At 58.8% G+C, this 107410-nt stretch overlaps 1 protein-coding gene across 4 annotated transcripts; it reads right to left on the bottom strand.

Annotated features, from left to right (window-relative positions):
• Positions 1 to 19835: 19835 nt before the first annotated feature.
• On the bottom strand, positions 19836 to 106859 carry DNMT3A (DNA methyltransferase 3 alpha). Of its 4 annotated transcripts, none has more exons than XM_053250306.1 (24): positions 106656 to 106859; positions 93767 to 94029; positions 84007 to 84111; positions 71824 to 72064; positions 62982 to 63028; positions 61819 to 61965; positions 52510 to 52542; positions 37810 to 38022; positions 36705 to 36863; positions 34674 to 34781; positions 34130 to 34286; positions 33742 to 33891; positions 30268 to 30312; positions 29293 to 29372; positions 28295 to 28407; positions 27992 to 28175; positions 27647 to 27731; positions 27184 to 27329; positions 26996 to 27086; positions 26167 to 26315; positions 24560 to 24645; positions 24118 to 24187; positions 23666 to 23784; positions 19836 to 23324 (listed from the first exon to the last, which is right to left on the bottom strand). In XM_053250306.1, the coding sequence occupies exons 2-24, from the start codon at positions 93833 to 93835 to the stop codon at positions 23183 to 23185; spliced, it is 2739 nt and encodes a 912-aa protein (XP_053106281.1). In that variant the 5' UTR covers positions 93836 to 94029; positions 106656 to 106859; the 3' UTR covers positions 19836 to 23182. The 4 variants fall into 4 exon arrangements, with proteins under 4 accessions (XP_053106281.1, XP_053106286.1, XP_053106296.1 ...); XM_053250311.1 differs by lacking the exon at positions 106656 to 106859 and adding an exon at positions 94815 to 95481; XM_053250321.1 differs by lacking the exon at positions 52510 to 52542.
• Positions 106860 to 107410: the final 551 nt, after the last annotated feature.

The raw sequence follows: 107410 nt of genomic DNA, 5'->3' as shown, positions 1-107410 counted from the left end.
TCTATACTGGGGAATCTGGCAGGCCACTGAAAGACACATATAAAGAACATCTAGCAGATAGCTGGCACTGTGCCAAGAGAACGAAACCCTGGTTTCCTCGCATGAATAAGCATGAGGGCCAAATGGTGCCCACTAAAATATCTATTTTGCGGATTGAAAGGAACCTACAAAGAAGAAAATTCAAGGAAGCATTATTTATAGAGAAACTGAGACCTGACCTTAATGCTCAGGAGGCACTGGCCAATGCCATGAAGTTTATTCGCCTCTGAGAAGAATCAGGTGTTACCCCTTCTCTACCCCCCACCCCATTGTCTCTCCTGTGTTGTCACATCTAAGGAATTTAACAGCAGGGGGACCTTTAAGAGCAGGGGAACTGAGGTTTTCATCTGAGCTCATTTGTTTTTAACTGAGGATGGTGTGTCACAACAAAACGTCTCATGGTTTTATGTTTACCAACTTTTGGTTTTTCTTTGTGCAATAAAAAGTCCTTTTGTTGAGAGTTTGGAGTTAATATGCGCATTGCATCGCCAACATATTGATTTATCTTTTGAGAGATAAATTTATTTATTTTATTTATTAATCGATTTAATATACTGTCCAGTCCACAGACTCAGGGCGGTGTACAAACAGGAACAGCATCCAAGATTTTAAAAACAAACAAACAAACCAAAAACCAAAAATTAAAGGGCAAATGCCTGGTAGAAAGGAAATGTCTTCATTAAGGTTGTAAAGGCTGAAAGGGAGGAGGCAGACCACATCTGGGGATTTTCATAAATGTGAATGTCCAAAGGTATATAGATATATACTGTTTATATTACATTATTTGCATAGCAGTATCTGATTTTATAATTTTTGATCTGTATTCTAGGATACTGCCCCCTTTTTTGTTCTGCAAAGGCATGGGAGAGAACAGGTGGGGCAGCAGCCCCTGATTCTGGAAGTGGCATCTGACCCCAGGGCATCCTCTTGTGGGCAGAGGCCCGCACGGCTGTTCTGCTCCTAAGGGGAAGCCCTCACATGGCAGCAGAAGCAGCAGACTCCGGTATTGTCGGCCCTGCAGTTGGCCACTCACCCTGGGCGAGTAGCAGTTCAGTTGGGGTGAGTAGCTTGTAGTGCCCACCGCTCCCAGCCAGTGGCCTGTGACTCAGATGCTGGAACTAGAGCAAGACTTTGCCTCTCAGAGCTGGAAAAATCACCACTGTTCCTCTTTCACACCTAGAACATCTTTTGGCAGACCTCCTCAGTAGGTGGCTTTTTGTGGGTATATGCAGGTGTGTGGTTGTTGGGGTTTAAGACTTGGCTTGGTATTATACCCTGCCCCTTCAGTGTATTACTGCTCAGGGTGGCTTACAAGATTAATAAAATACATAATAAAACAAAATACATTTTTCAGGCTTAAGCAGACTGGCCTGGGTATTTCCACAACAGGCCCAGTGGCTAGGACCTTTCCTCTTCCGCGTAAGAACTGCCCCCAGAAAGCCATTAGTTTGGGTGGGCTAGAAATTGTGAGAATGGCATTCCTCAGTGACTAACTAATATCAAACCTATCATTTTAGATGGGAATCCACGGTAGTAAAAACCATAAAATGGGTAGCACCATGTAGTCCAGTGTTCTTCATTGTAAGGCCTGGGGGCCAGTGGTGGCCCCCGCCAATCCTCGCTATGGCTCCCTGGTTATTTCTTGGGCCTAGGTGAAGGTTCCGTCAAGGCTGAATACTCTGGGTTATGTGAAAGCAACCATTCCAGCTGTGCAGTGCCACGCTTTGCCCAGTGCTTGGGGGCGCCTTTAAGGAAGAGAGGTGGTCTTGTGGTAGCAAGCATGACTTGTCCCCATAGCTAGGCGGGGTCTGCCCTAGCTGCATATGAAAGGGAGACTACATGTATGAGCACTGGAAGATGTTCCCCTTAAGGGATGGAGCCGCTCTGGGAAGAGCATCTAGGTTCCAAGTTCCCTCCCTGGTAACATCTCCAAGATAAGGCTGAGAGAGACTCCTGCTTGCAACCTTGGAGAAGCCTCTGCCAGTCTGTGTAGACAATACTGAGTGAGATGAACCTGTGGTCTGACTCAGTATATGGCAGCTTCCTGTGTTCCTGTGTAAGGGGAGTGGAGCCCTTTTGAGCCCTGACACCATCTTGGAAGGTGTGCACAGAGGGTTGGGAAGTGCAACCCTTCCCAGGGCTCCCCACCCCCCGCCCAGAGCTCTGGAGAGAGGACTCTATCTCTCTTCAAGGCTCTCCCAGCACAGAGAACAGCACAGTACTGTGCAGAGATCAGCACCGTGAGAAATGGCTCTCACCTTGAAGGGTGGTGGTTGTGTTTTGCCCAAGCGGTCCCTGCTTTAAAGAAACAGTGAAGATCACTGCTGTAGACTTTCAATATGTTTTAATAATATATTTGAGCCTGAGCTTTCATGAGCGACAGGCAACCCACTTCATCAGATGCAAAGCAGAAATGGATGGGAAAATAGCAGAAAAGCCAGCTGAAAGCCACCTCAGTTTCTTAGCGGGTCAGTAATAATATTCACTAAGTGGAATCTTTGTAATGATCAACTCCTTGGGTGATGGTATCTTTTTTTTAAATCAACTTCTGCTCAGCTATTTCCTGTCCCATGCATCCACCAGTATGAATACCGATTCTGTGAGCCACAGGCTCTGTCTTGCAAGGAGCCACGGCTTTCATGGTGCTTTTCCTGACCCCAAAATGCTCAAGTAGACCGTACACTCCAGCCACACCTCATTCCTCCCCCACACAAGCCTCTTTGCCCCACCAGGAAAGCCTGAAGTGCAGAAAACCTTGGTGCTTCCTTCTCACCCAAAGCAGGCCATTTCCCAACCTCGCTTCTCTCGATCAGGCAAGAGGGCAGGGACTGGTACCTTGGACAGCGAACTAAGCAGCTGCTTTCTGAGACTGTGTGTGCTGCACTTTCCCAGTTCAGAGGAGCAAGGAAGGCAAGCGTTCCCTGGTGTGGCGCATCAGATCGGGTGGTCTGGACCCCACTCAGCTCAACGGGCAATTCTAATTAATGCTGGAGAGTGCCCATCTTTTAGCTGGACAGAAGAAGCGCTCCCCTCATTCCTGGGCAGCCTAGCTCAAAGGGGGTGGTCTGTCTCCCTCTCTGTCTGCTTTCCCTGTCAACGAGTGGTGCCATTTTCCCTCCTTCCTAATGATGGAGTCTGAAGTCTGGAGGAGTGTAGGTCTCAGATGTGCCCAGCACCCTCTCCAGGGACTTCCCAATTACACACCCACCTCTAGCAACAATATGCAGTAATTAATTAATGCTTAATTAGAATTCTCTGGTCAAAAAATCCTGCCAGTTTGAGACCAGAGTTAAGGCTATCTTGTTTGGCTCAGCAGCTCCACAAAGCTGGAGATTGGAACCGAAGGCTGAGGCCCCAAAAGACTTGCTATGTGATCAGCAACCATGTTGTTCCATGTCACAGATTGTGCTTGCTTACAACTTGCCCTCCATGTACCCACACTTTTCCTTGGTCTTTGAGGCCTGATTCAAGATGGAGTGCCTGGCACCAGCAAAGATGCCCTACATTGTCCATGTGGATGCATGGAGGGCAACTTGAAAGCAAGCACAGTCTGTGACAATGCAGTGTGAATGCACTATAAGTCAGTGATCTGATGCATTTTGGTTAACAAGTATGCAAATACGTGTGCATGCTTGTGTGCAAGTGTATGTGTTTGTTGTGTGTGTTTGCATGTGTATACAATGCTGAGAAAATGTTTGTGACCCCCCTAGGATGATCTGTATGTTAGCACAATTCTTATTCAAAAAACATGATGAGATCCTAAGCTAAACCCTGATTAGAGAGAAAGGCAACTCCAATGAACTCAGGCAAAAAGGATATATTTTGAATATTCACTCAACAGAATCAACAGCAAATATTTGTGTGTGGAAAGGTATGTGAACTCTGCATTCTGGTGGCACCTTCTTGAGCAGCAGTAACTGGTTAGAGTTGGAACTGGTGCTCAGTCTCTCACGTCAACTTGGAGGAATCTTGCCCATTCGTCCATACAAAACTGTTTCAGCTCTGTGACACTGGAGGGCTTCCTTGCATGAACAGCTTGCTTCAGGTCTTGCCACATTTCAATAGGGTTTAGGTTGAGACTTTGACTTGGCCACTCGAAAACACAAAATTTCTTCTTCTTTAGTCATTCTGTGGTAGACTTACTTGAACTGACTAGGGTCATTGTCTTGCTGCATGACCCACTTTCGGCTCAGCTTCAGCTGATGGACAGATGGCCTGACTTTGTCCTCTAGAATTTTCTGATATGCAGCAGAATTCATGGTTCCATCAATGATGGCAAGCCGTCCAGGTCCTGATGCAACAAAGCTGCTCCAAACCATGATGTCTCCATCACCATGCTTGACAGTCGGGATGAGGTTCTTACTTTGGAAGGCAGTGTTTGGTTTTCACCAAACAAAATATTTGTGATTGTGTCCAAAAAGTTCAAATTTTGATTCATCTGTCCAGAGAACATTATTCCAGAAGCCTTGTGGGTCATCCCCCGCCCCAAAGATTCCCCCTCCACAGAGTGCTCTAACTTCCCACCTTTCTTGTCCATTCCATGCCCACCCGACCACCTCCTCTCCCCTGAGAGCTCAGAGCCTATCACTTTGGAATAGGCCTTACACTGGCAGTCAGATCCATTAGCTGGCTCTCCCTGACAATGTCAGAGGACTGGCAAATGTGTCAGCACTCTGAACCAGCCATGTTCTGCATAACTTGGTCAGTGTTTGCTAGCCATAGGCTTTAATGGGGGCTTGAAAACTGCGGCTCAGAACTTCACCAAACCATTGAAAAACTCTTCGTAGACAAGCCTGAATAGGGAGTATCAGTCACTTTCACCAATTCTGAAAGAAATATATGATATGTCTGGATAAAATCTGGGTAAAAAAGGGTCAATGTGTCGATTTCCAGCACTTTTTAACTTGAACCTGTGGCAATTTTCATCAGATCACTTTGAAATTAAGCAGATGTTTTAGTACTTGTCTAGTAGATCTTGCATGCCAAGTTTCAAGTGATTAACTCAACAAATGTACTATTTAGAAGCAGGGATGTTGCTAGGAATTTGAAAGATTCGGAGCCCAGGTCCACAGCCTCCCTCTTGATGATTAAACTCAGTCATACCTTCGCAAGAATAATTACTTATGCTTTTAAAGTGTGTAATTTACAGACTTTACCGCACCTATGGAGGTGGGAGCAGCAGAGAGCCAGGTGAGGTCAGGAGCTCTCCCCACTGCTACACTTCCTTTCTGGAAGAGGTCAGGGAGGAGGGAGGTGGCGGATGAGATCTGGGCCTCTGAGCAATTCACTGGGGGCCTGTGCCTCACAGGCCACACCCTAATGACACCCCCGTTTGCAAGGAATGCAGTTTGGAGGCTTATAATGGTGGGACCTTTTTTTGCTCCTTGCCTTAACTCAAGGGGCACTCCTGTGCCCCTTTCATCCGACAGTGCAGTGTGTGCAGCCACCGCCCTGATGGGATACTGAAGGTGGGGCAGAAGGCAGCTGAGCAGAGCTCTAGCTTGCTCTCTGGGGAACTCTGGCACTTGCTGCTTTGCCTTGATAAGGCCCAGAAGGAAGGCCCACCGAGCAGATGCTTTGCATGGGTTTTAAACTCAGAGTGGAACTGGGAGTGACTGACATGTGGTAGGAGTGGTTGAGGTCTAAATAGATGGCAGATCTGAAGAATCGCCAGGTTTAAATAGATGACATTACTTCTTACTTCTACTATGGTGGGTAATACTCAGTATTACCCAATAAAAATCATCTTTTGCAATAATGATTAGAGAAATAATGCAATTGTTTATTTCTTACTTTTATTTATTTATTTTATATTCCACCGGACACCAAAGGCTCTAGGTAGTTCACAAAAATAAACATAAGAAAAACACAATAAAACTGTTAAAAACAGCAACTTAAAACAGCCAAAGACTACTAAAACCCTGGCTGAAAAAATGTGTCTTAAAGGCTCTTTTGAAGGCTGGCAAAGATGTTAAACCCTGAATGTCTACACCCTAGGAAGACTACAGAGAAAGCCCGTTCCCGAGTCACCACCAGACGAGCTGGTGGCATACAGAGACAGTGGTCTCTCTGACCACTTTCTCCACACCAAGCATGATTTTATAGACCTCTATCATGTCTCCTCGCAGTCGTCTTTTTTTCTAGACTAAAAAGCTCCAGCCTTTTTAGCCTTGTTGTAGCCTTGCCTCATAAGGAAGGTGCTCCAGGCCCCTGATCATCTTGGTTGCCCTCTTCTGCCCCTTTTCCTGCTCTACAATGTCCTTTTTTAGATGTGGTGACCAGAATTGTACGCAGTACTCCAGGTGTGGCCGCACCATAGTTTTGTATAAGGGCATTATAATAGCAATTTTATTTTCAATCCTCTTCCTAATGATCCCTAGCATGGAATTTAGGTCCGACATACGGAAGTACTTTTTCACACAATGCATAATCAACTTGTGGAATTCTCTGCCACAAGATGTGATGTTGGCTACTAGTTTAGATGGCTTTAAGAAGGGTTTGGATAACTTCATGGAGGAGAGGTCTATCAACGGCTACTAGTCAGAGGGCTATAACTACCTCCATTCTCAGGGGCAGGATGCCTCTGAATACCAGTTGCAGGGGAGTAACAGCAAGAGAGAGGGCATGCCCTCAACTCCTGCCTGTAGGCTCCCAGTGGCATCTGGTGGGCCACTGTGTGAAACAGGATGCTGGACTAGATGGGCCTTGGGCCTGATCTAGCAGGGCTGTTCTTATGTTCTTAAGCCTGCATTGGATCCCTCAGATTTAAGCAACTATATGCCTGTCTCCAACCTTCTGTGGTTGGGTCAGGGTGGTGGCCTTCCAACTGCAGGCAGTCTTGGATGAAGTTGATTATCTAGTCTCATTTCAGACTGGCTTTTGGGTGGGCTGTGGAGTGGAGACTGCGTGGTTGGCCTGAAGGATGATCTCAAATTGGGAATTGACAGAGGAAGTGTGACTATGTTGGTCCTTTTGGACTTCTTGGCAGCTTTCAGTACTATCAACCATAGTATCCTCCTGGAGGGGTTGGGGGTAGGAGGCACTGCTTTGCAGTGGTTCCACTCCTATCTCTTGGGCAGATTCCAGATGGGGTCCTTCAGGGACTGTTATTCTTCAAAATCTGAACTTTTGTATGGTGTCCCTCAGGGCTCCCTATTGTCTCCGATGTTGTTTGACGTCTACATGAAACTGCTGGCAGAGATCATCAGGAGATTTGGTGCAGGGTGTTATCAGTATGCTGATGACACCCAAATATTTTCTGCATGTCAACATCATCAGGAGAAGGCATAACCTCCCTAAATGCCTGCCTGGAGGTGGTGATGAGGGATGAGGGATAACAAGCTGAGACTTTATCCAGATAATACAGAGGTACTTATTGTGCGGGGTCAGAGTTCAGGAGATGATTTTGATCTGCCTGTTCTGGATGGGGTCACACTTCCCAAGAAGGAACTACAGGTTGCTTACCTGTAATTTTGGTTCTTCTAGTGGTCATCTGTCCTTTTACACCAATGGGCTATGCGCCTGCACAGAAACCTCACTGGAACCTAACAAGCTAAATTCTCCTGCTTTGGGTGGGAACCCCACCCCCAGCCGCTGTATGCGGCTGCGCCAGTCCACATCCCCTCAGCCACGGAGTAGGCCTTCAGTAGACCCAGCAGGGAGGATGGGAGGGTGTGTAAAAGGACAGATGACCACTAGAAGAACCAAAGTTAAGAGTCAGCGTGGTGTAGTGGTTAGAGTGCTGGACTAGGACTGGGGAGACCCGAGTTCAAATCCCCCATTCAGCCATGATACTAGCTGGGTGACTCTGGGCCAGTCACTTCTCTCAGCCAAACCTACTTCACAGGGTTGTTGTGAGGAGAAACCTAAGTATGTAGTACACCGCTCTGGGCTCCTTGGAGGAAGAGCGGGATATTAAAAAAAATTTTTTTTTAAGTTACAGGTAAGCATCCTGTAGTTCTTCAACATGGTCTCTGTCTTTTACACTAATTGGCGCATAACAAGCTAGCACCCAAGGAGGAGGGAACAAACTGAAACAATATGTAATCTACCAGAAGTATTTATTTCAAAAACAAGTACATCAACTGAAAATGGACTGCAGGACAGTCCTGCCAAACATAACATCATTCCGTGCCTGGCATCAATAGCATAATGATGGATAAAGGAGTGGGGCGAAGCCCAAGTAGCTGCCTGACCGATAGTGTCCAAAGGGACCACATGATCAAAGACAACTGAGGCTGCCCTGGACCTCGCCTTAACGGTCACAGGCAATTGTTTATGTGCTAATTTGTAGCAAAGTTCAGTTGTAGACACGATCCACCTAGAAATGGACTGAGCAGAGACTTGTAGACCCTTGCGGGGGCCATCATACAGAACAAACAGAAAAGGGGTTTTCCTCCACTCCGCTGACCTCTGGACATAGGATAACGCCTTCCTGACATCCAAACGATGCAACCTGTGCTCTGCATCAGAGGAAGAGTTCTTGAAAAACATGGTCAAAGTGAGTGGCAAGGAACAATGAAACATAGAAACCACATTTGGAAGGAATAGGACATCCGGTTGGAGTACCACCTTCTCTTTGTGAAACTGTAAGTACAGCGGATCAACCCTCAGGGCCCGCAGTTCACTCACCCTCCTAGTGGAGGTGATTGCCACCAGGAAGGCAACCTTCCATGTCAGGAGACGGGGGTCAATCAAGGCCAAAGGCTCAAAGTGGGGGTCATAGCAATCCAGCCAAAACCACCAACTGGACCCAGTTCGGTGACATGACAGGGCCATCTGGGAAAACGTGGGACAACCCCTTCAGGATACTCTTAACTAAAGGGTCCTTAAACCAGGAAACCGGGGGGGGGGGGGCTGGCGAATGTGCCACAATGGCCACCAACTGTACCCTGAGAGAGGATAGCTTCAGACCAGACTCTTTCAGAGATAGCAGATAGGTACAGATATCTTGAACAGACAGTTTAAGCACATCAAACCCATTCCGAGAAGCAAAGGAACAGAAACGTGTCCATTTATGTTCATACGACCTCCGCATCAATGGCTTTCTAGCCACAAACAGAATGTCTCTGAGTCTCACCAGGAAGTCGGTAGGATCTTCCAGACAGTCAGGTGCAGGGACCGAATGTCCGGATGGAGCACCCATCCTTTCTCCTGTGACAGCAGGTAAGGCAGAGCAGGGGAGGTTCACCCAAGTCACTGCCAGCCACCTCAGAACCACAAACCAAGGCCTCCTGGGCCACCAGGGGGCTATCAGGATGGCCCTGGTGCAGTCATCCCTCAGTTTGCGCAGAACCCTTGGAATGAGGGGAAATGGAGGAAACAGGTAAAGGAGGGGGCCTGTCCAGGACAGGACAAAAGCATTGCCCCGAGATCCCTTGCCACCCCCTCCCCCGGAGCAATAGAGGGCACACTGAGCATTGTCCCGAGATGCAAAAACATCTAGAGCCAGAGCACCCCATACTGCAAATATGCCCCAGAGGACACCCCGGTCCAAGGCTCATTCATGAGAGACTGTTGTCAGCCTGCTCAATGTGTCCGCCTGGACATTCAAGACCCCTTGGATGTAGACTGCACGAGGTGACAGTGCATACACCACACACCAATGCCACAGGTCTAGCAACAAGAACAGAAGGCTCCTCGAAGTTGTGCCTTCTTGCCGATTTATATAGGCTTTTGCCAACATATTGTCCGTAGGGACTATCACCAAGCAACTGTTGTAAATCTGTTAGCTCGGCTAACCCAACAGGATTTACAACCTCCTTCAGCATTCCCCGGTGAGATAACAGAAACGGCAGCGGAACTGCACTAGTGAAAAATAAAAGGCTCACAAAGAATACAGTAAATGAATTAAGTCGCCTGAACTGCACTAGGTACCCCCCTCTAACAATAAGTGAGTAATAAGTGATAGAAAACACAGAGCAAAGGAATGAAAATAGAGAAGGACAACAGAGCAAGGAATTAACAGAACAAAGCAGGAAGCATAAACAAGGCAAACTGGAACTTGGACAAAGTTTGAGAATTCAATGGCACACTGTCTGCAGCCAGCGAACATTGCAAACAGCCTTGAGCAATGTAGAGAGTACCAAATATATATAGGGCTCAAGAGAACCAGCAGCCAATCAGGCTTCCCTGAGTCAGCACTTGGGCTTCCTCTCTAGTAATCTCCTGTGCCTGCGTGACTTCCACTGAGCCTCCCTCTTGAGCCATCTTCTCAAGATAGGTGAAATCCCAGACTCCTCCCCATCAGAAATCATGTCTGGCAGCTGTTGTGAATCCTTAGCTCCAGAGTCTGGGCTTCCTGCCAAGTCCTGTTGCTGTGCCTCTGAGCCCTCACCAGCAGGCAAATCCTCCCATTCCTGCCCTGACTCCTCTGAGTCAGAAGTCTGAGGCATGACAGCAACCCACAATTATGGGCAAGCAACTCTTGAGGGCATGGAATATGGCCAACAATTCCAGACAATTGATATGTCAACCTTTCTCCGTCAACGGCCAATGGCTGCTCAGGTGAAAACCATCCAAATGAGTGCCCCAACCTAGCCCCGATGCATCGGTCATAATCACCCAGCGCGGCTGGGAGACCTGGAAGGGGGTGCCAAAGTTCAGATGATGAGTCTCAACCCACCATGCTATGGCTTCCTGCACCTGTTGAGGGGGCATGCGTTCCAAGCAAGCTAAATCCTGAAGAGGGTCGAACATGTCCAGGAACCAACGTTGAATTATGCACATCCGAAGGCGCACATGAGGGAGCATACAGGTGGTAGCAGCCATATGTCCCAAGAGGCGCTGCACCAAATGCATGGTCTGCTGCCCTCCGGCCAGAAAAATTGAGGCTAGCTGTACAAGTGTTCCTATGTGGGCCTCTGGGAGGAAGACCTTCTCCAGACTGGTATCGAAGATCAGCCCTATAAACTGTATCCTGTGGACAGGCTTCAGCTGGGACTTCTTGAAATTGATTTGTAAGCCCAGGTTCTGCAGAGTATAGCAATAGCATTTATATTTATATACCGCTCTATAGCCGGAGCTCTCTAAGCGGTTTACAACGATTTAGCATATTGCCCCCAACATTCTGGGTACTCATTTTACTGACCTCGGAAGGATGGAAGGCTGGGTCAACCTTGAGCCCCTGGTCAGGATCGAACTTGTAACCTTCTGGTTAGAGGGCGGCAGTTTTACCACTGTGCCACCAGGGGCTCATCTGGTGGCGCAGTGGTAGAGTATCTACGACTATGCCGAGAGCCTTGCTTGGAACTCACCAGGATAAGCCAATCTTCAAGATAAGACAGGATCTGCACCCCTTGTTCCTGCAGAAAAGCCACCACTGGGGCCAGGCATTTTGTAAAAACCGTTGGTGCCATTGTGAGACCAAATGGCAAGGCCTTGACTTGGTAAGGGATCCCCCCCTCTGGAAAGGCAGGAAGCGTTGATGCTGAGGGCAAATCGAGACATGGTAGTATGTGTCTCTAAGGTCTAGGGAGACCATCCACATGTCTTTTTCTAGGAGGGCCAGGATAGTTGGTACCGACAACATTCGGAAATGCCTGTGCACAAGGTGTTTGTTCAGGGCTCTGGGGTCCTGTATAGGATACTGACCACCATCCGGTTTGGGAACAACACAGTACTGGGAATAAAAACCGGGGCTCTCTGCATTTGCTACCCTTTCTATTGCATCCTTTGAGAGGAGAGCGGAGACCTCCTTGTCCAACTCCGGAGTAGACAGAGTAGTCACGACCCTGGACACCGGTGGCATCCTGTAGAACTCAAGAGCATAGCCCATACATATGACCATGAGGACCCACTGATCTGTGGTCATCTTGTCCCAGTTCACCGCAAAAGGAGCCAGGTGGGTCTGAAAGGGCCCACAGTCATTGTTTATTTTGAAAAGTGTTCGGACACTGTTTCTGAAAGGTCAGTTTACTAGGTTGGAACCTGGACTTGTATTGAGACTGGAACATTCCAGTGAAGATTGCTGCTGTGAAGGTGCTTTTGGTTGTTGGTAAGGGGGCCATCTGGACAGTCTCTGTGGCTTAGGGCCCGAGGATGAGTAGGACATCGACTTAGCTGTATTCCTTAGCTTCTGGACCTTTTGTAGCTGTCATCTGTTTGCTCCACAAAGAGTCTAGACCCCTCGAAGGGAAGATCTTCAATCTGAGCGCGGGCCTTATAGGTCAGACTGGACGAACACAGCCAGGCATGCCTCCTGAGAGCCACGGACGTGGCCATAACTTTGGCTGCATACTCCACAGAGTGTCTAGCTGAGTAGAGCTCTTGTTTTGCCACCTGCACCGCCTCGTGGAGAAATACTTTAGCCGGATCACATTTGTCCTGTGGCAGGAGATCCAAAAAAGGGGCCAACTTTTCCCACAAAAAGTGGTTGTACCTGGTATTATAGGCCTGGTAATTAGCCACCCGCAAGTGGAGAGCCGAAGCCAAGTAAAGCCTCCTACCAAAAGAGTCCAACTTCCTGCCCTCCTTATCAAATGGTGCAGAATGACTGTGACTTTTGGACTTCTGTAGGGATGCCTCCACCACAATGGAGTTAGGGGTGGGATGATTCTTTAAGAAAGCCATATCATCCTGCAACTGAACTCTGTAGAAGTTCTCCAAGTGCCTGTTGGGTTGGGAATGAGTTGCGGGCTTTTTCCAGTGCCCTCACATGACCCCCAACAATGCAGTGTTAAGGGGCAGAGAGGCAGGTACTTTAGCCTCCACATCAATAAGGCTAAATAAAGGGTCCAATTCTTCTTTCTGCTGCATACCAAGGCTCACGCCCGGGGCAGAGGCCATGTGGGCCACATAGACTGAGTACTGTTTAAGGTCCTCTGATGGAGATATGGGCTTAGAGTCTGATTGAATGTCCAGAAGGGAAGACCTCAGGGAAACAGCATCTGAGCCTGGGGAGCCAGGTTTGCTCTCACTGTCCGACTTGGGGGGTGCCACAGAGGCCTTGACCAATGCTAGTGGAACAACAGGGGAATCCTCTTGGCTTTCCAAATTGTCCAGTACCGAGCCCTCTTGCTCTGATGGTGGTACCTGGGTAGGTTTCGATGCCTGAGGTCAAACTGGAATTTCAGAGGGCGAATCGCACCGCTCAGGACAATCTCGAAGGCACCCTTGAGGAGAGCGAGAATAAGGTCTTCATTCAGAATGTGAAGGGGGCTCGTGCCAATCACGAACAGTCCCGGGTCTCCCATAAGTGGGTTCCTCTCAGTACTGAGACCCATACCGGGGTTTCCCATAGTCTGAACAGTCCGAATGATAGTCCGTGGGGTCATGTCTATCAACGCCTGAGTCTCGGCACCAAACACTATAAGAGGAGAGCTTGTCCTCTACAAAGGAGGAATGTCGTGCAGGTATATGGTACCTATCCGCATAAACAGGTTAACAACGATCCCATTCCCAACTGGGCCTGTATTCAGAGGGGCGTTCTTCCGAGTCCTAATGCATGTTCCGATCCCTAGGAGGAAGATGCTCCACGCGCTGAGGAGGGGACGAACGACGTCGAGGCAACTACAACGCATTCACAGTGGGCTTGTCTGGTGAATAAGGTTGCTCATTGGAGGTAGCGTATCCTCGCTTGTCAGTCGCTACCAACAATTCCTTACCCATATGGGTACGGTCAGGCATCAGGTTAGGGGACATCTCAGCCATCAGTGAGCTATGCTAGCCAGAGACCGAAGAGCTCGGTATCAGAGGGGCTGGTGCCACGGTTGAGCGACCATGGGATGCTTGGTCCACGACTGTCATGCCATGCCTCGAAGCCAACTTTGGTTTCTTAGCCAGCAGGGCCTCTGAAGCAGGAACTGGTGAGGGCTGCTTCTTCTTAGGAATAGGCGGAAGGTATTGACCCACTGGCAGATTTGGAGCCTTCTTCTTCTTCTTCTTCTTCTTCTTCTTCTTCTTCTTCTTCTTCTTCTTCTTCTTCTTCTTCTTCTTCTTCTTCTGTATCGGTACCAAAGAAACTGAGGGAGGGTCTGGTACCGCAGGCATAGGACACTTAGGCAAGTCGTCTAATGGCACCGACAGGACCGATACCGCAGAGAGGTCCGAGATGGGCACTGCCGAGACCGGTACCGAAGCTGGGAGTTCTAGTTCCATAGGAGCGGAGTCTGATTGCTCCGATTGCATCGAATAAGCCATCCTGAATGACTGCTTCAACAATAAGGCCTCCGACGAATGGAGGGCCAAGTCCCACAGGGCAACACGCAAGTGAGAAGCCCTATTTTTTCAAGCCTGTTTTGTAAACCTCTGGCAGTGAATACAAGTCTCGACAATGTGGGGTTCCCCCAGGCAGTGAATACACTTGGTATGAGTATCGGGGAAAGGGATCTGACATCCACAGTGAATACATTTCTTGAAACTCTTTGTGCCTTTCATAGAACACCGCAGGCCGGCTGGCCACCAAGCTCTGTCCCAACTACGTCCGGAGCCACAGAGATACGGGGTAGGGTGGGAAATGTTAAAATAAAAACGCTAAGAAAAACACATTACTGTGCGAAATAAAGAAAGCAATAATAGAAAGAAAAGCAGGGCGAAAACAACAAGAGGATTTGATAATAGTCCTACTCGTTGCTGAGCTGAAGATTCTACGATGTCTACTGAAGTGCAGACGACAAAGACTGAAGGGATGTGGAGTGGCACAACTGCATATAGAGGTCCAAAGCAGGAGAATTGAGCTTATTAGGTTCCAACGAGGTCTCTGCGCAGGCGCATAGCCTATTGATATAAAAGACAGAGACCACATCGAAGAACAGGTACAGTCTGGGAGTACTTCTGGATCTAAGCCTCTCCCTGGTGTCCCAGGTTAAGGCAGTGGCCAGAGGTGTCTTTAATTGGCTTCAGCTGATATGCCAGTTGCGCCCATTTCTCGGGATAAATGACCTCAGAACAGTAGTACATCTGCTGGTCACCTCCAGTCTTGACTACTGCTATGCGCTCTATGTGGGGCTGCCTTTGTAAGTAGTCCGGAAACTCTAGTTGGTCTAGAATGCGGCAGCCAGCTGGTCTCTGAGTCATCTATCTTAAACGATCTACATTGGTAGCCGATAAGTTTCCGGGCAAAATACAAGATCTTGGTTATAACCTATAAAGCCCTAAACTGCTTAGGCCCTGGGTATTTAAGAGAACATCTTCTTAACTATTGAGATCATCCGGAGAGGTTTGTCTGCAGTTGCCACCAGCTCCTCTGGTGACTATTCAGGGACAAGCCTCCTTCATTGCTACCCCGAAGCTTTGGAACATGTTCCCTGCTGAAATGAGCCTCCTCATCTCTGACAACTTTAAAAAAGGCAGTCAAGACACATTTGTTCACCCAGGCTTTTAATTAGATACTGTTTTAATAGTTTGTTTGTTTTTAAAATAGTTTTAACATCATTTTAAATTTTAAATTGTTGTAATGTTTCAACCTTTTAAAACTTGTTTTTATTGTTTTGTTGTAAACCACCCAGAGACTTGCGTTTTGGGTGGTATGCAAAGATGTGAAATAAATAATAAGATAAATGAATATTATACAATTCAGAATAGTAGGATTTGTCATCCTCAAGTCATGTTCCGCAGCATGCAGACACTGGCAGCCCCAGGCGCAGTCCTTGGCTTCTCCGCTTACAGAGGTCTGGGCCTGAATTCCTGGAGCGTTGCTGCTGCTGCTGGCCTGCGCAGACAAGACTGAAGGAGATGGAGTATTAGCAACTTCATCGGTTACGAGCTCTTTGTGGTAGAGTTAGGCTACTAATTGGTAGAAACCTGATGCAAGCTTCTCTGAGCTCTGGGACAGTGCACAATCCCCACCTCGTAAGCTAATACATATGGTCACATGAAGCCTTCAGTGGCCTAGGGCAGGGATTCCCAAGCTCCACCTTGCCAGATGATGTCATTGGACAAGCTCCCATTATGGGTGGCGGCGGCTGGGGGTGATTGGAGTTGTAGTCCACCAACCTCCGAGTACTCACAGTTGGGGGCCGCCTGGCCTGGGCCCAACAGAGTGCACTTCCTTCCTCCTGCCTAAGTAAACCCTTTTCGGGACAACTCCAGCGTGGGGTCTTGGCGTGTTCTGTGGAAGGATGCTTTAGGTGGCTGCCCTACAGCTATAAGGCTCCCCGCTCTTGAAAAACTGACCAAACCCACTTTGAACACTCTTGGCAAGGGTGGCAAGCCCCTTCAGAGAAGGCAGGCCTGCATCGATGGCTGCTTGCCTTGCTAGTCTACTAGAAGGAAACTCATCTCTCATCTCTCGCGGTATCCCAGGTGCTGGAGGCAAGGCAGGGGGAGAGCCTGTGGTCTTCATGGATCGCTCCTCACAAACTCCTGAGGTCTCTAGCGGGACCTTGAGGATGCTGGGCTAGTCAGAACCCTCTTGCTCTCAACCATCAAGGTTCTTCTTGGGCTGCAAATGCCAACGATACTGGGTCTCTTGGCTGCTCGGGATAGTCCCTTCAGCAGCAACCCCTTGAGCCCTTTGCCCTCACTTGGTCATGCCCATGAGAACACCCGAATCATCTTCCTCCCCTCAAGCACCTTCCATGGAGAGTGACACATTCTTGGGGCTATGCCAGGCTCCCTCCCCACATGGTGCCGTTACCTTCAAACCCTGCGTCACCAGTTCCCCAGGGGCTGGATGGAAGCCGATCCTTATTCACCAGAAACCTACTTGCTGATGGAGTTGAAGACCAGTGAGGCCAAGCGCATGACCTGCCCGGAGGTCCAGCCTCTCGAGGGTTTGGCTTGGCTGACAGTCATGGTTGGCTCCTCTTCTTGTCACTGGATGGCGGCACTTGTCAGCCGCTTGGAGGGAGCAGGCAGAACAGAGGGATGAAGCACTGTGCTGGAGCACTTCTCACACACCTTCAAGGCCTCTGGGGTTGGGGCGGGCTCTGCTGGGGCTCCCCAGGAAGGGGAGTGGGCCTTGTTTGTGCCCCAGAAGAGCTGGGGTCAGAGGGCCAGTGCTCAGAGGATCACCTCCGTGATGCTGGCCTCGCCTGGACTGCGGGTCAAAGGACTCTGTGGCACCGACTTCCTCCAGTGTTGGCACAGAAGCCCTCTCCTCATCAAAGGGTTTTGGTTTCATGGACCCAGCCCCTCCCGCCTGCTGCTTACTGCCTTCCCAGCCCCTCTCGCCTGCCCCACCAGGCCTGCAGAGGCCAGAGCTGCTCTTGGAGCTCCAGGGAAGGGTGAGAAGATGGCGGGCAGGTTGTTGTTTTTTAAAAAACAACAACACAGAATTGATTTCAATTAACTACTGCCCAAGTTGTATATTTCTAGACTGAGCATCCTGTTGTGACACAGAGGGCAAGGCACATGTCGGGTGCAGGAACAAGGCAGCAAGGACTCACCTGTGCTGTGCGTGGACGATACAAATGGGGCCAAGAAGCGTCTAATGCAAAATACTGAACATTTATGGAATACCAATCCAAATACACAATCTCCGTGGGGGAATCGTTAAAGTAGATAGCTAATTGTAACACTAATAAACCAAATCATTAATGTGGGGAATTGGAGAGACTAAGCTCATGTGCGTGAATATGAACATAGAAAAGCAGTGCCTTCAATCACTACTGCAACAAATGGGGTAACCATCAGGTTTTGGGAGGCGCAACTGCTGGTGACTCTCCTTGATGTCAAAACAAGCTGCTAGTGTGGCAATCCCTGTGCAAGACAGGTGGAGAGCATAGGTGGGATCAAAAGGGAGGGGAGAGGCAAACCAAGGGGATGCCATGAAGCTGCAGCTGAGGTAGGTGTCCCCAGTCAGCAGCTGCTGCATACTGTGAGGCAAGCGAGAGGGGAGGCTCGGTTTCGAGTGGAGGAGGAGACCCTGAGCAGGGCAGTTCTCCTAGTGGAGGTTGTCAGGATGGGGATTTTTAAAGAGAAGTCTATTAGCTTTTGGGTCCTTGGAGAAACCTATTCAAAGATGGGTCTCCACTACGGTTGTCTCCAAGCTCACAGATGGGCCTTTGCTCCCATGGAGACATCATGAGCTGATAAGGGCTAAGGGCGCCTCCTCTGACCAGTAAGGCGCTTGATCAGACATACAGATTAAGGGGTCCCGGCCAGGGACTCTGCTTTCTTGGTAAAAGTGAGAGATAATTCCTGTTCAAAAGTGGGCAATTGTGGGGAGGGGCTAGATCTACCTGTCTTGCAGTTTGCCTGGGCCAGAATGATGAAATTGGAGATCCATTTAGTGAGGTGGAGTCTGGGCAGCTAGGTTGCAGTTGTGATGGGGGAGCGAGACACCCTGAAATAGAGAATTCAGCTCAGAGATTCTCAGGATTGAGAATGTCTAGGCCTCGTCCATTGACTATGCACGCTATTTGGGCTTTGCCATGGGGTAATGAGACTCCTTTTTAGTTCACTCATCATGTCAGCCTCTGTTTCTCCACATAACTTGGGAAGTAAAGGACCATGCTGCTTGGCTGCTGAGTCTAGATTGTGAGCCCTTTGTATTATTTATTTCTCTATGTAAACTGCTTTGAGAACTTTGGTTGAAGAGCGGGATAGAAATCTCCTTAGTAGTAGTAATAGTAGTCTAAACAAGAGTATCTCCATTTGGGCTAGTGGGGTTCTGGACCATCAGACATGTCACACACCAAGGATTGCCTGTCTTCCCTGCTTCCAAAAAGTGCCACCTTCCAATTTAATCTGACCAAGACCTGTGTGGAACAAAAGCTTTCATCTTCCATTTTGAACTCTGGAGAGTCCAAATGACAGCATTTGCTTCCACAGAACTCTTTGAGCATGTACCCACAATCACGGAATATGAAGTCTTAGACCTGTTTAACCATCTTGAGACACACAGAAGTGGACTAAAAGGTAGACACCCCCACCCAGGTATGCTTAGGGGTGAAATGGGACTCCTCCAGGCAAGGCAGGGGTGCTCCAAACTTGAATCCGCAGATGTTGTTGGGCTACAGCTCCCACCATCCTGGCCTCTGGCTGTGGTACCGCAGGGCTTTCCTTGTTCCTGCTACAGCAGAGGGGTGTGTGTGTGTGTGTGTGAGTCTTTGGTTCAGCCCCTTAAGCATGTTATCTAAACACAAACCTCCGCTATTTTCATTTGCACCTATATAAGACCCATTGAAACCAGGCTATGACCTATGGGGACAGCAGGAATGCAGGCTTGGGAGCGGGACGGATTTTGACACCTGGCACACTTCCGCTTTGGGGCCTAAAGTGAACAAGTTCCATGAAGTGGCCAAATCTGAAACATTTTTGATGATCTGTTAGCAAACAACTAGGTAGGAGCAGGGGGGCGTGATTGAGTGTGAGAGAGGAGCTGGGCCGGTGAAGGTGCCCTACCCAGCCCTCTCCTAGACAACCACTCCCTGACAGTCGATCAAAAACCTGGAGTGTGCCCAGCTCCCACGACTGGGGCAGACCTTGGTCTCTCTCCCCTCTGAACGCTCATGTGAGCTTCTGTAAAGGGGAGGGCGGGTGTTTCCCTACTAGAAGCAAACTGTAGTTGGCATCACACCGCCCCCCCACACACACACACTTTTCAAAAAAAGACACCAAGCTCTGGCCAGCAGCTGCTGCTCTTCTGGAGCCCGGGCCTCCCCCGGATTGCTTCCGCTCCGCCCTGCAGCAGTCCCCCCCAAACACTCCGAGCCAGAGGGGTACGAAAAGCACATGACGGAAGAGAGAGCCGCCCTCTGGGTTTGTTTCTGCACAAAACAGAACATTTATTCAAGTGTTCTCCAGCACAAGTACATCAGCAAGGAGCCTTCCTCATTCGAGTGTTCTGGGCATGAAATCAAAAGGCGAAGGATGGGATGGAGGCGGAACGGACAGACTTTCTACACCTGCTGCACCATTGACCTTTTAATTAGTTTATAAAACAGCTATGTCACGAGCAATACTTACACAGAGATACAACAGCCTGCCCATGGGGAGGGGAGCCGGGCCTCCCCCTTCCCACCCCTGGCAGAGCAGAACCATACTCTGAAATGTACATTTTTTTTCTCAATAAATATAGAAGCAACCCTAAAAAAATAATAATAATAATAAGAAGAAGAAGCGAACGAAAGGCTGGGGCATCCCAAAACCATCCTAGGGGGAAAAAAGAAAAGCGGCGGTGGGGGTGGGCCCTGGAAAGGCAGGAAGGACGTCTGGGTGAGCGGCGTGGAATGTCGAGGGGGGAGGCGGCTGGAGGGGGGGCCGAGCTCTTCCCAGGGTCTGGACACAGTTTATTCTTCAGCATGGATACATGATTTCCCACAAACAGTAAAGCATCTCAGCTACTTCAATGTCTAGGCTAAAACACATTAAATCTTTCCTTTAGGTTTCAAGTACAAAGTTAAAATGCCTTTTTTTTTTAATAATAATATATAAGAGTAAAATAAAAGAGCTCTCTTAACTCCACTACAAGGAAACAAAACAGTCATTGTCTAGACAGCAGAATTAAGTTAACAAAGATCTGTAATAAAACAGTTTAGCACCTTGGTTGTCATTTCCTTCCTCTGCAGATGCTGAAGGAATTCAGGCAATGGGGGGGGGGGGTTGGGGTCCGGCTGCTTTGCTGTTCAGTCTAGGGCTGTGCCCCCCGGCAGAGGGCCCTGTGCCCAGCGAGGGGAGCCCAGCGGAGTCCGTCTCCAGAGGCTGCCTCCTCCCACCCCCTGGGGGGAGCAGGGGGATTCTGGGGCAGGCCGCCCCACAAGCCCAAGCCGCCAGGCCACACAGCCAAGGAGGCTTTCTGGGGGGTGGTCACTTCCAGTTTGGGGAGGATCAGGAGGGTCTGCTCTATGGGGCTCTGTGGAGTGGGGCCTGCCTGGCAGCCCCACAGGAAGGCAGGGAGCCAGCCAAGCCATGGCCTGCTGGGTCCAGACTCCTGGGGAACGAGGCGGCTTGCTCGAGGGCCAAACCAGAAGTCACTGGAAGGACAGCTCTGGCGAGATCGGGGCGGGGGGGAGTGGTAGGGGGGGCGCTGCCCAAAGCAGGCGGGGGGGGAGGCCGCAGGCCTCCGCTCGGGCAGCCAGCCACCCCCCTTGGCTCAGATGGCCCTGGGGGCAAAGCCCAAGGGCTAGGTCACTGGGGGGGGGGCTCGTGTTTCCCACTTAGCACCAGGGAAGTCCCGAGGAGCCCTCTCTCCCCTCCCCCACTGGGGCACGTGGGCAGAGGGTGGGCTGAAGCCGCTGCGGGACTCAAGGGAAAGCAAGGCTGCCCGTGAAGAATGCCACACACGGGCAGGCAGCCGCTGGACTCTCAAGGCAGGGAGGACCAATCGAGCGGCAGGGAGGCCACGAGCCATGGCTGCGTGCGTGCGTGCGTCTCCTCCAGAGTAGTCCTCCGCCACCCTCCTTCCCCCATCCAGCCCTGAGCGAGACCCCAGCACCCTTCACAGTTTGAGGCAAAGTAAGAGGAGCCCCGTCCCGCCAGCTCCCTGAAATGTTAGCACCAAGGCCGGCAGCCTTCCAGACGGGAGCTCTGCTGCCAGCAGCAACTGCCTCACTCGGGTCCATGAGGCAGAGTGGGGAGCTGCTGAGGCCGGGAGGGGCTCCTGGGGACCTCCGGCCCATCTCCCTGTTAGCACCAAGGGCTTTGGACCCTGTGGAGAGCAGCCCCTGCAGGCAGAAGCACCCCCAAGCCCATGCACCAAGGAGTGGCTGGAGCCCCATGGCAACCCCTGGCACCCCACGGGCCAAGGCCACGGTTTCCGTGCCACAGCTGCTGAGGTATAGGCCCAGGAAATGCAGAGGGGCGGCCCTCCCCAGGGGAGAACTCCCCCCCGCCCCCCCCAAGAGCATGCGCGGGGGGGGGGTGAGAGGGGTTAGCACAGCCAGAGTCTGATCAAGCAAAACAGGAAAGGGGGGGGGGTTCACACACAGGGGGGAGGGGAGCTGTAGGTGCGGCCCCCCAAACACCACACAAGATCCCAGAGGGGTGAGGGTGACGTCTTTCTCCCCACTACCTCCCGACCCCCAGGGAGAGCTTACAGTGGAGTCTGCAATTGAAGGGGCCCCATCGGAGGGAAGAGGCCCCCCTCCAAGGCCCGCTGAAGGATGCTGCAGCCTTGAGTCCAGAGATGACCCCAACGAGGGCGGGGCCTGGGGGCTGCCTGCCGGCAGGGCCAAGTGGGCAGTGGGGGGACCCAGGGAGGGGGCACCGCCCAAGGGCATCCTCCGCAGCAGCAGGAAAGCACCAGTTCTGTCAGGGCGGCTGCTTGCGCCCCCGCAGGGAGGCTGGCTGGCCGGCCAGCTCCTCCGTGCAGGGCCCTGAGGGCCTGAGGGAGGGTTGCCTCTGAGGAACAAAGAGCATTATTGCATGACACCCGGGTGGGGGGGCGGAGGACAGCACCGCCCTCTGCTTGCTGCCTGCCTGCCTGCCTGCCCGCCCTTTCCCCCTCCCGCGAGAAGGGGGGCAGAGCTGCTCTGAAAAGCCACCCCCCCTCCGGCAGGCTGGCACTCGAAGCACCACAGAAGTGGCCCTCAGGCACATGCCCCCCGCCCCGCTGTGGTAGAAGCACCATTTTGAAAGTCAGTTGTACAGTAGTAACAGTACCTTTTATATATAGACATTTCTCTCTCATAACTCTCATATATATATATAAACTGTAAACAAGAGGTAAGCGTGGCTTCCTCAAGGTCTTCTGTATGTGGTAGGCACCCAAATACTGTAGAAAAGAGTGTGGCTGGGGGGCGGGCGGGTGGGGAGGGGCCGGCAGCTCCCCTGCTCCAGCCCGCCCCCCGGCCTGGCGCTGGCCAGCAAGGAGGCCGGCCACGCCCGGCGTTGTGCTCCTTTGCCGAGCAGGGGTGGCAGCGGCGCCCCACAGCCCGCTCCGCTTTGGGCTTGGCTGGAATGCCCGGCGGCGGCGGCCGTGCCAGTGGGCAAGCCCTGGCTGCCGGGGGCTCGGCCGAGGGGAGGCAGAAACCAAACTAACAGACAAACCCATCCAGAAAGAGCAGGAAATTAAAGGGTTACCAACAGAACGTGGGGCCGGGTGGTCAGGTCGGGGCAGTCCAAATCGGGGAGAGGCTGGGCGAAGAAGACCTGGGCGCTGGGAGCCGGCGTCACACGTGTGGGGCTGTCCTCTCCCCGCCCCCCCTCTGGCCCACCAGCCACCACCTCCTCCTCCTCTTCTGTTCCTGGGGGTGGTTGTGTTTGAGACTCCTCCTCCTGCTCCTCCTGCTCCGCTTTGCCAGTCTGTGGGGGCGCCTCTTTACACGCAGGCAAAGTACTCCTTCAGCGGGGCAAAGAGGTGGCGGATCACCGGCACACTCCAGGAGCGGCCCAGCAGTCTCTGCCTTGCCAGCCGGCTCATGTTGGACACATCTGTGTAGTGGACCGGGAAGCCAAAGACCCTGTGGGCACGGGAAGGGGGCCAGTTAGCCCCGGTGGCTACTGGCCAACGGCAGGGCTGCTCTGCAGGCCTCTGGCTGGCAATGCCTGGGGCCTTGTTCTTCCAGCTCCGGAGGAGACAGAGTCGCCTCTGGCAGCCCAGAGCTCCAGGATCCCCCGAGGCGATGAGGACGGGCCCTCCGGCCTGAGCCCAGCCAGGCGGACCCTCCCCCAGAGGTCCAGGGCTGTCCTCAGCAGGGGCAAGCAGAAAGCACACAGGCCGGAGGAGGGCCTGGCCTTCCCCGCCAAGCCCCCTCTTGCGACCAGGCAAGAGCCCCCCCCGCCCCCACGCAGCAGTCCCCACCTCTCCATCTCGGTGCACCACAGGATGTCTTCCTTCTCGTTCATGAAGACGGGGAAGTGCTGGTCCTTGCCTTGCTTGATGGAGTTGGAGCGAGTGGTGATGGTCCGCACTTTGCTGAACTGGGGGGGGCAGGAAGAAGGCCGTGTCAGGTTGCAGCTGTCCGGGTCCCCCTCCCCGCCCCCGTGAAGCAGGGGCCGCCCCTTCCCAGCCGGCCCCGCCTCTCGGCCACTTCACTGATGCAGGGTCGGCCCAGGAGGTGCCACTTCCCAGCCTCCCCCTCTGGCTACCCAGGAAGGAGAGCAGGCAGCCATGTCAGCGAGCTGCAGCCGGCTTCTTGGCCTTGGACTAGGAGAAGGGCAGCAGCTTCCCGCCTCCTGTGTGTGTCCCCCCATCACAGGCCGGACCCTGCACCCCTTGCTTCCCTCCCGACCCACACGGCACCCGGCACCCACCTTGGCTATCCTGCCGTGTTCCAGACACTCCTGCAGCTCCAACTTATCATTCACAGTTGAAGCCAGTGGCCTGGAGGGGGAGCAAGCGGGCAGCGGGTCAGGGGGGTCGGCACACTCCTGCCCGCCCCCCACCCCCTGAGGCTGCTCAGGGGCGTGTTGGTGGCATTCTTCAGGGCAGGGGGGGGGCCCCCCCAGTCTCCCTGACCCCCTTTCTCGACCACAAGAAGTTGGTTTCTATTCTATTCACGAAGTACAGAACGCACCAGCAGGGCCACAGCAACCCTGCGGCCCATTGAGTCCATTGTTAATTTAGCCAATTCTATTAATGATCTTATATTAATGGCGGCCACTTTGCGAGTGCTGCTGACTGGGCAGGACATCAGCCTTCAAAGAGCCACCCAATGAAGACAGGGTGTCGTGGCTGTGTGATGTTCCGACCAACCTGTTCATGCCAGGCAGGTTCCCCCAGAAGTACCGGGCTCTGTGTGCTGCGGAGACTTCTTTGGCATCAATCATCACTGGGTTGGACTGCAGCCGGGAAGGAAGGAAAGTCACATGACAGGGCAGCAAAAACGGCCCCCCCCTCCCCTGCTGTGCCCACCCGCTCTTGCCCCAGCGGTGGCTGCCTCACTTCCTGGCAAAGCAGAAGAGCATGTACAGGGCGGCTTCCGCGGGCCACCAGGCCTGCCCCCCTGCCCTCTTCTCATCCCCAACTTGCACTGCGGGTGGAAAGGAAATGGGAAGTGGACCGCAAAGGGCGTCCTGCCCTGACAAGTGCGAGGGCGAGAGTTCTCCGCCTTGCGTTCCCAGATGATGCTGGACTACAACTCCCATCATCCCTTTTGGCCAATGTGGCGGGTGTGATGGGACTTGAAGTCAACATCTGGACTCAGTGAGTGGCAGCTGTGAAAAAAAGCCAACTCCATGCTAGGGATCATTAGGAAATGAAATGAAAATAAAAATGCTAATATTATAATGCCTTTATACAAATCTATGGCGCGGACACATTTTGAGTACTGCGTACTTGGTCACTGTATCTTAAGGAAGATATTGTAGAAGTGGAAAAGGTGCAGAAAAGGGCAACCAAGGTGATCAGAGGCCTGGAGCACCTTCCTTATGAGGCCAGGCTGCAGCATCTGGGGCTCTTTACTTTGGAAAAGAGGCGACTAAGGGGAGACAGGATCGAGGTGTATAAAATTATGCATGGGGTGGGGAGGGTGGGCAGAGAGGAATTTTCCTCCCTCTCTCACAGCACTAGAACCAGGGGTCACCCCGTGAACCGGGAGGCTGGGAAATTTAGGACCGACAAGAGGAAGTTCTTCTTCCCACAACGCATAGTTGATCTGTGGAATTCTCTGCAGCAAGACATGGTAACAGCCACCAGCTTGGATGGCTTCACAAAGGACTTCGATCTGCCCTCCATGAATGTGTCTACCAGTGGCTACCAGTCCTGATGGCTATCGGCTACCGCCGTGTTAAGAGGCAGGATGTCTCCGAATCCCAGGTTCAGGGGAGCAGGGGCAGGGGAATGGGCAGGACTTCATCTCCTGCTTGGGGGCTTCCCAGAGGCATCTGGTGGGCTGCTGTGGGAAACACAGCACTGGACTAGACGGGCCTCCTTGGGCCGGACACAGCAGGGTTGTTCTCAGCTGGGGACCCGAGGCCGAGAACTTGTGTGCTAGGGGGATATTTTGTTGGCTGGTTTCTGTTTCACTTCTTTATGACCCACCCTTATGTCAGGCCACGGAGCTTTACGGTGCTGGGTAAATCTAGGACACCAACATGTGCAAAGAGCCTGGACTGCCCCAAGAAAGGGCCAGCGCCCTCCAGTGGCAGGAGGGAGAGCAGAGTGCCAGAAAGACAAGCTCTGCCTTCAGGGGGCAAAACACAACCCGCCTCTTGTTCCCAGCAGCACCTGAGGCTGTGGCTCAGACCCCAGCAAGGCCTAAAGGCCACGGTCCCCTGCACGCCCGCCCCACAAGGTCTGCTGCTCTCCCACCCAGAGGCATCCCCCCAAGGACCGGCTTGGGGGAGGAGGCCCCGCCTCACCTCCAGGAAGCGCGAGATGTCTCTCTTGTCGCTGACGCCCATGGCCACCACGTTCTCAAAGAGCCAGAAGAAGGGCCGGTCGTCTCCCTCCTTGGGCCGGGCCTCGTGCAGGAGACGGTAGAACTCAAAGAAGAGCCGGCCCGTCCCCTCTGGGTGGGGAAAGCAAAGGCGGGGCAGGGGGCTCGTCAGCGACCCCAGGTGAGGGGTCTCTTGGCAAGCGGCCCCCAGCCAGGGAAGACCGCCTCCCTCCCAGAAGACGAACAGGTTGCCACACCTCAGTCAAGGGAGTCTTTCCAAGGCTCCCGAACCAAACGGGCATTCCTTCACACATTGGGAGTGTGTGAAGCTCCCGGGATAAAACTGGGGAAGCGGCCTTGATGCTTGGCACCCAAGGTGTAAAGGACCAAGGCACTCAGCCCTCCTTCCCCGCATGACTCTGGCCGACAAGGGGAGGTGGGAGTGCCTACTGGCCCCGCAGGCCCCGCCTGAAGCACCGCCCTGGCTGCTCCCTCCCCTCCCGGCTCTTTGCGGTGCAGAGCCCGCCCAAGGCTCAGGGGCCTCCCTCCTCGGAGCCCTCCGTTCCTTGGCTTGTGCCAGGCGGCTTCCTGGAGCAGGAGGTGAAGCAGCCGCCTCGCTGGGATGGGGCCTCTGCCATTAACGGGCATCCCGAGGGCAGCGGCCGTCACAGGGGCCAGCTGCCAGGCCCGCTGCCCGCTGCGGTGGGGGCCGTGTGGCCGTGGGCAGGAACGAGCCCAATGAGGCCTCGTGCTGTTTTCTCGGCAGGGGTGAGCTTGGAGGGTCAGCAGAGGTGGGGCTGGCTGGCACTTACCATAAAGGCCCTTCCTGGCAGGATTGACGATGGAGAGGTCGTTGCAAGGGCTCCCTCCAATCACCAAGTCGAAGGGGCCCCACTCCTGTATCTGTGGCACGGAAATGCAGCCGTCAGCGGCCAGAAGCCGGAGCGCCTAGGGCCAGCCCCAGAGGTCCTCCCCCCACCCCCGCCAGCACTCCACGTACGTGTTTCTGGGTGACGTTCCGGACGTCCCCAACATACATGATCTTGCCCTGGTGTCGGACCATCCCGACCGTGATCGAGTCTTCGCACACCTCGGATGCGATGTATCGGTCCACCTGGATGCCCAAGTCCTTCAGCACCAGCAGGCCTGGGAGCAAGCAGGGAGAGGCTGACCTCACAGCCAGGCAGGGCACAAGGCCCCCTGCCTGGGTTGGATCTGAAGCAAAGGGGCACATGCCTGCCATTGCGGAAGGGAAGGGAAGGCAAGAAGACCAGCCCTCAACCCAGCCCCGCCCCGCCCCCTTCTTAAGAATCCCACCCAGACTCTTCCGCTGGAGAGTTCCCCTCGGATCCCGCCCCCCACAACTGCTCCACAGGCGTGGGGGCTTGTGGCTCGCCAGCCCCCTTCCTGCATTCTGACCCACACACACTCGTCTTCTGTGGGCAGCAAAGGCTGCAGCTCACCTGTGGCAATGCCGTCAAACAGCGAGAGCACCCGGATGGGCTTCCTCTTCTCAGCAGGAACTGGAGGGTAGACCTTGGGGGGGTCCTGGACAAACACAGAGCCGCGTGAGGGGGGCGCAGGGCAGCCGGGCTCCACACAGTGGCGGAGAGGAGGAAGCCGCCCGCTGCCAGGGGTGGGCACCGCAGGCCCCCAAGGCAATCCCAGGGGCTAACTGGGGGAAAGAGGCGGCTTCCAGGAAGCCAAGCGAGCCACGGAGCTGCCCCTAGCAGCTGGGAATGTGCCCGGGCTGCCGTGTGGATCTGGACCCTTCCTCAGGGCAGGACGTCAAGGACCGCTGCACTCACAAACTCCTGGTCGTGGTTGTTGGCAAAAAACATCTGGAGGCGCGAGGGCCAGTCTTCCCGCCGCCGGAGCAGGCCGTAGATGCCCTTGTGGCCACACATGTAGCAGTTCCAGGGGTCCTCCTTGATGGCTGCCTGCGCGGCCCCCGGCCCCACCAGCAAGTCCACGCACTCCACGCAGAAGCACCTGCCAAGACGGCCAAGCGGTCAAGCCCGGGCTGCAGAGGGCAAGCAGAGGCCTCCAAAGAGAGCCCCAAGAGTGCAGCAGACAGATGGGGGGCACCCTCCCCCCTCCCCCCGGCTCACCTGCAGCAGTTGTTGTTCCCACACATGAGGACTTCTCGGCCACCGCAGCAGATAGTGCAGTAGGACTGGTAGCCGTCGTCGTCATACTGGTAGGCGCATTCCAAGAAGCAGTTCTGGGGAGCGGGGTGGGCAGGGGGTGAGGCGGGCCTGGCCAGGCCCTGTCGGCTCCCCCTGCCTCCCCCTCCCACCCCAGGCAACCTCCAGCGTCAAGGAAGAGAAGGGGCACCCACTTGCCCCCGGGTGGGCAGGAGCCATCTGTCCTAATTGGGGGGGGGCACTAAAGGAGGCACCACTGCCTCTCCTCCTTGGGTGTCGTTTTCTCCTCTCTTGCCCGCCCTGCCTGCCTGCAGGCCGGCCACTCGTCAGGTATTGCTGACCACCACAAGCCCTTTGGCCCGGCTCCTTCCTGGCCATTCTGCATGGAGGAGGCTTCCTCGGAAGATGCTCCTTCCGAGGCACGAGAAGCCACCCAAGAGCCGCTGCAGAGGGGAAGCCCAAGCCCTTCCCCTGCACAGCCGGCAGAGGAGCAGACAAGCACAGCCCTTCCTGCCCTGGGCCGGAGCACCCAGCCCCCAGCCCCACACGCCTCAGAGCAGAGTGCCGATCTCAGCATGTTCTGCCTTCGGGGCCTCTGGGGGAACCAGCAAAGAGCCAAAGCCAAGTGGGGCAAATCCCCCCGCCCCAAGCCAGAACTGCACCCCCCCCGCCCCACTCGGGTCTTCCTCCAAGGAACTGGTCCTGGTGGTGATACAAGAGCCAGACACGGGCCAAGGGCAACCGGTGGCTGCAGAGCGGTCGCCTCCTCTCCCCCGAGGAAGAGTCCGGCGCTTGGGCACAGAGTGTGAGCTGGGGGGGTGTGGGTCTGGGCCCCCTTTCTCAGCCCTTCCTTTGCCCTGGCTCTGCTCTCCAGATGCCCCCTTTCCCTGCCAGCCAGAGCACGTTCCCAGCCCCGGCTCCTTGCCTGCTCCCCACGCTCCGGCCTCCGCTCTGCTGCCTACCTTGCAGTTTTGGCACATGCCTCCATTGAAGAGAGGGTGTTCCAGGGTGACATTGAGGCTGCCACAGGAGATGCAGATATCTGGGAAAGGGAGAGTGGGAAGGAGAAGCAAGGGGGCCGGTCACCCCGGGGGCCTGGGAGAGGGGGCTTCCCTGTGCCCTGCCTTGCCACCGTCAGTAAGGGCACCTTTCAGCAATGCCCCTGCTCCCCACCATGGCTCATGAGGTGGCCACAGACTTGAACTGGAGTCTTCTGGCTGCAAAGCAGACACACACACACACACACACCCCAAACAGCCTAACACCTGGATTTCAAGGTGGCAGACACAACTTCAAGCAAGAATTTCAAACTAGCTGACCTCGTGCAGAGCATCTGCGCCCCTAGTTCTCCCTGTCTCTCCCCCCACCCCATTTCTCCCAGGCGGCCAGATAGCCTGGCTGACGTTTCTCCTCCCGGCTGCTTTTCCCAGCAGGCCAGCCCAGCCTTCATTCTGGCCGGCAGGAGGGCCGGAGTGCACCGCCCTCTCCCGCCCAGCGGACCAGGCTCTCTCTCCTCCTGGCTGTGCACCGCCCTCTCTGCCGCCACCATTTCCTTGCCGTACCCGTGGCTATCTGGCAACGGGTCGCGAACTCTCGCAAGAGCTGCCATACATGGGATTCGCCACGGGTACGTCTTGGAGAATTAAATATACAGAAGATAATATTAAAACAATCAATAAAACTCAGTAAAAACAATTTTAAAAGCATAAAATTTTAAAAACAGTTTCAACAAAACACATTTTAAAATAGTTTTGGCCACAGGCCTGAAAAAAAAAGGTGTCTTGTTTGATTTTTTTTTTTTGCGGGGGAGCTCTTCTATGGACAGGGAGCACCTTCCAAGGGGCTGGGGCAGCCGCAGAGGCGGCCAGAGGCACGATGCGGACACCCTTCTCCGTGGGGGGGGGGGGCGGGGGGCCCGTCTGCTTGCTCACACTCACCTTCAATGTTCCTGCATTTCTGCCGAACCTCATAAACAAGACGCTCTGGGAAGAGGAAAGGAGGCATTAGCGGAGTGTCGGGCAGGACACGGGGGGGTGGGGGGAGGCAGAAGACCCTCTACTCGCTCCAGCAAGCTCAGCCAGAGGACCGGAGACAAGCAGGGCCTGGCTGGCATTTGGGGGCAGCTGAAAAGGCCTGCCCCCTGGTCCTAGAAGGAAGCTCTGCAGCAACGGGGCAGCCCCATCTGCGACCCGGTCCCGGGTGAGATTCCGCTGGCTTACATATGGGTCTGCGTGGCTGCCGACCTAAGAGACCCCCCGCTCCCCCAACATTAATGTCGTGTTTCTTCAAGTCAATAATGTTATTATAGGTTCACAGACCTCCTTGAAAAGTCAAGCAAAGCTACAGTTCTATGAAATGTGATTAAAAGACAAGCAGCCCAACTAATGAGCTGGACGCCTCGTGGCCAGCCTTCCACGCTCCCTGCTCAAGGAAGGGGGCTTCCCCCACTCTGGCCGCTTGCTTGAAGCGGCTGCCATGACAGGAGGGGGGGAGGCCCCCCCAGCACCCCTCACCCGCTTGCGGCCTGTCACGTGGCCGGGGAGGGGCCTGGCCAGTCCAGCAGTGCGGGCCTCTTTCCGAGGGGGGCCCAGTGGCAGGTGGGGGGGTGGGAGGAGCCTGGCTGGAACTGGAGGGCTGCTGAGTTGTAATGGGGGGGGGGAGAGAGAGGAGGGTCCAGCGGTGCCCCCAAGGTGGGTGGAAGGGAGCCCTATGCCTTGCTTTGATGCAGGAGGGAGAGAGAGAGAGAGAGAGAGTCAGGCTCTCCCATCACCCCAGCTTGGCTCTGGTCTCTTTCTAGAGCGAGGAAGCAGGACGTGGCAGAAACTGCAGCACTCCCAGGAACCCAGAAGAGGCTCATCCTAACGAGCTGGGGCTGGCCGGGGGGCGGGCGGCATACCTAAGGAAGCGCAGCCGACTCTGCTTCCTGGCAGCAGCCTGGGCAGCTCCTCTCTCCCCTGAGCTGCCTGCAGGCCACCCATTCGCCAGGTAGAGCTGACAAATGGGTTCACCGTGCAGCTCTACCTGACCAATGCAAGCCTGCAGGCAGTGCAGCTCTCAGGCGGGGCGGGGGAGAGCCACCCGGGCTGCTGGGAAGCAGAGGCAGCTGCACCTCTGGCCCCCAGGATCACGAGGGCAAGCTGCCACTGCCGGAAGGGGGCCAGGAGCCTGCAACAGGGCCGAGAGGACGCTCCAGAGGGCGGCAGCACTCAGCCAGCTCCTCCCCAACCCTCCGCCCCCAGAAGCGGGTGGAAGGAGTATACCCAGGAGGAGGAGGAGGAAAGGAACCACCAAGTCCAGGAGGACGCCAGCATGGCTAACAAGCAGAGTCAGGGAAGCGAGAAAAGGGAAGAAGACTTCCTTCAGAAAACGGAAGTCCTGCCTAAACGAGGAGAACAGAAAGGAACATAAACTCTGGCAAAAGAAAGGAAAGGAGACAATAAGGGTTGCAAAAAGAGAGTTAGAGGAGCATATAGCTAGCAGTGTCAAGGGGAATAACAACCAGCAGCAGAAACCCTGCCAGGGAGGCGGCTGGACCCTCAGATGATGAGGATGTGGAAGGGATTATTAAGGAGGATCAGGAAAGGGCAGAGAAGCTGATTGAGTTCTTTGCATCTGTCTTCACGGCGGAGGATACTGACCATATAACCACTCCATAACTGAGCTCCTCAGGCTTGGAGGCTGTACGAGAAAGGATGCTCTAGACTGTCTTGAATAACTAAAAATGAATAAATCGCCAGGGCCAGTTGGCATCCAGCCACAAATTCTGAGGGAACTCAAATGGAAAATTGCAGATCTCCAAGCAAAAATATGTAACTTGTCCCTACAGTCAGGCTCTGTGCCGGAGGACTGGAAAGTAGCTAATGTAACTCCCATTTTCAAAAAGGGATCCAGGGGCGAAATTACAGACCAGTTAACTTAATGTCCATTCCAGGAAAACTGATGGAAAGCATCCTCAAGGATAAAATTGTCCAGCACTTAGAAGAACAGGCCCTCCTGGGGCAGAACCAGCATGGCTTCTGCAAAGGTAAACCTTGCCTCACGAATCCTTTGGAGTGCTTTGAGAGTGCAACAGGTGTGTGGATCAAGGTGATCTGGCTGATAAAGTATACTTGGACTTCCAAAAAGTGCTTGACAAAGTTCCCCACCAAAGGCTCTGGAGTAAACTTCGCAGTCATGGCACATAAGGGGACAGGTTCATGTGTGGATCGGTAAGGAAGCAGAGAGTAGGAATAAATGGACAGTGCTCTAAACGGGTCCCCCAGGGAGCGGTACAGGGGCCAGTGCTCTTTAACCTGTTCATAAATGATCTAGAAGTTTGGGCAAGCACCAAAATGGCCAGATTTGCAGATGACACTAAATTATTTAGTGTAGAGGAATCTAAAACAGATTGTGAATAATTCCAAAAGGATATCTCCAAACTGGGGGAGTGCGTGACAAAATGGCAAATGAGGTTCAGTGTTGGCAAGTATAACATGATAATTGGGGCCAAACCCCGCAGCTTCAAATATACACTGATGGGGTCTGAGCTGTCAGCGACTGACCAGCAGAGGGATCTTGGGGGGTGGGGGGGTGGACAGCTCATTCAAAGTGTCGACTCAATGTGGGGCAGCGGTGAAAGAGGCCAATTCCACGCTAGGGATCATTAGAAAGGGGATTGAAAATAAAACGGCTCATATTACAATGCCCTTATACAAAACTATGGTGCAGCCACACTTGGAGTCCTGCGTACAATTCTGGTCACCACATCTAAAAAAGGACATTGCAGAACTGGGAAAGGGGCAGAAGAGGACAACCCAGATGATCAGGGGCCTGGAGCACCTTCCTTATGAGGCAAGGCTACAAGACTAAAACGTCTGGGTTTTTTAGTTTAGAAAAAAGACAACTGCAGGGAGACATGACTAAGGTGTATAACATTATGCATGGAGTACAGAGAGTGGAAAGAGAGAAATGTCTCTCCCTCTCTCACAACACTAGAACCAGGGCTCATCCCACGAAAAGGTCAGGAAACCTAGGAACAACAAAAGGAAGTACTTTCTCACACAGCGCATACTTAACCTGTGGAATTCTCTGCCACAAGACATGGTGACAGCCACGGCTTTAAAAGGGCCTTAGACAAAGTCATGGAGGACAAGTCTATCAGTGGCTACTAGTCTGGTGGCTATGGGCCACTTCTCGCCTCAGAGGCACGAAGATGCCTCTCCATCCCAGGGGCAGCAAGGGAGCCGCAGCAGGCGAGGGGGCATCATGCACTCCGCTCTTGCCTGTGGGCTTCTCAAGAGGCGCCTGGTGGGCCACTGTGGGCAACAGGACGCTGGGCCAGACAGTCCTTGGGCCTGATCCAGCAGAGCTGTTCTTGCGAAGGAAAAGGAAGATGTGGCGTGCGCCCCCCCTGCCCCCCGGCACGGACGTACCTCGGGTGCGCTCATCAATGATCTCCTTGACCTTGGGCTTCTCTGCCGTATTTTTCCGCGGCTTTTTGGCTGGCGGGGGAGGGGCATAGGCAGCCGCTTCGGGCTCCACCCACATCTCCGTGTAAACTTCTTTGTAGGGGTTGCGTTCCTCTGGGGTGCCAGACACGGGTGCGTCAGTGGGGGAAGGGAGCTGGGGGAGCCGGGGGTGGGGGAGTGCCTCGTGTGGCATGCCCCCCCTTCATCTCACCAGCCCATTGGCTGAGCACCAGGACGGGGGGGGGGCGCGTGGGGAGGGGGGCCGACCTGTGCCCCGCAGGGCCTCGGGCTCCCATGGGCAGACCCCACCGCCAAGGCCAGGAGCCAGAGGCCCCTCATCCGGCCCCCTCACCTTCAGGGGGCTCCAGGCCCTTGGGGCCCGAAGGCTGGAACCCCCCCAGGGCCCACTCGATCATCTGCTTGTTCTGGATCTCCACCACTTTGGACGTGTCTGATTCGTCGTTCTCTGGGCAGGAGGGGAAGATCTTGCCCGCCCTGCTGCTGGCCACCTGCAGGGGGAGCAGAAGCACCCGCCGGTGAGTGACCCCCCCCCCCACCCGGGGAGGCTGGGATGCTCTCAGGCCCTGACCCCCCACCGCGGTTTGGGAGGGGGCTGCCCCCCACCCCCTCCTTCTGGGGCTGACACAACCAGAGAAGGGACGTGGCTGGGCGAGTGGGAGACGGGTTCTGCCTTCCCTCCAGGACCCAGCTTGGCTCGCTTGCACGAGACCCGCCACGACTTTAGCCCCACGGCCCTTCCGGCTCTCTCTGTGTGTGGGGCACCGGTGTTCCGGGCCGGTCTCTCCTTGCCCGCGAGCCGACCGAGGCCTCGCTGCATGGGCCCCACACCCTCCTCCCTCGCAGACCGGGGGAGGGGGGGGGCAGGCGGGGCTTACCTGCAGCACTTCGTAGATGGCCTTGCGGTACATGGGCTGCTTGTTGTACGTGGCCTGGTGGAAGGCGCTGGAGAAGGAGCTGAGCGGGAGCAGCTTCTCCACACAGACCTGCCCAGAACAGAGAGAGCGGATGCAATGCGCAGCCTCCGACCCGGCTGCTGGGCTGGTGCTGACCCTCCCGAGGGGACTCTCGGCCCCCTGGGGTCACTGAGCCGGGGGGTGGGGTGGGGGGGCCCTAGGGGTTCTGCTGGCAGGGACTCCCCCCCCCCCCAGTGTGCATGTGTCAAAAACGGTTCTTTTGCTCCAGGCCTGATGGTCTCGGGGAGTCACGAGGGCTTTATTTAGCTGCCGCCACCACCAAAGCTTCCTTTTGCTCCACAGATGCTTTAAGCGGCCCTGATGCTTCCCTCACGAAAGAGACTTGGAAGCCCCTTCTTTGCACGGCCACATCTGCAAGCAGTCAAGGGCAAAGGCCACCTCCACAGGCCCCCCCCCCCCCCGGAGCGAAGCTGCTCCATGCACACAACTCAAGGGCCAGGAGCCGCTGGATCGTGGGCTCAGCAAAAAGTGGCCATCCAGTGCCAGCAGCCCTATTTCTAGGATGTGAATTATGCACGAAGCTGCCTCCTGTGGAGTCAGACCCTCGGTCCATCCAGCTCACCTGCATCTGCTCTGACGGGCAGCAGCCCTCCAAGGTCTTGCAGAGAAAAGGGTCTTTCCCGGCCCTCGTCGGAAATGCCATCCGGGGCTGACCTTGGGACTCTCTGTATGGAGAGCGGGGGCTCGGGGGGGGGGGCCCTGAGCTACAGCCTCCCCCGCCCTGCAGACATCTTTCTGATTCAGCCATCTCAACAAGATCAGCCGGCAAAACGCTCCCGTCTCAAGGCTGGGCTCGGCCCTTGGTGGCTTCCGCTGTGTTCCTAAGCGGGTCCCGGGACGCCTTGGGAAAAGGGAGCCACCCCCTCACCCCTCTAACCCGAGACCGCAGCGTCATCCCATGAAATGGAGTGGCCGGAGTCAGGCCCAACAAAAGGAAATCCTTTCGCACCCGACAGCATTAGTTCATGGAATTTATCAGCTTTTAAATTTTAAATTGGTTTTAACGCTTTAATTTTGTTTTAATCTGTGTTTTATTGTAAACCGCTGTGAGCTTTGGGTGGTATATAAATATGTTAAACAGATAAATTTAATTAGATAAATGGTTTAAATTTTTTAATGCTGGTATTAAATGATTTTAATGTTGATGTTTTTAATGTTTAAATGATTTTAATTGCTTAATTGATCTAGTTTTGATTTTAACTGTTAAACTGATTTTATTTGCTGTAAACGGCCCTGGACCATTTTGGAGGGACGGTATACGTCAAGCAAGCAAGCCAGCCAGCAACTTTGCCGCCACAAAATATGGGTGATGGCCATTTGCTTAGAGGGCCTTAAAAGGGGATAAGGCAAACTCATGGGGCGGGGGGAGGCCTCTCAGTGGTTCTGAGTTATGGCCACCTGGTGCAGCCTCCATGCTCAGAGGCAGTCTACCTCTCAATACCAATGGCTTGCAGGGGGGGGGGGGGAGGAGGGTAGCAATGCTTTCCTGCCTTGCTTGTGGCCTTCCTGGAGGCACCTGGGAACAGGAGGCTGGGCGGGATGGACCTCTGGCCTGACCCAGCAGCCAGGCTCTTCCCGCGCCCGGCCATGGGACCCAGCCTGCCACAGGGATCGCTGGAACAAGCTCCCGGATGCAGCAGAGAGAAGGGAGAGGCCCTCGCAAGGCTGGCGTGTAGCACAGTCTGGGGGGCCTGCCCACGGCCTGTGCTCCCGAGCAAGAGCGGCCGTCCCTCCTCCTCTGAGCATCCTCGTGGGCGCTGGGGCCATCCTGCTCAGGACTCAGAGCGGGCTGGCTCTGGACCCGGCTGAGCCACAGCAGGACCCCACCAGGTCTGTCCGCACCACTGGCTGCTTCTGGCGGAGGAGGCCTGGCCAAGCGCGCTCCCCCGCCAGGGGTGAGTTGGAGGAAGCCCCCGCCCCCCCGCCACTCACCACCGAGAACTTCCCGTCTCCAAACCACATGACCCAGCGGGTGCCCTCCGCAGCTCGGCTCCGGCCCGTCATCCACCAGGAAACAATGCGGCCCGGCCACCACGAAAAGCCACGCAGCTTCCCCCAGACCAGCTCCCCGATCCCAAAGCCCCGGCCGTCCTGCGGGGGGGAGAAGAGGCAGCAGCGGGTCACAGGCAGGCCTGCCCCACACGCAGGGAGGGCCGGCCTGGGTGGAGACGGGGCCCTGGGCAGGAGAGGCAGCAGCGCCTGCCTCCCAGAGAGAGCCAGGCCTCTGCCCAACCCGCCTCTCGGCCCCTGGCTTGCACTCTGCCCCCAGCTCAAGGTTCTGGTCCCCAGTGAGCACCTGGCCCCCTCAGCCTGCCCCTCCCCTCTCGCCTCCCCCGTGGGCTCCTCCCCTGCCCCCCGCCCCCCCCCCCAGCCCCTTCTCACACCCTCCAGGCTGGGCAGAGCCCGGGACCTGCTTCGCCCAAACTCTTCCTCACGATTCATCTGCCCAGCCCATCCTGTACGTGGAACGCCTGGCGTGTGGCTCTGGCCACGTGGCGGGAAAGCAGCCCGGGGGGCGCAGGGCAGCCTCTCCCGTGGTGCTGGGGAAAGGTACTCTGGCCCAGCCAGCGGAAGCAGAATCCAGAAGAGGCCCAGGAGGCCTCCGGAGCGGAGGGCCCAGCAGCTGCCCCGGGGAGAGCCGGGGGGGGGGGGTCAGCTGGCGGGAGGGGCAGGCAAGGCTTCTCCCAGGAAGCTGCCAGATACGGAGTCAGACCCTTGCTCCATCTTGCTCAGGACGGTCTGCACAGGCTGGCAGCGGCTTCTCCCAGGCTGCAGGCCGGAGTCTCTCCCAGCCCGATCTTGGAGATGCTGCTGCCAGGGAGGGGACTGGGGACGTTTTTGCTCTTCCCAGAGCGGCCCCATTATCCCCTGAGGGGGAGATCTTCCAGGGCTCACATGTGGCCTCCCATTCAAATGCAACCAGGGCGGACCCTGCTTAGCTAAGGGGACAAGTCCTGCTGGCAACCACCAGACCGGCTCTCCTCCTTGGCAAGGAGGGGTCCGCGGCGCGGGGAGGGGGGCGGGGAGCGCCACTCACCTCGTACTCCGGCTCATCGTCGGCTGACTTGGACATGCCCTTGTCCACGGCATCGGGCCCCACGGGTTCTGGAGTGGTGGCCACGTTGGGAGAGGCCGGGTCGGTGGGCTGCTGGGAGGCGGGTGGGCTGGCCTCTTCCTCCTTCTGGGGCTCGCTCCGGGGCGTCTCCTCCACGGCATTCATCCCGGCAATGACCTTGGCCTTCTTCTCAGCCTGCAGAGAGAGCCGACAGGATTGGGATGGCCAAGCCCCACGGAGGGCTGCACTGCCAATGCCCCACACATTCTGGGGCACAGCAGCCTCCTGCTAGAGAGCCTGCCTGGTCTGCCCAGCAAATCCCACCCCCCCCCGGGACACACAGCCGGCCAGACCCAGGAGGCCGGGGTGCAACGAGGCTGGAGTGGGCCCAGAGACACAAAACGGGCCCCTCGCTGATACACACACACTTCACATGGGACTGGCCTCTGGGGGGCCCCTCGAGGCGTGGGGGCCCCCAGGCAGCCGCCTCCCCTTGCCTCATGGTAGCTACGCCCCTGCCAGGAGGGCCCTTCCAATCTGTGCCGCAGCCTTTGGATGCCCGGGCAGCTCTTCCTCTTTCTGGCGGGGGCCGCATCCAGAATCAGCCCCGCGCCTTCCATTCCTGCGGCAGCATTTGCTTTCAGTAGCCCTGTGAGGGAGGCCACTAGCGCTCCCATTGCACAGATGGGGGAACTGAGGCCCGGAGAGCTGGCTTGCCCAAGGCATCCCGCCCGGAGCCCATAGTGGTGGTGGTGGTGGGGGGTCTGTCCCTGGCCCTCCCTCGAGACCCGTCCTCTGCGCTTGGGCTTCCAGCGGGTGAGCTGCGCCAGCTCTTCTTCTTCCACAGGCAGGCGGGGGGGGGAGCAGCAGCCGTGGGGGAGCCAGGCATGACCAAAAGGGAGCTGGCCCCCAAGGTGCAGAACTGGGCTGCAGGTGGGCTCCAAGGCGGAAGAGTGCCGCTCTAGCCATTAGACCACACTGCCCCCTGCGTCACAGTGGAAGGCTCACGCCACGCGGGGGTCTCTCCAGGATCCCGGCCAGGAAGAAGCACGGCCCCTCACTGCCCCCCGCAAGGCCAGGAGCTGGGCAGAGCAGCTGGGGGGGGCGGGCCGTGTTCCCTCCCACAGGGATCCCCAGGTGATGCTGCTGACTCCCAGAAGCCCCCCAGCAAGAGCCATCAGAGCTGGGCATTCTGGGAGTGGTAGTCAGCAGCACCAGCTGGGAACCCCTGTGGGAGGGAACGCTGGCAGGGGCAGAGATGAGCGCCCAATGCCTGAAGGGCTGCCACCCAGCAGCAGCCGCCACCTTCGCCTGCGGCAGGGCTTGAGCCCCAGGAGGGTGGGGACGACACGGAAGCCGGCTTGGGCTAGGCATCAGTGGGGGGGGGGGCTCCTGGCGGCCCTGGCCCAGCCGGGCTCCCGCAGGGGCGGCTCCCCTTGGCGGGAGGCCCCCAAACAGAGGCCAGACGCTCGCCTGTCCGAGGAGGAGCCGCTGGCAGCAGACTCCTGCCCGGAGCCGCTTCCTCCCAGGCCCCTTCCGGCCTCCCTGCACAGGGATGCACCGGGGAGTCCCACAGACAACAGGAGGGGTACCCCCACACCCAAGCCTTGTCCCCCCGAAGGAGCCCAGCCGTGGAGCCAGTTACCCCCCCCCAGCAGAGGCCGCATCCTTCCCACCGTGCCCGGCATGGGGCTCTGGACCAAGATCTCAGCGCCTCCTTCCGCCACAGAGCCATCCCTCCGGTCTACGTGCACAAATCTGCCTGGCCAGGAGTTCCCTGGACCCCACACTCCTTGGGGAGGCCGTGGGAGCCGTCTCTGACCCGACGCAACCCCAGCTGCTTGGCCAGGGCCCAGATCCGTGCCCAGCCCTGCCTCCTTGCCTTCCGTTTTGTGTAGCCGACGCACAGCCCACGACCAGCGCCAGGCCTGCTTTCCAGATCAATGGCCACCCCGGTGCCAAGGGCGGCCCCGCCTGCCGCCCCCATCCATCCCAAGAGGGGAGGGAGCCAAACAGCCCCATGGGGCCGTCGAGGGCCAAGGCAGCTGGAGACCTGCACCCAGGGGCCCTCAAGGGCCACGTGGCGGGCCTGGAGGAGCCCTCCCGGCTCGGGCTGCCCTGGCACTCTCCGAGAGCACCCCTGCCCACCACTCCTCGCCACGTTCAGGGTGCACCGAGAAAGGCATTCTCAGCAGCTGCCCCACAGGTCTGCCACCTCCTGGAGGCCCCCACGGGTGGCCCCCAGAGGTCACTGCAGCCCCAAGACAACTCGCACCCGGCTGGGGCAGCTGCAGCCCCTTCGGACGCTCCTGCGCGCAGCCCACACCAGCCTCTGCCAACTCCCCACAACGGGAGGAGCACACGGCGGGGGGGGGGGGGCTGCGAAGGCAGAGCAGGGCCTTCTTTCTGCCGGAGGGCTCACCGCCAGGCCCCAGCTGGACCGGATGCAAAATGCGTGCGCAGGTCACAAAACACTCCCCCCCCCCGCGCCCGGTGGGCATGCGCCAACCCATGTCTCTGCTGTGGCGCCTCCTCCTAGAAGACTTGCCTCCCGGGTGGCCGGGCAGAGACACGCCCAGCCCCAAGCAGCAGCAGCAGCAGGGCAGGGGAGGGCGAGATGCCCGGAGGGATGTGCTGGCTGGGGGTCAGCTGCCAGCTGGGGCCCTGTGTGGGTCAGACTGGAGGAAGGGGTGCCTGGGGGAGGGAGGCCACGGGGCTCTGGGCCGGGCGCTCAGGAGACCCGGGGGGGGGGCAGCTCCGAGGGGAGCCAGTGCCCGGAGGAGCCCGTCTCTCGCCCCAAGGCGCACTCGGCCTGCTGCCACGCTTCCCTGCAGGTCAGAGCGGCCCCTCCGGGCCCTCGGAAGGAGCCCTCCGGGAGTTGCGGTGAAACTGCACCCGCAGCACCCGCGAGCGACTTCGCCTGGGTGTCGGCCAGTGAGGGAGCAGCCAGGCTCGGGGCGGGAGCGCGTCTGTGTGTGTGTACAGGCACCGTCTCAGCGGGAGGCTTGCAAGAGGAGGGGGCCCCTTGCCCGACACAGGGCTCCCCAGCCCCCCCCCCCCCGGAAAAACGCCCCCGCCCATTCGGAAAAGACAGAGGCACCCCCCCCCGCTGAAGTGTGTCCTGGGCAGCAGCAAGACAGGGCCAGCGGGAGGCCCCTGCGGGGGTCTCTGGAGAGCGGGGGCCCAGGAGAAGCCAGCCCGGCTTGCCCCACAGGGGCTCTGCCAGCACAAAGCCAGCCTGGCAGGAATGCCGAGAAGCTCCGTCCGGGGCTCTCTCTTCCCAAGGGAGCCGGGGCAGGGCGCCACACACAACACACACACACACAACCACCCTGCGGGGTAGGCAAGGCCGGCTGGAGCTAAGCAGCCGGTGCGCTGCCTCCCTCCAGGGCCAACCCTCCTCGCCAGAGGACTGTGCTTGCATCTGGGGAAATCCCCTGGTGACACCTACAGTATGGTACAGTAGTGAGTGCGTTGGACTAGGACCAGAGAGAGCCGAGTTCGAATCCCCATTCAGCCGTGGAACTCACGGGGTGATCCTGGGCCAGTCATGGATCTCTCAGCCTAACCTACCTCACAGGGTTGTTGTGAGGAGAAACAGAACCATGTGCACCATGGGGTATTTCCCCCCTAAAGCTGTAGCTGCAGCAATGGGGAAAGTCTGCACCAGGTCAACTTCTGCCTGTCATGCCGCTTCTGCCAGGAAAAGCGATGCAACCCACTGAGTGGGAGGCACCAGCACCCGAGGAAGAAGAAACAGGAGGAACCAGAGAGCCCCTGGCTGGAAAAGGGCCCCGGGGAGCTGGAGGAGTCCTCTGCAACCGCAGGCCCCACATCACGAGGAAACCACACACACACACACCCCCTGCGCACACAGCAGTGTCCCTGGTCTGCTTCCGTGCCCTGCGGAGGGATCAACCACACCAGCAACTTCTCTGCCAACGTTTTGCAGGATGAGGCCCCTCCCAGCAAGGTCACAAGGCCTTGGAGCTGCGAGCGCTGCGAGCTCAACTGCGCATGTGCTTGGTGCGCGCATGTGTGCACACAGACACCCACGCCACGCAGCCAGAGACTCTGGCCACAGGTGCCTTACTAGCAGGGCCGGGCACCGCGGGTGAGCAGAGAGCACGGAGAGGGGCAGCATTGGGCCGGGCAACCGAGGCCCTGGAGGAAAACGCCACAGCCGGAGCCCAGTTCCTTGCACAGGCCAGGATGGGGACGGGAGCGCCAGGGGGTGGCCCAGAGAGGGCTTGGTGCTTCCAGGCAGGGCTTCCCTCGCCGCCCCCCCCCCCGTGGTTGGACTTCAACTCCCATAATCCTCCAAAGGCCACTGAGGGCAGGGATGGTGGGAGCTGGGAGTCCTGTGCAACCGGGGGGGGGGGGCCCACCTGGAGGAGGCCGGCTTCAGGGCCTGGGGGGGGGGGGACAAGTGCCCAATTCCCTGGGCACAAGGGAGCCCTGCCCAGACAGCCCGGGACGTCTGTGGGCCTGAAGAGCGAGGCTGGGCCAGGCGGAGGCTGAGCCGCTCAGGGTGCAGAGACACCCCGGAGGGCTGGAGGCAAGCAGCCCCCCCCCGAATCCGAGGGATGCCCGGCCCAATGAAGGAGCCGGGGGGGGGGGGAGGCGTCACTCCTTCCCAGGGGCGGATGGGGGGCACACAGTGGGGCCTTCCTGCCAGAGCAGCCTCTCTGCTCAGTTTCGGGGGGTGTGTGTGTTTGGGGCCCCGCAACGCCCCGTGTGTGCAGGTGGGAGAAGCACCCCCACCCCACTGGCAGCTGTGACAAAAGCAGCCCCGGTTGCAGGGGGCGCCCGCTGAAGCCGGAGGGCCCCTTCTCCGGGCTCACCCCTTCCCCGCCTCGCCTGCTCCTTATCGGCACAACACGCCACCCCCCCGGCCATCACTCTGGGTTGCAGCAGCAAGGCAATGAGCCGCACAGCTCGTTGTCCCGGATCGTAGCGTGGAAGCAGGATGAACTGTCCCCTTTGCTAAGCAGGGCCCACCCTGGCCTGCATCTGAATGGGAGACGGCCTGCATGAGAGAGTCCCCTCGGGGATAATGGGGCCGCTCTGGGGAGAGCATCAGAAGGCCCCCAGTCCCCTCCCTGGCAGCAGCATCTCCAACGAGAGAGGGCGGAGTGAGACTCCTGCCTGCAACCTCTTGGAGAAGCCGCTGCCAGTCTGTGAAGACAACACTGAGTGCGAGATAGACCGATGGCCTGACTCAGTCTGTGGCAGCTTCCTATGAGCCTCCACTTGCATCCAAGGGCCACAAACAACATCCAGCCGAGGAGCTGCCCACGGGCACCAGAATCAACAGCCCACCGCTGGGGCCAGGAAGGAACACGGCGCTGCCCCTGGGGCTTTGCAAGGGGGTGGCATCTCCCCCCAGCTGAAGCCACCCGGACCCCTTTCCTAGCTGGTGTGTTGGCTCCTGCCGGGAGGCCCCAAACCCACATGGCCCAGCCTAGGCCTCAGGGAAAGGGGTCCAGGGCGGCGAGGAGGGCTCTCGCCAGGCCCTTGACAAGCACCCCCCTTCAAAGCCCGCCTGCTGAGCTTTTGACCTTTCCCTTCTGAACCTCCAAGGAAGGGCTGGTTCGGATGAGGCCTTCACAAGGTGCTCTGGTGAGACCAAGGTCGCCTGCTGGGGTTATGGCTGTCTCTGTGGCTCACGGCCTTCTTGGGCCCACAGTCGTCTCCGATTCCAGCATCAGTTCAGGTTTCAGATAGACACTGACTGCATGGGGAGGTTCATCAGGCTGAAGTCCTCTTGGGTCAAAATGCATCTCTTTTATGTATTGAGTTTCTATACCACCTAATACAGAACTCTCTAGGTGGTGTGCAGATTAGGTTTCTCTCCAGTACAAAGGAAGTACTGGAGTCAAGACTGGTCCAAACGCACCGGAGGTTTGTGTGTGTGTGTGTGTGCCCAAGAAGGCCGCTCAGGGGGCTCCTCTCTCCCCCGCCTCGCCTGAGAGCTGCACTGCCTGCAGGCTGGCCATGCGTCCGGTAGAGCTGGGTGGTTAACCATGCAGCGCTGCTCGATGAATGGGCAGCCAGCAGGCAGCGCTGCTCTCAGGTGGGGGCTAGGAGGGAGGGAGGCAGGCAGGCAGGCCCCCCCCAAGCTGCCTCCAGTCCTTGGGTGCCCCCCCCGGGCGTGTTAGGACCTGCCACTACTGCTTCTAGGGCCACCTGGCCAGAAAGGGGAGGAGCCAAAATCGTGCCACCCCTGCGTGGGGGTTCATGCGGATGGCTGCAGGGTGGGGCGTGGCAGCCGGGAGGGGGTCCTTCAAACCAGTGCTTTCCCCAGAAGCGTGTAAACCCCAACTAGCTCCCCACCCACTCAGCCAGGGGCAAGGGGGCCCAGCTGGGAAGGGGAAGAGTGGGCTCAGCTGGCCCCAGTAGCAGGGAGTCCCAGATGCTACTGACGCCAACTCCCATCATCCCCAGCCGAAGGCCACTGCAGCTGGGGATGCTGGGACTTGGGACGCCACGACATCTGGGAGTCCCTGCCACGGGGACACTGATGCCCCCGCGCCCCCCGCCCCCAGAAAGAAGGGAGGAGCTGCAGCAGCCGTCTGCTGGCAGGCTCCTTGGCAAGGGCTCCCGTCTCCTTGGCTGGGAAAAGCATGCCTGGCCGGCGGACCAGGGGCTGGACGGAGCACAGCGTGGCCCCCCCCCTGCAGGGAAGCACCACCCGGCGCCAGATGCATTGCTGGGGCCGCCCCCCCCCCGCCACTTGGCAGAGAAGGCCGACACTCCGGTGACCCACGGATGGAAGGCTCCAACTGGAGCAGGGAGGGAGGGTGACCCCCCGCCCTCCCCCCGGCCAGTGCTAGATCCCGGACCGAGGGCTGCATTGCTGGAAGCCCACCACACAAGAGGCCCCCTTGGGAGGGGAGGCAGCAACCTCCCTGGCCCTGAGCTGCGGGTGCGAATCAAGCCCCGCCCCGGCGGCCAAGCCGGCCCTCCGCCAGCCTCAGTGGCCTCAGCTGCACAATGGAGAGAGCGGCCCAGCAAGAGCAGCCCCCGCAGCCGCTTCCTGGGGGGGCCACCCCTGAGCTGCTCCCTCGCAGAGGCCAGTTCCGCCACGTGGGGCGGGAGGGGAGCCTTCCAGCCCCCTCGCCAGGCCCAGCCTCCCACCGGGCCCCCTGGCTTCCCTGCAGGCCTGCTCTGCCCAAAGGGCCCCCAGGCCCCATCCAGGGCTGCTGCAGCTGCACTCCTGGCTCCAGAGGGAGGGGGCTTCCAGGTATCTCGCCCCCCCCCCAACTACAATTTCTCCATAAAGCTGGCAGGCCTGCAGGGAAGCAGAGCATGGCGGGGGTGTGGGGGCGTCCAGGTGGGAAAGAAGGCAGCCCGAGGAAGCCCCCCCCAAGCGCTTCAGGGGCTGGGGGGTGTCTTCCCCCTCTGTGCAAAATGGAGGGCTGACAGCTCTGGGGTGCGGGGGGCAGCCACTTGGGCCTGGCGTCCCCCTCTCTGCCACAGCCTGAGCTCACTGCCCCCCTTCCTCGCCCCCCCCCAGCATGCATGGAAGGACTGGAGGCGAGGAGTCCCCAGGGCATCTCCCCACCTCCACTTCTGAAAACTTCTGCGGGGGGACAAGGCCCCCGCCCCCTCCCCCAAGAAAAGAAACTTTTGGAGGGAGTTGGGGTTCCCCGACCCGGCCCCCCAGCAAGGACTGAGGCCCAGGCAGGCACCCAGACCCTCTTTTGAAGGGGGGGGAGGGACCAGGAGGAGTTTCTCTCCCCCCCCCCCCACGCGCGGCAAAGTTTTCTCTGCAGCCCAACAAGCGCTTCGCTCCGGAGCGGCGCCGGGTGCAGAGGAGACCCCCCCGGCCCTCCCCCCGCCTGCCCTCTTTGCAAATGGGTCGGGGGGCGCAGACCCCCCACCCACCCCCTCCCTCCCTCCGTACCTGCCCGCATGTCCCGGCGTCGCAGCAGCCGCGGTCCTGCCGCCGAGGGGGCTGGAGGGGCGGGGGGGCCGCGGGGGAGGGAGGGGGGGAGGGAGGGAGGGGGCTGCGCCGCCGAGGTCCTTTGTCTGGGAAACTCCGGCGCACGTGACTCCGGGCGGCGCTGCTGGTTGGCTGCGAGGCGAGGACGGCGGCGGGGGGAGCGCAGAGGTGACGGGGGCCCCCGAATGTTTGCAAGGGGGAGGGGCGAGGCACGGAGCAAGCGCTCGGAGCCTCCCACCCCCCCCCCCGCGGGGGCCCCTGCGCTGCCTTTCCCGGGCGGGGGGGGCCCTCCTTGGACACCCGAAGCGCTCTCCGGATCCAGGCCCTGCCCAGCCCGTTCACACCGGACTCCGGGTCAGAGGGCGGGACGGAGGCAGCAGCAGCAGCAGGCGCGAGTTTCCCGCCCCTGGCCGCACGTCGGGTCTTCCCGGCCCCCCAGCTGCAGAATCGGGGGGTGCCGCACCAAGGGGGGGGGGCACGTGCAACCCTGGCCTGCAGGCTGATGCTCGCCTTAGCCCCCCCCCCCATACTGGGGACCGGACAAAGAGTTCCCCCCCCCCCGGCCCGCGCCGGTCCCGTCTCCAGAAAGGGCGCGCTGCCCCCGGAGCCCCCCCGGCCTCGACCAAGCAAGCCCCCCAAGTTGAACCAAGAGCCCAAAAGCAGCCCCGCCCCGCGCAAGTGACCTCCCCAGGCGGGCCTCCTGGCGCGGCGCGGGGCAAAGGGGGACCCCGGGGACCCCTCCCTCCCTGGCGGGCGCTTCGGCCACTTAAAGGGCTAAATCTCGAGGGGGCTCCCAAGAGGCGCCCCTGGCCAGACGCCACTTGGCCCCCTGCTAGGAAACCAGCCTCCAATGCTGCCGCCACCCCCAACAAAGCAGCGCAGCCCGGAAAGGCTGCAGGAGCCCCCGCCCCGCAGCGCCATGCCGGGCCCCCTGAGGTTGCCAGACTACAACTCCCATCATCCCCTGCCCCCGCGGTGCAACTGGAGAACTGGAGCTCAGGGGGGCGAGGCGGGGAGGAAAACCTCACGAAGACTGGGGCGGACAGAATGCAACCCCCCCCCCCCGCCCTGAACAAGACGACACCCATCTCTGGGCAGCAGCCTCCGCGCTGGTACGACGACCCTGCACAGCAGCCGAGCCCCCCCCCCCCGCGCCCTTACAGTAGAGCCGGCGGCAACTTCAGGGCTCCGGGCGGTCACCCTACAAATGCAGCCCCCTCTCACTTTCTACAAGAGTGACTCCGGAGGCTGGTTTCAACCTCTCACCCCACCAGCAGGCTCAGACTGGCCCACAGGGCATATTCCCGGTGCGCCCCATCCAAGGGGCGCCCCTGCGCCCTGCCACACTCAGCAAGCAGCAGTGAATACTCCCACCCTGGAGCACCCATGATTCTGCTCAAAACCCGGTGCCCTCCCCACATACATTCCCCTGCCCTCTCAGGGCCCTCAGTCCAGCCCTGCCCACAAGGCCAGGAGTGGGGGCAGACCGAGTCCTTCCCTGGCACTGCCCCCCGCCCCCCCCACAAGCCCGGGCAGGCGTGCGAACCACTCACAAGCAGCAGGGCCAGCAACACCTTGCCAGCCCCCCTCTCTGGCCCTGGAGGGGAATCTCAATGGACCAAGTAAACCAACACCAGTTAAATAATGGGGTGCCGGGGGGGGGGGAGCAGCAACCTAGGCCCTGCCCTCAGAAAGGTGACCACCAAGGGCTCCCCCAGCGGTAGGGCCCCCAGGCCCCTGCTGCTTGGAAGGGCACCTGAAAGAAGGCCCAAAGAGCCCCGTTTCCTTGGTCCCGTGCCTGAGCCTGCAGCAGGTGGGAAAGCGGGTGGGGTGGCCGAGGAGAGGCCTGAAGAGCCTGTGGCACTCACGGCCACGGCAGCTGCCTCCTCCAACCCGGCCGCACCTTCTCTGGAAGAGGGTGCAGGAGGACTCTCTGGCCCAGCTGACAGACACCCAGGACGCCCATGCCCGGCCCATGCCGTAGCCAGAGCCCACCTCCAGGCAGGGCTCAGGAGGACGCTTCGCTCCCCGGAGCCCCCAGGAGCTGCTGCCAGCCCGAGCAGACAAGCCTGCATGAGACGGACCACGGAGTGACTCGGGGGCGGGGCGGGCAGGCAGCCTCAGCCAGACTTGGCAGACGGCAGTTCTTGGGGGCTCCAAGGGCTGCTCCTCCGCTAGGCATGGAGACCCTGCGCTCAGTGCTGCCCCCCTGCAGGAGTGGCTGCTCCCCAGGGGCCCTGGTGCAGTTCATGGCACCGCAGTGCAGCTCTCGGGAGGGGGGAGGCCCACCTGGACCGCTTCCTTGGGCGCCCCCGGCTTGTGAGGACGAGCCGCTCCTGCCTCTCTGCTCCCCCAAACCACTTAGCTCCCTACTGCGTCCGCAGCTGAAAGAGGAGCCCGCTTGCCAAGCCGCCTCCCCACCCCCGGGCGGGGCCTCCTCGCCTGCAGCCCCAGGAGCAAGCCCCATGCGGCAGAGGGCGCCCACATGAGCCCAGCTGGCTTCCAGACAGCCCACCTCGGACCATGAACCAAGCCCCCCCCCCCCGCCTTCCTGGAGAAGTGGCGTTTCCAAGAGGGTTAGCCCAGCCCTCCAGCTGAGCCGGCCCCCCCCCCCGGCGCATCACACAAATGCTGCCTCTGCCCAATCAGGCGCCAGAGAGAGAGAGAGAGAGAGAGCCTCCTGCGGCCCCCGCCCCCCAGGACGTGCCACAAGTCCCGGAAGACCCACCACACAACCCCCTCCTCCCTCTTCTGCATTCCTTCTCGCCCTGGGATTTGGCCAGTTGCGGTTCAAGGGGGCCCAAACAGAAGGTGGGGTAGTCCTTGCTGACCTGTGGCACAGCGGGCTGCATGCCCCCAAGCTCTCCCCTGCATGCAGGAAGGGCTTTGGGCAGAGCCTGCGGCCAGGCATCCTGACCGGGCAGGCAGGCAGGCAGACCTCCGCTGCTCTAGGCCCTCGGGGTGGCCGCACACTGCTCTGCCGAGGAGGCTTGTGCTGCGAGGAGGAGGAGGAGGCTGCCTTCCAGGCCACGGGGGCACTGTGAACCGGCCCCCGAGGCAGGGGGCTGCAGCAGCCCCCCCCCCTGATGAGCAGCCCCCCCCTGCAAGGTGTGAAGAGGCCAATCCTGCATTCCTGCCAAGGTCTCATTTGCACCGGCTCCAGGGCAAATCCTAATGAGCGGGGCGGGGGGGGGGGTCCCAAAGGAGGCAGCTGGGGCTGTGCCTCTCTCTCTCCCCCTCCCCCTGCCCCATTAACCATGCAGCTCTACCTGTGGGGGGGCAGCCCCCCCCCAGCCCCTGCCTTCTGCTGCCAGGCCGGGCTATAAATAGCCGGTGAGCAGAGAGACCTGTTGCCAAGGGAGACACGCACAGCAGGGAGGCAACAAGGAAGAGCCGGGGAGGGAGGAAGCGGGAGGGGGCAGCGGGGGGGGGGACTCCCTTGGTTGGGATCCCCCCTCCCCCTCCCTGCAGGCAGCAGGTCATGCACGCACACACACACACACACACCTGGCCCTCTCCAACCCTGGAGAGATGGGAGCAGCTGTCCCCCCCCCCAATGCACACGCCAGGTGCCCCCGGGGGGGGGGCAAGGCCTGCTTGCGGGGGCTTGCCTTCCTCCTCCTCCTCCTCGCTGGACCACCCCCCTGAATTGCATGGGGCGCGTGGGCTGCTGCTCTGGACGGCGGCCTCTCCACACAGCTCTCCCTGCTGCTCTGCGGCCATCGGGAGGAACAGCCCACCCCCGCGCCCCCCGCCATGAAGGGGACTGTGCCAGCAGGAGGGCGCTGGGCTGCCCATCCTCTTGGGGCGAGCCCTTTCTCTCTCTCTCTCCCTGTGGGCCAGGGTTAGGGTCTGCCCAGACCGGCCCAGCCTCCATCATGGCCCCACATCCCGGAGAGAGGGTGAGGCTTGAAGCCCGGAGCCCAACCCAGTCTAGGGAGATTATGGGAATGCAAGGGGAGCTCCTGGCTGAAGGGGCAGGAGGAGAGCTGGGCTGCGGGGAGCCAGCAGGACGGGCCCCCTTTGCTAAGCAGGGCCCGCCCCAGCTTGCATCTGAGTGGGAGACTAGAGGTGTGAGATTCCCCTCAAGAGGATGGAGCCGCCACTCTGGGAAGAGCATCAGAGGTTCCCAGTCGCTTCCCTGGCAGCAGCAGCAGCGTCTCCAACAAGACAGGGCTGAGAGAGACGCCTGCCTGCAACCTCTTGGAGAAGCCGCTGCCAGTCTGGGTAGACAACACTGAGCGAGATGGACCCAGGGTCGGACTCTGTAGATGGCAGCTTCCTATGGACGGGCTGGCAGAGAGGCACATGCTTGGAGCAACATGGCACCCAAGCACCGACCCTGCGAGGGACGCCCTCCTCGAGGGTGTGTTGCAGACCCTGGGGGCGGCTCAGCTTCACTGACCAGCCCCCCGAGCACCAACGCCTCACAGCGCACGAGTCTGCCCCCCCCCCCGCCCGGATCCGAGCACCGGCTCTGCCAGAGCTGCCCGCCAGGGCCACGGGGCTGTGGGGCACCCATGTGGGCTGCTTGTGGTTGGCACAGGAAGGAGGGGCTGCCGAGGGCCCTCCACACGCACTCTCCCTCTGTCCCAGGAGAGCCGGGGGAGCCAGCAGCCCAGGCAGGGCAGACCCCACCCTGGGAGGGGGCCCTCGGCAGGCCGGCCGGACCAGGAGAGCCACAGCCGCGGCAGGCAAGAGGAGCTGCAGACAACTCGGGGGGGGGGGGTGGGGGGCCGGGGATGGGACAGATGGACACGAGCCCACACCTCGCATGTAGGCCAAGCCCTGCTTCTTACTGCAGCTGCCCAGCAAAACCGTGCACACTCGGAGAGGAGGTGTGAGGACTGGCAGCCACTGACCGGTTTCAAAAGATCAGCTCCGTGCCCCTCGCTTGTAACACAGACCCTTCGCCACAAGGACAGCACAGCACCCGGCGGGGGGGGGGGGGGCCCTCTCCTTGCTTCTCCCTCCCGGGCTGAGGGGGGCCAGGGCTGCTGCGCTCTCTGGGGGGGACAGGGGGCTGCCCCTTCCTCCCTCCTTCACGGCCCTCCATGTCCTTCCTCCCCTCTTCCTCCCCAGCAGCCAAATTCTCCTGGAGTTCAGAAGCTTGGGAGGAGGCACATTCCTGCACCCCCTGCTGCTCTCCTGCCACGGAGGACTCTGCCCTCCCCTGGCTCTTTGGGCAAGTCGGTCCCTTGGCTCCTGCCCACCCCTCCTCGAGAAGATCCAGGTTGCGAAGGCCCCTTCAGAAGACCCGGCTTCCCACTGGGGGGGCGAGCGCAAGCAGGGCCTGGAGGCCAACAGCCGCTGGGCTTCTGGGCTTCCACCCCCCCGTTGGCTAACAGCCAACGATAGAGACCCCTCCTCCATGAATTAACTGGCCAAAGCTAAGGAAACTAGTGGCCGCTGTGGGTGAACACAGGAGCCCCCAGCACAGAGTCCAGCCCACTCCCACCCCCACTGGCCAGCCGCTCCGCTTAGCTGCAGCCCCCCAGAGTCCAGCCCGGCTTCCGGCTCTGCAGGTCCTTGATGGGTGGGGCTGCCGGGACTGAGCTGTGGGGGACACCCCCCCGAGCTTGACTGTCACCTCGCAGGCCCCCTTGCAGGCCAGCTGGTTCGCGGGGCCCTCTCCGGCACCCTGAGCCCCCTCCCCTCCTCCTCCTCCACCTGTGCTTGTTGCCAGGCCCAGAGACCGGGGAGAGGGGCAGACCTTGCTAATTTTAGCCGGCCACTAAAACGCCAGCTGACTGGCCCGAGCAAGCCAGCCGCTCCAGCCGCTGGAGGGGGAGCCAGGGGTGCTCTCCGGGCTGTGCGGAAGCCGTGCTTCTGCAAGGGCACCGGAAAGCAGCAGAAGCCAGCCCTGGCCACAGGACCCAGCTTGCGCTCCGAGGAAGGCGCCAGTTCTCGGCCTGCAGGTCTCCGAGTGCGGCTTTGCATCCTGCAGGCTGAGAGGCTGGAGGTCTTGCGGGGGGGGGGGGGGGAGATCTGCAGGGGCGGGTGGGGCTGGGGGCGGGGCTTCGGAATCCGGCAGAGCTCTTTGCCCCGCCCCACGTGCAGAATAAAGGCGACCAGATGAGATCTCGTGCAACTATTCTCTATCGCTTGAATAGTGTGCACAGGTTGCAGGATGTGGTTGATCTTGGCACAGAACTTGGATTCACTCCAGTTCAGCACCAGGCCCACCCAGACTCTGCGTCCCCTCCCCACAAAGGTGGGCCCTGGGCTGCTGCAATCAGAGCGGTGTCTGGCTAACTCTCCAAGGCGGAGCTTTTCCTGCGCAACTCCCTCCCCGCCAGGCAGGGTGGGCTCTGCAGCAGGACCCTGCGCAACCGTCCAGCTGCTGTCGCCACGGATGGCCCGGGATTCCTCTGGCACGTCCACTGGGAATCTGCAACCCAGCTGGGGATAAGGGAAGGTGGGGCTCAGGTGCACGAGAGCGCGCAGCGGGAGGGGGCTCATGCACACCCAGCAGCACGCCCCGTCACCACCTCCACCGGCCCCCGGGGGCTGCTTTCAGAACCACGTCATACAGAAGCCAAGCACAAAGTGTAGAGTTGTGTGCAGGTGTGCATGAGCAAGTACCACTCTATGGCAGCGGGCAGACGCATGGGCGGAGGTGAATGCATGTCGGTGTGCGCGCGCATCCACACGTCCAGCACACAAGCCCCATATGATGAAGGCCACATGAGAGACAAGCCTCCCCCCCGAAACCCCAAAGGTGCGCCACGAACCTTGTCAAGCTGAGCTGCCGGTGGGTTATCGGTCTGTAGGAGAAAGGTAAAGGAGAGGAGGGCATTAGCACACACAGAGCCACAGCAAGGGGCACCTCAGAGGCAGTCCAGCCACAGCGGGGCGCACGGGGCAGGAGCCCCTCCTCCAGCTGAGGAGAGAACCCGGAGCCACTCCCTCTCCGGCGGGGCCCAGCGGCCCAGCACAGCCGGCCAGGACACACCACCTGACCCTCAGCCTCCCATCCGAGGTCGCCACAGGCCTTCTGCCCTGCCGTGCCCTTGGCCAAGATGCGCTCCAAAGGCAGAGCTGCTGCTGCCGCCGCCACCAACTCCAGGCCAGAAGGCTCTTGGCGTCTGCCCACAGCCTTGTTCGGCACTCATGGACCCGACAACCTTTCACGGCCCACAAGCCGAGAACCTCAACCCAGCTCACCAAGCACTCTCAGGATGTCCCTTCATCCCAGCACGTCCTCCAGCCAGGGAATGGTCTCAGGGCACAGCACTGCACACTGGGAGACTCAAAGACCCAAGGCAAAGACGAGGCCTGTGCACGCTAAGAAAATTCAGATTCAACCCCATCCGAATCTGACCATATCAGGTTTGGATTCTATGGGCTCTGGCAATATTGGAGCGGATCCGGAATTCAAATCTGAATTCCGACATAAATTCAGATCCCCCCCCCATAGTGTCCAATGGGGAAATCGGTGGGGGGAAATCACCAAAATGCCGGATTTCATATCTGTATGCACTTCCAATCCAAAAATATAGGGGGGGGGCAAAAGGAGCTAACCCATTTCGTGAAGGCAAAGGGCAGGTTCCTCCACATGCTGGTGGATTGATGGTCCAAGGAGAGTTTTCAGTTTCAGAAGTTTTTGTACCGTTCTAGCTTGAAACAAGCCCAATTTCAATTTTTAGACATTTTAAGACAAATTTGAAAAATTCATCAAAAAATCAGGGGGTTGACCCATAGATTTGAAATTTTTTTACACAGAGTCCTGCCAATGTGGACTTCATGTATGCTAGATTTCATAACTGTCTGTCTACCCATTCCAGGAATATAAGGGGGGAGGGAGAGATGAAGGCACAGGGTAGATTCCTCCACAGGTTGGTGGAATGGTGGTCCAAGGGGGACCTTCAGTTTCAAATGTTTTTTTGTAAAGTTCTGGCTTGAAACAAGCCAGATTTTACCATTTTTAGCCATTTTAAAAGATTTTTTTCAAAAATGCAAAAAAAAAATAAAAAATCAGAGATTGAAAATCCGGGATTATCTTAAAATAAACTATTGGGGGCTGGGGGTGGAGGCTGACTTCCTTCCCTACATGTGTGGCAAGTTTCAAGGCTCTAGGTCCAACCGGTGATTTTTAGTCCCCCCCGACCCCCGCGATTTCCCCATTCACCTCTGTGGGGGGGAAATCCTATTCCATTTTGCTAATTCTGAAATTCTGAAGTATTTCTGAAATACATTTCAATATTTCAGAATTAATTCCAACTTTACCGATTCAATTAAAAAAACACCAACTGATTCGGGTTTTACCAATTTTTACCGATGGTGGGCAATTTCAGACAAAATCCAAAATTTCGAATCTGAATTTGCACAGGCCTAGCAAAGACTTCTCCGTAAAAGCCCGTTCTATTTGTCCTGAAGAAACATCAAGAAGCTGCAGAGACCACAATAAGGGAAACAAGAAGAAGAAGAAGGGGAGATGGGGAGGGCCACCAGATGCCAGGATGGGAGAGAACTTGGGTACAAAGCAAATACCTGACATTGTGCCTTTACCGCAAGGAAGACGGCCCTGGAGAGGGGGGCCGGGAAGGAAGCCACTGCCCGCTGACCCTCCAGGCCTATACCACTTCTTTGCCCTGGGGCACTCTGCCTGTTGAAACTGGAGCCTCCCTGCTTCTGGCCATGTGGCGGCGGGTGAGGGTCTATTTCAGCTTGCAAACAAGAGGTGTGCCCTTCTTTGCCATGGCTGACTTGGGTGGGTGGTGCAACCCTCCCCTCCCCACCGCCCCCCTGCCCGGGGCATGCAAAGTCAGAACAACAGAGGCAACCAAACAAAAAAGATAGCAGTGAATAGGCAGAAGCCCACCCAACCTGTTTTCCAAAAGATGTCAAGCCATGAAAAAGGTGGGCGGGTGGACAGAACCATACTACAGCTGGTCTGCAGGCCTGGGGTCCAGAACTCACTGGGTGGGCATCAAGAGGCCGTGGGAGACAACCCAACCTACCTCGCAGGGTTGTTGTGAGGACAGCCACACTGAAGATGCCCTGAGCACTGTGGAGGAAAGGCAGGAGGCCCATGGGACTGGCTGGTAGAGAAGGGCCTCCCAGACGGCTTGGCCTGGTGAGTCCGAGGCTCGTGCCCCCGGGATGGTGCTCTGATGTGAGCACTGCTGGGGGCCACTCCTGGGCCAGGGAGGAGGCCAGGGGGGCTAGCGCTGAACCCCAGAGAGGGCAATGCAGGCGGGGCGGGAGGAGGAAAGGGAGCAAAACCCCAGGGATCCATCTGGAAAGAAGGAGCCGAGCGAGGAGCCCCAGATGGGCAGCCCTTCTGAGTTATGCGGGGGCCCAGGCACAGATGAGGCGCAAGCAGGACTGACCCCTGGAGGGGAGCGAGTCCAGAAGAGCCCTTTCCTGCAAACACAGCTTCGCAAAAAGCCACACAGACAGGCGGAGGAGATGGTGCAATCCATTCCTGGCGGGCGCTTCTGAAGGCCAGGGGACACTGGCCCCCCGACCGGACACTTGGGTTACCTCCCGCCACTGGAACATGGGGAGCTGCCTCCGTCTCCAGGGTCACTGGCAGAGAAGGGGCTCTCCCAGGCCTGCCTGGAGATGCTGCCGGGCACTGTTCCCTGTAAGGGAGATCTCCAGGTGTTCTTGACCCCAACTCCCAGAAGCCGCAGCTGCAACGGCCTTTGGCTGAGAATTCTGGGAACGGCACTCAACAGCCTCTGGGAATCTCTGTTCCAAGGGAAACGGCCCAGGACCTGCAGATTGCAAGCAGATGCGGCACCCCAGAGCTCTGGCTCCCGGGAGCCTCTGAGGTCTGGAGCCGTCTTCCCTCCAGACTAGCAGCCTGCTCTCCGCCCTGGGCCCCCTCCCTGGGGGTGCTGGGACACCCCAATGGCCTGCTAGGGACAAGGGGAGGGACCCCGGATAGAGGGTCCCTGTGCCGGAGGGAAGGGGGTGCCCTGCCCCGCTCCAGGGCCAAGCAGGACGCCACAGAAGGCCTCCTGGCTCCCTGCCTCTTGCCGGGCTCCGGGAAGAGCCTTCGCAACCCAGGCAAGCGGCCACCTGGGCAGGGGAGCCCAGCCATGCCCAGCGCTGCTCTGGGCCTGCCAGCCGGTTCTGCCCCCCGAGCAGGGCTGTGCCACTGGCAAGCCCTGAGAGCAGCAGCTGGGAGAGACCTCCCGCCCCGCCAGGCATCTGGGGGAGGCAGCAGCCGGCCCGGACATCCCCGTCTCTGTTGGGGGGGGTGCCGTGCAGAACTGCCAGGCTGCAGCGTCCTGGGACCACCGGAGTCCGCCCTCTGCCCCCAGGCCTGCAGCCCCGAGGCTGCCCGAGCTGTCTGCAGGGGCTTGCGGGCCCCGCTTGTGCGTTTCTGCAGAGTGGTGCCCCACCGCTGGAGAGGCCTCCCTCTCCCGGCCCCCTTCTCCTCTGGCCTCCACCCCGGCCCTCCATCCAGCACTCGCCTTGCCGGCCAGGCCGAGAGGGCCGCACCACAGGGGCCACCGTGGGCCCCCCTGCCTGCCTGCCTGCCCCCAGGTCCCGCCCAGGCTCCCCTTCCCAGCCTGCCCCCTCAGCCCCCAGGCCTCCCGCCCGCTCAGTGGACGCTGCCCTTCCTCCCTGGCCGCCCAGAGCACCCCCGTGGCCCCCCCGGCTCTTCCTCCACAGTGACAGCCCCCACCCCCCTTCACTAGGGACCACAGAGCCCACGTAGGCAAGGCGTTGACTTTGGACAGGGCGAGTGCCTTGGAGCGGGGCCTCTGGGGCCACCCACAGGGCAGGCGCGGCCACATCCGCCCCTCGCAGCCTTGACTCAGCCCCCTGAGATCTGGGCAGCGGGAATGGGGGTCGGGGAGAAGGCGACTCAGCAGCCGCAGCTGCTCCTCCGCACGAGCCGGGGAGGCGGCACCCAAGGAGGCAGCTCCGAGAGCTGCTCCCCTCTCCCCCAGCCCCTGGGTGTCTGGGGCACCCCCTGCCGCTGCCTGCAGGCTGGCCATACGCCCGGGAGAGCTGCACCGCAGCCACACAGCTCTCCCCGACGAACCGCCAGCCTGCAGTCACGGCTCTCGGGCTCGTTAAGACGCGCTGCTACTGGGACTCCGAGGAGCACAAGGAAGGCGCCAGAGGCTGGGAGGTGAAAACGGATCCCCCCCCTTCCACTCAGTCACGGGCTTCCAAGGCAGCCCCAGGCAAGTTACTTGGGAAGGCGGCGGGGGGGGGGGGGAGTATCTCCGTCCACGAAGAGCAGGCGTCACCAGAGGGACCACGGGGTCCCAGAGCGGGACAAGCACACGCACAGCAGCAAGGCAGGCTGACCCCGGGCTCTGGGGCAGACCTCCCCCCCCCCCCTCCGGCCTGATTCTGGGGGAGCCTCTTCGTGCTGAGCTGCCAGGAACAGACAAGCCAGCCAGCCGGCCCAGAGACCTCTTGCGGCGCTCAAGAGGCGGGCGGTGAGGCTTCAGGGCCACTCCTTCCTTCCCCGCAACCTGAAAACCAGCACCGCCAAAGGCCGAGAGCAGACGGAAGGCCCGAATCCCCCTGGCTGGATTTCTTGGTCCCCTTCTGACACAACGGGGGGGGGAGGGAGGGAGGGAGGGGACTCCCCGTGTGTCGCGCGGGAAGGAGCAGCAGAGACACAACAGCGGGAGGGAAGCCCTGGAGGGCAGGGGGCTGCCCTGTGCTCAGTGCCTTTCCAGCTCCTGCCTAGAGACCCCTCCTGACCTCCCCTGGCCTGCCACACCCCCAGCTCTTGAACAGACCCTGCTCACAGCCTCCAGCTCTCTCTTGGACAAGAAGCGTGACCTTTCCCTTCAGTTCCAGTTTTCCACACGTACAACAATGCAAAGCAGACCTTGGGAAATGAACCTCTTCCCCACACTTTGAAAAAGGAGAGGCTGGCAGTGCTCAGACCCCCTGCGCCAGGGCCCCACCCCGTGGGCCTGTCCCCGTCGGGCTCCCGGTGGCCAGGAAGAAGCAACCTGGGCCCTGGAGGGAGGGGCGACTGGGCCTTGCTGGTGGGAAAGAGCCCCAGCCCCCTCCCAAAACTCCAAGCAACCCACAAGTCTCCACCAGGGGAGTCTGCAGATTTGCCACCAGCAGACGGCAAGTGCTGGGCCGGGCCTGGGCGTCGGTGCAGAAGCACCAACAACCAACATAAGAACATAAAAACTAAACTATTTAGGATGAAACCCATGAGAGATTGTGAGGAGCTCCAAAAGGAGCTCTCCAAACTGGGGGAGTGGGAGACAAAATGGCAAATGCGGTTCAATGTTAGCAAGTGTCAAGTGATGCACATTGGGACGAAAAAAACCCCCAACTTCAAGTCTACACTGATGGGATCCAAGCTGTCAGTGACAGACCGCTAGAGGGATCTTGGGGTGGTGGTGGACAGCGCATTGAAAGTGTCGGCTCAATGTGCAGCAGCTGTGAAAACGGCCAATTCCATGCTAGGGATCATTAGGAAGGGGATTGAAAATAAAACGGCTCATATTATAATGCCCTTATACAAAACTAGGGTGCAGCTACACCTGGAGTACTGCATACAATTCTGGTCACTACATCTAAAAAGGGACATTGTAGAAGTGGAAAAGTTGCAGAAGAGGGCAACCAAGATGATCAGAGGCCTGGAGCACCTTCCTTATGAGGCCAGGCTGCAGCATCTGGGGCTCTTTACTTTGGAAAAGAGGCGACTAAGGGGAGACAGGATCGAGGTGTATAAAATTATGCATGGAGTGGGGAGGGTGGGCAGAGAGGAATTTTCCTCCCTCTCTCACAGCACTAGAACCAGGGGTCACCCCGTGAACCGGGAGGCTGGGAAATTTAGGACCGACAAGAGGAAGTTCTTCTTCCCACAACGCATAGTTGATCTGTGGAATTCTCTGCAGCAAGACATGGTAACAGCCACCAGCTTGGATGGCTTCACAAAGGACTTCGATCTGCCCTCCATGAATGTGTCTACCAGTGGCTACTAGTCCTGATGGCTATCGGCTACCGCCGTGTTAAGACGCAGAATGTCTCCGAATCCCAGTTTCAGGGGAGCAGGGGCAGGAGAGGGGGACTGAACAGGTCTGCAGAATCAGGCCCAAGACCTGTTTAGTCCAGCACCCTGTTTCCCACAGTGGCCCACCAGTTCCCTGAGAAGCCCACAGGCAAGAGGGGAGGGCACTGGTACTGAGAGGCATCCTACCTCGGAGGCTGGAGGTGGCCCACAGCCACCAGACTAGTAGCCCTGGATAGACCCCTCCTCCATGACCAAGTGGGGCATGTGAGCAGACTTGGCGTCTCCAAGTACAAGTTGTGTGGGTGGGGGGGGGGGGCGGGCACAGGCTGCCTGCTGACCACGCCTGGCCCAGCCTCCCATTTTTCAAGATGCAGCTGCTGCTGACTGGAGGACCTTGCTAGTAAATCTAGGACCAGCAAACGGAAGTACTTTTTCCCACAACGCATAATCCACTTGTGGAATTCTCTGCCATGAGATGTGGTGACAGCCAACAACCTGGATGGCTTTAGGAGGGGCTTGGACAACTTCATGGAGGAGAGGTCTATCAACGGCTACTAGTCGGAGGGCTACAGGCCACCTCCAGCCTCAGAGGCAGGATGCCTCAAATACTAGTTGCAGGGGAGTAACAGCAGGAGAGAGGGCATGCCCTCAACTCCTGCCTGTAGGCTTCCCAGCAGCATCTGGTGGGCCACTGTGTGTGAAACGGGACGCTGGACTAGATGGGCCTCCTGGGGGGGCCTGATCCGGCAGGGCTGTTCTGATGTTCTTAAGCTGGGTCTGCGTCTCCTCAGCAGAGAGTTGGCCTTTCTCCGGGCTTCTGCAGCCTGGCACCTAGGGGTTCGTTCATTCTTGGACCCACAGAAAAATCAGGCCTGGAGCCAGAGAGCTTGGAGGTGCTCAGACGGAACTGGAGCCGGGGACCTTGGACAGGCCTGCCAGCCGCGGCTCATCCAAAGGAGCCAGCAGGGCACCCAAGGAGGCGCAGCTGCCTCTGCTTCCCGTCAGCAACTACTCGAGTGGCTCCTCTCTCTCTCCCCACCCTGCCCAAGAGCTGCGCTGCCTGCAGGCTGGCCATTCCTCAGGTAGAGCTGTGCGCTTAACCGTATAGCTCCACCTACTAGGACTAGTACGACTAAGATTTATCTACCACTTTTCAAAAAAGGTTTGCAAAATGGTTTAGACAGAAAAATAAATCAATAAGCAAGAAGAGGATTCCCTGACCCAAAAGGTGCGCCATCTAAAAAGAAAAACTTGGCAGACACCAACAACAGCCCCTGGAGGGATGCTGTGCTGGGGCTGGATGGGGCCAGTTGCTCCCCCCCTGCTAAAAATAAGAGAATCGTCATCCCCTTGAAAGATGCCTCTTTGCTCAGTGAGCAGGGGTTGGCCTCGGATGCATGGGACAGAGGAACACAGAAGGCTGCCTTCTCCCGAGTCAGACCCTTGGTCCGCCTAGCTCAGCACTGTCGGCACAGACTGGCAGCGGCTTCTGCAAGGTTGCAGGTGGGAGGAGATGCTCCCAGGGAGGGAACTTGGAGCGGCCCCATCTCCGGAGAGAAATCTCTGGCAGTGCTCATCACGCATGACCAGGGCGGACCCTGCTTAGCAAAGGGGACGGTTCATGCCCAGCTCTCCTCCTCGCCCCACTCATGGGATGCTCAGCAGCACCACTCTCAGGCGGGCTGGGGGAGAGAGCAGCAACCCAAGCCGCCAATTTTGGTACCCCCACCCCACCCCCCCGACCTAACGAGCTGCCACGTCTGGAGTCACACACACACACACACCCCCCGCCAAATAGAGGGTGGCCGGAAGAAGCCAGCTTTGCGTGGGCTGCCCCCCCACCCAGCGCCCTCCTTCCAGACTCCACCGTGTGCTGCTCCACCTGGGCCAGGCGGGCTCGAAGGAATCGTGGGGCGACGGGCCGCAGAGTCCCCCTTGCCTGGTCCACGTGTTGGGCGGCAGCCCGGAAGGCGTGGGGGGGCAGGAGAAGCAGCCTGCCCGTGGCCGGCAGGGGAGTCATCACAGCCGGAGGGAGAGGGCCTGCCCTCCACTCCTGCCTGTGGGCTTCCAGCGGCATCTGGTGGGCCACTGTGGGAAACAAGAGGCGAGACTAGATGGGCCTCCTCCTTGGGGGGCCTGATCCGGCAGGGATGTCCCGATGTTCCAGTCCAGGAACAGCATCGCTGCCTCTTCTGGATGGCAATCCGGGCCTCAGCCTGGGGCTCCTTCAAGAGGCCCAGGTAGCCAGAGGGGCAAGCCTTGGACTGGCTTTGGCTTGTGCCCCACTCCTGCTGAGGTCCGACTTGGCCACGGCGATGCATGCTCTGGCCACCTCCAGCATGGACTACTCCAGTGTGCTCTATGGGGGCTGCCCTTCAAGCGTGTCTGGCAGCAGCAACCCGTCCTAAGCAGCCGGGGGGGGGGGGGGCGGGCAGGGAGGAGGAACCCAAGGAGCGGCGGGGGGGGGTCCCCAAGGAGGCGCAGCAGCCTCTGCTTCCTGGCAAAGCTGAAGTGGCTCCTCTCTCTCTTCAGTCCTGCCCGGGAGCCACACTGCCTGCCGGCTGGCCATTCTGCAGGTCGAGCGGTGGAGCTCTGCAGCACTCTGCAAGTGCCAGCCGCTTCCTGCCCTGGCCCAGGGCCAGCCCCCTTGGACAGCCATGGCTCCCCCCCGCCCCCCCCGCCAGTGCTCCTGGAATGGGAGGTTGGGCAAGCCTCGTCTCTCCAGCCCCCGCCCTCACAGAACTAGCCTTCCCAGGGGAGCACCAGGCCTTGGCCTTCCGTGGAAAGCCCCCCCCCACGGCCCCAAAGCAAGCCCAGCGATTTGCAAAGCAACTCGGGGATCAGGGTCAGGCCAGGGAGGAGCGGTGGAGCTTGGGGAGAAGCAGCAGCCTCCACCCCGACCATCCTGGGCGGGAGAGGCAGTCGAGCCCCGGGGAGAGCTCAGCAGCCCCCTGCAGCCCCGCAGCCTGAACAGAGGCCCAGGGGGTGGGGTGGGGGCATTCACCAGGGCCTGCCCCCCCCGCCCCCGCCCCGGAGGAGGATGCCAGGGGGAGACGCAGCCGGCGCTGCTCCAACTCACCTCCCTCTTCCAGCGGGCCAGCCACTCGTCCCGCTTCCGCTTGCTGATGTAGTAGGGGTCCCCAGCCTGGAAGGTCAGGCGCGGCATGGGTCGGGGGCGCAGGCTCGACTCGCAGCCCAGCCCCCCGCGCAGGCGGCCTCGGGATCCCTGCAGGCGGAAAGAGAGAGCGGGGAGAGGTGAGGGGGGGCGGGAGGGGCTCAGGGCAGCCACATCACCAGGAGGGGCGCGCAGGCTGGCCTCTGCCGTCCAAAGGGCAGCGTCTGAGCAGCAACCCCCGTGTGCCCCGGCGGGCCATTCCTACCAGGGGGCGGGCGGGCGGACCGTGGCGTGCCCTGAATGCCACCCAGCCCCCAGAAGCCACGCTCAGCCTCAAGCCTTGCCCGGCCCTCCTCCAGGGTCTCCCAATGGCTTCTGCAGCCAGAGGAGCTTCCCCGGAAGTGGGGAGGGAGGCCCACCGGGAGGCCCAGGGGCTGAAGCGACGCTTTGGCTCGGCAGGGCAGGGATGGAGGCCAGTGGGCTGAGTGGGGGCTCTGGCAGCAGCACGGCCGGGGGCCTGGCCCTGCAGGGCTCCCGGAGTCCGCCCAGCCCAGCCCTGGAGCAGCCCAAGGCTGAGCGGCCACCCGCAGAAGCACAGCACTGACTGTCTGGAACCCGTGACTTTGCAAGCCTGCCCCCCCCCCCAGCTCCCTGGGACAACTGTCCAACTTTTGGGAAGCTAGTTTTGCTCTTTGGTAATGGTGGTGGTGGGGAAGATAAGGAGACGAAAGCACACTTAGCGCAATAAATGTGCCTACAGTACTTTGAAGTTTTGTTTTTCCTTTGATTAAAGAGCAGGCGGCCTGCGTGAAGCATGTGGAGGGTGCAAGGCAGACGACCGAGCCAGTACGGCTGGCCGAGGGGCTGCAAGACTGGACGGGGAGGACAGGCCGTAGCTCATCCCAGTGAGCCCCCCCCGGGGGGTGGGCAGGGGAGGAGACAGGCCAGGCTGCCCCCCTCTCTCTCTCCCCCCGCCCCCCCGAGGGCTGTGCTGGCCGCTCGCTGCCTGGTGAGTCGCTCCATGGGAGAGTGCGGGCTCTGTGTCCCTCCCTCTCTGCGTGGGGGCAGGCAGACTAGCCTTGCGAGCCACCCCAAAGGGTGGCCTGGGTGCGCCCCGTCGTACTTGCCTCCATCTTCAGCGAACTGTAGTGGCTTTCCTCCTTCTCGTCTTTGCCTGCAGACAGAGAGAGCAGCGTCAGCGCAGGGAGCCCAGGAGGACCCGCTGGAGTGCTCGGGGGGGGCACGCCGGTGACGGCAGGGACCAGACCCCCTCCCGCAAATGCACCCCGTCCCAGACGGCCCGTGGCCCCCACTGTGGTGCCCTCACGTGCTGGACGAGGACAGGCGTGGGTCTGGCCACACATGCAGCCTGCACAGCGAGCCAGCTCCCCACATCCAGCAGCCGGGGGAGCGGCTTCCGCTGCAGCCAGGGCACAGCTAGCCCAGGGCGGTCTGCGCTGACAGGCAGTGGCTCTCCCAGCCCTACCTGGGCATTTCCGGACTACGAGATTTGCAACGGTTCAAATGGTGCTAAGTGCAGTAGAATTAGGCAGCAGTTTCAAACTGCGAGCACAGTGGCTTTGATGCAGCTTTCTATGCAACGTGACAGGGTTTGGGCGGTCTGTACTGCCCGCCACTGCAGCGGATTTTCCAGGCAGGAGGTGTCCATATTCCACCTGGATCGCATTCACTGCCCCCCCCTCCATTTCCAGCCAAAAGGGTCGCGGACGGGGTGGGGAACTGCTCACACAACAAACTCTTTTTAAAAAATAAATAAAAATTCAGTGCTTTTGTGCAAAGGTGCAACAACTTTCATCTTTGCGCAAGAAGAAGCACCAAACACCAGCTGGGTGCGAGAATAATGGGATCAAAAGCCAAGGGTGAAAGTGGAAATGAAACAGAGCAGAAATACATTAGATATATTTGTAAAAAGAAAAAAAATGGCTTTACAGATCAGATTTCAGAGACAAATGTGACCGAAACCTAGCGCTGAAGGCAGAAATTAAAAACTGAGAGGTGACAAGAAAAATATATTGTGTGGTTTTACATATCAGCAGATCCTCGATCTGCAGAATGAGCCAGCAAATCCACAGTGTGAATGTGTCCCCTGCCCAAAAGTCTTAATGAAAAACATGGAGCAATTGAAATCAAAAGCCAAAAGCAGATGAGAAAAGAGCTGCACCCCTGCACATGAACTCACACTGAAAAATTAATTTAAAAAAATTCTACATGAGCGCCAACATTATTCATTTATTATCAGATTTATATACACCACCTAATATAGAAATCTGTAGGTGATGTACAGAATAAAAAAGATAAAAATCATAATAAATAAAAACATATTAAAATTTAAAATTTGGTATCAAGTAAAAGCCTGGGAAAATAGGTACGTCTTCAGGTCCTCCTAAAAACAAACAGAGAAGGAGATGCTCTTATTTCAGCAGGGAGCTTAGTCCAAAGCCCTGGGGCAGCCCCAGAGAAGGCCTGGTCCCGGGCTGCCTCCAAACGAGTTGGTGGCAACTGTAATTGGACCTCTCCAGATGATCTTAATAGGCTACAGCGTTCACGACAGAGAAGGTGCTCTCTTAAGTGCCCTGGGCCTACGCCGTTAAGGGCTTTATAGGTAAAAACCAGTACTTTGTATTTCATTCAGAAACATATCGGCAGCCAGTGCAGTTCTTTTAGAATCGGTGTTATACGGTCCCTTCGGGTCAACCCAGAGACCAATCTGGCTGCCACATTCTGTATCAATTGTAGTTTCTGAACTACGTACAAAGGCAGCCCCATGTAGAATGTGTTACAGTAGTCAAGCTTGAAAGTTTAAGGTCATTTGTCTCCAGAAATGGACATATCTGGCGTATCAGCCATAGCTGATAAAAAGCACTCCTGGCCACGGCCTCAGCCTGAGAAACCAGGGAGAGTTTGGGATCTAGGAGCACTCCCAGACTACGGACCTGATTAGGGGGAGTGTAACCCCATCCCGAACAGACAGATCTAAACCATCTCTCAGATCCCGACCCCCTACAGACAGTATCTCCGTCTTCTTTGGATTCAACTTCAGCCTGTTATCTCTCATCCAGCCCAATATCGCCTCCAGGGAGGCACTTAAGGGGGTCAAGGCATTTCAGAAAGGGGCTGTAAAAATCGGCAGAAAGGGGCTGTAAAAATCGGCAAAGCCAAGTGAACTGTCCAGACCACACTGTGCTGCAGTGCATCAAACATGGGGCAAGCCTCCGTACAACGGAAAAACACAGCACTTTCTTGCAACCGTTTTACAACGTTATAGGGCCAAAACACATCAATAAAACCTGAATCAAGGCATCAGAAATATGGGTGGCACCCTGGCAACAGTGCAGCAACCACAATATCACAACATCGAGAAATGCGGAGGGGCATTTAATGGACACGCTGCGAAACTGTTGCAGGGTGTAATCTGGCAGACGCCCTGGAGATGCTGCCAGGAATGGAACCCGGGTCCTTCTGCATGCAAGCAGATGCTCTAGCACTGAGCTGTAGCCCCTTCCCCAAAGGGGGCCCCAGGAGTCTCTCCATCCAGGCACTGACCACTCCGAGACCAGGAGAGGTGGGCTCTACTGTGTGCCCTTCGCCAAGCTCTGGGATGGCCAAGGGGCACTGGAAGGGCCATCGATCCTCCTTCCAGAGAGCCATTCTCCTCCCCCCCCCCGGTCATTTTTTTTTGTTTTGCCCCTCCAGAAAGGCCTGGCTAGATGAGACCCATCTGGCCCAGCACCCAGTCAGGGCAGACTGGCCATGGTCTTCACTTGCTGTTTGTCCCCTAGCAGCTGATATTCAGTGGTAAACTACTACTGTGAATGGAGGTTCTATTTAGCTGGCATAGATGCTTCTCTCCATGAGAGTGTCAAATCCCCTTTCAGAGCTATCTGTGCGCGTGGCCCTCCAGACACCAGGGCGCTTTCCAGATTAGACCCTGCAACGGGCTCACGACATATCTCCAAAGTGTGCTTCCGCACTTCCTGTGACACCACAGGCCCTACGCTGACAGCAGGCTGCCGTTCACCTTTCCGATGCCTTGTTTCGGAGTTAATCGCTGTGATTTATTGCTATAACGTTGTATGTCTGGCGTAAAAAGGTTGCTGTATGTTCCCGTTGTCAGTTTTTGCGAGACTGCTCCCCCTGCTTCGATGTGATCTGCCCAAACGGAAGCATTTTGCCGCTGCTGGGTGGCTAATCCGGAAAGCGCCCTGGTGGCTATCAATCCCACAGGCCAACGGAGCAGTGTGCAAAGACGTCCTTGCACCTGCCCCGAATCTCCAGACAGACAAGCGCCTTCTGCTGAGGTGGGCCGCCAGCCCAGGGGCTTTCCCAGACTGCAGGCTTGACCCCGGCTCTTCTGTGAGGCTTGACTGAGCGTTCCAAGATGCCCCCATAAACCAATGCCAAAAGTGGATTTTTCTACCCCGGATATAAATCGGGCTACACTCTCACATGTGACGAAAACCCCAAATCGTGTGTGAAGGGTCTCCTGAGAGCTCGCAGGGACTGTGGGGTAAATCTGGCCGGAACGTGGACGCACCGCCTCCATTCCGGGGGAGATGAGAACTAAAAGCTGGGTGTGAAAAACCTGCGCATGCCCCCTCTGCATGCCCCCTCCAGGCTCTGCGGCAGGCTGCTCCCCAGCCGCCCTCCGGGACTGAACCGGAGCCCTTCTGCATGCAAGGCAGAGGGTCCCCCCTGAGCTGCGGCCCCTCGGGTGGGTGGCTGAGTGCTCCGGGGGGAGAGCGGGAGACAGAGACACCCCCCTGGCCGCCTTCTCCGCTTGAGCTGCCCTGCATCTGCTTCCAGAGCAGCCCAGCAGTGGGGAGGTGGGGGCCGCTGACCCCTCCCCTGCCAGAGAGCTGGAGGAGGGGGGCGGAGGGGCCTGGCGCTGCAGAGAGCGTCAAACAGGAACTGAGGCAAGGACTGGGGAAGGAGGGGGGGCCCGGGCTTCCGGTGTTACCTCTGCAGTGCCCCTCCTCCAGGGAACGGCAACCACAGCACAGCTCAAAACAGCCACAAGCCCGCTGGGTGCCAGGCGGGGCGCAGCCGGGGAAGCCAGAGAGGGCCAGAGGTCTGGGGGCCAACATGCGAGTGAGGAGAGCAGGGTTAGGGGTGTTTCCGGGTACAGGTTGGACCCGGCCTTCATGGGGGCCCTCACACAGTCCCACTGCGCTTGGAACTTGCCCTAGGCCTGGCTGCTCCTGCGTGGGAGAGGCAAGGGCGGAGCGGAAGCGGCTCCAGACAGAAGGGCCACGGCCCCATGGGGCGCTGGTGCCCACGGCAGGAAATACGGAAGGGCACCCCCACCCCTGCCTCCGGAAGATGGAGCACAATCTGCAGCGAGACTCTCCTCCACACAGCCCCAGGGAAGTGGGAAGGGAGGCACCCAGGAGTGCCAGGCCCCCGTCCACCCTGTGGGTCAGATCTCCTCTGAGCAGGCGGGTGGAGCAGAAGACCTCCAAGGTCCCCCCAGGAGCCCGTCTGCTCCCCGGAAGCGGCCTCCTCTCCCTGCATGTGGCACACCCTAAGCGGAGGAGGGTTCTTCAACTGGGGTCCCCAGATGTGGCTGGACTTCCATTCCCATCATCCTCTGAGGAGGCTGAGGCTGAGGGGAGCGGAAGCTCAACATCCTCTGGGGACCCGAGTCAGAGAACCCCGGCCCGAAGCACCTCCCTCCTAGACGCTTTCCAGACTGCAAGCCTTACGCCACCCAAAGCAGTGCGAACTGCCACGTTTCGTGGCACCGAATCCAAACCGCACGAGGGATCCACCACTGTAAGGGGGCAAGCCTCTTCCAACGGGCAAATCCAGCTTTTTTTGGCATCACAGATGCAACGTTATAGGGCCGTGATGCGCAATAAAATCTGAAAGGCGTCGTCGGACATGTGAGCGGCACCTTCCTGACAACGCAGGGGCTGCAATGCCAAAACACCGGCCACACGGAAGCACACACAAGGGACTCCCCGAGACACTGTGAGAGCGTGCCGTCTGGAGAGGCCCCAACACAGCTAGCGCCCTCCAGCCACAGAACGACACAAAGCTGCCTAAGCCGCCTCATGGCGCCGCGGGGAAAGGACCCGACGAGCAAGCCAGAGGCTGCCGGTTCGAATCCCTGCTGGTCTGTTCCCCAGAGTACGGGAAACCCCTCTATCGGGCAGCAGTGGTCTAGGAAGATGCGGGAAGGTGGCATCATCGCATACTGCATGTGGGGAGGCCATGGCCAAGCGTTCCTGCATCCTACCAAAGACAACCACAGGGCTGTTCTGTGGGCGCCAGGAGTCGACCCGGCCTTGACGGCACACTGGACCTTGACCTTTCCTTCCGAGTCAGGCCCTTGCTCCCTCCAGTTCAGGACCGTCTGCCCTGGTTGGCAGCAGCTCCCAAGAGACTCAGACCAGGAAGGGGCCTTTCGCAGCCGTGCCTGGAGCTGCCGGCATGCCGAGCAGGGAGCCGGCCCCGGACCTCCTGCAGCCCCAAGACACCCACCACAGAGCAGCCCACCCTGGGACACCCACGTCAGCCGGACCAGACGGCACCAGCCTGGCAGCATTTCAGAAGGCTGGCACCAGGCCCCACACGGCAGGGAACGGAACGCTTTGCCAGGGAGGCTGCTCAGGCTTTTGGAATAAGCAAATTAGGAAGCGATACTAAATAATGCTGGGTCAGTTAATCAAGCAGCTTCAGTCACTTCATCAACTGATGACATCTGCATATTATCTATCTATCTATCTATCTATCTATCTATCTATCTATCTATCTATTTACAGAGTCATAGGAACATAGGAAGCTGCCATATACCGAGTCAGACCATTGGTCTATCTCGCGCTCAGTATTGTCTTCACAGACTGGCAGCGGCTTCTCCAAGGTGGCGGGCAGGAATCTCTCTCAGCCCTACCTTGGAGATGCCACCAGGGAGGGAACTTGGAACCTTCTGCTCTCCCCAGAGCGGCTCCATCCCCTGAGGGGAATATCTTGCAGTGCTCACACATCAAGTCTCCCATTCAACTGCAGCCAGGGTGGACCCTGCTTAGCTATGGGGACAAGTCATGCTTGCCACCACCAGACCAGCTCTCCTCTGATTTTGTCCCTTAGGAACATAGGAAACTGCCATATACTGAGTCAGACCATTGGTCTATCTAGCTCAGTATTGTCTTCACAGACTGGCAGCGGCTTCTCCAAGGTTGCAGGCAGGAATCTCTCCCAGCCCTATCTTGGAGAAGCCAGGGAGGGAGCTTGGAACCTTCTGCTCTTCCCAGAGCGGCTCCATCCCCTGAGGGGAATATCTTGCAGTGCTCACACATCAAGTCTCCCATTCAACTGCAGCCAGGGTGGACCCTGCTTAGCTAAGGGGACAAGTCATGCTTGCTACCACAAGACCAGCTCTCCTCTCAGACAGGTGTTCTTGACTGGTTTGTTTTATCCAGACATCGAGTCCTTCCCAAGGACCTGGGATGGCTGAATTTTATTGTTAATGTTGTTGCTGTTTATTAATTATTATTATTCTTATTACATTTCTATCCCACTCTTCCTCCAAGGAGCCCAGAGCGGTGTACTCCATACTTGAGTTTCTCTTTCACAACAACCCTGTGAAGTAGGTGAGGCCGAGAGAGAAGTGACGGGCCCAGAGTCACCCAGCTAGTTTCATATGGGTAAAAAGAGCCGTTGGGGAAGAAACCACCCACTTCCCTAGTTTTGCAGGGTCCCGTGTGTGTCCTCGGAAGGGCCAGGCCTCTGCCGCCGCTTCCTCCCCGCCCCACAGGTGGTGGCCCCCCGCAACCCCGAGCTGGTCCTTGCTGCCGGCAGGCTTGAGCAGGACTCACACCAACAATCAATTCGGGGCACTTTGGGGCCGTTAAAGAATGTCTTCATACTAAAGGACGAAATATTGCAGCCCCCTTGTTTTGCATGCAGTTGGAGTGTCGTGACTTATTTTGAATCTCCACTATGACATTGCTGCCTTCCGGCAGTCCAGCCCCCCTGCTCCCTGTCCGTGTCCCTCTTGGGGCAGGCGGGCAGGCACAGGCCGTCTTCTCCCCGGCCAGCTGCAGGAGCTGGCCTTCCTCGGCCGGGATGGGCCCCATCGGAAGGCCGCCCACCCCACCCCACCCCACCCCACCCCACCGATGATGCCGGGAAGAGCTCTGTCCCCCCAGAGAGGGGCTGCGGCTTTCTCCCGCCCAGGGTCCCTCATCCGGCAGAGCCGCCCAGCCCGGGGGAGGCCCCTTCCCTGCCAGGCAGCCTGGCACGGCAGCCCCGAGCAGCCCCCTCCCCTTGCCGGCTTCCTGCCAGCGGGAAATCTAAGCTCCCTGGGAAGAGAGGCAGGGGCCATTCAAAGCCGCTCCACAAAAGCCTCCCTCTGGCACTCTGGGGCAGGGAAGTGGGGCGGGGGGGAGGGACACCAAGCAGGAGGGAGAGAGCAGATCCTTGGGGGGGAAGAGGGGCTGTCAGGGCAGGGGGGCAGAGAGACGCTCTGCTGCCCACCGGCAAGGCAGCCCCGGGACGGGGCCAAGGCTGCTCACTCACCAGCGGCAGCCCCAGCAGGAAGGAAGGGCTGGTCAGAGGGGCCGAGTGGAAGGCAGACCCACATCGGACCCACAAGGCACAATCTGGGCCTCTCCAGCCAGCCCCACGGAAATGGACGGGAACCGCCCTCCTTTTGAGCCGCTGCCCATTGCTCATTCCAGCGCAAGTTGGGCAGGAGAACGTCCCAGCTAGGGAAAGAACCGCTGGGCCGACCTCCCCGCGCAGAGGCATCCGATCCTCAGGCCCAGCCCGCGCCTGAGCAGGAGACGCTCCCCACGGACCGGCCCCTTGCATTGGACACAGCAGCTGGCTGGAAACCAGGCAACCCCCCCCCCCAACCTTCCCGTTCAAAGCAGCAACGCAGACGGCCCCACCTGCTGGGAAAGGGGGCCACGTCCGAGCCCACCCCCACCCACCCCGCGCTCTGGGGCTGCCTCTTCCTCTGCAGCACATCCCCCCCCCGCCCCATAGTCACACATGCGCACACAGTGGCAGGGCTGGCGGGCAACCCAAGCCACGGCAGCCCCACTCAGCAGGCAGCCTCGTGGCCGTCACCGTCAGCTGCACCAGCAGCACCACCACCTGGGCTGGCAAGCCCAGCCTGCCCGCCGGGGCGGAAGCAGCCAACTGGAGGCTGGCCCAGGAGCCTTCTTGCCAGGCCCAGGAGGGCCGCCCGGGGTGGAGGGAGCCGCCCGGGCAGGCAGAGCCAGCGTGCCCCCCAGCGGAGGGGGCTGAGGAGGAGGAGGTGGGGCAGCAGACCCCAGCCCTGGGCCAGACTGGCACACGTTCAGGGCAGCCCCCCGGGAGGCTGGTGGGGCGCCCCCAGGACAAGCTCTGCGCAGGCTCCCCTTGCCCCTCCTCCTCCTCCTCCTCCTCCTCCTCCCTAGGAGACCACCAAGCCCAACCGTGGGGTGAGGGAGGCCCTCCGATGCCGCTGCACCCCTGGGGCCGGGCAGCGCAGCCTTCTCGGCGGGGGGGGGCGGGGGGGCGGGAGGCTCCTCCTCCCCGGCAGCAGGGAGCCAAGCACGGGCCGGGCCAGGCGAGGGAGACTAGCCCCTTCAGCCAGGGGAGAAGCGCCCACCCGAGAGCCCCGCCGGAGCAGCCAGTCCTGCAGCTGCAGGCAGAGGCCGGGCGCCCAGGCCAGCAAAGCCCGCGGCGGCAGCGGCAGCAGCCCGTCCCGTCCCTTCCTTGCCGCACTGACAACCCCCCACCCCCACCCCCCGAACGGGAGAACACAACGGCCGCAGGCAGGCACTGGGGGCTTCCTGCTCGCCCCACAGGAGCCGGCCGGGCACACGGCGGGGCGGGGGGGGGCAGCTGCTCCCAGACACCCCCTGGGCCCACCCTCCTCCCCCGGCACCCTGCCCTGCTCCAAGGGGCTCTGCCTCTGCTGGCTGCCGCCAGCTCCCCCCCGCCTCCCCAGCTCACCTTCGCTGGCAGGGGGGCCAGGGCTGTCCTTGGGGGTGCAGCGCCCATTCTCCAGGGCCCGTCCCGTCTCCCCGTCCGGGAGGCTGCTGGACTCGCCCGTCAGGTCGGTGGTGCTGCTGCTCTCGGGGCCGTCCATCTCTGCGTCGCCATTGGGCACTTGCTCCATGGGGCTGGTGTTGTGAGCAGGTGGGGGGCACTTCGGTGCTGAGGCCGTGTCTTTGGGGGTTTCGCTGCTCTCCACCTGAGGAGGAGACCCAAGCGGGGAGAGAGGGTGAAAAGCAGCTCCTCCCTGGGGGGAGGCACCTTCCCGTCCAGGGAGGCACCACCCGGGCGCCTTGCAAACCCCGCAGGCAGGGCCCAGACGGCCCTTGATGGCCTTGGGACACGGTGGGGGCGGGGGAGGCGGCGGGGGGGGGAGGGCACGCTCCGAAGGGCTGGAAGTCTTTTGAAGCCAGGTCCGTTTGCTGCTGCTGCACCATTTGCACTTTTATGGGAGACCACGGGGGGGGGGGGCGTGGGAAGGTTTCTCACGGCTCGGACGTGGACAAATGAGAGACTTCCAAGGACCTGGCAGCATCTGGGACGGGACGGTCGCTCATGGGGAAAGGAGTGTGCTCAAGGAGACCCGTGTTCAAATCCCGACCGTCACAGTTCCGACGGCAGCTTCACTGAGGGAGGGCCGATCTTGGTGGGGTCCCTTGTGGGTCTGGGGTGGGGGCGGGCCACAGCAGAGGGGCAGCAGCAGAGGCAAGGCACCCAGCTGGGTGGAGCGGGCCCAGTCACCTCCAAGTAGGCCCGCTTGCTCAGCTGGGCAAGAGAGGGACTTGTTAAGAGGAACGGCCCTCCAGGGTGCACTTTGACGCCTCCTTTCATCCTCCCGGCTCTTAAAAGGGTTTCCCTTTGAACCCAAGCTTTGCGGAAGAGCCGTTTGGCTCCAGGGAGGCCCCCCCTCAATGTCCAAACGGAGGGAGTCCAGACAGCCACCCTGCAGGGGTCCCAGGGGGCCTCTTGCCGGGGGGGGGGGGGGGTGGGGTTGCCTGGTGGGGAGCCTGCACACGCTCTGCACAGCACCGCTTCCTGCAACAGCTTCAGGGACTGGTTTCTCCTCGCCCACGATTCCAGCAGGGGAGCTGAGGGGGAGGACCTAGGAAGAGTGGGGCTGGGGCTGGGGGGTGCCGCTCCCCAGCCATGGTGTAACTGCACAGGGCGGCCCCCTCTTGCCCCACTGTGCTGGGCCTCGTGGGCGCCCCTCCCTTCTTGCCTCCATTCCTCTGGAAACTAACTCTTAAGTTGTGCCACCACCTTCGGAAACGAGTGCCGAGCTTTCCATTACAAGGGTAGGATTGGGGCCCTCAGATGAGTCCAATCCCCAGCTTGGTCTGGAGTTCAGAGGAAGGGCTTCCCACAAAGACCCTGGTCCCCGCACCCAGCCTCTTCTGCTCTGAGCATCCACTTCCCCTCTTCGTTATGCAATGCCAATCAGTAATCACATCATAAACAGGATAACAGAAGAGCAGCCCGGCTGGATCAGGCCCAAGGAGGCCCATCTAGCCCAGCCTCCTGTTTCACACAGTGGCCCACCAGATGCCGCTGGAAGCCACAGGCAGGAGTTGAAAGGGTCACCCTAACCCTAACCCCTGGTGGCGCAGTGGTAAAACTGCCGCCCTGTAACCAGAAGGTTGCAAGTTCGATCCTGACCAGGGGCTCAAGGTTGACTCAGCCTTCCATCCTTCCGAGGTCGGTAAAATGAGTACCCAGAATGTTGGGGGCAATATGCTAAAATCGTTGTAAACTGCTTAGAGAGCTCCGGCTATAGAGCGGTATATAAATGTAAGTGCTATTGCTATTGCTATTGCTATTGCTATTGCTAGTGCTATACCTCCCTCACAGCTCAGGTGGAAGAGGAATGCTGCAAGTCCATCAAACAGTAGAGGAGGAGAAAAGAGGCCTTGAAGAATATATCAAGGACAATGAAGAAGAAGCACTTCAAATGGTCAAGAACGAGAAACTATTCAACACCAATGAAACAAAGCAGGCCTACAAGAAAGAACAAGTCAAGAACCGAGCAGAAAAATGGAAAAATAAGCCCCTGCATGGTCAATATTTGCACAATATAAGTGGAAAATCAGACATCACCAAGACCTGGCAATGGCTTAAGAATGGCAATTTGAAGAAAGAAACAGAGGGTTTAATAAGACACTAAGAACAAATGCAATAAAAGCAACAGTCGAAAAGTCAACAACAAACAGCAAGTGCCGCCTTTGTAAAGAAGCAGATGAAACAGTGGACCACCTAATCAGCTGTTGTAAGAAGATTGCACAGACTGACTACAAACAAAGGCATGACAAGGTAGCAGGGATGATACACTGGAACATCTGCCAAAAATACAAGCTACCTGTAGCCAAACATTGGTGGGACCATAAAATTGAAAAAGTGGTCGAAAATGAAGATGTAAAAATATTATGGGACTTCCGACTACAAACAGACAAACATCTGCCACACAATACACCAGACAGAACTGTAGTGGAGAAGAAAGAAAAACAAGTGAAAATAATCGACATAGCAATACCAGGGGATAGCAGAATAGAAGAAAAAGAAATAGAAAAAATCACCAAATACAAAGATCTACAAATTGAAATTGAAAGGCTGTGGCAGAAGAAGACCAAAATAATCCCAGTGGTCATTGGCGCCCTGGGTGCAGTCCCAAAAGACCTTGAAGAGCACCTCAACACCATAGGGGCCACAGAAATCACCATCAGCCAGTTACAAAAAGCAGCTTTACTGGGAACAGCCTATATTCTGCGACGATATCTATAACAACTGACAATCAAATTCTGGCATCCCAGGTCCTTGGGAAGGACTCGATGTCTGGATAAAACAAACCAGTCAATCACACCTGTCTGACTGTGTAAACAAGAGATGATAATAATAATAATAATAATATCATCCCGGGCAGGACTGCAGCCCCAGAGGCCAGGCTGACCACCGGCTGGACTCCGGGCTCAGAATGATGATTTGAAATGTTTCTGTCTCGCCCCTCCAGTACAAGACTGCTCGGGGCAACTCACAACAGTAACGGCAATATAAAGTTGAAAACAATAAAACACAGCATAAAATAAAATCAATGAAAACAAGCTCGATTAAAAACAAATGAATTTTTAAAAATGAAATAATTTAAAATAAGAAGTCCATCAATTTATCATTTTTACTACTTTAAAAAGCCTCTGGCCCCAGCCGCCAACCCTGCTGCCTCCACCATTTGGGGCTTCTTAAAGAGCCCCAGCTGAACATTGAGAAAGGGGCCTGGCCAGCTGCAGCCGTTAAAGGCAAAGCTGGTGTGTCAAGCAGCCACGCCTGTGGGCCCAATCCACTGGCAACCTCTCACGCACCACTGGAATGCACAGCAACCACGCCTTTCCTCAAACCATGTGCAGGGGGTGACCCAGCTTGCCCACCATCCATCACTATTATGGGATAAGCTGAAGGAAAACGGAGGCACAGAGAGGCTCATGAAACACTCCACGAGCGAGAGGGAAGCAGCGCAGGGCAAGGAAGGGGATCTAGAGCTGACCAGAGCAAGCCCAAAGAGGTCCCCGTGTATCCCGATGGCCCTTTGGGAGGAACCAGCGCATGCCAGGGGGCGTTCGAGTACATTCCCTAGAGTACATACCCCACCACTGTGGCGGGGGTCAATGGGACTTGTAGTTCCACAACAGCTGGAGGGCCAGGTATGCCCACCCCTGGCCTGTGTGATCAGATGCCTGGGGTCAGCCTCATGGACGAGGAGCAGAGGGAGAGGCCTTACACCAAGTCAGACCATTCGGTCCCTCAAGCTCAGTCTGGTCTGAACTGACTGGCAAGTTGCAGGCTCAGCGGCCTCTCCCAGCCCACCTGGAGATGCTGCCAGGGAGTGAACCGGGACCTTCTGCAAAGCTTTAATTGCATGGAATGGTGCTTGAAGGTCCTTTTGAGTCCCCATTAAATGTTACACCTGCAATCCTGCTTCTTCCCAACACAATCCAAGTGCCGCCATTGGAGCTACAAGCCCCAGGATGCTTTGAACTCACCATCCTAGTAAGCAACTTTGTGAGGATTCTTTTTTAGCCTACTTTCCTTGAGGAAAGCAAGCGTATGAGATCACCCGGCCTTCTGTGTGTCCATGCGTGTGTTGGTGTGTCATTCCCCCACCCCACCCCAAATCAACTTTGTAATGCCTGGACCAATATGAACCAAATTGGGTACAGTTGTAGGGACACCTCAACAGTGTAGTTTGTGATGATGTTTATCTACTCCGATTAAAGATGGCGGACACATGAACGTTTGAGGCACAAGTGGGCTAACTGGTGGGCTGTCTAACCCATTTGAACCAAAGATTTCTCTTTGAAGAGTCCGGTTGTAAAAGGCTCTGATTGTGTCGCACCATAGGAGAAGAGCTGGGGTCACCCTGTGAAGAAGATTTATTATACAACATTGAAGTTCTGAAGTTCTAAGGAAGACCTTATTGACATTTATGAGAGAATGCATGAACTCTCATGGAGACTTGTGGACTGTTCTCACATCTTGTTCGTTCTCACATTCCTCATGGACTATATAGTTGTCCTGTTTTATTCATGGTTGTTTGGTACATTTCATGTTTTGTCAGTAATTTGATTCATTAATAGTACAATGTTTAGATGATTTCATAATTTTCAATACGGTTTACATTTATATAGTCATCCTTTGTCCTTTTTTCTGTTATATTATTGGATCCGTCAGGTTGTGTTTTGGATTCCTTATTTCAGATCCTTTACGCTATTTGTTTGGTGACTTCAGGGGAGCAGCCAGAAGGATCGAGCCACCTGCACACAGACTGGCCCCAAGTCAAAGCTGGCTTTCCGTTTTAAAATGGTCACTAGGGTGCTTTTCAGATTAGACCCTACCGTGGGGTCAAGAGGTATCTCAGAAGTGTGCTTCCACACTTCTTGCATCGTGAAACCTCCTTGTTTCAAATTTAATCACTGCAATATAGCGCTGTGACGTCGTATACTTGGTGTAAAAAGTTGCTGCTTTTTCAGGTTGTTAGTTTCCGCGAGACGGCTCCCCCTGCTGTTTACGTTTTGAATGCGATTTGCCTGAACGGAAGCATTTTGCTGCTGTTGAGCGGCTAATCTGGAAAGCACCTAGTGGAACCATAAAAAGCTGGACTAACAGGCCTGTTGGACACTTTTCCTTCAGAAGAGAGCCTCCCTCCAACTGTCCGGCAAGCCGGCTGGCTCTCCCGCCCCATCTCCTCTGTGCACGAACCCACGGCTGCCCACGGGGATGAATGGCTCCCCATCCTTTTCGCAAGGAAGTCAGTGGATGGGAAAGAGTCCCTGGGAACAGCCAAGAAAGGAAGGCGGGGGAGAGACACAGGCACATACGCAGGTCCTCCAGGGAAGGTCTCCTGGGAACCTTCCCTGCTCCGGGCAATGCTCAAGCCGCGACTGGGAGAGGCCAGGATTCCGTCTGACTGCAGTTCCCCCTTTCTTCTGAAGCTGCAAAACACCAAGCCCGTGGAAGGGTGCAGCCCAAGCCTGCCAAGGGCATGACCCACCCCCAGGTCCATGCAGTCCTGCCAGCGACACCTGGGGGCAGCCCTTCCAGGAGCAAAGCAACCCCCCTCGCTGCTTCTGGCCGCCTCCCTGGGCCTGCCAAGGGACTGGGGGGGGGGGCTCAACTGAGCACCTGGGCAGGCCACAAGCCATGGCTAGTTAGCTCCGGGCCAGCAGCAGCTGCATTCGGCTCCTGGTATGCCACTGACTGTGCAGGCCTGGGGCAGGCCAGATGTCTACCTCATCATTAAGACGCAGCACCACTTCCCGGAGGTGGGCGGAGACCCAGCCGCAGCCCCCCCGGCCCCAGGCTCCCCCTGAAGGCGCCTGGCCGCTTCCATCCCCTCCTTGGCTTCAGAACAGATGAGGGAGCAGGCTGTCCCCACGCCCTGCCCCCAAGTACGGGCAGCCCGGATCTGCGCCAGCAGCCCCACGGGCAGGGGGTCCCGGCCTGCCCACGAGCCATCCCGGCGCCTTGCCCCAAACACTGGCCTCCAGCCACCCCTGCCAGGCCTCCAGAATCTGCCGGCTCCCGCCCGGCGAGAAGAACAGGCCCACACGGAGCTGCCCCCTGCCAAGGGAGGCGCTTGGTCCAGCCAGCTCAGCCCTGCCTGCCCTGCCTGGCAGAGGGGGGCCCTTCCCAGCCCTGCCGGGAGATGCCGCCAGGAGCTGACGCGGGGTCCTTCTGCGCGCCTGCAAGGGAGCCCCCAGCCCTGGGCCTTTCTAAAGCTCTCCTGCTGCAACCTTAACAGCAGCCCTGTAAAATGGGTCAGCATTGACACCCCCAGACTGCAGGTGGGGGGCCTGCCCCAAGCAGGTAGCCAGAGCTGGGGAAGGAGGGCCTGGGGAGGCACTGCCCGCTCGCCGGTCTGGGCTAGGCGGGCCAAGGACTGACTCAGCAAGAAAGCAGCTATGGACGCTGCTGCTGCCTCTGCAGCCCCTTCACCCCACAGAGAGGGCCTGCTCTGTCCGGGCCACGCACTGGGCTGTGCCCCACAGCCTGAGCACCCTCCGCCCAGCTCTCCCTCTCCAGCTGGGCTTCAGCCGCCCGCCGGGGTTGCTGCTGCTGCTGCCCACTTCCATTGCACTGATTCATTCAACACATCTCTGCACTGCCCCAAACTCACGTCTCTGGGCATCTTACAGTAAAAAATACCATCACAACAAAATTAACACACTGACACAATCTAAAAATTCAACACACGTTTAAAAAAGTGTTCGCTATTAAGATTGCAAATCTAATTAAAAGCCTGGGTGAACAGAGGGGCCTTGACCGACCTTTTACAAGTCGCCAGAGACACAACCCCCCACTCTGGGAGCCTCTTGGGGACGGGGAAGAGGCTTTGTTTTTGGTGCAAACCACTTCGAAAAGGTTTGTTGAAAAGCGGCAGATAAATACTGCAGCCGCAGGAGTGAAGAGGCTCCTGCCACCTCCCGCCCTCTGCCCCCGGATGCGCTGACAGAGGCCCCCCCGGACTAGTGGACGGGCCCACAGGGGCCTGGGAACCTGTCTGGGGAAGGGGAGCCAGAAGGGGTCAAAACCAACTCACCGGCCGTGCATGAAGGAAGCTGTGGCGGGAGCAGCCGGCGCACACACACACGCGCACACAGACGCCACCGCAGAGCCAGCGCATCCTGCTTGCTGCAGGCTCGCAGCCCCGCCTCACACGGCCCTGGGGAGGGACAGGACCTCCCCCTTGGCCTCCGGATGAGCAGATGCCGCTCAGGGCTCCCCCGGGCTGTCTGGTCCGGCCAAGCCACTGGCCATTCCCGCCGCACAGCCGAGACGGGGGTCCTTCCTTCCAGTGTTCCCTCCAACAGGGATTCCCAGATGTGGCGGACTACAACTCCCAGAATCCACAGCTGCAAGGGCTTTTGCTCGGGGATTCTGGGACTTGTAGTCCGCCACATCCGGGAATCCCTGTTAGAGGGAACACGGCTTGCAACTGCTCGCCTTGCAGATCTGGACAGGCTCCCTGTTCCCTCCAACAGGGATTCCCAGATGTGGCGGACTACAAGTCCCAGAATCCCCAAGCAAAAGCCCTTGCAGCTGAGGATTCTGGGACTTGTAGTCAACCACATCTGGAATCCCTGTTAGCGGGAACACGGCTTCCTTCCCTCCAGCCGCAGCGACTGGGTGCCGCTCACCAAGCTGCCTCTGGACTCCATTCACCCGCCTGCCCTGCAACCTGAACTCCGCCGGCCTGCGGAGTCATGGAAATGCTTGGAAACCTGGGGCGGAAACCCGCAGGCCGTCCTCCTCCTCAAGGGCATCCACAGTGGCAGCCAACCACGCAGCTCGACCTGATGAAGAGCCAGCCTGCAGGCAGCACAGCTATCGGGCAGGGCGGGGGCGAGGGGAGCCCCTTGCAGAGAGCAGCAGGCCGGCTGCGCTACGTGCAGGTGATGGGCTAGGAAGGAATTCCCTCCGTGGCCCGGCAGGCCCCCCCTACCTTGTGGGCTTCCCCTGCAGCGGCATGTGGAGCAGCTCGCTTGTGTGGGTGACTGGCCCCAGCCGTGGCCGGGGAGGGGGCCTCTCTCAGGACGCCTCCCCACGTGGCACTGCACCCCCAACTCCCAGGCTCCGCTCCAAGAGAGGCTCTGGGGTGTGCACGGAGAGCCCGCCCCCACCGGGGACAGCCTTCCTCTCCGTCCAGGCCCCTGCACTGGGCCCGAAGCAGAGGCCCTCCGGGGCAGACCCACGGAAGGACCCACCCAGGCCCCCTCCAGGGAGAGGCTGCCCTGGCACTCGGGGCTGGACACCCCCAGCAGCTCTCCTCCAGACACAGAGGCTCTCCGGACTGCCCGGGCTCAGTCCCGGCACACGGGCCGGGGGGGGGCAGGGTGGCCCCCAGAGCCGAGCCGTGCCAGGCCTGCCCGCACTCCCCCCCCCCTGCAACTCCCTGGGCTTCCGTCTCCAGCAGAGGAATGATAGGTGGCTGAGCACCTGGCCTGGCTGGCACCCTCAGCCCCACTTCTCCCACCAGTCCGCTGCCAACAGGGGGCCAGGGGGGCGTCAAGCCCAACAGCCTCCAAGGGAGACAGAGAAGTGGCCCCTTGGATGGGAGGCCAGCTGCCATGCAGAGCGAGCGCCCGGGGGGGGGGCAGGGCCTGGCAGGAGGGGCTCTCGAAAGAGGGCCAGGGAAGCTTCTCTTCAAGGCAGCTGTGGGGCTGGGGCTGCAGAAGGGCTTCTAGCCCAGCACCCCCACTGTGGGCCGCCAGAGTCCTGCTGGGGCACAAGCGCGTCCTCTTCAGCATCTCCCCTGAGCATCATCCAGGCAGGAGAGTCAGTCCGCAGCCAGCACCTCACTTATGCCAGGAGGTCCGCCAAAGTCCGGGCTGGAGCACCTTTCCAAGGGCCACCATGGAGCCTGTTTCAGTCCCCCTACAGAGACCAGGGCTACCCCTTTCAGTCTGCATTTCATTTACCCGGACGGTATACTTTTGCAAACTGGGCATTTTGAATTCTAGTCCACATCGTCCCAAAGAAGATCCTTTTTTCAAAACACACACACACACAAAAACCTGAGCAAAAATAAATGACCAGAAAACCGCTGGGCAGGGGGGAGAGAGGCAGCCAGGCTTAATATCCCACCATGCAAGCCTGGCAATAATCCCCCCCCCAACACAAATCTAATCAGGGGGAACAGCTGAGGGGGAGGAGTGGCTGCAAACCGGTGCAGCCGTCCCAACATGGAGGCAGGAGGGGAGCCCCGCTCCCTTTTTATAAAAAACAAGACCAATCATTAATTATACAACAGAATCAATATGCAAAACAGAATAAATAGTAGAAAACAGCAGAACACGAGTGTAAACGCTAAATAACCACAACCACATTTACAAGCACCCAAGGAACTCAACCATTGCTCTGTCAAAAATGCAATCCTGACTTGGCAACGAACGTTTTATTGGCGGCAGCAGGCAAACATCGCAGGGAAGGGAGGGATTTCCTGCCTGGGCTCCCATCACAGCAAAGGCCTGTCACTGGTGGTCACCTGGAGGAAGCCGTGCAAAGAAGATCTCAACATCAACAAGGAGGCTCCAACAGAAGAAGGCAACCAAGATGATCAGGGCCTGGAGCACCTTCCTTACAAAGCAAGGCTAAAACACCTGGGGCTAAATTTGCAAAGCGCATAAAAGAACAGGCCCGGCTGGGAGTGAGCCAGCATGGCTTCTGCAATGGTAAATCTTGCCTCACCAACCTTTTGGACTTCTTTGAGAGTGTCAACAAGTGTGTGGATCAAGGTGATCCAGTTGACATAGTCTACCTGGACTTCCAAAAAGCTTTCAACAGAGTTCCTCATCAACGGCTCCTGAGGAAAGTTAGTAGTCATGGGATAAGGGGACAAGTGGATTGTGGATTGCTAACTGGTTGAAAGACAAGAAAGAGAGGGCGGGTATAAATGGAGAGTTTTCACAAAGGAGGGAAGTAAGAAGTGGGGTCCCCCAGGGATCTGTCCTGGGACCGGTGCTTTTTAATGTATTCATAAATGATCAGGAAGTTGGGGTAAGCAGCGAGGTGGCCAAATTGGCAGATGATACCAAACTCTTCCGGGTAGTGAAATCCAAAATAGATTATGAGGAGCTCCAAAAGGATCTCTCCAAACTGGGGGAGTGGGCGACAAAGTGGGAAATGCGCTTCAGTGTTGGCAAGTGTCAAGTGATGCACATTGGGACGAAGAACCCCAACTTCATGTATATGCTGATGGGATCTTAGCTGCCCGTGACTGACCAGGAGAGGGATCTTGGGGTGGTGGTGGACAGCTCGTTGAAAGCATCGACTCAATGTGCGGCAGCTGTGAAAAAGGCAAATTCCATGCTAGGGATCATTAGGGAAAGGATTGAAAATAAAACTGCTCATATTATAATGCCCTTATACAAAACTATGGTGTGGCCACACCTGGAGTGCTGCATACAATCCTGGTCACCACATCTCAAAAAGGACATTGTAGAACTGGAGAAGGTGCAGAAGAGGGCAATCAAGATGATCAGGGGCCTAGAGCACCTTTCTTATGAGGCAAGACTACAACAACTGGTGCTTTTTAGTTTAGAGAAAAGACGACTGCGGGGAGACATGATAGAGGTCTATAAAATCATGCATGGGGTGGAGAAAGTGGATAGAGAGAAATTCTTCTCCCTCTGCCATAACACTAGGCCCAGGGCTTATCCCATGAAATTGATTGCCAGGAAATCTAGGACCAGCAAACGGCAATACTTTTTCACACAATGCATAATTAACCTATGGAATTCTCTGCCACAAGATGTGGTGACAGCCAACCACCTGGATGGCTTTAAGAGGGGTTTGGATAACTTCATGGAGGAGAGCTCTATCAACATCTATAGGGCTCTAGTGAGGGCTATAGGCCACCTCCAGCCTCAAAGGCAGGATGCCTCTGAGTACCAGTTGCAGGGGAGCAACAGGAGGAGAGAGGGCATGCCCTCAGCTCTTGCCTGTGGCTTCCAGTGGCATCTGGTGGGCCACGGTGGGAAGCAGGATGCCTGTGAAGCAGGATGCTGGACTAGAGGGGCCCTGAGGCTGATCCAGCAGGGCTGTTCTTAACAGGAGCACATACTTCGGTATTTTAGACGCTCCGCGTGCAAAAGGAAGGATCACAAGGAACTTGGGAGTGTGAAGGACACCAGAAGAGCCCAGCGGCTGCATCAGGCCCATCTTGCCAGCATCCTGTTTCCCACAGTGGCCAATGAGACGCCTCAGGAAAGCCCAGAAGTGGACCAAAAAGGCCAACAGCCCTCTCCTGTTGTTGGCCCCCCCGCTCCCCCCAGAATCCAGCGGTATACAGAGGCTCCATCTAGCTATCATGACTAATAGCCATTGACGGGTCTCATTTGTAGAACCCCCTTCTAAAACCATCTGGGCTTGTGGCTTCTAAGAAACGTCACCCCACACCCTCACTTGCCCAGGGAGGCAATGGCCAGCCAGCAGCAGAAGCAGCCACCAGCACGCACGTGCCTTGCAAGCAGCTCACTGATTTGCATCCTACGCAGTTTACGAGGCCAAGAACGTGAAGTGTTTCTTGAGAAACAGCGGAAGCATCCCCAAGAGATTCTTGCAGATCCCCTGGAGGAAGCTATTAATGCCGGCTTGTGTGTCTTGCCCGATGCGACGGGCGTGTCTACACACACATCCAGCCAAGGGATGCATGTAGCCTGAAGGTGCCCTGCCCTGTAACTGGAGAAGGTGTCGCTGAAGGGGGTGAATGGATCTGGGCCTTGTGTGGGTGGGGGTGTGTGGGGGGGTGTCAGGCATGCAATGCCCAGCTTTTCCCTCCCAGGGCTCTGCCTCTCGTCCAGACAAGGACTGCTGCTATTCTGAGAAGCTTCTGGCCTCTGGATGCTCTCCGGACTGGAGGGGAAGGGCTGAGCATCAGCCTCCGCTTTACAACTTGATCCAGAGCAGCCTACACAGCTCTACCTGATGAATGGTGAGCCCGCAGGCAGTGTAGCTCTCCCTAACTTGGAATGGGAGACACAGACGAGGGGGGCAAAGCTCAGTCTGGAATCAGGGTCCCCAACTGGGGAGCCAAGAGCTGAGACTTGCAGGCCGCGAGGTCTCCCTCCCCTCCGGCCGTCTCTGGTGCACGCCACTCACCACCGGCTGCTTGCGTTTCCTGCCCGGCCGCCCTGCTTTCCTCATGGGTATCCCCGGATCTGGTGTCTCCTCCTTGTTCCGATTCTCACCCGATTCCACTTCACCCTGCAGTTTGGAGAAGGAAAGACGGCACCTGTGTCAAGCCTAGGGCTCAGCACCCCAAAACATGGGTATGTGTGGGCACACTCAAGCCATGCTCACATGCACACATGGCCACACCAGCTGAAGCGGGGGGCGGGGGGAGGACCCCTCCCCTCTCTTCCTGTCTTCTAGACAGTAAGCCATACGCAGGCAGCAGCCTGTGTTCAGGGGTCCAATTGGACAAAACTGGAAGGGGGCTTGCAGGAGGCGGTCGAGGCAGCCCTTCCACCAGTTTGGCCACCCGTCCCTCCTGCACTCTGACACTGACCCCTGGCCCCTTCCCAGCACTTCCAGCCATTCTCTGCCAGGGGTCATGGCATCCCGTCCCCAGCGCCACACCAGGATGAGGCATGGCTTCAGCCCCAAGACTTCCTAACCACCATTTCTCCTCGGTCAGGACAGTTTTTTCACCCCTGTGCAATGATGTCATTTCCAGCAACATGGCTGTCCTGAAGCCCACTAGCAGCTGGCCGTGCAGAAACATTTATAATAAGGTCAGGCTAGCATCCTCATGTGCCCACCGCAAACCACTTTAAGGCCAACTTCCTTCAAACGCAAGGCTACTGTAGAATGTCTAATTACAGGATGAGAATTCACCAATACGAATGTCACCAATACGACAAATACTACTATGTCCCCACAAGAAGCAGTTTCCTTAAAACCTTGTTTAGAGCCTAATAAAAGTTGGTGCCTTAGAACATCCCCTATTTCTCCCATTTTTGTTTAACAGCCAATTGGGACATTTTGCCAAAAGCTTAAAGGGGGTCCAAGAGTAGAAACGTTAAGCTGCCAAATATTGGAGCCTTGGCAGAAACCAGTTCCTGGTCAGATCTCCTCTCTCACCCCCAAAGAACCACTTTACGTCCATCCTGTGTATCTACAAAGCCTGCCTGCCACTGCAGAAAGAACAAAAGAACAGCCCTGCCGGATCAGGCCCCCCAAGGAGGCCCATCTAGTCCAGCATCCTGTTTCACACAGTGGCCCACCAGATGCCGCTGGAAGCCACAGGCAGGAGTTGAGGGCATGCCTTCTCTCCTGCCATTACTCCCTTGCAACTGGTACTCAGAGGCATCCTGCCTTTGAGGCTGTAGGTGGCCTGTAGCCCTCCGACTAGTAGCCATTGATAGACCTCTCCTCCATGAAGTCATCCAAACTCCTCTTAAAGCCTTCCAGGTTGTTGGCTGTCACCACATCTCGTGGCAGAGAATTCCACAAGTGGATTATGCGTTGGGTGAAGAAGTACTTCTGTTTGTTGGTCCCAGATTTCCTGGCAATCAATTTCATGGGATGACCCCTGGTTCTAGTGTGATGTGAGAGGGAGAAGAATTTCTCTCTGTCCACTTTCTCCACTCCATGCATGATTTTAGAGACCTCCGTCATGTCTCCCCGCAGTTGTCTTTTCTCTAAACTAAAGAGCCCCAGATGTTGTAGCCTTGCCTCATAAGGAAGGTGCTCCAGGCCCCTGATCATCTTGGTTGCCCTCTTCTGCACCTTTTCCCTTTTTTTAGATGTGGTGACACAGTACTCCAAGTGTGGTTGTACACAGTACTCCAAGTGTGGGTGCACCATAGTTTTGTATAAGGGCATTACAATCTTAGCATTTTTATTTTCAGTCCCCTTCCTAATGATCCTTAGCGTGGAACTGGCCTTTTTTTTCACAGCTGCCACACATTGAGTCGACACTTTCAATGCGCTGTCCCCCACGACCCCAAGATCCCTCTGCTGGTCAGTCACCAGCAGCTCAGATCCCATCAGCATATACTTGAAGTTGGGGTTTTTCGTCCCAATGTGCATCACTTGACACTTGCCAACACTGAACTACATCTGCCACTTTGTCGCCCACTTCCCCAGTTTGGAGAGATCCTTTTGGAGCTGCTCACAATCCGTTTTGGACTCCCGCACTTCCTGCTGAATGGCTGGCTGGTGTGCGTGCACACAATCCACATGGGGGCCGCTCGGCTTCTTCCCAGAGTGCCTCTGTCCCTCAGCACGAGGAGGGCGGCTTTCCCCTTCTTGGAGCCACACGTGCTGGGATACCCGCCCAGGGTGCCACTTCCTCCTGGCAGGGAAAAGGCCAAAGCAAGCCCTTCACTGCAGAGTGAAAGCAGCACAGCGCAGAAGGCCCCTGAGCCGCTCCAGAGCACCACAGGAGCCTTTCCTGCGGCAGGGAAGAGCCAAGCAGTGGCCGGGGCACTTTCGGGAAGCTCGAGGGACGGGCAGGGGCGGTTCAAGCAGGTCAGCAGCCACACTGGGGGTCTCCAGCAAGCTGCGACAGCCACTTGCGCGGCCTTTGGGGAGGCCCCAAGCGGACTCTTCTCGTGCTTCTACTGAGGACTGCCTGCTGCAGGGGAGCCGAGGACTCACCCGGGGGCCTTTAGGCTCTTTCCTGCCACACCAGCTCCTCCCCAGACAGGCCTGGGCTGCCTGGGGCAGTTACTGAGGGCTGCCAAGGTCAGTGGCCCTGGCCGGGGCTGGCCCAGATGGCCTTGCAGCCCCTTGCAGCCTTTGGGATATTGGGGGCCAACGCTTTTCACCGATGAGCAGCTCTAGGCTGGAAAACGAGGTAAAAGATCGGAAGGACAGTGGGGGGCAGAGACCCCCGCCCATCCCCCAAGACCCCCACTCTTCAGAAGACAAGCCTCTCTCCCCCAGGGCGACTCAACCGTGTCTCCGTGTGTGCAGCAGAGACCGAGGAAGGCCTGGAGCGCACAAGGCCTGCCCCCCCCCGTCTGCCGAAGGGCGAATCTCACCCGCGCCAACCCTACCGCTCCCACTTCCCTTCCACTTTGTCACCCCAACAGTGGCAGTAGAGTGTGAATTCTGCGCAGTCACCCACAGATCTCCGAATCTGGCCTACAGATTAAAGACCTGGAAAGCTCTGGCTCAGGGCCGAGGGGCATGTTGGGTCCACTGGGGATTTGGCCCCTGTCACATTTGGCTTCTTTTTATGGATCGGCCACATTGCGGCTTACCCGCAGGCAACTCTCTGATTGCCAGGCGCCATCTTCTGCGCCATCCTGGAGGGCTTCCCCGGTCCGGCTACGCTTCTGTCCATGAGAACGGGAAGGGGCTCGCCTGGAGAGCCAGGGGGTTGGAGGCGGTGCTCATGGAGCAATGGTTTGTGAGGACCTGGGGATGACTGGTCCCTCTGGACTGGAGCAGATTCCGGTACTGAGGTGGGGGTTAGGTCCGCAGGGGCGGTGCAGGCAGCTGGGGGGCTGGGTTCTAGAGGGAGTGTGGGGTTCAGGAGGTCTCCTGGGTCATGGCTGAGGAGAGGTTCTGGTGGAGCTTCCAAGGCGGATGGTGTAGCAGCAGACCCAGAGGTATTGGTGGCTCTGCAGTCTTTGGGCCATTCTTTGGCCAGAGGTGCCTTCTCTGAGGAGTAATCCGTCTCGACTAGGGGATCATTGCCCATCTCGGGGCCCGAGTCAGAGAGGTTTCCGGCACTATCCCCCTCCATCAGGTACCTCTGCCACAGAAGGTGGGAGCATGGATATCTGTGGCCCATTCCCATGATCTTGCTTTGGGGGCACAGTCTTTCCAGTCGATTAGGAATTGAAACCACCCTTGACAAAGACAAGACTAAGATCGGCACAACTTCATATTCTTCTTCTTCTTCTTCCAGCAGGACTGGAGGTGGAGGGGCTCGAAGCCTTGGCCACGGTGCCAAGGTCAGAGCTGGGGCCAGGCGGGAACGGTGAAAGACTAGATGACCAATCAGGGCACGCCTGAGGCAAAATGTCACAGGGCTGATTTGTTTGATAATAGGGAACAGGCTAATAAGCCGGTTGTCCAATTTCTGGGAGGGCCAGGTCCTGTGGAGGTGCTTAGCGGACAGCCAGATTCAAACCCCAACATGCGAAGTAGGCCCAGCCTGTTGATTTTGCCAGCTGTCGCTTTGTAAGCCTGTCTGGCCTGTCTCGTTGTTCAATCCGGTCACACGTATGGCTTTTAATTCCTGGACCACGGCATTGGCGGCGGGAACCTCAGTGAGTGGACCATTTGCAAGGAAAAACCAGGGATGCCACCCATCGTTTGTGAAGAATGGAGTCTGTATTGCAGAGGACTGGATGGTGTTCTTATATGTGAAATCAGTGAGCAGGAACAGCAAAACCCAATCGTCTTGCTGACAGTTTATGTAACAGTGGAGATATTGCTCTAGGGTGGTGTTTGTCCGGTCAATCTGGCCGTCCAACTGTGGACAGCAGGGAAAGGAGAAGTGAAGTGACAACCCCGGTTGCTCCTGCAATGCTCTCCAGAATCTAGAGGTGAGAGAGATGCACCCTCCAGTCTGGAACTAGATGTTCGGGAATGCCATGGAGACGGAACAGGCGCGTGATGTACCATCTGACAGTGTCCGGGGCCATAGATGAGCCGGTATAGGGGACACAGTGGGCCATTTGGGTGAAGAGGTTGCCTTCTTAATAAATAAAACGGCTCATATTAGAATGCCCTTATACAAAACTATGGTGCACCCACACTTGGAGTACTGCGTACAATTCTGGTCACTGTATCTTAAGGAGGATATTGTAGAACTGGAAAAGGTGCAGAAGAGAGCAACCAAGATGATCAGGGGCCTGGAGCACCTTCCTTATGAGTCAAGGCTACGACACCTGGGGCTTTTGAGTTTAGAGAAAAGACGACTGCAGGGAGACATGATAGAGGTCTATCAAATCATGCATGGTGTGGAGGAAGTGGAGAGAGATAAATTCTTCTCCCTCTCCCATAACCCTAGAACCAGGGGTCATCCCATGAAATGAATTGCCAGGAAATCTAGGACCAGCAAATGGAAGTACTTCTTCACCCAACGCAGAATCCACTTGTGGAATTCTCTGCTACGAGATGTGGTGACAGCCAACAACCTGGATGGCTTTAAGAGGAGTTTGGATAACTTCATGGTCTATCAACAGCTACTAGTCTGAGGGCTGTGGGCCAGCCTCCAAGGCAGGATGCCTTTGGGTACCAGTTGCAGGGGAGTAACAACAGGAGAGAGGGCATGCCCTCAACTCCTGCCTGTGGCTTCCAGCGGCATCTGGTGGGCCACTGAGGGAAACAGGATGCTGGACTAGATGGGCTTCCTTGGGCCTGATCCAGCAGGGCTGTTCTTATGTAACTGGCAAGAGTTTCCCCTGAAGCCACTCCTGCAGGGCTGGGGGAGGAAACTGTGCTCCAGGATCATGGAAGACAACAGATAATCCGTCCCGCCACCACCCATCCCTCAGCATCCCTTCTCCAGGCTGTTCTGCCCCTCTGCCTCCACAGAGACTTTGAAAGGAAAGAGGGTGAGATAAGAACACAAGAGCAGCCCTGCTGGGTCAGGCCCAAGGAGGCCCATTTAGTCCAGCATCCTGTTTCGCACAGTGGCCCAGCAGATGCCTCTGGGGAGCCCACAGGCAAGAGCTGCGCGCATGCCTTCTCTCCTGCTCTTGCTGCCCCGCAACTGGGACTCAGAGGCACCCCGCCCCCAAGGCTGGAGATGGCCTTTAGCCCTCCAACTAGTAGCCATCAATAGACCTCTCCTCCATGAAGTTATCCAAGCCCCTCTTAAAGCCATCCAGGTGGTTGGCTGTCCCCACATCTTGTGGCACAGAAGTCCACAAGTTCATCTGACCATGCATCACCTGGGCGCTTTCCATTTTACTTGCTCAACCCCGGCAAAATGCTTTGGTTCGGACACATTGCATTCAAAACGTAAATAGCAAAGTGCCCAGCAGGGGGAGCAGCCTCACGGAAACTCACAACTGGAAAATACAGCAACATTTTACACCAGACATACAACATTATACCAATAAATCGCAGCGATTAAATCCAAAACAAGGCATCAGAAATGTGAACGGCACCCTGATGTCAGTGAAGGGACTGTGGTGTCACAACACAGGAAGTGCGCAAGTACACTTTGGAGATACGACGTGACCCCGTCGCAGGGTCAAGTCTGGAAAGCGCCCTGGCCCTAGGACTGTAAAGGGAAGGAAGGGAAGTGGCGAAGGAGGGGCATGAAGAGGATACCCAGCCCCCTTCGGAGCTCTCTGCCCTTTCCCCACAGCTGGCAGAAACAGGAAATAATTGGACAAAACCAACACATGGGCATCAATGGACACAGATCACACTGCTCAGGTTTTCCTGATGCCATTTTAATTATTTCAGTGCAGACTCAGACAACACCCCGCCCCACAACACACACACACGCGCGCACACACACACACACCACACACACACACACACACACACACCCAGCCCAATTCCTCACCAAGGTACTGGTGCTGCTCAAAGCACCTTGGCTACCAACGTGTGCCTCCTTTGGAGCACCTGAATGGTCACAGCCAGTGTTCCCTCCAAGGCTCGCGCACTTGTGCGTGCTCACAAGTTTTTGATGTCCGCTCAGTTAATTTTAGACCCCACTCAGGCTGAATTAGGAAGGTCCCCCACTCTGAATGCAGATGGTGTGCACACCCTGCCTTGATACTGCCGCCCAGAACAAAACTCATTCTGCACACAGGTGAAAAAACTGAGAGAGCACACTGGTCACAACCGCTGCCAAGAAATCCTGGGATCCAGCTTCTGGAGAGAACCCCGATGCTGCTCCCGTGGGGTCCCCCACACTGTTAAAGAGGCGGCAGCATCTAGTTCAGGAAGCCCCCACGGCTAATCCGAAGAGGAGCAGCCCCCGGAGACAGCCCCCAGGACTGGGAGGCTCCAGGGGCCTCTGCCACGAAAGGCGGCCTCCCTGTCTGCCCCCTCCCCGGAGAGCAGCCGGGGGCCTCAGGACTTCAGAAATGGCAGAGTCCGGGCATGCATAATGCAGGCTGATGCGACACCGCTGTGCCAATGCGCTGGAAATACAAAACCCCGTTTAGAGTATCTCTCGGAGAGCGGGATGCTGGGAAACCAGGAAGGTCGTCCAAGGGCCCCTTCCAGGAACAGCAGGCGGGCGGCACAGGGGGGGAGCGGCAGGACCTCTCCAGCCAGCCCCTCCAGCGGCCTCTTTCCCTGCCCCTCCATCGGTTCTCAGGCGGGCATCCCCAGGAGGAGACCCAGGGGCCGAGGAGGGGAGCCGGCAGGAGCAGCAGGCCTCCCCAAGAGGCGGAGGTCCCTGGCCTACCAACAGCTGGCTGCAGGCCTGCCCAAAGCAGCCATACTCCCTGCCACCCCCACATGTGCCATGCCTGCCTGCCCCTCTTCCCCTTGGGCCCAAGGACAGGGCAGCAGGCAGAGAGAGGCTCCTTCCTGCTCGGCCGGCCCTCAGCCTCCCCAGGCACAAAGACATCAGAACAGAAGCACGGCCCTGCTGCAGGATCAGGCCCAAGGAAGCCCATCCAGTCAAGGACCCTGTCTCCACACAGTGGCCCACCAGATGCCTCTGAGGAGCCCACAGGCAAGCGGTGGATGAGGGCAGGCCCCCTCTCCTGCTGCTGGGGCTCCCCTGCCATTGGTCCTGAGAGGCATCCTGCCTCGGAGGCTGGAGGTGGCCCACAGCCACCAGACTAGTAGCCATTGATAGACCTGTCTAAGCCCCTTTTAAAGCCATCCAAGTTGGTGGCCATCAGCACATCCCATGGCAAGGAATTCCATCGGTTAATTATGCGCTGTGTGAAAAAGGACTTCCTCTTGTCGGTCCTCAATTTCCCGACCTTCCGTTTCATGGGGTGACCCCTGGTTCTAGTGTTGCAAGAGAGGGAGAAGCATTTCTCTCTGCCCACCCTCCCCACTCCATGCATAACTGTATACACCTCGATCCTGTCTCCCCTTAGTCGCCTCTTTTCCAAAGTAAAGAGCCCCAGATGCTGTAGCCTTGTCCAGGAAGGTGCTCCAGGCCCCTGACCATCTTGGATGCCCTCTACCGCTATAGAGCGGTACATATAAATGTAAGTGCTATTCTGCACCTTCCCCAGTTCTACAATATCCTTCTTCAGATACAGTGACCAGAACTGTACACAGTACTCCAAGTGTGGCCGCACCATAGATTTGTATAAGGGCATGATAACGTGAGCCGTTTTCTTTTCAGCCCCCTTCCTAATGACCCCTAGCAAGGAACTGGCCTTTTCCACAGCTGCCGTGCACTGTGCCGACACGTCCAAAGAGCTGCCCCCCACGACCCCAAGATCAGCGTATACCTGAAGCTGGCGTTTCTTGCCCCAGTGTGCAAAACGGCAGGAGGCTCTTGCTCCTGTTGCTGGCACAGCTACGCTGCAAGGCTCCAGCCCTCACTTCGGAAGCTCACCCGCCTGGGCCTGGCCACTGCCAGGCACAGGCGGGCACCTGCCTTCCACTGCCATCCTCTCCCAGGCCATGAGCTGCCAGCCCACGGCCCTCCCTCCCAGCCCCACTCCTGCCAGCCTCTCCCCCTCCTCCAAAGGAGCCTCTGCTCATCTCCCCACAAGCCCTCGACCAGACCCGCTCTTGCCTGGCCACCCGGCCCTCTTGGCTTGTGGTCCCTGATGGGCAACCTCACAACGCCCATCAGAAGCAGGGTGGGCAGCTGGCGACTGGTCTGGCAGGAGAGCTGGGCTTGTGGCCGCAAGCAGGAACCCTCCCCTCTGCTCAGCAAGGTCCACCCTGGTTGGCATCTGAATGGGTAAGCACCGATAAGGTATTCCCCTCGGGGGGGGGGGGCACACCGGCCTGCTCGCCTGTGGAAGAAGGTCCCAAGTTCCCTCCCTGGCGGCTTTTTTGAGACAGGGCTGAGAGAGACTCCTAAAGCGGGTTACATGGGGAAAGAGGAAGAAGGCGGCAGCAGATCACTGTCCTGATGGGGCTGACAATCTCCAGGAGCAGCGCAAGGGAGACCCAGAGGCCGCCCCTGGAGGGATGCTGTGCGGGGGCAGAACAGGGCCAGGCGCTCCCCCGCTGCTAAAGACAAAGACAGCCACTGCTTTGAAAGGGCCTTCTGCAGTGCTGGGGGGGGGGGGAGCTGCGGCTTCCTCCTCTCTACATGAAACGAGGAGGCCGCCTTTACCCTCCCACCACAGGGGTGGCTCCTGCTTTCAGGCTAGCTCTTGGCTTCCTGGAGGCACCAGCTTGGCCCCTGCTGGGAACGGGAAGCGTGGCTAGCAGGAGCCACTGGGGACTGGCCCAGCAGGGCAGGGCCTCTGTTCTGCCCAGAAGGAAGCCACCTTCGGCCAGCTGCATGTGGTCAGACCCAGAGCCTTTGCAAGCCCCTCCCCGCCCCCGGCCCCAACCCCAACTTCCGCCTCCCTGCAGGAAGGGCGTCGAGGCACCCGGGTCTTCCTGCACACCACGCAGTCGGACCGCAGGGCCAGCGAGCTCAGCAGGTGTGTGTCGTCCCCCCCCCGGCGGGGTCTGGCTCCTCCTCAGACTTGTGGCCATGCAGGCACAGCACACCGGGGGCTGGGGCTCTCTGGCACCACCCTGGGCCTTGGGGGCTCCCCCAGCCACTCCCCACCCCATACATCTGGCTTAGCAGTAGAAGCATCCAAACCCAACGCCGAGCACCCGGCTGACCGCAAGCCAGGCATGGGCACGAGTGCTCAGCACAGCAGCAGCCGCCACACCCGCCCCCCACCCTTGAATCTAATTCAGAGAGCTGCTGGAGATCCCAACCAGAGCAGAGGGGGCTGTGCAACGACTGTGGGTCAGGACAGGAGCCCCCCCCCCCGCTTACCTGATGAGCGTCGGCTGCCTCCCGGTCTGCAGTGGGGCTGCTTGTGTCAAAGGGCCCGTTGGACGGCATGGCGGGGGCCGCGGGGCGGGGGCTGGCGAGGTCGGCTGCTGGGGCCCTCGTCACTAGGAGCTCCCCCCGTGCGGCACCACGGCTGGAGGCAGGGATGGAGGGAGGGCGGCGGCAGCGGCGGCGGCGGCGGCGGCAGCAGCAGCAGTGTGGGGACCCCTTTGCCTGCCAAGGTGCCTGTCCTGGTTGCCTGCCACCTGCAAGGGAGAGAGAAGGATGGAGGGCAGGGCCCGGACTGGCAGCACGCTCCCCCCCCCCACGCGCAGCAGGCCCAAGGAGGCCCCACGTGCCGCCTGGGCCTCTCCCCAGCGGCAGGCAATCATTAACAAGCCCCAGCCTTGACTCAGCCACGCTGGGCCCCCCGTGCCACAGTCCGCCCGGCCCCAGCAGCCCCCCCCCCACCGGGAGACCCTCCCCTCCCCAGGCAGAAGCCCCAGCAGGCACCTGTGCAGACAGGGGAGGGGGGCTGCAGGCGCTGCTCCAAGGAACAACCCTGCGGCCCCCAGCTGGGGGGGGGGAGGCAGGCAGGGGTGTGTGCGTGCGCGTGCGTGTGCCCTCCAAGGGGGTCTCTGCTGCACGTGCCTCCTCCAGGGCAGCCCCGGCGGGGGGGGGGGGGGAGACTGGACGAGGCCAGGGTCCCCCCCTTGGGGTCACTGCCTGTGCTCTGGCCGATGTCGGCCTGCTTTTAAGCAAGGAGGCCCGAAGCCGGGGCCTCCTCGTTGCCTCCGGCCGTAGGAGCTCCCAGCCCAGCCGCGAGAGGCAGGCCCGGCCCTGTGCCCTGCGGAGGCTGCCTGCACCGGGGGGGGGGGGCACCCACGGCCCACCGGACTCCGCGCCCGGCCTGGCCCAGCCGCCCAACAGCCCGTGCCGGACGGAGGCAGCCGCAGCCGCGGGACGCTCAGGACGGGGCGCCTGGGAAGGCGGAAACAGGACTCCGTCCCCAACGGCACATCGTGGGTTTCCGTTCCGAGAGCTTTCTAACCCAAAGAGCTTTCTTGCAAGGCAACGGTCTCGGTGAAGACGAGAGCTTGCTTGTCTGCCACCTCTTGGCCGAGTCAAAACAAAGCGGCATCCTTCCCTCTCCCTTGTACGAGGATTGAGAGGGATAAGAACATGGACGGGGCCTTGGCGTAGCTCAGGGCCTCCTCAGCCTCCCTGCAAGGGAAGCAAGGAGAAGTCCAAGGACACCCAGCGGGGGCCGATGCCAGGGCCACAGAGCGGGGGGAGGAAAAGGGCCGCCTGCCCCACTCTCTCCCCCCCCCACCAGCCCCTCAGCCCACACTATGGGGTTCCACCCTGAGGGGAGTAAGCCCAGCCAGCCGAGAAGGCAGAAGAATCAGGAACCCGCTCTGGGAAGAGCCCCCTCCGGGCTGAGTTGCCAGAACCGAAGGGGTCTACTCGTGGGTCAAATGGGCCGTAAGCCAGAATTTGGCTTTTTAAAAGCCAAATCTGGCCACCTAGGTTCCAAGTTCCCTTCCTGGCAGCATCTCCACGGTAGGGCTGGGAGGAGCCGCTGCCAGCCTGGGTAGGCGATACTGAGCAAGAGGGACCAAGGCCCTGACTCGGTAGGAGGCAGCTTCCACCTCTGGTCCTAAGTGCTACTGGGCAGAGGGAGCCGAGGGGCACGTGGCGCTTTCCACTGTACCACCCAAGGCGCCGCTCTCCCACCCCCCACCCCACCCCCTGGCCAAGGCCCCCCTCCCAGCCTGGCCCTCCTAGCCCTGCAGAGGCCACTGCCCCCCCCCCCCCGCTTGCCTCTCTTGGCACTTGCATGGCCCGGCCTCCAGGAAGCAAATGCAGCAGCCACCTGGGCTGCTCCCGGTGGGGGGGGGGGGAATGCAACCCCTCAGACAAGTAGCTTGCCCCCCACCTGCCCTCCCCATTTCTGTCTCAGGCATCTAATATGCGGGGCACAGCTCACCCACCCAGGAATGCACTTTGCCCCTTCTGGGCCCTCCCTCCATTTTTTCCTAAGGCGAGTCGCCCCACCCCCAATGGGAACAACCTCTCCCCCCCCACCCAGTGTGTGCACGCACACACACACACACACACACACACACACACACACACACACACACACACACAGCGCCTCAGGCCCAGGCAGGGCCTCCTCCCGCCCCTCCCCTCCCCTCCCCTAGTCAGGGCTATGTTAAGCAAACTGCTGGGTGTGGGCGGGGAGGAAGAAGGCAGCCCCCCCTCCTGGGGTGGGGGGAGCAGGAGCACTGCTCACGCAAGCGGATGTGCGGCCTGGGAGCTGCGTGCAAGAAGCCACTCTGGGCTTCTGAGAGGAGCAGGAGGAGGGGGAGCCCCAAGAAACGCCCCCCCTGCCCCCCACGGAGACCGAAGACGCCGCCGCCGCTGCCCTCTTTCCAAAGGCTGCCCCCAGAGGGGCAATCTCTGCCCCCCCCCCGGCGATTCCAGGGAAAGGGCACCACCGGCTCCTCCTGGGAAGAGCAAGAGCGGCAGGCTGGCCGGGGCCCAACGCCCTCCCAGCAAGAGGGGCTAAAAATAGCTGGAGGAGCCCAAAGACGGCCCTCCCAGGAAGGCCTGCCCAGCGGGCCTGCCCACCCCCCAGCAGCAGCAGCACAGAGCGGCCCAGACGCCCACTCCGGAGCGGGGCCCCTCGGGCTGGGCCAGGCCGAGGGGACGAGGCAGGCCGTCCGACGCGGTCTTGAGAAGCCAAAAGGGAGCGGGCTCCGATGGGGACCCGGCAAGCGCCTGGCAAGAAGAAACCCAGCCTCCTGGCCAGCTCCGGCCTCGGGGGCAAGACGCCCCTCACTCCCAGGGGCAGGGAGCAAGAGCAGCGGGGGGGGGCAGGCCCTCCCCTCTGGCCGGCGGGCAGGAGGCTGGCCGGGGGGGGGGGGCCCTCCTTGGGCCTGGGCCTGCAGCAGGGCGGTTCTTATGCCAGGGTCTTGCGACTCACCCGCGAAGAGGAAACTCCACCCCTGCCCCGGGCGGACTTGGCCGAGAGAGGAGAGGGCGACTCTGACGGCGGGCACAGGACACGTCTAGGGCCGGAGGGCGCCCTCCCCCTCCCCCCCCAGCCCTCATTGCATCGGGAGAAGCCCACCTTCCACACCACCTCTCTGGCCACCCCAGTGGCAGAGACAGGTCCGCAGGCGGGCATCACCCTCCAAAGCCAGAGCAGCCTGGCGTGCACGTCACAGAGCAAGGCTGGCATTCCCGAAAGGCCCGCGGAGGCGCCCAGCCACGCAGGTCTGTGGCAGCAAGACCACCCAGGAACCTGGTAGCGCCTTAAAGGCTCACAGAATAATGGCGGCGGAAGCGTCTCTCGACAAGAGTCCACTTGATCTGTCCTCAGCTGTGCCTGCACCTGGCAGCTACAGAGGGGAGAGACGCGAGCCCAAAGGGTGTGCCCACCTGAAGCCCCTACAACCACACTGACTCCCACCCAGCCCTCTTCATGGGCTTCCCCACGGTCAACATCTGCGCATGCTCTCTGGAGCACTTCACACCCACACTGGTCCCTCAACCTCAGCGGACAATCCACAGATGCAGCATCTCTGCTTACCCATGACTTCCCCACACTCAGCTGTGCTCATTCAACTGAGCAAAGAGGCACTTTCTTAAAGTGGTTATTCTCTTACATTTAACAGGGGGAGAGCAACTGGCCCTATCCATCCCCAGCACAGCATCCATCATCCAGTGGCTGTTGCTGGAGTCTATCTTGTGTGTTTTTCTTTCTTTCGCCCTTGGGGGACAAGGGACCAGTGTTCCCTCTAATAGGGATTCCCAGATGTTGTTGAGTACAACTCCCATAATCCCCCAGCAGAAGCCGTTGTAGCTGGGGATTCTGGGAGTTGTAGTCAACAACATCTGGGAATCCATGTTAGAGAGAACACTGCAGGGGACCATCTTATTGGTGTATTATTTGTTTTTCTATAACTGCTTTGAGAACTTTGGCTGAAGAGTGGTATGTAGATATTCGTAATAGTAGTAGTAGTAGTTCAACAAGCCCATCCTTACCAAATTCCCCAGAGAAGCTCACAAGTGGGGCTCTCTACACCAAGCCAGCACCTGCTATTCAGAGACAGACTGCCTCTGATCATGGAGGCTCCCTCTAGCTGCCTACCATGGCAAACAGCCATCTTCCGTGCTTCGGCCTAATTCTCCACCACCACCACCAACACCCCCTGATGATGCTCTTTTAACGGGGTGGTGAGATGGGACCACCCACAGACCTGATCCTGTTTTCTCCATACTTGGGAGACTCAGAGCATGCGGGGGAAACCATGCGGGGGTCTGGGCATTAAGCCACTGCAAGAACACTCAACGCCAGAAGGCCCTGCGAGGGAGGACAGAGCGCGCTCTTGGGCCTCCGGACCGATGCTGGGATGCTGATGGCATTTAAGCATCCGCTGAGGCGGGAAATGGAAAAGTGGCGTGGTGGTGGTGGTGGTGGTGGATTGGCCTCCTCAAGCCCCTGACAGCTTATAGGGTCCCCAAAGGGGAAGGGGATTAGGGTCAGGAGGAGATTGGAGCTGTGAGGTTAAGGAACTCCCCTCCTGGTGCTCTATGGGGACACCACAGAAGGGGGAAGAGAATCCCGAGGCACAGATTTCCTTTCCCTCCCGACAGCTCAGGATCAGGCCTGACAGCCGCCCCAATCCTGAGCCACTTGAAGCCCCAACAGCACAGCAGGCATGGGCGTCCGGAGCAGGAGCAAAAGGGGGCAGCCCCCTCCCCACTCCCCATCACACAGAGACTGAGCCAGCTCCCAATGATTTCAGTGGGGCATACTCCCAGGATGGGGCATTCTGGACTGCTGGCTTTGCCACCCCCAAACGTCCTGTGGACACCCCTGACAGCAAGGGGAAGGTTTCAGGGGAGCAGGAAAGGGGCCCTCTCCCCACCTCCGGGCATGACACCCCCCACTCAGGAGGCCAAACAATGCCGTGAGGCTTCCGGACCGGGGAGCGGGGGGGGGGGGCCTGAACAGGAGAGACGTTTATTCTCTTTCCAAGTGACCCGAACAGAGGGGCACCCCCACCCCACCCCTGAAATTCTGCCCACAGATGCATGGAGAAATCCTCCCCTCTGAACACCAACGGGGTCTGCAGCCCTTCCTCTCGAATCTGGGCGAACATCCGCTCAGGACTACTTAGAGTCGGCACCACTTGGGCCACTCGCTGAAGGCCAGACTGCCCAGCGGGAAGAAAGAGAAGGCCAGCAGATAACTTCGCGGGCAGTGGCGAATCACAGCACTCAGCCAATGCACCCACAGGAAGAGGAAAAAGCTGGCACTGAAGGAGGAAATCAACGTATGCTCTCTCATGCAGCAGAACAAGAGACATGTGGAACTCATTGCCACAGACAGCAAAGGCAGGCGTCGACATAAATGAATATGTGCTGGACCAGCATTCTATACTGTATTCTTTACCGTGAGCTGGTGGCCGATCTCCTCAAAGCTACGTGAGCCCCCCAATTAATTGCTTAAAGGGCCAGTGTGGAGCTCTGGCTGAAGCCAAACACTGCACACAGCCCCCACCCACCACCGTCCATGTTCCCTCCCTGGCAGCTTCTTCAAGATAGGGCTGAGAGAGATTCCTGCCTGCAACCTTGGAGATGCTGCTGCCAGTCTGGGTAGCCAACACTGGGCTAGACGGACCAAGGGTCTGACTCAGTTTGTGGCAGCTTCCTCTGTTCTTATGTCCCCTGGTGGCACCACATGGAGGGGGCTCTGCAAGGCAGCAGTGCTGCTCCTTGAAGGGAAACAAGGCCCTCTCGAGTCTCAGCGCCATCTTGGAAGGCGCACAGCAACTTGGGGGAGGAGGGGGTTGGCGCGCAGAGCAGTTCAGGTGGCCCAGCCCAGACCGGAGAAAGTGGCCCACAACCCAGCAGCACCCAGGACATTTCCGGAGTCCGACTCAAAGGTCGCCATGGAAGCCTGATGGGGGGTCCCCGGGCACCTTCCTGGCATGGGCAGCTGCCTTCTACTATTACACGTACTGATATGCCCACGCGCAAAACAAAGTTTTCAAAGCGGTTTACACAGAAAAACAAACAAACAAGATGTGTCTCTATGGAGGAACGAGGCCTAGACCTCTTAGTTTTTGTAAAGAAGCTCTTGTAAATGAATTGTGTTTTTATTGCATTGATATTCCTAAAACCTCATCATTATTGCAAATAGATTGCAAGTATAAAATGTTTGCAAAGTCCCCATATATGGGGCGGGGGGGGACCCCAAACCTGGCAGGGTCAAGAGTTCATGCCTGCTGTACTATTAGTTTCACTCTGAGAATATCAGTTTGACAGTTTCGTTTTGGAGGGAAGGGGGGGGTGTTTTTTTGTTTTTTTAAATGGAGGGAACCTTGTGCCATGATGACTGGACTGTTTGGAGAACTGTTGGAGCCAAACTGGGTATATCTAGGAGGCTGCTTCAGCCCAGAGTTAGTTCAAGTCACTTGAAGTCTGTGTCCAAAGAAGAAAACGGAGTTAGTTGTGTTTGGAAGCCTTGAAGAGTCCTGGAGACAGTCAAGAAGAAAGAGCTGCAGAAAGGGAGTCCAGGATTTACATGATGGAGGAGAGCCGGAAGAGAGTTGAGAGCAGTCTGTAGCAGTCAGAGCTGGACCAAGAGAGGCGCAGAGCTGGACAAGGAGTCAGACCCTGAAGACAGGCTGGGGAGTGCGGCGTGTGGATCCGTGAAGAATCCCAGGCAGGAACGGCACAGTGCGACAGCTTGTCAGAACTGGTGCTGTGGGCAGAGCTGTCAAAACGCTTGCAGAAGAGGGCAGCCCCGGCAGAGGCGACACCACTCAGAAAGAACCAGGCTGGGCGGAACCCCAGAACTGGGGGAAAGAGCAGGATCCAAGGCCGAACTAAACTCAGCCGGAATCCCTGCAGGGAGACGGACAATGACTCAGTCTGAGTCAGGTCAGTGGGGGTGTTTTGACCAGATTCTGTTTATTCCGTATCCTCTCTTGGTTGGTGTTTCTTTTGGTACTAAACTTGTTAAGCAACTACTGAATTGCACAGCAAAATTATTTGTTTCTCCTAAAAGAAACACTGTCGCTTCTGTTCACTCCACCCCATGCCGAAAGGCCGCACCACCCTACCAAGGTTTGGTTTCAGCAACAGAGGTTAGTAGCCTTGGCCCAAAGCCTAGAAGTCCCCTTGGTGGCAGTGGGTAGACTTGTGGGTTTCAGGGAGATCGGGGTGGATCTTCCACCCGGGGTGGCAAAGGGGTGGGATAGGCAGCTTTTCCTCCCTGTCCCCAAAGGGCTCACATGGTTCAGAACAGGAAGGGAAGGTAAACACCACCAGCAGCCCCGGGAGGGATGCTGCCATTCTGCCTCCACTGCCTGGCAACAGCTCTCCAGGGCAAGCGGCGTGCCCAGCCCGACCGGGATCTGCTGCCAGGGACGGAACCTGCACACTGAGCAGGGTCTCTGCCCCAGAGCCTGCCTGGGGGGAGAGGAGCCCCACGGGGCACATCCTCAAGCCCCACGGGGCACATCCTCAAGTGGTGTGGCAGCAGTGCCTGAGCCTCACATCCTCAGCCAAGAAGCAAGAGACTGCCCATCTACCCCTCACACACACACACACACACACACACACACACACCCCAGGGGAATGAGCATAATCATGCATAACCTCTGCTGCAAAGGCCGGGCGGGCGGGCGGGCAGAAGAGCCCCCACTCTCTCCCCAGGGAGGCCCTGGGGACTAGCCTTTTGCACAAGCCCTGCTCTTCCCAACCCTGCTCATTTCCCCAAAGCCGGACTTTGGCTTGGCTTCAACACCACCAGCAGTGCCACCATCACCAGCTCAACGGCCCCAAGCATCACCACCGCTCACTATGTAGGGCTGGCGCCATTTCAGGCCTGGGCACCCAAGTACAAGCTTCCCTGCTGAGAAGCTGGCAGCACCCAGCACCCACAGCGGGGGTCCCGGCTCTAAGGGCCTCTCCCTCTCTGGGGCCACCACAAGTCCAGCCAGCCAGCAGCACAGGCAGGTGGCAACCTAGGCCACCGTGGCCTCTGGCTGGCTGCAAAGGCAAAGGAGAGAGGCAAACGTCCTCCCCGCCAGGCGGGTCCCCCAGTCCAGGGAGGAAGCGCCTGCTCCCCGCGTCACCCCCGCCCCAGCACCAGGGCCCCATCCAGGCTCCTCCTCAGAGGTGACTCCCTCAGGCCTGCCCGCAACCCACCCACGAGGAGGGCCAGTCCGCCCGAAGGGGTCTGTGCCACTGTGCCAGCACTCCTGAGGGATGGGTGGCTGCCGAGGACAGGCGCATCCCGAGAGCACGCCTGATATAGGGCTGTAACAAATTCATAGCCGCAAGCAATAAAGAGGTTGGCTCCAGCCAGCGAGACGGATCCAGCTAATTATGCCGTCTGTGGTCAGCTACCCAGCCGAGCCTCCAAACGGGAGCGTGTCTCCTGCGCAGAGCGGAGCGAGCGGCCGGGACAACTCTGCTGGGGCGACCTAAGACGCAGGGATGGGGCAGAGGCGGCCCAGCTGCCCCAAGGCGGCAGCTCCAACCTGCCAGAGGCACAGGCAGGCAGGGAGGGAGGGAGCAGGAGGCCAAGGCCACGGTGTCAGGCGGGCCACGAGGGACAATGGGGGGTGCAGGGAGGGCAAGGCCTGGCACCCCCAGGGGGGCCACGTGGAGCACCCACCACTGTGCCCCAGAGGCACCTCCGGGAAGCCCTGCTGGAACCGCCTCCCAAGCACCCCAAGGAAGAGGCCCCCGCAGCGTGCCCGGCCCACTCTGCAGAGGGAAAGGAGACGTCCCCCCACACCAGCGCCCCCAAAGGGAAGGCCAGCAGTCCCAACCACAGTGTGGGTCACGCCAGCAGCACACTTGGGCGGCTGCTGCTACCATCCGATGCGCAGAGGCAGAGCAGGCTGGCTTCTCCACTTGGCTCAGCGGGGGGGGGGGGGGGAGGATCCACGCGCAGCCCCCAAGAAGCTGGCTTCTGCTCACACAGAGCCTCCCGCCAGAGCCGAAGAGGGAAAGCTGCAGCTGATGAACTGGCACAGCCCAATCAACAGCTTCATTAAACTTGGATTAAAAGTGCAGGATTTTAATCCGATTTCTGCCAACTCCACCCTCTCGCAAGAGAGCGAGCGCTCATATCTCCATTTTAGGCAACACGCTTGCCACCTTTATTCAATCTCTAGAAAAATATCAGCCATGTTGCAACAAACAGAGCAAGAACTGAATTCACAAGTGCGCGGAGGAGCAGGACCAGCGCCAGGACGCTGCTCCTCTGGCTGGATCCTGCCCAGGTCTGGAGGGCCCAGGGCTGCTCCCCCAAAGCCCAGGCACGGCCCAGGCCTCAGGAGGAACCACTGGGCCGACGGAGACCGCGCAGCAGACCGGGCTTGCTGCAAACAGATGCCGTGGCCCAAGGAAACCAGAGGGGCCCGGGACTCTTCCTTCCACACACTTATTTACCTGGAAGTAAAGCAAAACAAACTCCCCCCCCCACACCCCAATCGCAAGGGAACAGGCGTTCTCTCCCTGACCGCAGAACATGCCACGAAAGCACGTCAAAGCATCATCCTCGGGTGCAATGACTGTAGCCAGCCAATGCACGGTCAAGTGTGTGCAGGATCGCACCCGCCTGTGCACCAGCACTCCGGAACTCGCCAGCAGCCCCCCCCCCACAGCAGAGCGCACCCCAGTCCCCCCTCCCCCTCCCCCGCAGGCTCCGAGCGAGTGAGTGCCCCGTGGAACTGCTGGCTGTGGCCTCAGCCGACCTCCCTCCCTGCTGCTTGCTGGCCAGCTGAGCAGCCTCCCTCCCTCCGTGCCCCTCCCGGGCGGGCAGCGGGGATTCCTCCCCCTGGGGGAGCTGGCCTCAAAGCTGGGCCTGCAGTAGATTAGGAGACTCTCAGGCTACAGGCTGCAGCCGCCCCCCCCCCCCGCCCGGGTCTTCCTGGCAGGTGAAGAGGTCGGGAGGGCTCCGCTGGGGTCACAACCTGTCTGCCCTCCTGGGACCTGGGGCTAGGAACTGCCCATCAAGGGCTCCTGCTTGGACAGCCCCCACTGGAGCGGAGCAGGGCTCTGAGCCAGTGGCAGAGAGGTGCCCGGAGGCCTGGCTGGGCCGCCTCCTCCATCATCAAATAATCTTGGTGAGCCCTGGGAGGGAGAGGTGGGTCCCCGCCCTCCAGAGGAAGTTTGCAAGGCAAGAGCCCAAGATGGGATCCTGCCAAGTTCCTAAATGCAAACATGCCTTGTGTCTCCGGCTCCCCCCACCCCCCACTCCCTTTCTCATGACCGTCAAGCTGGGCTGCTTCTAAGGCCTGCAGAAAGGCAGAGATTCTCAGGACGGAACCCCGATGCTCCAAGGGGGGCAGCCTAAACTCACCCGCCACCCCAAAGCCCCACCAGGGCGGCCCAAGACAAGCCACCCCCAGGATCTCCTCCAGGGTCAGCAGACCTCCAACTGGGAGGAGGAAAGGGCTGGGGGGGGGTTGTTTCTTGAGAATGCCCCCCTTGGCCCTCAGTATCAGGGTCTCCCCCTGCCTTCCCTCCTCCAAAAGGCGGCAGGCAGGCAGGCAGACAAGGGGTCCGGCTGCAGCCAGGGCCACAGGGCGCCCTCCAAAGAGATGCCATCCCAAGGGTGCCCCCTCCCCAAGAGTTCCAAGCAGGCAGAGAGAGCGCGCCCACAAGACCCTGCAAGCCTGGCCAGCTTCAGGGCAGCCGCACGGCAGTTGGGGGGGGGAGAGCCTCCCCCTTCTGCTCAGCAGGTCCCTCCCGAACTCCACCCCCCCCCCATGGCCCAGTTCCCCCAGCCAGGCCAGGAGCGGGGCTGGGAGGGGCGGCAGCAGCAGCGCCAAGGTCAAGGGCGTGCAGAGCCCAGCAGCAGAAGGGGCAAGGTGCAGCACACCTGCCCCCAGGAACGAGGGGGGGGGAGGAGCTGGACGTGCCCCTCCACGGCGCCAGCCCCTCAAAGCCAGGGAGCCTCTCTGTGCTGGGGGGCGAGGGCGCTCTCCCGCTCCTCCCGGAGGAGGGGGAGGGGGGGAGGGAGGCCGGGCGCCCCCCCCCAGTCGCCCTGTCCCCCGCCAGTGCCGGAGTGCTCCTCCGCCCCCCCTTCCCTGGGCAGTGCCCTCGCCATGCCCAGCCCCAGTTCAGTGGGTCAGGCTGCTGCAGGGCGGCCAGCAACGCGTAAAGCCCCCCCAACACACACCGCGCGCGCGCGCTCGCGGGGAGGGGCGGGCGCAGCCTGGGGGCCGCGGATGGGAGCCCAGCACAGCCGCGCCACTCAGCAGCGGGCGGCGGGCAGGCAGGAGCCGCCACCAGCCCGGGGAGGGGGCCGGAGCCCGAGGCCCCCTCCGCCCCCCCCCCACAAGGAGGGGCTTGCCTCCTGCCGCTGACTGAGCAGCAGCCGGGCGGGCTGCACCAGCCGCCGCCCCCCCCCCCGCCCCGCCGTGCCCTTCAGCAGCAGCGCTGCGCAGCCTTCAAGGACGCCGCCGCCGCCTCCCGCGGAGGGGGTGACAGGCGCCCCCCGGCCAGCCCCAGCAGCGAGCCCCCCGCCTGCCCTGCCCTGCCCCATCTGCCCCGCCGCCCAGGCTGGGTTTCGGGGGCGGGGGGCTGAGCTGCCCTGGAAAACAGACAGCTGCTCTCCATGCATCATTTCCGCTGCCCCCCCCCCCTCGAATACCGGCGCGGGGGGCAGAGGCAGGAGTGCTTGCAGAACCGCCAGGATGATGGCACCGGGCGGGGGCTGGAATTGCCCCACCCAATGCCAGAGGAAAGGGCGATGTGCCCCCCGCCCGCCCCACCAATGCCCTGCAATGGCTTTTGCCGCCTGCCATGCAGAATTCCTTTGGCGCCCCCGCCGGGTAACACCTTAATCGCCTTTTACGTGCTCCTAAAATAAATGCCGCGATCTGCGCCGCTCTCCCGCCCCCCCCCTCCCTGCACCCACAGGGCCGTCTTCTCCCCCCCCCCCCCGCACCGCCGGCCGTGATGCCAGGCTGCCATTTTTGCCGCGCTGCTGCTGCTGCTGCTGCCCTCCTCCTCCTCCTCCTCCTCCTCTTGCAGGCGCCGCGCAACAGAACCCCACTTTGCAGGAAAAGGTGGGGGGGGCTGTGCTCCCCGACCCCAGTCTTTGCGTGCTTTTGTTTGTGTTGGTTGTGTGTGTGTGTTTTTGCTTATGCAAAACATGCATCTCTGCAAGAAGCGAGACACGTCTGCAAAAATGGAAAATAATAAGGAGGGGGAACCCCCTCCCTCCCTCCCTCCCTCCTCCCTTCCTTCCCCTGCACAGCGCGCGCGCGCGCACAAGCCCACACGGGGGGCATCGCTGCACTCCCCCCGCCAAGCTTCCTCCTCCTTCCTCCCCCACCCCGCAAGATACGTGAAGTTCAAGTTCACCCAAATCCGGAGGAGGGAGGCAGGAGGAGGGAGGGCTGGGCAAGCCCCGGAGCCCCCGCGCTGCCAGCCCATCCCTGTGCCAGCAGGAAGCCGCTTGAACTTGGAGGAGGAAGCGGGGGGAGGGAGCAGAAAGAGGGGCTCCCCCCCCGCAGATCCAAGGAAGGGGACCCCCAGCTGTCCTGCCCTGCCCGAGAATGCAACAAGCGACCTGGAGCGCGCGGGAGGCGGGGGGGGGGCTCTCTTGCAACTGCACGCCTGGAAAATGCAGCGGGGGGAGGAGGAGGAGGGGGGGCTGCGGCTGACCCTGCCAGCGTCTCCCCCAGCCTGGCTCGCCTCGGGCGCCAGAGCGCTGGAGGGGGCCCTGGCACTGAGGAGGCGCCCCCTCCCCGCTTCCTGCAAAGTGTCATCTGCTCCCAGCGCGCCCCCCCCCCCCCGCGGCGGCGGCGGCGGCTTCCTCCTTCCTCGCGGGCTTCTTTACCTTGGCCCCCGGCGGCGGCGGCGGCGGCGGTGCTGCGGCTCCCTTCCCGGGAGGAGGAGCGGGGGGGGGTCCCCGGTGCTGGCGCCGCTGCTGCTGCTGCGTCCTCCTTGCCTGCCTGCCTGCCCTGCCTGCCTTCCCTGCCCGGCGGGAGGAGGCCTCGCCCGCCGCCTCCACTGCAGCAGCAGCCACGGAGCTGCCCGGATCGGACCGCCTCGGCTCAGCTCGGGTCGACGCAGCAGCACCGCCTCCGGCCGGCAGGGGGGGCCGCTGACGGGTCCTAGCGCCTGGCGAGCCCGAGCCGACGAGCAGCCGCCTGCTGCTGCTGCTGCTGCTGCTGCTGCTGCTGCTGCCGCTCTCCGGCGGCCACGCTCGTCCGGACGAGCTGCCTGCCAGCAAAGGAGGCTCAGCTAGCGGCTGCCCCTGCTCCCTGGCAGCTTGGACGGCTCCTCGTGCTCCCGGCCCCTGCTGCCGCCTGCAGGCTGGCGCAGCTCTACCTGACGAAGGCCAGCCTGCAGGCAGCGTGGCGGCTCTCGGCTGGGGCAGGAAGAGAGAGGAGACACCTCGCCAGCTGCCTCCTTGGGCGCCCCCCCTCGTGAGGACAAACCACTGCGCCTGACTGCCACCCTGTCCAGTGTCCCCACTGCCTCTGCGCCTTCAGCCTCTGCACGCCCTCAGGAGCACTCTGCTGCTTCCTCACTTCCCCATCAGGGCAGTCATAGTCAGAGTGGCCATACCGGAGCAGCAGCCTCCTGGCC

Source organism: Hemicordylus capensis, chromosome 1 (assembly GCF_027244095.1).
Source record: "Hemicordylus capensis ecotype Gifberg chromosome 1, rHemCap1.1.pri, whole genome shotgun sequence".
Lineage (NCBI taxonomy): Eukaryota > Metazoa > Chordata > Lepidosauria > Squamata > Cordylidae > Hemicordylus > Hemicordylus capensis.
Note: the sequence above shows the minus strand (reverse complement) of the source record. Positions and strands in the feature narration are given on the sequence as shown.

What these genes read in the sequence shown, in the direction of transcription:
- DNMT3A (XM_053250306.1), bottom strand. Translation starts at nt 93,835, where the DNA reads ATGCCGTCCAACGGGCCCTTTGACACAAGCAGCCCCACTGCAGACCGG. An exon ending in GAGACGGGAAGTTCTCGGTG is followed by an intron (nt 34,782 to 36,704) that starts GTGAGTGGCGGG and finishes TGTTCTGGGCAG; the next exon opens with GTCTGTGTGGAGAAGCTGCT. An exon ending in ACAACCACGACCAGGAGTTT is followed by an intron (nt 27,732 to 27,991) that starts GTGAGTGCAGCG and finishes GTGTTTGTCCAG; the next exon opens with GACCCCCCCAAGGTCTACCC.